The 141,626-nt window shown below is 40.1% G+C and overlaps 6 protein-coding genes and 1 long non-coding RNA gene across 10 annotated transcripts; 4 read left to right on the forward strand and 3 right to left on the reverse strand.

Annotated features, from left to right (window-relative positions):
- Nucleotides 1-2,897: 2,897 nt before the first annotated feature.
- SLC30A6 (solute carrier family 30 member 6) lies at nt 2,898-17,119 on the forward strand. Of its 2 annotated transcripts, none has more exons than XM_033055231.2 (14): nt 2,898-2,974; nt 5,367-5,453; nt 6,061-6,145; nt 7,219-7,261; nt 8,847-8,912; nt 9,307-9,387; nt 10,625-10,660; nt 11,422-11,516; nt 12,276-12,324; nt 14,139-14,258; nt 14,553-14,655; nt 14,966-15,013; nt 15,580-15,648; nt 16,596-17,119. In XM_033055231.2, exons 1-14 carry the CDS (start codon nt 2,972-2,974, stop codon nt 17,091-17,093), a joined length of 1,383 nt encoding a protein of 460 aa, XP_032911122.1. In that variant the 5' UTR covers nt 2,898-2,971; the 3' UTR covers nt 17,094-17,119. The 2 variants fall into 2 exon arrangements, with proteins under 2 accessions (XP_032911122.1, XP_032911123.1); XM_033055232.2 differs by lacking the exon at nt 2,898-2,974 and adding an exon at nt 3,288-3,362.
- Nucleotides 17,120-22,810: 5,691 nt separating this feature from the next.
- QPCT (glutaminyl-peptide cyclotransferase) lies at nt 22,811-34,694 on the reverse strand. The gene is made up of 7 exons (XM_033055233.1): nt 34,528-34,694; nt 30,605-30,751; nt 27,967-28,248; nt 25,619-25,795; nt 24,689-24,788; nt 24,095-24,211; nt 22,811-23,216 (listed from the first exon to the last, which is right to left on the reverse strand). The coding sequence occupies exons 1-7, from the start codon at nt 34,627-34,629 to the stop codon at nt 23,071-23,073; spliced, it is 1,071 nt and encodes a 356-aa protein (XP_032911124.1). The 5' UTR covers nt 34,630-34,694; the 3' UTR covers nt 22,811-23,070.
- A 5,658-nt stretch (nt 34,695-40,352) lies between these two features.
- On the forward strand, nt 40,353-84,384 carry PRKD3 (protein kinase D3). Of its 3 annotated transcripts, none has more exons than XM_033053785.2 (19): nt 40,353-40,472; nt 43,645-44,661; nt 54,950-55,088; nt 56,726-56,857; nt 57,528-57,685; nt 59,861-60,050; nt 62,740-62,817; nt 64,416-64,599; nt 66,108-66,231; nt 68,993-69,070; nt 70,700-70,976; nt 74,133-74,185; nt 74,564-74,636; nt 77,490-77,596; nt 78,161-78,322; nt 78,777-78,875; nt 79,666-79,933; nt 80,833-80,918; nt 81,479-84,384. In XM_033053785.2, exons 2-19 carry the CDS (start codon nt 44,371-44,373, stop codon nt 81,650-81,652), a joined length of 2,673 nt encoding a protein of 890 aa, XP_032909676.1. In that variant the 5' UTR covers nt 40,353-40,472; nt 43,645-44,370; the 3' UTR covers nt 81,653-84,384. The 3 variants fall into 3 exon arrangements, with proteins under 3 accessions (XP_032909676.1, XP_032909674.1, XP_032909677.1); XM_033053783.2 differs by lacking the exon at nt 40,353-40,472 and adding an exon at nt 40,944-41,031; XM_033053786.2 differs by lacking the exons at nt 40,353-40,472; nt 43,645-44,661 and adding an exon at nt 54,534-54,602.
- Nucleotides 84,385-84,568: 184 nt separating this feature from the next.
- Nucleotides 84,569-90,892, reverse strand: NDUFAF7 (NADH:ubiquinone oxidoreductase complex assembly factor 7). The gene is made up of 9 exons (XM_033053787.1): nt 90,551-90,892; nt 90,382-90,462; nt 88,947-89,057; nt 88,237-88,447; nt 87,673-87,731; nt 86,852-86,965; nt 85,923-86,066; nt 85,442-85,615; nt 84,569-85,072 (listed from the first exon to the last, which is right to left on the reverse strand). Exons 1-9 carry the CDS (start codon nt 90,854-90,856, stop codon nt 84,860-84,862), a joined length of 1,413 nt encoding a protein of 470 aa, XP_032909678.1. The 5' UTR covers nt 90,857-90,892; the 3' UTR covers nt 84,569-84,859.
- A 74-nt stretch (nt 90,893-90,966) lies between these two features.
- Nucleotides 90,967-106,217, forward strand: CEBPZ (CCAAT enhancer binding protein zeta). Its single transcript, XM_033053782.1, has 16 exons — nt 90,967-91,131; nt 91,475-92,988; nt 94,085-94,316; nt 94,628-94,799; nt 95,426-95,514; nt 95,959-96,012; nt 96,700-96,802; nt 97,738-97,806; nt 99,451-99,517; nt 100,785-100,885; nt 102,214-102,271; nt 103,267-103,475; nt 104,470-104,553; nt 105,014-105,075; nt 105,160-105,241; nt 106,018-106,217. The coding sequence occupies exons 1-16, from the start codon at nt 90,973-90,975 to the stop codon at nt 106,155-106,157; spliced, it is 3,195 nt and encodes a 1,064-aa protein (XP_032909673.1). The 5' UTR covers nt 90,967-90,972; the 3' UTR covers nt 106,158-106,217.
- Nucleotides 105,872-108,360, reverse strand: LOC116993365. The gene is made up of 4 exons (XR_004417282.1): nt 108,227-108,360; nt 106,577-106,621; nt 106,235-106,318; nt 105,872-106,118 (listed from the first exon to the last, which is right to left on the reverse strand). It is a non-coding gene; the product is annotated as an uncharacterized LOC116993365 (long non-coding RNA).
- A 4,124-nt stretch (nt 108,361-112,484) lies between these two features.
- Nucleotides 112,485-116,110, forward strand: SULT6B1 (sulfotransferase family 6B member 1; the record flags this gene model as incomplete). The annotated part of the gene is given in 9 exon segments (XM_033054424.1): nt 112,485-112,554; nt 112,557-112,580; nt 112,650-112,677; nt 112,857-112,936; nt 113,909-114,037; nt 114,690-114,778; nt 115,063-115,198; nt 115,201-115,218; nt 116,031-116,110. Coding segments are annotated over 9 exon segments (654 nt in total), but the record flags the coding sequence as incomplete, so codon positions are not given.
- Nucleotides 116,111-141,626: the final 25,516 nt, after the last annotated feature.

Here is a 141,626-nt window from a genome sequence, read left to right on the forward strand (position 1 = left end):
AGTAATTTGTGTATAGGTTATAGACATTCAAATATTTTACTCCTGTAGAGGAGATAATCAGATAAATTAAAATTAGTGAAGAAAGAAGAGCACGAAAAAATACATCCCACCATTTGCTATTTTGGAATCTGCATAGCTTTTGTTTTTGGGAGCATACCCTGGACTGAAGTTTATCTTGTACTCATTAAATTGTACCCACTCCAGCCAAGGTGGGGAGGTAAGGCTTCATGCCTAGTGTTAGATTGTTAGATGCTGTTGTATCTCTGATGGAGATCTGTTTATTTCTGTATTTTAGTGCTCTAAGTTTGCCAGAGAAAAGTCAGAAAAAAGAAGCTAAAACTTGCTGGGGGGTTTTGTTTGTGTTTGTTTTGCTTTTTTTGTTGGTTTTGTTTGTTTGTTTCTGTTTGGGTGGGTGGGGTTTGTTTTGTTTTGGGATTTTTTTGTTGGAGTTTTTTTTTCCAAATCATGCCATCTTTCTGTAAATTTCCAAATATATTGTGAAATCCAGCCTGTTTCCTACAAGGGTTCATATGGCTCTGGAGAAGACAGTTATGCAACTTTCTCTAAGTTACTTTTTATTCTGTGTATCATGATGAAACAGAAAATACATGCAGTGGTGAAGGCAGAAAAATATAATTTAACTAAAATCCATCTCTCAACACTTGTGGGATTGTTCCAGGTGCTGTGTTGTAGTTATATTTTAAAAACCTAACATGTTTTTCAGAATATCAACCTACAAACAACCTACCTATTGAGCAAAGTGTGATGTTTCTACCACAGAGTTTTGCAAATTCCACTTTTTGGCAAGTGTATATTGTAAGAACAATATGTTCTTTCTAAGTCTGTAACTTCTGTTATTTTCAAATCTCATTTTAGCAATTTCTAAAAGGCCTCAAACTTGCCCCAGCTGTAACACATTTTGGAAGACCTAGTTTTGTTATATGCAGAATGCTATTTTAGAATTTTTCTTCTGCGAAGACACTTCTGCAAGTGCAGTTTCTAATAACTAACTATTGGCCTCTTCTGGGAAGAAACATCCTGTGACATTAGATAAATCAAAAATCCCAATACTATGTCAATAATGAAGTAACCAAACAGATCAAACTATACAGTGGTTCACCTGAGTACTGATTTCCTCATTAAATTTGAATTAAGGCAGAAGCTGCAGTTTGAATTTCTTGCTTGTCATTCAGATTCTATAAAGCACAACTCTATTCTCTGCAAAGAAGTTTACAAAACTTCTTCCACACACTGGAATAAAGCTTACTGGTTACACCCAAAAGCTTAGAATGAGGTCAGAGATATTAAAGATATCTTATCGAGTACAATTGCCTTATCAGTCTGATAGCTATTCTCAATTAATGATACTGTGTTCTCTAAGGACCAGATACTGGAAAATCTGGAAAATCAAAATTACTTTATCTTTTTTTTTTATCAGTAATAAAATCACATGTTCTGCAAATGCACAGGAACAGGAGACAATACACACAACTTAATTGTGAAGCAAACTTAAATGTGAAGCAGATTAAAGACTGGCTTGTTCCTGGTTTAATTTGATGTGCAGGCCTATCTCTCACCCTGTCAGGTAAGTATTTTGGTAAGTTTTACAGAAGAGGTGAGATGCAAGTAACATTTTTAACCAGTTTAACTATGGGTACTGGAGAACTGAATAGACTCTTTAAGGAGTGAAGATTAAGACAGTGTTACAGAAGGTTGTTTCAAAAGTTTCTTCCTAGGCACAACAATCTGTCTTAATAAAATACCTCACTTCAATTTTTATTCCTCTCTTTTCCACTTACTTTGCAAATAATAATAAATGATAAATAATACATAAAAATAAATTATCTGTTTTGTGAATCTTTCAGTACATATTCAATCCCATTCAGGTGCTTTGCAAGACAATTTTTCTTTAGAGCCATCCGAACTCCCAAGATGATTTATTGTTTGGTATTTCGTTGTACTATCCATGTGAAGTGGTCCTGCCATACACATTCCTTCTGGTAGGAACTTCAGGGCACACTACAGCCATCTGCTGGTCACCCACACCGGGGGATTGCTGTCACCTGGCAGCCTCGTGTCCCGGTGTTCCAGCAGTCAGTAGCAGAATCCTCTCTCCAAGTCTGCCTTGGATAGCAGCAGACTCTGGGACGGGTCAGACTGCGTGCAGATCCCTCCTCCGGACTGTGATGCTTCCAATGTTCATCATATTCACAGCAACGGGAGCACTTCTAAGAATCTCAGCACACAACAAAGCGACTAAATTTTTAACTTAATTCCAGAGCTGCTGTCCCTTGAGGGTTTTGCTGGGGAAATGCCTTTTGCAGGCCGTGTCCTGAGTGCCCCTAAGGCTGGGCACGGTGGCAGGGCGAGGGCTGGCAGTGGAGAGAGGAATGCTCGTCCTGGGAAGCAAAGCCATCCTTGTGGAACTGCTGTAGTGAGTATCGTGACAGACTATGCCAGGCCTAGGACTGTGCCATGGGAGGTTTAGGTTGAACACTAGGAAGAATTTATTCGCAGAAAAGGCGGTTAGATATTGGAATGGGCTGCCAAGGAAGTGGTGGAGCCACCATCCCTGGAGGCGTTTAAAGGGAAGACTGGACGCGGCACTCAGCGCTATGGTCTGGTTGACATGGTGGTTTGGTGATAGGCTGGACTCAGTCTGTGATGGTCAGCACCCGTGGGAGCCCTTTCCTCGCCCTCTCGCAGGCAGATACGGGCAGCAGTGCGGTGAGGCGGCACACAAGCCCTCTGTGTGCCAAGGTGCGCCGCCAGCCCAGCCTGCCGGCCGGAGAACAGAGAGAGAAGCGCGCTGCGCCGCACATCCCGCGGGACGGGCACGGAGCCGCCGCCGCTCCCGGCGGGCGCCGCTTCCGCCACGTGTCCCCGGGCCCGCTGGTTGCCACGGCGACGGGAACCTCTCCCGCCCCTTCCGGCCTCGCATGGCGCCGTCTCTTCCGCTGCGGGGAGTAATATGGTGAGTGGCCCCTGCTGGGGGCAAGGAGCGAAGGGGGAAGGAGGGTGGTGCGTGCAGCGCGGGGTGAGGAGGCTGCTGGAAGTGCCCGCTCCCTCGGCGGGGCGGCGGCGCCGCGGGGCGCCCGGGCTGGCGCGGCCCATAACGGGCCCGGGGAGCGCGGGGCGTCGCTGCCCGTGCGGCGTTTCCTGCTCGGGGCTCTCCGCCCGCCCCTCGAGCGCGGCCCGCACCGCAGGGCACCGCGGGCAGGGCCCCGGGGGTGCCGGGCTGTGGGGGGCTCCTGTGCCGGGGCTGCCTCTCGAGCGGGGTCGGCGGGCTGCGGGCTGAGCCTCGGAGTTCTCCTTCAGCCGCACGTCGGTCAGCGAGCTGGGACTCGCCGCAGGACAAGCAGGTTGTAGCGCGCTTGCTCCCCGGTATCGGGCTGTCACTCTGTAGCTCACTGCTCAAAGACGAAACCCGTTCTTTTAGGAACGACTGCTGCGTGTGCGTGTTCATCTGTCGGCGAAATGTTCCCTTGTCACGCTGAGCACGCTGAAGTGCCATGGGTATGGATAACAGGTGCTGTCACCTGTTGGGGCGGCCCGTGCCGCCGGCTGCACAAACACGGGTGTGGGGCTCTTCCAGCGCCTCAGGGGCCGAGGTGTGGGGCAGCGCCCTGCCCAGCACCGGCTCTCTGTAGGGTCTCGGCATGCCTTAGTGCCGAGGTGCATCCCGTGCTGAGCGGGAGCTCCTTTCCAGGGGTCGGCTGTGGCCTGCGCGGGGTGCCCTGTGGCACAGGATACACAGCTCTGGTGCACGGCATCCCCTGTGAACGGGGAGGTGTGGCTGGGCGAGGGACAGTGCCACCAGCGTGGGAAGCAGTGCAAAGGAGGGCTAGGATGGTGTGAAAGGTCTGGAGGAAGGGGGAGCCTTGAGAGGAGTGGCTGAGGTCACTTGGTCTGTTCAGACTGAGGACAGACCTCACTGCAGCTACAGCTTCCTTGTGAAGGGAAGAGGAGGGGCAGGCACTGATCTCTCCTCTGTGGTGATAGTGACAGGACCTGAGGGAATGACCTGAAGTAGTGTCAGGGGAGGTTTAGGATGGAAATTAAGAAAAGGTTCTTCACCTAGAGTGTGGTTGGGCGCTGGAACAGCTCCCCAGGGAAGTAGCCACAGCACCAGCCTGACAGAGTTCAGGAAGCATTTGGACAATGCTCTGAGGCACATGGTGTGACTCTTGGGGTGTCCTGTGCAGGACCAGGAGTTGGATTCGATGATCTTTGTGGATCCCTTCCAACTCAGGATATTCTATGATTCTTTGTGATTCTGTAACAGCTTTCATAGACAGGCTGTGCACTGCCTGTTAGAAAAGCTTTCCAAGGTGTCCTGGCATCCTGCATGTGTCTATTAAGAATTAAAATAATCCTGTAATGATTTCCTAGTGAAGAAAAGAGTGAGTGCCAGTGTTTTAGATTATCTAAACTTGGGATCTGTAGTAGTGCTTAAAGTTTAATTCATGGCACACTTGTATTTCTCAGATAATATGAAATGCAGCTGTGTTGACAAAAGTTATTTTGCTGAAGAGCCCATTAGTATGTCTTTTGCCGTCTGCTGGCAGCTAAGATGTGATGGCTTAAAATCAAGCCTTACTTAATCCGGCCCCAAACTGCTGGAGATGGCAGACCATCCATTACAAGTCCACAAATTTCTGTTGCAATTCAGAAGGGCTTTTCACATGGAAAGCTTACTACTTTGTGGGGAGAGCAGAACGGGGGACAACCAACTAGAAGCTTGGGCCCTCCAAGGAGAGGGAGACAAATGTCATGGCAGATGCGTTTCTCTGTCAGCCTGCTCCCTGTGATGCTTGCAGGAGAGCCATGTAGCACCCCTTTAGGTTAAGCCAGAGCCAAGATTGTTGGTGTGAATCCTTTTGTTACTGGCCTTGTGTCCACCACATCACCAGCATTGTTTTTACTTCAGTGGTGGGTTCTCCTTTATAGATCTGTAAACAGTATTTTCCTGTTTAAGGGATCTGTTGCTTTTGGGTGGGAAGTGTGCTTTGATGAAGAAAAATAGGTTTTTTTCAGACTGTCTTGTAGTAGATTCATCTAAATAAAAGTTAAAACCCGCTCTTTAAATGATATTTTAGTGTCTTTTTCAGTAATCCTGAGTTCTGGATTATGTCTAAGTGAAACTTGATTCTAAGTCATTTGTCATTTTCTGATATAATAACCATGTGAAATGGTTATCAAAATATTGTTGAATTTAAAGTTTGTGATATGTCCGGTTAACAAAAAATTCACCTGAGTCTTTGATATAATTGTGAAAATAGTTCATAAACGAAGATTTCCTTTTTGCTAATTTAAATTATGGTTTAAGTAAAGTTTTTAATAAAACTATTGATTTTTTTTTTAAGGGGACAATACACCTGTTCCGCAAGTCACAGAGATCGTTGGTTGGAAAGTTAACACATGAATTTAGGTTGGTTGCAGCAGACAGAAGGGTAAGTGTTGCTTAAGAAAACTCATAATTATAATAAAAATACGTTAGCTGTGGTAAGTTAAAATACACTACTAAGTCTATTATGAAACTTTTTCTTTGAATTTTTCTAGCTGTGCTTAAAAATATATATATAGATCTTTGAAGACATATTGCTTCTGTGCATCATCCCTGTGAATTAGTGTTCTCCAGAATTATGCTTATATCTGGTGGGTTCAGTAGAACTGTAACCTGAATGTGTTCAGATGTTTTTGGGACCAAAGTTTCAGCACAAAAAAAGGAACACACTAATATAAAGTTGCACAAGTTGGTCTTCAAAAGTCAGATGCTGTGTGCTGTAATAAAATTCAAATATTATAGATGAGTGTGGGGTTTTTTAGACCAAAAAGGTATTTTAAGCATGGTGGCATTCATAAATCAGTTTTTAAATAATCTGTAAAGTTTAAAATAGAGTAAGGGCTTGCTGTTCTGAAATGAGTGGTGAATTTTTAGGTGGGAGGAGAAACCAGTTCTGTTTGCATGACTAAGTACTGCAATATTAAGACCAGATAGATGTATTTCTATCTTGTAAATTTTGGAAAGTTTAAAAACATATTTATTCTCATCAACAGTCCTGGAAGATTTTACTGTTTGGTGCTATAAATTTAATATGTATTGGCTTCCTGCTCATGTGGTGCAGCTCTACAAACAGCATAGGTAGGTGGCTCTTGTGTACTGAAACTACAACAAACTACCATGTGTTTCTTAGCTTGTGAAGTTCCAACTACTGAAAAAGCCAAATCCAGTACTTGATGGGAGTTAGGGCTTTGCACAACCAGGTTCAGAGAATGCTTCCCTTTGATTTTACGCAGTCAGCTTAGGAGCATTTTTCACAGACAAGTTTGCATGGGTGAAACTCCATCAAAGTTTGTGGAGCTTTTCAGTCCTGCTGGTCATTTGCTTCCTGCAGTAGCTTCCTGATCTTTAAGACTGAGAAGCTGTAGTAGACTTTTGAGTTACTGGTCCTCAGACCTGTTCCTTGTATACTGTTCCTTGTATAAGTATCACCAGTGACATGCAGAGACCCTCACTTGCAGTTGAATGAGGATGTTTGTAGCGTGGAAAAGGCTTAAGACTTCTTTGCTTCCAAGGAATGCTCAGCAGTAGCCAAAACACTGGCGTTTTTCCAACACCTTTTAGGTTCCACTGCAAAGCACTGTGCAGGGCTGCTGTGAGGAAATGAAATCCACATGAGCCAGACCCAATGCAGATTTGTGTGCCTTTTGCTTTTGGATAGGGGCTTCCATGTGCTTCCTGTCACCTGTACTGAGAATAGAATGCTTTTTTAGTTTTTAATTTTTGACGCAGGTTTTCTTGCAGTTTTGGTATAGGTTAGAGATGCAAAACAAGTAAAACATTCAGTTCAACCTACTTTTCATTGCAATAATGCACATAAGAGAGGTCTTTTACTTTGATAAGTGAAGTATTTCTGGAAGATCTCCTGACTTTCCAGTACTTAAATTCCTAGTCACAACTTAGTCACAAATGTGGCATCTTCTGTACCTGGGCTTTTAATTACATGCTTTAGTTGACTTAGGATTGCCATAATCAACCTGCTTATGACATTGAATATATTGGTGTCTTTAGAGTAACAGAGACTTGTTCTGTCAGCTGAGGCAGTTTATGTAGGTAGAAGATTGAAAAGAGCTGCACAAAAGGGTCTTAGAATACAAGTGACTTTTGCATTGAAAAATTAAGTATTCAATTTTGATACTTACTTTTCTTTCCAGCTTTAACTGCTTACACATATTTGACAATCTTTGACCTTTTCAGGTGAGTTTTTTCCCATTTTGTCTTACTGTTCATTTTTTCTGTATATTTCTACAAATTTGAAATTTACTTACAGGTTCAAAGACATGTAACTTTGTCATCAGTATAGAAACAATAACTGGTTTAAATATAGCTTAAATGAGTATAAAATTGCACACAATAAACAGATTGTAAAAACCACCTTAGCTATATTGACAATGACTAGTAACTGATCTGTTCAGTCATGGATTTCTCTGTGCAGATGTGTGACAACATAGAACAGTATAATACAAAACTGATGTCTCTCAGAGCATTTTCCTAGTACCGTAGTCACTGATTGTGAAGTAATCCTCAGTTTTAACATCAGAAAACAAGAAGCATGTAATTCTGTTTTGGAAATATTTTTCAAGCTGGATACCAAGCACTCTGCACATAAGGTCATTAAATATTTTCAGTATTTTTCTTGTTTTCTAACAAAATCATATTAAAACAACTTTTAGTATGATAACTCTGAACACATTTGATAGTATTGATAATTGAAATATATCAGTATTCAGACATGAAATATATTCAGTTCATATCTAAGATACAGAATGGTAGCAGTGGTAGGGAAATAAAATGTATGTATTTTTAAAATGTTAGCTTACATTATCTTCCTTGCTATCTCACTATCTTTTTCTTTTATTTTTAGAAGAAGGTAGAATACTCCTGGCACTCCTGTCTTAGGTTAATTAGGGATTGGACTAGAACCAAACTTGTTCAAACTCACAGCAATCTCTTTCAAGAGTTTTGATTTGCTAAGGGAGAACAATGCTTAGTAATTCTGCTACAAAAATCAATTTCTGCTTCTTTTCATTTTGTCATTTTCCTGGTTGTATAAAATAGTCTTACTGAGAATATGAATTTACAGCTTTGTATATGAACAGTGTCGCTTCCGTGCTTTTACTTTTATTCTACACAGCTGAGAATCAAGTTGTGAGGATGCGATTGTTCATCAGTTGAAGGGACGAGTTCTTGATCCAGTCTGATTTAACATTGCTTTAATTACAAAAGGTCTGCATGAAAGCACAGATGGCACTGAATCCATGTGGATTCCAGCTGAAAAAAATTGTTCAATAGAGAAAAAATTGTTGAATAGAGGAAAATTAGCTATACTCATCCTTGAAACATTCTGACTACTACCATGGTGATTCCAAAATAATTGGAATTCTAGATGTTCAGTATGAGAGAAAATTTGGACAGAAGATAGCAAGAGAGATCTGTGGCTGTCAGTGAATGGCCAGTTAGATTAGAGCTTGTGTAGGTGAATGCAACCAAAGAAAGTTAATCTGTTTTGGCCACATACACAGAGAGATTACACTGTGGGGAAAAAAAAAAAGAAGGCGATATTTGGTGTGACCTGAGACTTATTCTAGAGTACTAAATCTAATTCATGGTATATCTCTAAAAGAAGACTTTAATGGAGAGATTTCTTTGCTTTTTCTTTCACTGTTCTGTCTTGCTGTATTTGTTTGTTAGAGTTCTGGTGACTCAAGTGTGTATTTGTAGATTATGCAGTTTATAAAGGCTGCTGTTATTTATCACAGTCTAATTCTCCCCCTTTTTTCAGTTTGATAACATGTCTAATAAGCTACTGGGTAATGATGAAGAAACCCACCCCAGTCTATTCATTTGGGTAAGTACAATAACAAGGTGTCGTGTTTGATAATTCAACATTTCATACATTGCTCACTGTCCTTGCCTGGATCCCTAAACAGCCATCAGTAATACTCTGTATGTGAAAGAGCCTAAAAATGAGGAGGGCCAAGACTTATTGTAAAGAGCAATTACATAGGGGACAGACAGGAAGAACTAATAAATGCTTAATTTTAAGGTGTTTCTGATGAGTCAAGTGTTAAAAGAAACTGAAAATAATGCCTATTCCATAAAACTTCAATTTTCTTCCCATCTGTCTGATGTTGAATGAATTGGAAAGAGTAGGTGTATCCTGCTCGTTCTTGCACAGAAAAGATTCTATTGGATGAATTGTTCAATGTTCAATGTTTCTAAACTTAATTCTCAAATTTCAGGTTTGAAAGGTTTGAAGTTCTAGCTGTATTTGCATCTACAGTTCTGGCACAGCTTGGTGCTCTTTTTATACTGAAAGAAAGGTAGGGTTATGTACTGTTTTCTTTAATTTTTTAACATATGAAGATATAGTCCAGATCAACCAAAAAGCGCATTCATTCTACGAGTGCTGTATGAAGAGAGATACTTTAGAAAAAAATCAAAGATTTAAAGAAAAATATTGTTAAACCTTACTGCTTGCTTACATTTATTACACTGCATGTAGGCTTTAGATGTAAAGATGGGAATTGATAAATGTACTTAAAAAGCTACCTGGGGAAACATTTAATAATTTTAAGAATACTTTTTCAAAAAGGTTGCATAATTATTTTAATGCATTTCCTTATGCATCTTGATTTTTTAAAGTTCATTAATAAAGATAACTTTATTGGTTTTACTTCTGTTACTTTTTGAAGTCAAAGCAGCTTCATAATATATCAAGGATCTGAATGTTTAAAGCATCAAGCATTTCACTCCCTCAACATTTTCTCAGGTATTAATTTGCCATACTATCTATGTTTGGCAGCATTTGTATTTCGGGAGGTTAGCCTAAAACATTATTTTAATGATGAAGAGGCTATTGTTAACATCTGGAATTTAAAATTGCAGCAGTGTACCTTCTCTTTTTCTATTCAAGTGCTCTTTTTTCTATGTAAAGGGCTGTATTAACAACTTAGCAACTTTATACTATGAAGTCAATGTATTGAACTGACAGTCCACTGGAATGAATCACCCTCTGTCAAAACCTCCCAAGTTTTCCAACATCAATTTTAGGAAATTCCACAAACTTAACAGGTTTTTCTGTTACAGCTGAAGCTCATTTGTTAGCTCACTTGTGGGTGAAAAAAGATCTGTATCTCCACCACAGTATCCAATGTCTACTTTATTTAACCTTGCTTAGTGTGAGGCTGTAAGTCAGGAATTTCAGACTTAGTTTGTTGTGGTCACCAGCACCAGTGGTGCTGCCAGTAACAATATTTTTCTGCATGTTCATTTACAAGGATATTTTATCATGTAGGCAGATTCATGGTAGCTAGCACATATGTGGCACAGTTTGGAAATATTTGGGAAACCTAAACCACATCTGCTTCGATTCAGTGTTAAATGCTTTAATTGGTTATAAAAGTGGCTGTCTTTATTTAAGCAATCCATTTTTTGCAGTACTGTATCTATAAGTTTTTATTTCTGAATGGCAGCTAATGCTATGAACTGTAAAAACATGCTTCAGGTATCAAGGCTTTACTGTATGACTATAACTCAAATTTTCAATTATTCTTTTAGTGCGGAACGGTTTCTGGAACAGCCTGAGATACACACGTAAGAAATTATTTTGACATGTAAAATGTGTTATTGTCCTTTTATGTTTCTAATTCTTATCTAGCATATATTAGTTATGAAAGTATTTTCAGTACCAGATTGCTTTTGGTGCCTTGGCATTTGTTTCAAACCATGTGCAAGCTATACTGCAAACCATTCTTTACAAGGTACAACTGAAATGTAATGCTCCTGTTTTCTCAAATAGTGATCTAGCTATATGTTGCTGCTTTTCCTACTTCAGTTGCTTTTGTTTCTTGTGGCCTATTGTTGTGGGGGGAAGGATGCTGTGGTCATCAAGGAACTGCAGGTTTTGCAAAGAGGGTTCAGACTATAAAGAACACGGGGAAAAGAAAAGGAGGTGTTATGGGGCAAAGGAGTGGGATGTGTGTTATAGAAGAAGGCTGGGGGTTTGTGGCATAATTCCATAGAAGGCTAAGCTTAAGTTGTGCTGCTGAGGGGACAATGCATTTGTGTCTTCAAAGGGCAAATATGTGTGTGCATGTATGCAATTAGCTAAGAACTGTTACTCAACATTACGAGCATTAGGGATAACGATACCGTACGAAGTTCAGTGATCTCGTATAACCCTTGCTGTGATAATACACTGCTGGTTATTGGGAATTACACTAGGTTATCCTACTTGTTTTCAGCCTCCGTGAAGGAAACCAAGCCAAGTATTTTGATACTGTTAGTAGTAGTTACAACTTGATAACCTGTTCTGTGATGATGGGAAATTAAGACACCTTTTTTCCCCTCCCTAGGGGACGACTGCTGGTTGGTACTTTCGTGGCTCTCTTTTTCAACTTATTTACAATGCTTTCCATTAAGAATAAGCCTTTTGCTTATGTCTCTGAAGGTATGTGATAAATTAGACTGTAACAAGAATTGAGAAAAAAGTGTTAATGTTCCTATTTTTATTAAGGTATAACTTGTCTGGTAACTTTTGTAACCAGTGGGTGTATATTACCTCTTTTAAAGGTTACTTTTGTTACTTTGTGCAGTAGAATTGCCATTTGATTTTCAATTCCAGTTTGCTTATAAGGCTCTGAGTAGTATGAGGTCATGAATCTGATAAACCAAGTATTATTTTAATGCTGCAGTATCCTTTATTTTCAATATTCTGAATTCAACCAGTGAAGGTCATGTGACAGATATCAGAACTTTCAACATATTTTATGGATGTATTAATGGATTAAAAAATAAGTTAATGCAGTAGTTCTTTTTAAAAACTTTTACCTTTTTCATTGTGAAGTAGGTTTGCAGTCATTCCTGCAATTGTAAATTGTCCTGTTAGAATCGTCTTGTAAATTGTCTGTAGTTATAAATATTTATTATACACTATATTATATAAAAGATAATGGTTATAACCTGCAATTATATTTGTATTTAATCAGCTTAGATTATTATGAGAGGTGGATGTTATACTTGCTGCCTGGAAAAGACAGACTTGGGGCTTTTTTCAAGTGCCAGGGTATCTGTTGAGATATATTTACTCATTCACAGCATATATATTGGATTCTCCCCTCAAAAGAAAACTTACATGTACTTTACAGTGTAGTAACTTTAAAATGGTACTTAAAATTGTGGTAACTTTATTACCTTCTTTCTTTTGCAGCTGCCAGCACAAGTTGGCTTCAGGAACATGTTGCAGATCTTAGTAGAAGGTAAAGCTTTATATTGTGTTTCAAAATCATTAGCTTCTGGAAGGCAGTGTTGGTTTTGTGTATATAATAACAATTTGGAAGGGTATTGAGGTGTAAACTTGTATTAGAGCTTTTAAAATAGCTTTTCCTTACTGTGGGTCTCAGGTATGAACTCTGGAGTAGACGTTGTCTCCCATATTTCCCAGATACATCAATCTAACAGAAATACATCTTTCCAGGTATCTTCTCATATCTTCACATATCTTATGTGTTCAGTACATTGTATATAGTTCTCTTTGGATGAGAATAGGTAAACTAGCATTATCCTGTACATACTTGAACTGCATTTCACAACATGCATTACTGAGAGAGATATTTTGTAATAATTTATGTTTGTTTACTTTGGGCTGGACAAATGATTCAGATGGTTGAGTTTCAATGTGATATATGAAACAGGTTACTCACTGAACCATAGCTATGGAAACTCCTCACCTGTCCAGCAGGAAACTGGAAAGTTCATGTCCTCCAGGGATATAAGCAGTGTTGCTCATTCATCTTGTCTGTTAACTGTCTTGCTTGTATTGGATATCTGAATGCAGGATAACATTGTTTGCAAATAGTTTTGTCAGATGTCAGGGAAATTTATTTTAATCCATGCATGATCTTCCAACTATCTGTCAGTATCAAAAGCAAAACGTTAAACCAAGTTGTAAAACATGTTAAATATGCTTCAAAACCCATATGATTCTGTATCTTGTGATCTTTTTTACAGTTAAGGAAAGCAGAAAATGCTGACTCAATAACAGAAGAATTTATTTTATATGGCTATAAGATGTTGCATCATCAGAACCAAAATCTGTGACATAGTTTTGGAAAACTAATAATTAGGTTGCCCAAGTTTTATTGTAAGAAATAAAAATAAAAAAGGTGGATACCAATCACAGACAGTAGTACAGCTTACATCTTATCAGTTTAGAAACCATTTTAAGGAGGACACTGATGGATAACTTGAAGGAGTCCCAGTTCAAGAGTAATATAATTTCTATTGGGTTTTGAGATAACCTGTATACAGTTCAGCCATTATGAAAAAAAAATTGAATTAGTGTGTAAACAGCTATTTCCGATGTGTTATGTGAAGCAGTGCTGATTTAAAAATACCTGCACCTGTATGTAATTATGTTGATTAAAATTCTTACAGAAGCAGGCCAGCACATGATGTCTAAACGTAAGTTGGCTTTAACCATAGCAACAAAACATTTCATATTGTCTTTGCCTTAAAATTCTCGAGGACATGACATTCACTGGGAAGTACAGAAACTCCTTTCTCTCTTCATACTCCAATTGACAGGAAATAGCTATAAATAAATAATTTTCCCAGGATTCCCTCATGCATTTTTTTGCTCTTCTCTTATTCAGCTAGCTGGTCTTCTTCCTCCTTTCAGACTCCATTAATTAGTTAACTTTGGCTTTAGGACACTCTTGCACACCAAGGCAGATGGATTAAAGACTGGTGATACACAAATCTCTCACTATGTTTAATAATGTAATGATTGCATTACATAATGTCTCTGTGAAATACCAATATTGAACCCATGAGGCACTTGAGTTGCAGACAGCCAATACAGCTGTATCATAGAGCTGTTCCCAGAAAAAAAACACTGATTAATTTTTGCTGACAGCAGCGTCTCAGCAGAATTAGTGGGGCCTTTACAGTACTCATATGCTGTGACAGCAAGGTGTGTTAGAAGTCAAATGCTAAATAATGGGTGTCATTTTGGAATTTCAAAGTAGTGATGAAGATCTGGCTGACGACTGCTTTTTCTGTTTTGTTGCAGTATTTGTGGAATCATCCCAGGATTGAGTAGCATCTTTCTGCCACGGATGAACCCTTTTGTCTTGATTGATATTGCTGGAGCTCTGGCTCTTTGCATTACCTATATGCTCATTGAAATCAAGTATGTGCAGTTATTGTTTTAAAACAGTAGCTCTTTTTGTATCCAGTCTGTGGGAAAATACATTTTTTAAATGAAAGGAATAATCTGATCTAGAGCTGCATTTTGTATGAATGGCATTGCAGCTCTATCAATGCATCTGTCTATTGTCCAAAATGAATGAGAGTTCAAATGAGATTAGCATGTGCAAAATTCTCTGAGTGTATATAATTTAAAAGAATGAAAAAAAATCATAAGTAAGTTGCCTTTCAAAAATACAAATACCAGTGTTTCTTTAAATTTGCTTTTTCTCCCTAGCAATTATTTTGCTGTGGACACAGCTTCTGCTATAGCAATTGCTTTGATGACATTTGGTACCATGTATCCCATGAGTGTCTACAGTGGGAAAGTACTTCTCCAGGTAAGGCAGCCTCCCAAATCGACAGATTCTGTGGTTTTGGTTTTGTTAAATGGCCTCATTTGAAAAAAACAAAAAACCCTTGAAATCTGTTTTAAGCTTGCAAATAGGAAGTGTTCCCATGGGAATTTGTGATGTGCAACAAAATTTTTAAAGGTTGTGCAGATATGCATCACAGGATCATAAGAATTTAGTGAAAATGCCATTGGTCTCTTGTGTGGGTAGACCAGACTAAAATGTTCTCTTACTTGAACAGGGACAGTTAATCTTTATTAGAACTTGTATTTATTTTCTTTTCTTCTTCTTTTTCAAGACAACCCCACCTCATGTGATTGGCCAGTTAGATAAACTTCTTAGAGAGGTAAGTCAGTGTATAACACACAGCACAGTGTACAACTAATAAGCATTCAGGAATGTGAAGACTTTTTCTGACTAGTCCAAGAATTTTGCTAAAATTATTTTTTAAGTATTATTTTATCTGCATGTACAAAATATGAATCTTGCTTTCCAAGATGAATAGTGTCATTTAGGTATCTGGAACAAATCTGTTTAAGTAGTGCAGGCTGGTTTTACTTAAATTTGAGCTACTATTGAAGTGGTTTACAAATGTGAGTTGAAGGAGGAAAAGGAGCACAGGCAGCTGTTGAATTGCAACATATAAAGTTGAGAACATACTGCAATTTGGCAGCAAGAGTTACTTGAAATACATTCCTTAAAACGTTTTTGATGGATTTGGATGTTTAAGGGTAGCAAAAGTGCATTGGGTAAGTGTTAGTGACATTAATAGACATCATCTGTTCTGTGTATGGAGCTTTTATTTCACTACTGAAAATTGTTTGTTATTCAGTTATGTATAAAAGTGTATTTCTAAAGGGATTTGAAACTTATAATTTATTTTTATATTTGTGGATGTTTGGGTAAAATTAGGTTTCAACTTTGGATGGAGTGTTGGAAGTTCGAAATGAGCATTTCTGGACATTAGGTTTTGGCACTTTGGTAAGTTATGTCTTTATTATCTTTCTAGCCTTTGAATAAAAAGTTGTCAGATACTACTTTAATTTTTTACTTTACATGAAGTAAGATATTTCTTCTGAAATATTAACTATAAACATTTTTGATGGAGTCAGTACTCAGTCCTTGTGCTTTATTGCAAAACTTCTCTTCCCCTGTCCTTTACATTTTTTTAAAGCTTTGTTGTTGATTAATGTTATTAATGTATACTGCAGTTCTGGCTCAAAGCATGCAACTGTAGAATTTCATTCGTATTTTGAGTGAAATAAATGACAATCAAAAGGAAAAATGTTTTTCAAAATGGTGTGTTAGTGTAAATTGTCTAGGAAGAGAGAAATAACTGTAACCCTTCAAGCACCAAAGGTCTACAACAGACAGTAGAATCATAAGTTTTCAGCATTTCTAGGGGAGATGGTAGAACAAAATAACTACAGTTGTGTACCAGTTACTCTGTAAGCTGAAAGAAATTGAGGGGTATTTTTTGTGATGCAGAATGATCACACAGAACTTGGTTGTTCCTAAGTTGATGCAGGTGTTTTGTGACCCTTCTTAAAGCAACCAAAAAGGCAGCAGTTCTTTCTGATGTAAAAATAGCTTTCAGTTTACTGTTCTGCCACTTATGCCTAAATTTGCACTTTGTTCTTTTGAGCTATTTTTCTCTCCCAGTTGTTACCTTTCCTGCCAACACGTGTTGTATAGTTTGGTTCTATGACTCACTTTTCCTGAATGATCTTGGTATGTTCATAAGAGAGCAAAATATTAGGAAATATGAAAATGTATCCTATAATAAGGTTCTTAATTTAGTCAGTAGTTTCTACTACAAAAGGTCTCTGTGCAATTCTCTGCTGGATTATTTACCTCTTCTTGAATGCATGTGAGTAATCTTTATTGGAATAACAATTAACAGCCAACTTGTTTTTATCACTTTCTAGGCTGGATCAGTCCACGTCCGAATTCGGAGAGATGCAAATGAGCAAATGGTACTTGCCCATGTCACTAACAGATTATACACATTGGTCTCTACCTTGACTGTTCAGATTTTCAAAGATGACTGGATCAGACCTACGTTATCATCTGTGCCTATTGCAAACAATATTCTGAACCTTTCGGATCATCACATTATTCCAATGCCATCTTTGAAGGCTGCTGACAATTTGAACCCTGTTACCTCCACTCCAGCCAAGCCCAGCAGCCCACCACCAGAATTTTCTTTTAACACACCAGGCAAAAATGTGAATCCAGTTATCCTTTTGAACACTCAGACAAAGCCCTATGGATTGGGCTTTAATCATGGATCTGCACCCTACAGCAGTGTACTCAATCAAGGACTTGGAATGCCAGGAATGGGAGCAGCTCAAGGATTCAGAACTGGTTTTGCAAATGTCCCAAGCAGATATGGAACAAACGCACGTGATCAACCCCGACCGTAATAAACACCATTATTTATTATACTTAAGGGTATTGACTTAATTCTTTTATTACCCAATTTTTATAAACATTTGGAATGTCAAATCATTCTAAATGGCTGGGAACAAGTGCATTGTTCATTTTCATGAAGTGGTTAAATAGCAGTTTTTTCCTTCACATCAGCAGTAGCCGGTGTAATGCCACAGATATTTTGCAGACTTAAAATACTTTTCAAGTAGTTTTTATAGGATGTCTATTTCTACTCATCTTTTTTATCCACTTTTCTTCATTTATCCAAGAATGTATCGAGATGCAGCAGAACTCCATAAGAGCATAAAATTGTGACCAGGAAGCACTTTTATTTTCTAATGAGAATTACTGGACGCTGAATAGCTGAGAGAATAGGAAATGGCAGAAATACAAGTCCCAGTTTTCAGACATATTTGATTGCTGTATTAAGCCATGTTTGGGCCAAGTCAAAATTAGTTTTTGGTTGCAAAAATCCATCAATATTCATGCTGTCACCATTGTGGCATCTGGCATTTAAGATTGTAATTGATTTTGTGAGACTGTGTTTTTACATTTTTATTGATGCTTTTATAGAAATTCAGATGGTTCAGCAACCATTTTCTAGTTGTAAGTGTTCCATACTCATCTCTGATATTTCTTACTTTTTGGTTTAACTGCAAAATTATTTAGCAATATACTGGGAAATAAAATACTTAAAACTTAAGATTTTACAAGCACCTCTTTTTTACAATTAACCCTATTTAGGATACAGAACAGATGGCTGTTGTTTCTGAAGCCAGTATTTCATTTTTGACTATGGAGAGTATTCTGTGATTGGATTGTGACTTTGTATTTTCCTCTTTGCATTTTTTTGGTAGTTCCAGGGGGAAAAGTAATTTGTTTATATTCTTGGTTTATATCCAGACTACAGGTCACTGATTGCTGAGAGTTCATAGTCACTGCTGGAGTGCTTAACCTTTGGAGCGCACTTGGAATGAGCCCACTTAACTTGTCTCTGCATTTGCATTACTGTCCTACTGTGCATTGAGGTGTCTGCATTTCTCCAGGGCCTTTCTCAGAGAGCTCTTCCTTCTCACTGCTCTTTTCCTTCTCTGCTCTGACAATAGGGAAAGGTCTTTTAGAAATACTTCAATTTTTTTTTTTGGTCCCCTGTGCAGTATCTATGTTACAATTGCTGCTCTGCCCATTCTTCTGCATCTCTTGGCCATCTAGGAATGGGTTGCCCATTCCTTTTGTTCCACTTGCAACTCAGGGTTCTATATATTGGCTTCCACCTTGTTCGTCTGTGTGCTAAGTCAGTCTCTCCACTTCTGTGAGGTGGTTACATGGAGCTGTAGTATCTCAGGGATTCCAAAGATACTATATTACCTGGAGATAATTGCTTTGATGAAGAAGTCTTTTTCATGTAGATCTGAGTGGAGAAAACAGCCTTCATTTAAATTTTAAAGATGTGTGGCCTCTTCACTGGCTGAGGATTTCTCTTTCTGCATAAGAACACTGCATTCCTCCTTTTTCCTTTTTTTCCTCCGTCCATGACCTGCGTTTCGTGAGCCGGTGCTTGGAGGAGGGAGTCATTCTTGCAAAAGCAAGGTGGCATTCTGCATGATGGAGATGTATCTTTTGGGGATGTTTTAGGCTGAGGGTAGTGTCCAGCCTGCCACTCCATGTAAGCTACAAGTAGGGAATCTGGTTCTGTACTTCATTTGCAGTGAGAGTGAAAATTTCCTTACTCTGTTAGAAAATGGAAAACTTTCATTTAAAGATTACAATGAAGTTACAACCATTGGTTCTGTTTCTATGAGGTCAGTATTGACTCAGTAATCACCTCTGGTCCATTATCCTGTCTTTCTGTGAGTCTATTACATGTGCCATTGCTTCATGGAAATTCACTGAAGTACAGAACACTTGATTCTCTGTACCTCTTGGGTGCTGAACTAGATTGCACTTTCTACAGCATCTGCAACACCTTAGAGCCACCAGAATGTTTACAATACACTACTTTGGCCTGGTTAACAATTGTTCCTTACTCCAGTTTCATAATCAAACATGTGCCCTTTTTCTGGTATTTTCCAATACATTGTATTATATTGAATGCATGCTTATTTGTTTTCAGTAGAAAATTAAATCTCCATTTTATTAAAAAATGAAGCTGATTTCTGATTCAAAATGAGAAGGGAGGGGGAGAATCCCAGAATTCTGAGTGCAATATAATCACTTCAACAAAAATACTTTTTTGAATGTTTGTTTGCAATATATATCATATGTAGATGATAAGTATTCTTTTTAGATATTAGAACAGCTTTTTAGCTTCTTTATTGTTATAAATATATTAAGATATTTGTTAAATCAGCACAGAGTAAAATGTCTTCTTTTATATAAGGAAAATAAAATCAGTGTAATTCGTAAATGACAAGGAAAAAGTGGTAATTTGTGTACAGGATTTTATAGTTATCTTTCTATATATTGTTTAAGTGATGCTCTGAGGTGATACTTCAGTCTGAATGAGCAGGTATGTCAAACTTCAGAACTGTTTTGCTGGGTTTACTATCAGGGTAGATTGGGTCCTTGGAATAATTCTATGGAATTGTTTTTGTATACATTTTGCCTTTTCTAACTCTGTTTTGCTGTTAGGTGCTCATAAGCTAAATGTTTATTTGGTACATAGTGAATAAGAATTTACAATTTATATCATCTTCATTCCTAATGCTAAGAATTCTGTCCCAGCTAGAGAGAAAAGAGGACTGGTACTTGCTGTCATTTCTGTCTGCCAGAGGATTTGGCATTGTTACTCCCTTAAGTTGTTCCAGCTGTGATTGCACAGGATTACATCACTTGTAGGTAAATGCATCCAGCTTTAGAGAGTTTGAGGGATGTGTACCATTATTTGGCTTCAGATTCTTGGGAGAAACTACCTTGTCCTGTTACAGAAGGAGCCAGAGCACCTATTGCAAGACAAATAACTACCATAATATGGATTTTTTTTTTTTCAGCTTTACATGTTAGGTGATGGCTCTTGGGTTCATTCTGTTCTGCATTCCCTTAACCCAGGTGGTAACCACAGACACCTTTGGCACACAAAGCCAGTAACAACCTTTTGTGGCTGGTAAACTGATTTTTATTCCCTTCCCCTGACTGAGGTGTGACAAATCCTTTTCAAGTAGAGAACCTGAAATTCTGCTGATTAGATTAACTGAAGTCCTCTATCGATTTCTAACCCTTGCTGCCACCATCCAGCAGGGAAGGCGAAACTGTTGGCCATAGGTTCTTCAACACAAAGCATCTCTCTGAATTCTGAAGTGGTTATCTGCCCTGTGCTTGTCCAGGCTCAATGGATCTGGATATTTAATTGTATTTAGTGTTGAAACTGAGGGTAGAAAAGATACCAGTCCTGATCTCTTCACTTGTATTTGTTGTTTTCTGGGCATTTTATGAAATAGCTTTGACTTTGTCCTACCTGCTTGTTCTCCCCCTGCCTTACTAGCAATGAGAACCCACCTTGTACCATGTCTGTCTTACTGACTTCTTCTTGTGCTTTTGAGAGCTCAGATTCTTGGATTCACATGGCTGCTGGGTTGATGTAAGTTTTCCTTCCAGCAATTATTTTTAAAATTAATAATGGATCATATGAATTGCTAAGATGATGACCCTTCCCTCTTTAAGTAAACTTTTCTAGGGCTAGCATCCAGTTAGGAGATCGCCCATTTTTCCTGTACCAAAAAAAACCCCAAACACAAAAGACAGGGGAGGAAGAAAAAAAAAAGCAAACCTTTTCATGTTTTCTTTGCATTTTGAGAAGTATTGAATCATATTACAGCAACCTGTATCTCATTTCCTTGGACAGAATAAACATAACTCGAGAGCTGCATGCTCAGGCTGTAAGAAAATTGGCATGATTTGGTGTACTACATGGTTAAATTATTGTTCCAACCAGCTCTTAATAGAGATTTTAAAAACCCGGGCTTTTCCCAATTATAACAGCCCTCTGATCCAACATTTCACAATGAAGAGTGTTTTAAGTTAACTTCCAAATTCTCAGACAGGCAGAGAAGCAGTTCCACACTGGAAATGTGTACTGCATTTTTCAGAGGTCCTGCAAAATATGAAGTACCACAAGTGTTCACTGAAATCAGCCGCATGAATTCATGTATATTTCTATATACATATATATTTCTATATTATATTTATTTCTGTTACTTTCTTCACCACTTGGGAGGGTGCAGAAGGTGCCTTATACTGCTCAAACTATTTGAACTTCAGAAGATTTAATGCAGTTATTTTGGACTATTTTCTCATGGGCTGAAGTAGAGGAGAATATGATTGCAATGAGTTTAAGAAGCTTTGATATATTTATGCAGATGTACAGTAATACCTGAAAATAAAGACATCTGTCTAATTTTTTAGAATTTTCATAGTATTCCATTCCAGAAGTTGCAGGTAAGACAAATGTTTCTCACCAATGTGAAAGTGATAAGAAAACGCAAAATGCTTGTTTCATCCTGAGCTACCAAAATCAGATTAATTTTCAGGCTATCCTGTAATAGTAAAATTTTACAAATTTTCATTGCTGTGAATACCTATTTCTGTAATAACTTTATGATATGGATGTGAATATTGTCTTAGGCTCCAAAATATTTGCTTTAGGAAAATGATAAAATACAGGCCAAATCTGACATGCCTACAACTCCATTGCTTACCTCCTTTTTAAATCTCTTTGCTCAGGGTAGAACTTCGTAGGGAAGAAGTTTGGAGCAGTAAAATACTGACTTGTTTTCTCTCAATTCATCTTCTATCAGCTTGATATTTTAATTTTTTTCTTAAAATAGTCTCATCCTTTTCTCACCAGTGGAAACCATAATTCTGGCAGTAGCTTTTGAATATTGTTCTTCTGGCTTTCATTGATCTCATTCCAGGCTTTTTTTTTGCCACTGTTACACAAAATCTACTGAATAATTCCAATAAGGAATGTAAAAGCACTGGGTTGTTAAATTGGTATCTTTTTGGTGCCTAAACTGTTGTCTTGCTTTTAATAACATTTTATTTTTGATAGCACTTTGCTTTTAAAATTGTATTTAGATAAACTATAGTTTCTGAAGTGATGACTTTCCTGGTATTATTATTTTTGTTGTAGTCTGTATTAAAAACAGGAGGTGGGTGGTGGTTTGGAGGTTTTTTGGGTCAAATTGCGAATGATTCTCACGTGACTGAATGGTGTGTACTGGGTCATTGCTCCCACACACTGCCTGATCTTTTGTTTATATCTCCTATGTTGCAGTCAGAGCACAGGGAAACCCCCACATACCTTCCTGTTAGCATTACCCCTACTCTTCTCCATCAAAAAGTATCCAACAAATGATAGGGGCAAAACTGAATTGGGTTTATTGCTCTGTTTTCTGGTGGTCAGCTGTCTGCAGAGAAAAACTCTTGCAGCTGCCTTTGTAGGGGAAGGAGGAGAAGTACCAGAGGAGATTAAAAATCACATCAGTGTGTCAGGAGTTCTAGCAGCTCATATCAGCATGAGGTGGTTTAGTTCAGGCCAAAGTAGAAGTCTGCTATGGTGTGATTTTTGCCTCTTTTGATAATGTGGCGTAAATTTCCATAGCTGAACACTGCAAAAGTTGGTCACAGCTTATAAAAACTGTGTAATACAATTAAGTCATGAGGCATTCCCTCCTGGGATTATAATACATGACAAAAACCAGTGACAACAATCTGGAAAAATTCTGGATTTTTTTTTATTCAGAGATAAAACATGGAAAGATAAAATTCTTTCCAGGCTGAACTAGTTCTTATTTAATGGTGTCTTACTTGGCTAATGGACCAATGGGCCAGGAGCAGCTCAATCAATAATCAGTCTAGCAAGAACTATCACATTTTTCTTCACCTTGGCACTTTCTAATGCAATTAAATAGCAAGTGTGAAGGTGGGCAAACAGTAATGTGAATGGAGTGCAATTTGTTGATGTTTTGTTTGTCACAGGTTGAGATACTCCAGTACAAACACTTGCAGGATTTTGTTGAGATTGTCAATAGTGGCTTTGTCAAGGTTTTCTTCTGTGTCCTTCATGGTATGCCATACTGCAGGAAAAGGGGATGGAATCAGATGCACGACTGGAACCCCTATAAAAAGGAAAGTGAAATTTGGAGAAAAAATATTGCAGAAGTTCTGTTAAGCCAGCTGATACTTCACTATTTAGCAACACAGTCAGGTAACTACTCAATAAGCTTGCTTTACAGGGTGTGTCACTGCAGCTTCCTTTTATCTTCTTGTTTTGATGCTTGTGACTGCATCCCATCATTAAAGAGTGTGTTGTGTAAAGCTGCCACCTTCCTTTCCTTTGAATTCTTTTCCGTCTTTTTTTTTTCCTTTTTTAAAGTAATCTGTAGTTACTTGGGGGTTTTGGGGGGGGGTTTTGTTTTTTTTTTTTTTTAAATTCTTTGCATTGTGTGTTTAGGAGCTACAGAAGGACAGAGAAAAGTCACTGCAGCTCCTGAAACAGAAAACTGATTACCATGTTTTTGTGAAAGTGTTAAGACTGTTTTTGAAGCATTTTTTACTTCTATATGTAAATGGTAAAATAGGGTGTCTTATTTTTACTCTGGAAAATAGAGACAGCATTGCTTTCAGATAAAGGAACTTCCACTTGAAAGGACTGTTATCACTGCATATATATGTGTGTATATATATTTATATACATACATACACACACATCAAGCCACTTATATGTATTGCAACTTTTAGGGAAAAGAGGAGTTAAACCAGTCTTCTGCTTCCTGACTGCTTTTGGGAAGGACTTTTTTTTTTTCCCCAGCCTCTTTCCTGTTTGTCTGCTTTTTCTCTGATTTTTCATCTGCATACCACTAAGGCACTAAGGAATTAATTTTTTTCATAGATGTTACGTCAAAGCTTGACAAACATGAGCATATGTACTTGCTCATTTACTAAATGATGCATTTCTTACTGAACGTATACTTCAAAATATAAGAATTTCTGGTACCTCTTAATAAAAATGGAACATGATCATCTTCAACCAAGCCTCGATGTAAAGTACTCCGGAAATACTGACTTTCAGCAGGGTGATTCTTCAGCAGATTCATGTTGTGTAGCTGTTTCTCTGTAATGCCCAATGAGAGTGATTACTACAATTTCTGGACAATGAGACATGTTAGCACATTTGAATTATTTCTTCCTCTCCCATGGGAGCTTTTTCCACCAGAGAAGAAAAAGGCAGTGGTGACTGTCTTTTGCATTTGTTTAATGCTTGGGAGACCTCAGGATTGGTGCTATTACCATCATTTTACAGAACTGAAAACTAAAATACAGAAATGGAGCAGTTGCCAAATGTCACAGAGTGACAATCAGTAATAGATTCTGTTTTGTTGCTTACAAATGTCTGAGAGTCGTCTTCAGTTGTTTTATTAAGTAAGTATCAAAATCTTCATATAGGTTTAAGATTTCACATTTACATTATCAAAGATTTTTATTGTAAACCAGAAAGCTGATCTAAAAATCTGATTTACAGGGCTTGATACATTCAGAAAATACTCACTAGGTTTTGAAATTCATTCAAAGCCCATATCCTTCTGCTTACCAATTGCTTGAAGCCTCTGAAACCATCGAAGAGTGTTTTGAAAATAATTGGGAAAGACTGGGTTTGGTGCACCAATTAAATCCAGTAGTACAAACAGGTCCTAGAGAAGAAAGAATCTTTAGTACAGAACGCTTTCCTACAAGATCAGCAGCAGCAATGAAACTCTTATTTCCTGTGTAGGTCATGAGCAGGTCTTTGCTAGCCCTGGCCAAAGATCTGGTTTTTCTACCATGGTGCCTGAGAAGAATTCGCTAGCAGAACATGATTGCTATCTGAGACATTTTGCTGTCTTTCCAAGGAGGGAAAAGACAGGCTGTTCCTCTGTTCCTCAAGCTGAAGCAGGCTGCATATTAATGTGCAATTTATGTGTTGTATCTCTTTAAAAGAAAAACGACAGTAGGTGGGGAGAAAGAAGAGGAAATTGCTTCTTCCCCTGAGAACAACGAAGTCTGTCAAGGAAAAGACATTTTATGAGTCACAAGAAGCAGTGACAGAAGAGAAGTGCCTCAGAAGTAAACAGGGAAAGTAGAAGGGAACAGACAACCAGAATGTCAGTAGGAATCAGAGGAAAACAGAGGTTGGTGTAGCTTAGTCCTGAGCTAGGGGAGATTTGCTCATAGGCCAATACTGTTTGTGCTCTTATCACTTTGAATTCTTTTCCTGAAGAAGGTGGGTATCCTAGTTTATATTCTGATAAATTGTGTATTTTGATATTTCTATGACTCTTCCTCATACTTGCATGCAGCAGGTCTAATCACCTGAAAAGCTCTTGCCAATTCTCTATCATATTTCATAATGTTTCCAGAACCCTGCTTCTTTCTTTAGCTTTAGTGGGACCATGGTTTCTTGGGAATTTGGCCAGTTACCTACTAATTAAATTTTTAAAAATACCATTTACTATTGTTCATTGAGGAGGTGAAAGCCACTTACTATGCCCTGCAGCTGGTTTGTGGTTGTTGATCCAGGTGGGTGTGGAGTTGATGCCATTTTTTGAGCTAAGTGTTGAGATCCATAGAGGGAATCAGAAGGGGACCACCGAACAAAGGCTTCTTCACCATCAAAAAAAATGAGCTGAAGTGAAAGGTCTGGTCTTGATGTTGAGCTGGCCTGTTGGAGGAAGTTAAAAGTAAAATCACTGATTCTGACCAGAACATTGAGTAAAGGGCAAATACTGTTGTTATATATGTAACACAAATAAAGGGTGTATTTTCAAGGTTCCCTATGCAAACCTTCCTTTGGCTGTTACTATGGTGTAGTAGTGGTAGTGATCAGTCAAGGTAATTGTTATTTATCTAACACAGCGACACATTCTCCAGTCTCATATAATTTTGGTTCTGGATAAAAGTTTTATTTCTGACTTTGGAAGATATGAGTGTTGAGACCTGCAAAACGAGGTAGCAGCAACATTATCTCAAATAATGAGGAGATGTGTCAGTAACAACCCCTGATGGGAGTGCTGATACTATTATTTGATTGCATCACAAGGATTAATATAATTGCTACAGCTGTGCATCAGTGGAGGTGAATTATGTATTTGACAAGTTAATGGTTCTTTGAGCCCCTTCTTTTCATTCAGCTTGACAGTTGCTATAAATACTTTAACCCCTCTATGAATTAACACTACTTCAAGTAAAATTGCATGATGTGGTTGAAAAGGTGGGGTCACTGGCAGCAGTCATGTCCTGGATGGGCTGCAACTCCCAAATAGCTGGAGCTGATGCAATATAAATAGTGAAAACCTTCTACAAAATGCCCCTCATGCAGGCAAGATAGTATTGATGGTGCTCACAGTGGCATATTGATTTCTCTAATGGCAGTGGTTTGCTGCCCTTTGTCCTTTGCACATGACAAGGCTCTCTGGGCAGCAGTCATTTTGCATTATGTTCTGGAGGAAAATGCATCAGTGCTATTTGAGTTTTAGGAAGTAGTAATTGTGTTGTTATTATTACTATTGCTGCTCCACACATTTTAATATAGAGTCTTTGCCCGTTAATTGTAAACTTACTTTATATAACTGGAGAAGCATCAAGATAAAAACCACAATTTCGAGTCAGAGTATAAATATATTTGACTGAAAACATAGCAAAGTCTGTTGTGTTACCATAAGCACAGCAAAGACATCATAGCTAATGTATTAAGCAGATGGATCCCAAAGTATATTTTGTTAACAGACTGTACAAGTGGTGGCCTGTGCAAATTAATTAGTTGCCTTGTGTCAAATGCTGTCTTAAGTGATAAAAAACAATTTTCATTGTAAAATAATGTATTCATAGTGAAAAATGCCAGTCTTTAAAGTCAGTGTGCAGGTTGTTTCATAAATAATCACCAGGCAAATTTATTTTAAATGAAGCTTCTGAATGAAAGCCTATGTATTGCAGGAGTGCTTTGTTTTGGCATGTTTTTAATCTTCTCATTCTTAAATACTTGCATATCAGAAGGCACCAAATCAGTTTCTGGAAACTGCTGTTGACAAATAATCGTAATACCTGAGCTGAGTGTACTCCTGACACTTTGTAGAGTGTCTCTCACATTTGAGAGAATTTTTCCTGTAAAAGCTCTGAAAATGTATGAGAATTATTTTTCTGTAAATAGTGAATAGTGAGCCAGTAGATGGCACTCGTGAATCCGTAATCCTGCAAATTTGTAATCCTACAAGCTTCAAGAGTTTGTAGGCTCAACAGATTTTTGTGCCTAGCAGTTTCAGCCCTTTGAAGCAGATTTTCGTAGCATAGGTAAGACAGACTGATAATATTATACTTCTTCCATAAATAAACTATTCGAATTTGTAAAAAAAAAAAAAAGACTTGAAACCTGAGTGTGACTCTTCTGTGCAACAATTAGTTAATCTGTATCTCAAAGCAGAATACAACTGAGAAGTTTCTGCAGGATTCAGAACGCAACAAAACTTTTCAATGACAATGTTACTGGAAATGATAGAAACTTTTGAGTCAGGTTCTGTTCCTTTTAGATAGAAAGTAGCATGGTGTCTTTCCAAGTCTATGAAACATCTGTTATTCATGTATCGTTAGTTATTTTTATATAGTATATGTTTATATAGATAACTTTTAGATATACACCCTTTTTATAAGAAATTTTAATGTGATAATGTACTTTAGAGCAGTAGATACAAATCTCTGTTTGTTCTTGGAGTCAATGGGAGATTTATTACAAGCACAGCAATCAGAGAAGCCAGCATGCAGGCTATGGAAAAGAATGTGGAAATGCCCTGAGGCCTGTTGCTGTTGGAAAGGCAAATGAAAATGAAACAAAAAAACTACCTTGATTAACTGAAGCTTGTTATCCAGTGCTCGTGCCAGCTCCAACATCATAGCACAAGGCACAGCTGAATCAGTTGCTCCCACAAACACTCTGTCCTGCCATTGTTGTCCAAAGAATTTTGAGTCGTAGTGGCAAGCAAGTACAAGATGGCGTTTTGCAGAGGGGTCAAGAGTGCCAATAATGTTTGAAAATGTTTTATAGCCATATGGTGTGTATCTCTGAAATGTATCTTCTTCAATTTCCCAACCAGCCTTTAAGGTTTGAAGACGGTGCTTGATATGCTGCAATTATAAGAAACAATCAGATTAATAGTTCTTGCTTCCGAAAGATGTTGCAGAGAGATTGTTATTAGCTAATTAATAGTGGTTCCTAAGCTTATTTTTCTGTAAGTTCATGGTTTTTTAAAGGATAAACTTCATAGCAAAAAATGTAGTATCACAGTATAACTTTGCTACCTGAGCCTTTACTGCCTCATTTGCTTTTTATTTCTTCCTTTTGACCCTTCTCTTTGGAGTGTGAAGGTGTTTTGAATTATTGCCAATCATTATGACACATTAAGATCTTGATCTCTGAAGTTTTCAGGCCAGTGTCTTTTTCAGGTGTAACTACAGCAGATTTAATGTTAACATCTTCAAAGCTTAACTCTGATATGCCCTTAAATTAAATGTCAGAATTGGCTGCAGAGACCTTGTTGTGGCTGTTTAAACAGTTACCATACAGAGATGCCACAGCAGTATAAGGAAACAAAAAAAAAGCTGTTTGGGTTGGTTGATTGATCTGAGATGGTTGGTTTTTAAGCTTCTGTGAGAAATCTGCCATTCAAGTGACATAAATTGTTTACAAAGCTGTAACAGATATGTAGATTTCTTTAAAGAAGGATGAAACATTTTGGATTAGCATTTTAAAAATGAAATTCTGTAAGTGTAGCTCATGTAAAGATAAGAATTAAGACCATCTATAAGGCAAATCATTCATTTTAGCTGTCTTCCTGCCTGAAGATAATGCCTCTAACAACCCCAGCTATACTTCAGCCAGAGCTCTGGCTAACTCATACTAGAGGGACATCTCTGTTTCTCTGTTGAGCAACTTTTTTTTATGGGTCCCAAGAGAGCTTCTTCAAGGCAGATTCCTCTCTCTTTAAGTAAACATTAGGAAAAGCCTCTGAGGGGAAAACAGACTTTGAGGACTTGTTCTGCTCTTAGGGAAGTCAGTAGGAATGATAAAAAACAACAATATTGCCATAGATTTTAGTGCTAGAACAAACTTCCATTTTGTTTGTGGTCACCCTCTGAAAGCTTTTACAACATATGATCTATCAGCTATCAGTAGGCAGAGTGAAGGATGGCTGTTAAGGATTAAGGGCACTATATAAGCCTGGATGGAGTTCCCATCTTTTCCCCTTTTCCCTTAAAGGAGTCTGATGATTTTGTGTCTCAGCAAAGAAATGTAATCCATTTCAAACTCCATTAACTGTGTTTTGACAATAGAGGACTCATTCTTTTCCTTTGGTGTGGGGTCTAATTTAATACATGCTGTTACCTTATAACAGGATGATCCTATTTTGAACATGATCTGTGGTTTTCTAGCCTAAGCTCAGCTGTTTTTTTGTTTTTCTTCCTTTTCCCCCTTTCACTTGGCTGCCTTCCAGAGTATCACTAAAGAAACCACAAAACTAAATCTAGAGATGTATGCACACACACACAGTGCATAAAAAGGCTGCATTTTTCCAACCTACCAATTGCAGAGTAGCAAATAAATTTATTGTAGTTAGGGCTGTCTGAGAGCTGTTGAGTCAGTGCCTGAAGGGTAGATGAAGGCTAGTGAGATGATGTGAATGTCTTTAGTAAACTCAGCTGTACCATTGTCTGACATTGTCTCCCGCTTGGCTAATGTGATCCAGAGTCAGCACGGACACTGTCCTGAAGATTCCATGCTCTGAGTGCAGAGCAGAGGTGCTGACAGAGCAGCAACTGGTTGGGTGGTAACTTCTTGTGGCTCAAAGACAATGTGCTGGAGTCTTCACTGCCTTGGGCTGGCTGCAGCCTGGGTTTGTTAGCCCAGCACTGGGACACTGCTGGGCCTGTGGAGCTGCTGCGGTTCGTGGGCCAGGGCTGCACTTTGTCGTGCTGACCATTTCATCTGCCTGCCCCTTTGGACTCCTCTGATCCCCTTTTGTGTTGATGCACCCATCTGAAGCAACACTCCAGGGCACTCCAGCAGCATAGGACAGGGCCTCTCCAGAAAAAGTGGTGGGGTATCATTTATTTCATCCCATGCATGGTCTCGGGTTTGAGCCAGTGACCAAAAACCTGCTCATGTGAGGGAAAGGACAGCCATTGTGTTGTACTTTGGGTACCAAACCTGGGCAAGCTTGTAAATTTAAAACATGATTATTTTTTAAAAATGCTTATATTTCATCATGCAGCCCAGGGAAATAATGCCAACTAACGTGCAAGCTGTGTCATGTAGGCACTACACGATCTAGACTTGAAAAAGTTCATCCTACTGAATGAGAGTAATACGACTTCAGTGGGGGTCACCAAAGGTGTTACCAGAATATTATTATTATTAATTATTATTATAATTATTAACAATAATAATATTGTTCTTAGAGGTTGTCAGGAAATGTTGTCTTACCTGTCGCACGATGTAATTTCCTTGTGATCCCGGGTATCTTTCTATCAGGATAGGGCGCAAATCATTCTCCCACATTTCAGAAATATCTGTGTTGGCCACAACTTTTTGAATTGCATCAGAACTTAAAATTCTTGGTTGGTGAGAATACTGTAGAAGGTAGAGAGAAGAAAGAGTGCTGTAACTATTATGAAACCTTTTTAACCATAGTTTTCTTCAGAATTGCAGTAAAAATGGTATATTGTGCTACTTTGATTTACTCCCAACAAAAAGTAATTAAAAAACCCCTTTTCACTCAGAAATGATTGGCTTCTCTGTCTTCCATTTCATGGAAAATATACTATTTAAAGTATGGGAGAAAGTTTTACCTACCAGCTAGCTATAAAACCTGAACCTATGAATGGTTTCTCTGTTTCCTAATATCAGACATGTCATGTCTGCAGCCACACCACCTTTAGCTGAGGTTTCTGTTGAGACAAACATCAGAAGCTTTGTTTCTAGTAGTAATAATATTTAGCTTTATGCTGTGTCTATGTTACAAGATGCAGCAAAGCAAAGAAATGCCTAAGGTAACTCACTCCCAGAGGGAGCGAGCTGTGTCATTGTGGCCTCTGCCCACAGCGGCAGAGTGACTGCACAGGATGCTGTGGCTCCTTTGGGGCTAGCTGGAGCATTTGTCAGCTTGGTGAACCTCAGCAGTGACCTACATCCCACCAGCATGTGACTTGCCTCCCAGTGACTTCCTTTCTCTTGCCCAAGCCAAGGCCTTTGGGGCTGTATTAGGTGACCCAGAGAGCTTGAGACATCCTTATGTAGCTGGCAAATGCACATCTCTGATGTGCAAGAGCCCTGCAGTGCTCTGGAGTGGTAGCTGAATGCCAGGTGGGATTCCCAAGGACATCTCAAATGCCCCTTTATACACCAGGTTTGAACCTGTCCAATCTATAGCAACTGTCTCCTCAGAAACTCCCTATGCCACTACTGGTTTTATGGATTCCTATTTCAGGCACTATCATATACAATCCTCATTTATATCACAGGGGCTTCCCTCTACTGTCTTTCTCCTGATAAAAAATACTCCTTTGTTTATTTGTTTGTTGATAAGAACTGCCTTACATGACTGATCAGGCTCACTGTCCTTCAGGGTACCTTGTCCACGTCATCCTTTCTGAGATGAGCAAAAGGAGAGAAACTGGTACATGAGCACATCATAGTTTATACTGTAGGACAGTGGTATTTTTTGTTTTATTCCTTTTCTTTCTTCGAACTGCTTAACAGTTGACTTGCTTTTGGGCTGCTCCTGCATCAAACTGACATTTTCATAAATACCTGTTGAACCCCATCATTGTTATGTGTTAGCAAAAAATAATTCATTCTCCTTTTCTATTAGTGTATGTCATTTCACAGGTATCTGAAATAACACCTAAAACCCTTTACCTGGCCAGAATGTGAATTGACCTCAAAAGTCTGGTATCTTATTACCTGTTGTCTTATTACCCTAAGTGATGAATATTGTTTAAAAATGGGGGTTGCCTCACTATTTGACTTCTTTTCTACTTCTGTTTGTTTGCACAAGCAAGTACGAGCATGAGTACTTTCTAGACTTCAATGCAAATATTTAATTCTGCCCTTCTCTTGTCTCCTAGCTGTTTATCTCTGTGTGAACCTTTCCTCTAATTCTACTTAGATTTACCAGTGAAATCAAGCAGAGGGGTAACAGAAAGACACTGAATCTCATTGTGCCAATTTTAATACAATGTTTAAAGCTGAATTTTGAGACTGTAAGGACACCAAAATTTAGGATGGGCGGTTAACATTTTTAATGCTAGAAAATTTAGACATAAAGAGAAATTGCATTTAATCTGATATTAGGATGAACTTTTGAAAGTTTGGAAATTGTACCATGGAAGTTGTAAAACAGTCTTTTGAAATACTAGGAGTTTAATATGGAAACTAGGAATTTAATATGGAACTTAGACAAGTGTAGAAGAGGCACAGTCAAGAGAAAATGTCAGGGAGCTGTTTGGTTTAGGAGGAGCAAGCTGTAAGGGGAGAGTGAAAACCTAAAGCTATATACTTCAGAAGAGTGTAGGAGGACTAATTAAGGAAGTTCAAAAAATGTGTCTGCATTTGAACAAGTTAAGAGTGTCCCTGGTAATTGGGGTCATCAAATCACTTTACAAAGAAACCTTATTAAAGTACAAATGCATGAAAATACTTCAGAAAAGAGGACTCAATTCCCACTTCTAATAATGGTGATATCTTCAAATTTGGGAAGTGAGAGGAGTTACAAAAGTGGTTATGAAATAGAGAAGCAAAATAAGATTTGTAAGTGATTCATTCTTTACAGTGTTGGTCAATCCCTATTTTGCCACAACAAGGAAGCAGAACAATATATTCATGACAGGGTTGTCACTAAGCCTGTTGTATAAAACTGCAAAACTTCAAGTTCTTCAAGTAGCCCAGGCTTACCTATAGGACTCTGAATTTCTGGCTCACACGTCCCTCCAAGGAGAAAGAACAAAAGTCGTTGAAGGACAAGAATTTGATGAGAAAGAAGATGTTGTTCCTGCTTAGTGTGTGCACAGGCAGAGGAGCTCAGGTGTGACAGTTCTGTGGCTGGATGACACTACTGACAGCACTGGTGAGGAGATTGACTGGTCAGAATGGAAACAGCTGGGGCTCAAGGGGGCTGAAAAAAGGAGCACTGGGGCTACATAATTGTCACTGACCAGTGTGACTAAAGATTTAAGCCCACATGTTCTTATGCATATATTGCATGTGTACATATACATGTATTGTGTGCAATTACAGATGTATTATGTTACAGATATATAGTCTATACATGAGCTATATATATCATATAGTGAGCTGTACACATATATATGTAGGTGTTGTAAGATACAATTAATAGAACAGAATGACACAGTGTCTCTTAACAACAAACAAGCCAACATTTCCTTGAATAGGGGTGAATAGAATCAAGGAGAAAGGGAATGACAAGGAGAAGTGTGAGGGAATCTTCATTTTACCAGCTTGTCCTGGACTCTGCTCTATTGGTGAAGAGAACAGTGCACTGGATTAGTGGAATTCAGTTGCTTCTTGCTGAACTTTGACTTCAGCTCTTCCACAAACTCTTGGGGAAGGGCTCTAGAAATGTATTTTCTGTTTGGAAATTCCTGAAATGTTTAGTTTTATGCTCTCCTATGTTTAATTATTTATGAAGAAAACTATGTTAATGTTTCATAATGGAACACTAAGAGCTGCTACATTGAGAAATCTGTGGTTTAAAGCTTACCACTGTTTAATTAAACCTTATCTCAAGATTCCTTTTTTCACTAGTTCACACACCTCTCTAAATTAGACACAATACAGTACGGGTCTACAACATATCAGAGCATTGTATCTTTCAAAACAATTTTGTACCTATCAATGGCTATCAGCACCATGCCTACTTGTTTTTCCTCGATATGTGCATATGCTGCTGGAAGAGCTATTTGTCTTCTCAAACTAAGTCACTGTCCTCTGACTCACTGTAATCACAATGAAAGTTGGAGTACAGTAGAATGCTATAAGGAATATAATTTCAGATTTTGATCCGTCTTGTCCCGTTTGGGTTTCCCCTTAAATTCAGTAACTGCCCCTGACGAAGCTTGTCGCTCCTGCTGCTCAGTCCCAAGAGACACAAAGACAAACGTGTGAAGAAGGTTCGCTCTCTGCAGCCACCAAGCTGGGGCTAAGAGGGAAGCCATGCCAAGCCCCGCACCTGCGGGACCGCGCCAAGGGTGACCCCAGCCCGAATTCCCTTTGGCCGCCAGGGCAGGATGGCTGGGGCTGTCCAGCCGCTCACCCCTGCCCGCCGGGAAGGCGCTGCCTCCGCACCAAGGGACAGTAGAGGAGCGCCGGGAAAGGCAAACGCGACCCACCTTCTCCAGGGTCCACTGCGCTCCGGCGTCCCTGCCGAGCGCCGGGGGCAGGCAGGCGGAGAGGCACAGCGCCCCGAGCAGCCGGGCAGCGATCCCCGCCATCGTCTGCCCCGACAGCGCCGGGCTGTGCTGGGGCTGTGCTGGGGCTGAGGCGGCACGGAGCAGGCACGGAGCAGGCACGGAGCAGGCACGGAGGGAGGAAGGAGGGAGGAGGAGGCTGCGGCAGGAGCTGCCAGCTGGAGCCGCAGCCCTGCCAGTCTGTGTGGCGGATCCCTGCGAGCCCAGCCCGTCCCCGCAGCACGTCAGCAATGCCAGGCAGGAGCTCCTGCGCTCCTGGCCCCCGCCCCGCTCCCTCCTCCCTCCTGCCGGCGGGCAGGCACTCGTGATTCCCACCGTGGGAAAAGCCGGAGCCTGCGGCTTTGCCCTGAAAGCTGGTTTTGTGTTGCGAGGGGCAGCTCCGGCTGCGGCTCGGGCCCCGCGTGATCTCCCGGCCCCGGGCAGCGCGGGGGGCTCCGGGCAATGGGAGCAGGGAGGATCCGCGGAGCGGCCCCGGCTCTCCCGCTGGGAGCCGGCGGGAGCTCGGAGCCCGCACTGCTGAAGGATGCGGCTGCAAAGACCTACGGAACCGCGAAGGGGTTTAATTTATCAATTTATGAATTCTTCTTATGGTCGTTTTTAGGCCTGAAACAACAACAGTAGTTGCTAAAATGAAAATCCGCTCTTCAGGCAGATTTTAAATTCTGTAATTATACTATCAACTAACAATGAGGCAAAATCTGTGGTGAGGCGGTATTTTGCAGTACGCCAGTTTAAATTATTAAACCAAAGATACAAGTTTCCGAGCTCGTGTTCTCTTCTTTAGGTAGTTTGACATCACCATTCTTGCTCGAGGATGTTGTAGAAAACATCTGACTATTCTGCATCACAGATCCTCCATTTAAGTTCTCTGATTTTTACATATTTCTTAAAGTTCAGGCTTAATCTCAAAACAAATTAAAAGAAAAAAGAAAAGAAGAAATGAAGGAGGGAAGCAGCAGGAGTAATTATTTTGCTGTTTGTCAGCTTTGTACTGGAAAGACACATCCTAGTAACTGTGGCTTTGCAAGTAAGGGTGATATTGGAGAAATGGAGCGATTTGTGATTTGCAGATTGCTGACGCAGATTTCACAGGTTTCATAGAAAAGCTAGTGGATCTGCCACCCAGCATATAGATGATATCTCTGGTGGTGAGAGCTTTACTACAGACGCAGCATCCTTCTAGCTGATAGACAGAATGTGGCTGTGTCCAATTTTTTCTCATATATGGGAAAACAAAGAGTTAATTTAAATTGGTATCTCTCTCTTTTTTTTTTTTTTTTTTTTTTTTTCCCAGTCGTGAAACTCCACAGTGCTTTGTTAGGAAATTGTTCCCAATTCACAGCCAAGTCACTGGTTAACAGGAAGAAATGGGCAATCTTTTGATTACCAAGAAAAATCAGCATGGTTGACAGATTTTTAGACAAAAGCCCCAGCATGTCAGAGATCAAGTCATGGGAAATTAGTCTAAATCCCACTACCAAGATGATGGTGATCCCAGCAGAACTACACAACAGAACAAAAGTCTGTTGCCCCTCCATGAGATTTCCTGTGGTTAACTATACAATCCAGATGCTGGACAGAATTTCTGGGTGATGTGCCAGGGTTCTCATACAATTTAGCAGAAAAGAAAATAAATACAATAGCTACAGGAGAAATCCAACAGGAATATAAACCAGGACTAGCTAACACCGCTTTCCCCTAAGGGATTGTGGTTCTTCTGAGGGTTATAAATATTTGATAGATTACAAATTTGGCAAGTGTAAAGTCAGATTAAGGCAGTGTTAATATCACCTACATGGGAAACACACATAAAAATGTAAGTGCTGGACCAGATGTGTGGAGAGATTAAACAGGAGTTTTTAAGGGCATTACTTTCAAAATTTGGAGTGGAGATATATGGTATATTATGGTACACAATATATGGTATACAATATACCCTCTCATAACCAATACCCACCCCATAAAGTTCTATGTCTATAAAGAAGACTGAGGGAAAAAAAAAAAAAAGAAAGAATCCATGTAACAGAAATCAGAATGCTTCACAGCTGAAAATGGAATTATGTAACTTTTTTGAATATGCAAACTTAAAAAAAATAATCAAAAGTGATGGATTTTTTTCCCCCAGGGATTTATAAAGGAAAATGTGTTGTTTAGTCCTGCTCCATACCACCTAATAGAAAATGTGTCAACAAATTGCTCAGTGCTCAGCTGTTCTATTGTATACATTTTAAATAGTTGGATTACTACTCTGAAAAATCAAAAAGATTTAGTCAGATGGCATCTAGAGGAGGGGGGAAAAAAGGGTAGTTTATTTGAAGAAAAGCATAGGCAATCTGTGACAGTATGATCTGTACACCGTCAGACAGCTGGTGTGACAGTGCCATCTACTGAGGTCCTGATGGACACTCCACGGAGGCACCGCTGTCAAATCCTTTCCCTCCTGCTGACCCTCCAACATGTCAGCATTTCAGCGAGCTGCATCATTGCCTTGGCCATTAACTCTGCAGGAATGCACTGCCCAGAGCTGCGGGTTCAGTGCACGCCGCTTTTCTCCAGACGGGGAACTCCTGCACCTCCACCCTTACAAATACATTTCTAATGCTTGGCTCTTCTGACTGGCAGCTCCGGGGCAGGGAGAGCAGAGGAAGTGTGGTTTGCTGTGCTTTGGATCCACATCATAAAAGGTCATTTCCAATCCAAAGTGGTCATTTCCAATCCAAAAGGCTGGATGGGACTCCAAGCATCCCAGTCTAGAGGAAGGGGTCCCAGGGGATTGGAACCAGATGGTCTTTGAGGTCCCTTGCAACCCAAGCCACTCCATGATTCTGTAATTTTGAGCCTCACCTGCAGCTGATTTGCCAACAGCAGTGAGGCAGCAGATACAGCCTGAGATTCCCAGTGCTCAGCAGCCTGGGCTGCTGCAGACTCAGAAATCCATGGGCAGCTCTTCCAGCCCAGAGGGAAAGGCTGATGGTCACAGAGGGACACGGGGGCCTGCAGGTGCCTGGTGCTCACGTGCATCTTGTGGGCTTGAGCTGCTGCTGTTCATCACGGTTAACTCATCCACTGCTCACCTCTGTGGGGCTTGGAGCAGCCTTTATCAGGCTGTGGAAGCACCCTACTGGGTGATTCATGTTAAAGAGACTCTGCTTCTATGGGCTGATGCCTTCTCAGACAACTGGAAAGAGTACAATATGTAAGGTTTGCCCTAAACACCTATTTAGGAAAATAACTTCATTTTGGAGCCAATACAGGAGAATTATACCTATAACTTTAAATACAAATATGTATTTTGTTTAATTAGAAAAACTCAAAAATGTATGTTTATACCAAGGTAAATTTTGATTCTATGTTTTTTAAGTCTATACTAAACTTTTCACTGGTTTGTTGGAGGTAGAGTTTGGGACAAAGTTCAGCTAAGGGCTCAAACCAAGACGATGAGGTAATTCAGAGACATGCCCACATTTCAGGATTTTATCCAAACCAAACCTGAACTCCTAACTTTTTTTCAGCTCCCTTATGGAAGAATTTGAGTTGAGAGAGTGAGAGAGAAAAGAGACAGTGAACAGAAAAAAGAATAAAAAAAGGAAAAGCAGTTCCATATTTTGTCTATAGAGATACTACTTCCTCTTTTTGCTGGCATTTGTTGCAGATCTTGCAGATCCTACATGAGAGCCTTTGCTATGCAACATCAGTGTCAAAAGCAGTGAAGAAAAATCATGGCAGCATGTGCTTATGGAATTTCACCAGTAAGTTCTCCCAAGACATTGCCTTGAATATGAAAATATTCAAAACATTAGATTGGTGAATAGAAATTAATACACTATGTATAGAAATTAATACACTATGTATTCATTGTCAGATTAAATGTTAGGGATATTATTCTCTAACTAGGAAAACTTGATGCTTTTTTAGAGTCATAAAACAGTTCCAAATGCAGTTTGTTTATATAGACTTGTGGTCCATACAGAAAACCGTTTTTTTTGTTTATAAAAGCAAATAAATACAATGAAAGTTGCCCATTTCCTGGTATCTCGTAGATGTAAGAATGATTTGTAAAGCACAGCTGGCTTCAGCGGGGAAAGCTGAGCTGTGACAGCAAGCTAACCATCTCAGGGAATGATGTGGGCTCATAAAAAAGAGTAAGAACATTGATGAAATCCACAGGAAATCACTAATTATGGTAGTCATAAAAATAACAGACCAGAAAGCTTGCCCTGTCAATTACTGCAGCCAGGGCTAATGCTGTCATGATGCTGCAATCACACAGAGTCAGCTGTGCATGTGCACAGATGGATGTGCTGCTCCACACACAGATGCTGAATGCAGAGCTGCTTTCAGACGTGTTTTACACATCTTTGCAATAGAGATCTTTACAAACAGAGCAGGGTATGGATGCTTCAGTTATATTTGTTTAATAGAAAGTAACTCGAAAGAAACTCTTACAGCAGTTTGGTTTATTTTGGCTGATGCTGTCCTCTGTTCTGCAATAAATTGATTTTAACTAATCCATCTTCTGATTTATGAAAAAGCAGCTATTATAGCTTAGGGCAGCAAATTAAATGGCACCAACCCTATTGGATGGTACAAAGCTGAGCTTCTTTTTAAAGAAATATAATCGTTGCCCAGTGACTGTGGTAATACCTAGTATCCATCTGGTGTTGTCCATAAACAGCTATTTTTAGGGGTGCTACTCAAAATGTGAGAAGCTTGCTGCACTTTAAATACAGTAGATTGTGACTCCTTGCTGTGCTAAGCATCAGAAATCATGTTTATGGAGGCAAGCTCTGTGTTTACAGTGGTGGCGTGTGGGAGTCCCACTTCAGAGGAAAAAGGAAACGAAGATTGCTCAGCTATTTGGTGCAGAGCTTTGGCAAGAACATCCCCTATTCATGGAATTAGCCTTCATTAAAAAGTCCCAGGGTGGTTTTTGGCATTCAAAACCAGTTTAAAGCAGTATCAACCATTAACTGCTATGTTTTTAGTTTAAAGTACTTCCAGATTTTTGACAAGAAGCTGCAGGGTAATTATTTATCAAATAAAATGGCGCCAGTCAGCACAGAGAGCTGGTTACATTCTCTATCAGCTGCACTGTGTGAAGGTCTGATGCAAAATAGGGTGAAGAAAGCGGAAAGACTCCCCTCAGCTTCACTGGGTTTTGGGCCAGGCCTCAGGAGCGCAAGATGAAGGAAATGAGAAATGTACGTTACAAACAGAGCTATAAATGACAAGGCACTAATCTGCTTCTCCATCTGTGTCTCGCTGAGCTGAGGATTAGAAGCCTTTGAATTTGACAGTTTGCCTTTTCAAGGTGTTTTCGGTCTGGTATATAACTTAAACTTCAGCAACTTCCTATGGTGGTGGGTATTATTTTAAGACTTGTACACAGAAATTGAATCCAAATTCAAGAAGGAAGATTACAAGTTGTCTCTCAACAGGGAGATTTCGGGCTGGAGAGAGGTTATAGAGGCAGTTTTGCCTTGCACCAGTTTTATTTGGTACTTCAGCTCAGTGTTTTTGCTAAGTATCTTGCGTGCAGAAATTTGCTGCTGATGCCAAGAGTGGCATCATTAACGCAGGGCAGAAAATGGGATTTGGGTGAATCAGAGTATTGAAGGGGGGGCTGAAACGCAGCAGGAGACGGACAGCGAAAGGGGCCTGGAGAACTTCTGAGGTCACGCACGCACATCCGCGGGGGCTAGCGGGAGACGCCGAAAGCCACTTCCAGCTCGCAGGTCAGCGCGGCCACGGAAAAGCCCAGCGCGATGCTGTGACACACTAGGTCAAGTATTTCCTGTGCAGCGATGGAGGGCCTGCCCGGCCCAGGGGACATCCCCGCGGGGCTGCGCCACCCCCGTCCCAGCAAGGTGAGCCGGGAGCGGCGCGCACGGAGGCGCGGGCTGTGGGTGTCCGGGCCGGGCGGAGCGGGGCGAAGGAGGCGCGAGGTACGGCGGGCAGGGCGGGGGCTGCCCGAACCCCTGGCGAGCTGGCACCGCAGTCAGCGGCTGCGAGCTGGCGCGGACCCAGGCTTTGGCACGGCCGGAGAGGCGAGGCCGGGGCGGCGGCGGGGCGGCAGCTGCAGCCCGGAGCGCAGGGCCCCGCAGCCAGGGCCGTCCCGTCCCGTCCCGCAGTAGCGGCTCGGGGCAGCGCCCGCCACGGCCAAGGAAAACTAACGGAAACTCTTTCAGGGAGCCCTGCGCGTGCGCCGCCCGCGCGCTGAGCCCCCCGCCCGCGCGGGGCACGTCGGGGCTCGTGGTTCGCGCAGGCCGGGCGGCCCGCGGCAGAACGCGGTCGTGGGACTACAGCTCCCGGCAGCCCCTGCGGAGCAGCCCCGTCCCGTCCCGGGCGGCTCTGGTGTGTGTGCGGGGAGCCGCGGGGCTGGAGATGCGCGAGCGGCCGCTCCGGCCCGGGGCAGCGGGGCCGCAGGTGAGCGCGGCGGGACCGGGGGCGCCGCGCCCGTCGCTGTGGGCGGGAGCCGCCGCGGGGTCGCGGTGTGTGGGGTTGTGGGTGTGTACGGGGGTCGGGGCCGCCGCCGCCGCGCCGGGGAAGGGCGGGGGCGGACTCGAAAAGTTCCTGCCGCGGCCGCGGGAGCGACCGCCGAGCCCGGCACGGGCCGTGCCCCGGGGGAGCGCCCGCCGCCCCCCGCGGGGGGAAAGCGCCGCGGCGGCTGCTCCGCCCTGGGTGCCCCGGGGTGGGGGTGACCAGCCGAGGCCACATCATCTCCGGAGATGGTGCCGGCGGGGGCGGGTCGCGCAGCGGGGATTTAAACCCGGCAGGGACGGGCGGCTGCCAGCGCCGGCCCGGACGGGGCTGCGTGACCCGCGGCAGGCAGGACGCGTCCCGCCAGTCCCGCCCGGCTCCTGGCGGGGAGCTGCCGGCCCTCCCGGTGGGAACGGCCCCTGCGGGGGTAAGGACCGCGATGGAGCCGCCTGGAGCGGGGCTCGGCCGGAGGAAGGGCGGGTTGAGGGCCAGGTGTGGAGAAGCTGCCCGAGAGACGCTTGGTTTGGGGGCAGCAGGAGCGGCAGGGACGGCGCTTCTGGGCGAGCGCCGGCTGCGAGCTGGGCAGCAGGGGAAGGAGGCAGAGGGACTCCTTCACAGCCCCTGTTCCTCCCGCTTTTTGAGATGTAGGGGTTTCCTTGCCTAAATAAAAATGCAGAATTTCAGACTGTATGTCAATTCCAGTATACACTTGTTTGATTTGATGTTCGGAAGAACTCTATCCTCACTACAAAGTGAGCAGTTTCTATGGCTTTCCTTTCGTAGAAAGATCCATTCTTTCCTACGGAGTAACAAAAATAAACTTCATCAAAGGCTTGTATGCGATTACACATGGTTTCAAAAGGCTTTGTCAATGCAAATGCATCGTGCTTTTGATAAATGTAATTAACGTTCTAATTAGGCAGTTGTAGGTGAGCTTTCACAGGGTGTTTTCACTGTCTAAATTAAACTTGCCTAGCAGACTCATTAATTCTTTCACATCATAAGGCTTTTTTGTTCTCTATTATGTTGGTTAGGCATTGTTTTTTGTAATTCAAATCCACCCCTAAGGCTTCGTATTTGCTGTTTTGGTGAGACATTGCTGTGAGAGGTGAGGGAGAGGAAAGCAGTATGTAGAAAACAAGAACAAGTCATCTTCAAGCAAACTTGAAGGCACTGTGAAGCTGCTTTCTTGAGAAAAGCCCTTAAATGTTACTATCAGTGTCCTTACTCTTCCTATTTACAACTTTAATCTGTATCGTGTTTAGTTTGTTCTTTAAGGTAGAAGTTTCTTTTAGGCGTTGTTGCTAAATGTCCTACAAGTCTTCTGAAGGCAAGAGTTTCTGGATACCTCTGCTGAAAATCCAGGAGTATCAATTTGTTCTGTCTTCCAGTTCCCCTGTTAGGAATTTTTATCACAATACCAAGAGATTATTTTCCTTCCAGTAGTGCAAATTGTGTATCTCTCTTTCCTCATCTGCCTTTCAGAATGCATTGATAGTCAGGTTTGGAGCTATTACACTGGTAAATACCAGGAGTGCAGTGTATTAAACTCTCAGCCTTATTTCTGGGAGGGGCAGCTTCTAGTGCGTACAATAAGATGTGGCATTTCTCTTCTGAAATTTCATTACAAGAGTAACACACTTTCAGGTTTTTGTTGGGTTTTTTATTTTTTATTTTTTTTTCTTACATAAGGGAAGGAAAAAATTGGTGAGCTTACTGATTTTGGTATCCTGTATGGATCAATGATCCTTAAAAACTGTTAGCAATATGTAGTATCTATGTATTTGGACCATCCGTGGAAAGCTTTTCCTGTGGCAGAAGTTGCATGGGGAATCTTGAAATTATTATTTTCAAACACTTCAGCTGCTCATGAAATGCTTGAAATATTAAATCAGGTAGCATAGCATCTTGTGACAAGTATCTCAAGCCCACGCTCATGAAATTATTTATATTCAAAGATTGTAGCAGATTTGCTTTTTTAATCAGACGTGTGAGTATTATTAAATGATTTAAATTTTTTCCAAAGGAACCAACCGATGCTCAGTTGTATGCTCTGCATATCTTCCTGTAGTTAGAGTTTATGCAAGTCATTCTTCAGTTTTCTTGAATAACAGTATTAAAATGATACCCTGAGTACATGCTGATGCTTGGGGTTTGAGTTTTTATCTTGTTTTTTTGACATTTCTACACGTTTAATGATTTTCCTTCCCTACCCACCAGCTTCTCTATGTAGATGTACAGAGCAGAGCTGTGTTCTGCTGCTCCCTCCCCCTACATTTTTTCTTGTTTTCCTGTTGAGTGCCAAGTGCTTTGCTCTGCTAAACCAGCGTCAATTAGAAGTTGTGGTCACATATTGGTCAGTGCTAGATCTGATTTTTCTTGTGTATCATACAGTGGGAAACCAGTTAAGTTTAACTTCCAAGTATGAAATGCTTCTAAGGTAACACATTTGAGTGAAAGGAGTTGGTATCCTGCTGCGTAAAAGTAGAGTGGTTATGACATGGGTATGCAACTTTATGCATTTCGTGTGAAATAACAACTTTATCTTTTCCCCTACAGGCAGAGTACAACGTTTCAAAATGCTGGAGATTATCTGGGTGATGCTAGAGATTACATTTAATGTGATTGTGTCTTCAGACATTCTGCTCCTCCATTTCATGAGCTAAAATATTTTATAAAAATGAAATCGGATATCTTCATTGATCTTCAAGTTGACTATGTCCTGTGAATTCAGAGAAGACTTTCTGAAGGAGGAATAGAGTCATCACATACGTGGACTTCTGTTGTTGCTTAAGAATTTTCTTTCATTGTAGAAGGCTATCTGCATGAAGATGAGACTTCATTTATGATCTGTGTAATTAAGTGAACAAGGATACTTCTAATGAATTATCAGCATCTATTTCCATCTGCTTCTCCAGCTTTTATTTTTTAATAAAAATGAAGGACGAGTATAAAACAGCAGAGCTGATGTGTTCCTGTGAGGCCTTTATGTAAGCCTCTGTGTCTGGATGTGGTGCTAAAGGACAGGCAATCTGCTTTTGATCAGCTGATTGTAACTGCAGAGAGAGAACCTTTAATTTAAAGTAACTTGCAGCTGTAATTATTTTACTCTTTGGCTTGCATCAAATGAAAGGGAAATTTAAGTTTTACTGGTCAAGAGCATTTTACTGAACTAAGAAAGGGAAACTTACCTTATCCTTGTTTTCATTTCAAACCAGGAGCTGGTAACGTATTTTACTTAGAATTTGACTACTAGGGAGATCTTGGCAGAGAAAAGCAAGTCAGATGTCATCAAACGACTCTTCTCCCCCATCCTTACAGAAGTTTTCCCCACCTATGTGTCATGCTGCTGCACCACAGACCCCAACTTTGTCTTCAAGTCCCCAGTCGGGGCTCTCCAGTCGACTCTCCAATGGCAGTTTCAGTACGCAGAGCCTCACCAACTCTCGAGGCTCTATGCATGGGATCTCCTTCCTTCTGCAGATTGGTCTCACTCGAGAGACTGTCACCATTGAAGCTCAGGACCTGTCCCTCTCTGCTGTTAAAGACCTCGTGTGCTCAATAGTTTACCAGAAGGTATGGTATAATGCTACCATATTCTGCTGATGGCAGCAGTGGTTTACTAACAGGCTGTTTAGTAATAGCAGCTGAAATATGCCAATAGTTTGGTATGGTGGCAAACATCTATGTTAGGTATTTGCAATTATGCGCAAAGAAATTTTGATAACCCTCAAGGGAGAGGCTTTTAACTTAAGTATTTTTTCCTTTCAGCAATTGTCACTGATACCTTAGGTTTTTACTAGTTTACACTTACTACTGTTGAAGAATGTTCTTGGATCTGTATAGCCAGGCACAGTGGCAGGACCAATTGTGGCTACAGACTTGATACTAGCTGTTCTTTTTGTTTCTAGTTAGTAATTAAAGATCCAACCAAACAGCTAAAAATGTCCTAGTATTGTTTTTCTGTATACTGAATACATGTGTTACTCTTATATATCAATATAATTTCTGTTAAGAGAAGGTTGACTGAGAAATAAAAGAACCTTAGCACACTTTTCCCTTGTGTCTTGGCTACCCTGTTGCAAATTCTGTCTTCCTAGGAAGGAAGTAACGCTGGTCATGCTGGTTTTGCATCCAAATTTTATCTTTAGGTTAGGAGTGTTAGAGCCCAGGAAGCAGTCTGAAAAGAAGTTAACAGCATTTCATAAAATAAGAAATAATTGCTGTTTTCCATCAAGGTCAGGGAATTATCTCCATGTCTTTAATTGTTGTGATAATTGTGATATTTATTGTTGGTTAGTTTTATCATAAAATTATTTTTCACCTAATAACCTGAAAAAACATAAGCACATTATATGTTATTTGCATATGCTTGTGTATCTTTTTTTAATTTTTTTTGCCTCTCATAACTTACTGTGTCTTTCATATTTTTGCAAACCAGTTCTCAAACCAATTTCATAATAACTTCCAATGTGTAATTCAGCATATTAGTACCTTTCTGAAGAGATGAGTTATTTGGGTCAACTTTTTTCATGTACCATGCATGTAAAAGTGTGCCTTTATGCAGCCATTTTAGGGGCTACTTTTTCTTTCTATACCAGCTCCTTCTCTTTACATCTGCATATTTCCTGTCTTCTGTCTTAAAGATGAAAACAAGTATATTCACACTTACTTTTCTTTTTCCTTTCTGTTTTTTCGGCAGGCTCAGCTAAAAGTTTAGCTCGAGGTCTTGCTATACTTGTCAAACTTCTTACATGCTAAGCCTAATCTACTGCAAAACTGATGAGGATTTCATGATCAGTTTTCCTTTTTGTCTGGCTTTGCTGTAGTTTCTGCTCTCCTGCAGCTGACTACCAGAAAGTGACTGCGCAGTGAAAACATGTTGCAGGCAGCAAACTGATCAGGAAACAACCTCCTGTGTGGTGGATTCATCTTTCATAAGTAGTTTTGCAGCTAGTGCACGAGTGGCAATATTCTCCCTGTACTCTATATTTGACAGCAGTATGTCCTGTGTTGACTTTTTTTCTCTCAGATCTGGTGACTGTTGCAAGACTGTTGAACGTTCTAGAATTAGTATGTACCTAATGTGAAAATTGTGAGCTGTGTTCTTGTTGGTAATCATGCGAATGGTTGCTGGTTTTTTCCAGTTAAAAGCTTTGAAGCTGCTGAGTTTGCTGTTGCGATTCAACTGTGTTAAAGCTTCTCCTTCCTCTGGTAGTCCACAGCCTGCTTAAACTGTCTTGTCTTGACTGCAGGGTACTGTGTGGTTTGTTGTTGTGATAGTTCTGTACTTAACAGTATTTACTTACTGTTGTGTTTCTTTAATTAATAGGGAGAAATACCTTTTATTTTTTTTTTTACTTGGAATAATAATTGATAGCTTCTCTTCTTATTAGATTGTTATCTTTACTAGTGTTAAACAAATATTTTCTTACTTCACAGTCACATTTCAGGCTTTTATTCCTCTACGTAATCTGGAACAAAATAAAACTCTGAGGAGTCCTTCACTTATTTGCAAACTTGAACCACCTGCCTAACTGTCCTTGAGGCTACAATTACAGTATCAAAAATGTTGTTTAGGGTTCTGCTTTTCTGTGTTTCCTGCTTCAGACACTGGTGTTCAGTGTAGCTTGTTCAGGTTTTGCAGAAGGATAATTAGAAGCAGCATCAAGAGAACTGAAACTGAAGAGGCATGTGTCTGCAAGGAGAGTGAGATGAGTAATGCAAATATTTGGTGTGTCTCTTAGCTCTATTACAGATGTTCTAAACATCAGGAGATGTTTTTTCTTTTTGAGAGTTTTTCTTCAATTTTTTTTTTGCAAGTTTAAAGTTAAGTTCGGGAGGCACTGTGTTAGGGTTTTGTGTACTGGAATGGTTAATGCAAGCCCTCAGAAAATCCAAACTTTAGACTTTATAGGGATGCTTCAAAAAATTATTGCTTACGGTCTCCAGTGCATATGGTCTTTTCTGTTCATTCCTTATCTAGGTTGCTGTGTATTAAAGTATCAGACATACAGTTATCAGGGGCAATCTGAAGAGGAGCCTAAGCTGGACACATGGCTGCTGGAACAGAGGGATAGTGTTTAGAAACAGAAAAACTTGTAGCAGGTAGACAGTGTGTCCTTGCACAATGATCAGATATTACAGAGGCGAGTTCTTGGTCCTGTTCTGTGTTGGAAAGTGTTTCTTCATTCTTCACACGAAGTAGGACTAAGGGATTACTGACTTAAAACTAGAAACTCGTATGTAGTGATGTTCCACTGCCTGCAAACTGAGGATTATGTTGGACAGCATGCTCTGAATGCTGTATTCCAGTTTACCTAATTTTATTCTGGTTAGAGCTATAAATGAAAAACGATAGATTACTATAGTAGTACTTGTGCTATTAGTTGTGTAGAATCAGTACCTGCAAGATTTTTCAGTAAACTTATGAATCTTTATTTTCATGTTTCTGTAACTTCTCTATCTTTTTTGGTCCACAGACCTGTCCATCATTTTCACTTTCAGTCATACTCAGCATTCTCCTTCTCTGTATGTATTTCCTCTGATGGCTTTGTTATGTTTTGCTCTGAAACAGACAAATTGCTCCCCTACCTTAGAATGTCCCTGAAATTCTCATGAGACTTTAACCGTTGTATTCTTTTTGATTGAGTACTTTACCCGTGCGATCTGTTTCTTACTCTTCCCACCTAGTTTTTCTAGAACGGTTTTTTTGACTGAACCCACTCAAAGTCACCATTTAGCAAAATCAAAGGGGTATTTCTTTTGTCTTGCTGCTTAGATTCCACTTCTGTACTTTCATTGCATTAGGATCACATTGCAATCCATCCATATTACAAATGCATCTCTACAACTCTTGCAGTAACAAATTGAGTGGAATAAATGAGTAACAGTACTGCAACCAGTGGGTTTTTCTTCAGGTTAAGCTTGTAGTAGTTCATGGTGTTTGTTTTTGAAAGGCTCTAAAATGAAAGCAAATAATCTTTTCTCTTCAGATGTGCTCAGATCTATTTTCCTCCTACTGCTCTGCCTTCTTGACTTGTCAGCTGTTTTCTTCATATGAACTAAGTAATGCAGAGACTTAGCAAGGTTTGAGGCATGAGAAACATGCTGGTGAGAAAGTGGGAGCTGGGGAGTTACTGGTGGTACAGAGGTGTTATGTGAGGGGCAGATCAGCATTTCCAGCATGGTAATGGGTTTGTATGCTGGAAAACCTAGCCAAGCAGTAGTCCAAGTATGTCTGTACTGAGACATCTGGTGAGGGAAGGATCTTCTGCAACATGTTTGAAACTAATTGTCTGTGTGATAATGTGATTTGGCACATGATTCTAAAGAGTGGGAGTGAATAGCTGGGTAGGGATGCAGGATAATAGAATGGATGACTTCAGTGAACGAAGAGACTTTCCAATGGTGTTTTGGACCATTAGACTTTGGAATTAACTTTTCAGTGGTTTGAAGCATTTGTTTTGCGTTACGACGGGTCATGAGATATTGGACCTTGAAACAATATCCGCCTACACTTTTCCCTGGTGTGAATTTTTGGCGACTAGTCCAGAACTTTGTAAAATAACTCCTGGAACTTGAAGTAAAGGGATTTTTCAGTTCCTGCCAAGACAGAAAGAAGCCTCAGTTGTATTTCCCTCAGCAATACTGACTGCTGTATGTTGGTTGAGTTCTTCTGGATAACAAAGACGATGTAATGCACTCTCAATTAAAGCTAGATATGCTGTAATACTTACAGTATGAGCATGCTAGATGACACCAATGATTTTTCCTCAGTGTAACTGCAATAATGCACTAGGTGTGTTATTTGTGCTAGTGCCACCTGAGTATTAAGTATTACATATATTCTTAATATAAGTTGATATACTGGTGTACCAGAGATTAATTTTGGCACAGTCTAGTGCATACGTAGACTTCCCACAAGTGATTTCCTGTCACTAGATGCTCTTTTGGAACTGTTGAGACTGAGAACAGTCATGTTTTTGCTTTTAGGAAACTAAGTAATACTCGGATTAGCAGTTTGTATGTTCTGAGTAACTGTGCAGATACGTTAGGCTTTTATGCAGGAAAGTAATAGCTGTATAATCCTGTAAGATAAAACAGGCTTTAAAAAATTCTGTTTTGAGTTTTGTTTTCAAGTTTACATTATGAGCTCTTAACACTTCAAAGGAACTGGATTATGTTCTTCCTTAACAGCTTCATGTAACTGAGCATAAGAAAAGCTGTAAAAGCTGTACTTTGTTGCAGTACAAGAGAGAAGAATTTGGTAGTGTACAACTTGAATACAGTTCAACTATTGAACATAGTTTAAGCTTTGCGTAAAAATTCTGTTAAAAGATACCACTTGAAATAAAACCCCTGTTAATCGATGAGGTTATTCTTGGCCAGCAGTCTGCACATAGCCTTCTGGCCAAGGTGCTAGCAAGGAATGCTGAATTCCCCCATGGACCAGGGAGCGGAAGAGAGAGCAGGGCGCCGCACGCCTGTAAGGAGCCAAGCTGCTTGGTTGGAGCTGATTGCTCCCTGCATCGAGGCCCAAGTGCCTTAGACAGGGCTCTGCTGGGCCACCTGCAGCTCATCAGAGCCGGCCGTGGGGAGGGCAGCCAGCCAGCACTTCCATGGCTTGGGTGCACACCGCTGGGGTGGGAGCAGAGGAGAGGAGTCTGAGCCAGAGTGTGTGGAAAAGAGTTGGGAGGCAGGCATCTTCCCGGTAGGGTCTGTTCTTATGTAACTGGGAAATGTTTTTTTGCTGGAGGTTGGGGGGAAATGTGCAAGGAAAGAGCAGAATTAGTTCATCTAACTTGAAAAATGTTATTAGGTATGGTTTGGTTTGGAGGCTACTGCAGCTCTGTCCCTATGTGCAGCCACAGACAGCGAGACTGACCGTGTAGGTCTGATAGGCACTGGCATTTGGATACAGGTGTGCAACACATACATGTATGCACAGAGATCCAAACAGATCAGCAGGGTGTCTGTGAGCACTCACATGAACACAAACAGCACCAGTGGTCCCGTGCTGTTTTGATCTCTGGTGGTTCAGGATAGAGGTCTGATAGTGGGGAAAATCCATACAGATACATAACCACTTACCCACCAGTAAAAAAATAGTAGATGTCTGCAGAAGCTGGTATAAAGCACTTTCTGCCCAATAGCAGCTACTGGATCTTTGTTTGTCCAGTTGCTGGCACCTGGATATTCAAGCTCTTGATTTCACTTACTCTGACCTCTCCAGTCACTGACATTACAGGGTCCTCTTGCTCTGATTGCTGGCAGTCAGACCCTCCATACACACACATGGGCTCAGAATAAGAGAAAAGAATTCAGGAAAATAGGTAGAAATTTAATTCAATGAGAATAGAGGACGGGTGGTGCTGATGATGCACAGGGCATGATCAGACAATTGTTCTGACCAATCCCTGTTTACAGGTGACCAGCCTCTTTTATCTTCTTATCCCTCAATTTTTTCCCACGTTTATTCCTCCCTGAATCACCTCTTTCCTTGGCTTTGTTTCCTTCTGTAAACATTCCAGAGGTATTGTACAATTCTAATTTCCCACCATCTTATAATCTGTACCATACCACTGGACCACAGCTCCTCTCAGGCCAGAAGGTTTTCTAGTATTGACTTACCTGATCAGTGTATGTGTGGAAACTGGGTGTCCTGTGAAGGCCAGGCTATCTTCTCCCTGGACTTTTTAATTTGGATTCCTACCTGCCCTTGTTTCTCTGTCCTCTCCTGGCTTGTGGAGATGGGCCTTTGGGGGTCTAATGGCTCCTGTGAAGGGGCTGGGAAGTCCTGGGCAGGGTGGTTTTAGGCTGCCCCCACCTGCGTTTTCCCTCTCTGGAGCTTTGTGGATGTGTGGACAAGCACCTCGCAGGCAGGACAGGTAAAGGAGCTACTGTGAGCTCCTCAGCTACTGCCTGTCCTTCTGATGGATTCAGGAAAACCTAGCAACCGATGCTCTCTAGACCAATGAACAGGCTATCTTTTCTCATCCTTTCAGCTTTTGGAATTATTATTTCAGAAATGGACATCAGGCATGCGCAATGCCTAGAAAAATGCGTTGTGGTGCAGTCTAGTCACATACTATAGAAACTGTGTACACAGTCTGTGTTTAGTGAGAGAATTCTTGTATTCTGTACTAGAATAGATTATTCCCTTGTTAGTTGTGAGTGTGTGATTCTGCATCGTAGTCTAGGAGCCACTGATAAAGTTCAAGTTTGTAAACAGAAGAAATACCTTTTAAGGAGGTTAAATGTTAGAGTTACAAAACCAGACAATCTTTTGCGGTCGCTTCTTTTATGTGTAGGTATATTTATTTTGGAAGAACAGGGCAGTAAATCATATCATGACAATATGAGAAGCACTCGTGATACACAGCTGAAAAGGTCAATTTAATTAATGGAGAACCAAATGAGGGTGTTGATATCAACAGTTTGAACAGTCTGTAATAGGTGATTTTCACAATATTTCTAATCATAGAAATTAATTTTGCCTTTGGAAATTTTTTGGAAACAAAAATCTTAGTTATAGGTATTGCAATGTTATTTACAAATTTTGGATCAATGTTGATACATCTAAGGGATGTAATGTCTCATATTTTTTAATGATTACACTTGGTGTCACAAAGAGGACTTGAGTGTTCATCTCTAACTTTGTCAGCTAATGCTTTTTAGCAATGAAAATGAATGTAGTATGTTTAAAACATTTTAATAAATCCAAGATTTGTACATGAGAATGGATAAATGGTGCATGGGCAGAATATATTTTATCCTAGCAATTAGGGTAAGTGCTGCTTGACAGGTGATTATGTGACCTCTGGTTACTGAGGTGGGGGATTATGTGTAGGGATGTTCTGACAGCTGCATGACAGGGTTATGGTGCTAAAGAGTGAAAAAAATAAAAGAGCAAGACATATCTTTATCAAAAGAAGGAGACTCAAACCTGTGAAATATCTTAGAGGCTTCCTTAAAATCTGTGGTTCATAGGTGGTTCTGTGAGCTTAATACAAAGAGACAATAGCTCACATGATTCCCTGAGTCATGAATTGTCCCTCCTGGCAGCTGAAATTAATATTGGTGTTACTAAAGAGTGTCATGTGTATCTGCAGTCAGATATATACTGTTGTAATGTTGGTCTTATATCCCTTTTCTTAGAATTAATTTCTTCAGCACTATAATGCAATTAACAGAAGTTAACAGTGTATCAAGGAATAAAACCTCACAGCACTTATTTTAATAATGTAAATATATCTTGTTTTCTTGTCAATCAAGGCACAGTGGGATTTTGGGTTAAAGTAAGTTTATGATGTGGTTTCAGATATGAAGAAATGTCAGTTCCCCTGGAAGAATTACTAGTGGCTGTATCTTAGTGTATTCTGAATATAAAGTCAAGTCCTGTGCATACTTGCAGAGATACTGAGACACATATTTGGACAGCACAGTTAATTCTTAAGCTTTGTAATTTCTTTGCAAAGATCTTTGTAAAGATTTTTCTTTACAAATTATCTTTGGGCAGTTGGAAAAATGTAATTTTCACAATGTTCTTGGATATTTGCTATTTCGTGTAGGAAGCCTGAGAGTGACTTGACAGACAGAGGAAGCAGCTGGCTGCTTTGGCATCGACTCAGTAAATCAGGTTCTTCTTGCTGTGGGCTAAATATCTATGTGTCAGTATAAATTGGTCACCTCTGTCTTTTGCTTCTGCAAGGGTTAAATTGTACAAATTCTGCTACTTCTTTTTGTGACTGTCCAAGGTAGATAGCATGCTTTCTGGAGCATGGACTTCTTCAATATTATGTGTCATGTACAGTAATTTCACGATTATAAGCCACACCATTTTGACTAAAATTTTGGTCCAAACCCAAAGTGTGGCTTATAATCAGGTGCGGCTTATATATGGACAAAGAACGAAAAGTTGCTGTTCTAGTTTGGAGGACAGGTGTCTGCTGAGAAAGGCAGGAACTTCTCTTTGAAATGGAGAATGTAAACCCCCTCCCTCCAAATTATTATAATTTTGAAATCAAGGGGCTTTCAGGCAAAGATATGGGAATTAGGAATAACAGTTCTTTACTAGGGAAATTAAAATAGAAATACAGTACTACAAAGAAACAAACTCCAAACTCTGACAAAGTCAGAGTACAACCTGACACCCTGTCAGGCAGGGTGTTGGTAGCAGTCCCATTCAATGGTGGCTGCATCCTCCTGCAGTGGCAGATGTGATTCAGTTGAAGCAGTGCTCCTGCAGAAGGTGCAGTTTCCCTCTGGAGGTCCAGTGGTGATGTGGAGAAATCCGATTTTCCTCTGGAGTCCAGTGGAGAAAGGGGCTCCCTTAGTGTCCCAAAGCCTCTGTTTTTATCTTGGTAAAAAATGTTGGGCTCTTTCCCCTGGCTGGAGCAACTTCCAGTGGGATGCAGTAATTTTATCAGTCCTACAGTGGGACTCAATGGGCCATTAGCAGAAAATGACTGGCTAGAGGAAGGATGGGTTGTGAAAAGATAAAGAACAATGCCCTGCCTCGTTTCAATGGATGGCCCATTAGCAGAACATCTCCTGCGGAGATAAGGACCACTGCCCCCACCCTCAACAGATGGTGATAGAAGAGATACCTTTTATCACACTCTGCATTGTAAGGTGCAGCTTATATATGGACAAAGACACCTGGAAGTGCGGCTTATAATCGAGAAATTACTGTAATTATGTGGTGTACACACCAAAATAGAGAAGACCAACTTGATATTTCAGATAAAATTGCTGCTGTAAGGAGGACATTATTTTTCTCTGAATGGGAAGAAAGTGTGAAAACAATGGGCACAATGGATACGATACCTTCATTATGTTTTTGATTTGGTAGAACAAATCTTGGATGATTTTAGTTAATAACAATTAATATACCACAAGCTTCATGCAATTTAGATACTGACTGTGTGGTATGTAAATTACTAACTTGTTACCTCATTAATTTAAAGTTTCTTCTTTTTAAGAAGAAGCTTTATGATCTTTTCTGTATTTTTTCTCCACATTTTTCCTGTTACATTCTGTGTGTGTGTTCCCACCTCAAGTTTGCATTCTGGTTTAAGCCAAAAAAGGTCAAAGGAGCTGCTCATTCCTCTCCAGGGTCTCTTCTTGCTCTTTTCCCCCATGAACTATTTACTTTAAAGGTTTTCATTTTAAGTTTTACTCATACTTGACAGTGTTTTGAAGAGTAGGGAAAATACAGAATGAGAAAGCTTGCTTCAGTGTCATGGAAAAGTGGCATGCTATTTAGTGTATCTGTTTCCTGCGTGGATTTTTTTTTTCTGTCCTTGTGGGGATTTGAGTTTTTCTTTTCACAGAATCACAGAAAATGGGTAATGTTGGTGGGGATCACTGGAGGTCACAGAGTCCAACTTGCCTGCTGAAGCAGTGTCCTGTGGAGCATGTTACTCAGGATTTCTCACATCTGTAGATCTAAGCTGTTGTACAACAATGACGTGGAGCCTCAACTGGCTTGCTCCTCAAGAAAAATATGGCAGGTGCTGCTAAAGTGTCATGAGCTAAATACCTGCTTGACCTGAATACCTGTGAAATAAGGGTTATAGGTGGTATCCAGGGCCTGCATTGGCTTTTACTTGCCAGACTGATTATGCAGGTCTGAGAGATTAAAACCCCAAAAAACCTAAAAACTTAACACTTCTTTTTTTCAGGTTAAAAAAAAAATGAGAAACTTTCAGAAAAGGCTTTGTTTCATAAAAAATGAATAGATTACTTTTGTTACCATGAAACATTTACAACTCTGGAGTTCTGTAGCTGTTATTAAAAACATTGATGTATAGGATTATCAAAAAGTATGTAGTAATTTAGAGTTTGATTTCTGTTGCAGTTCCCAGAGTGTGGTTTCTTTGGCATGTATGACAAAATTCTCCTGTTCCGCCATGACCTGAACTCGGATAATATTTTGCAACGAATTACATCAGCAGAAGAGATACACGAGGGAGATCTTGTTGAGGTTGTACTCTCTGGTAGGTATTATTGTAAGAGTAAAACAACTCTTTATTCAGTAGAATGAAACTATAGGACTTCATGGAGTAATATTTTTATGCCTGCCTTGAGCTTTTTCACTTAAGTCTCATACATTTTGGGGTAGTGATTTCCAGGAAAGTCCAAGTGTAACTGATGCCTCAGTACTCAGCTTTGTTATTTTTTCATTGCTCTGTTTTAATCTTCTTCAGGTTTATTATTATAAATAAATCTGAATTATGCAAATGGAAATTTATAAGTGTAATAATATCAGTTTTTGATTTTGATATTTGTTTAAGGCGAAATGCAGGTAGGATTCAGAATTTGTTCTTCCAACCATTGTGGGTTTTTCTTTTGCTTGTATCTGTCTTTGTTCTGTAGCTTTTGCTGTTCATGGCTTATGCTGTCATAAGACTTCATATGAATGTTGTTGCTGAATCATACCTATAAAAACAGACCCTTACAGGTTATTGCAGTTCTTAAAAATGGTTTATTTAAACAACATAGTCCTTAGAGTGGTGGTTATTAACCAATAACAAGGACAAAATAACCCCAACCCTGATTGTCATTGTATGTGTTTGATCAATACTTTGTCAGATTCAATCAAAAGTCTGCTGTAGTTAAACTACAGATAAAAACTGGATTGGTATTGAACACTTTTTTAAACCTTTGAGGATAAAGTGACAAACTGAGCTTACATATTAGAAAGAGAGACCTCTTGACTATCATTAGATTTGTAAACTTTGATCAATAAAGTATGAATTTGATAGCTGTAAGGCTGAGTCCTTGACCACGTTTCAGGACATGTCTAAGATGTTCAGTAATTGATCATTTTATTTTGAGCTTTTCATTGTTTCTGGTGAATATTTGGAGAATTTGTTGTCTGTCTTTTGACAGTCTGACAGTTTCCTGACAGACAGACCACCCAAATTTTGAAGGCATTTTGAAGACCTATAAATCTCTTTCAGTAGGATTTTAAAAATAAGAATCTGAATAGAAAATGTTAGTACATATCTGATCAAAAAATAATAGCCCTCAGGGCAAGGTAATGTTGATGTAAAATATCTGGAGTTTTTTTGTTTTTTGGGGTTTTTTTTCCTCGAATCAACAGGACAAAAGTAATTTAAATATATCTGTGCCTGGAAAAGAATATTTAGTGTTCTGTGGAAACTATACCTACAGTTCTGTTTTGATACACTGAGTTTAGTCAAATAAACTTTTACTGCAAAAGTCCTTTAGAACATAAAAATCTATCTTGTAGAATCATATTTTTTTTTAAATTTTGTAGCTGTTACAAAAGAACCTGAAACTTAAGTTGCTCTTTCAAATGTTTACTGTTGCTTTTAGCAAAGCTTGTTATACCTGCTTTCAACTTAGTGAGGTTTTCACCAGTGATTCATACTGTTGATTAGTTTGGGCCATTAGCCTACAGAGTTCAATGGATATTTTTCCTCAATAAAAATGTTTGCTGAAAACTATGCAGTCTCCTAAATGCATATTTAAATGACATACAGTAAAATGCTGGTTTCTAAATAGCTTGTTAGCATTCTTTAAATTAGCCATTTTTAAAACATGTTCTTCCCATAAATCCTGGTTGATCCTGTGGCAAGAGCTTTAATTTACTGCAATTTTTTAAAAGCTTTGGCTACAGTTGAAGATTTCCAGATTCGTCCTCATGCACTTTATGTGCATTCCTACAAGGCTCCTACTTTTTGTGACTACTGTGGAGAGATGCTTTGGGGTTTGGTACGACAAGGATTAAAATGTGAAGGTAAGTCTCTGATATTTAGTGTGTTTGAGTGTGTGTGTATCTATATAAGATGAGGAAGAAGAAGTTGTATTGTGTTTGGTATGTTAGCAAGTGATAAATATTGTATTTCATAGCGGGAAGGGTTTGTGCATTGGAAAACCAAAGTTCTGATCTTGGCATTAATGCAAACTGTGCGTGATTTTGGGCTAATGACTTAAGAAGTATTGTTGTTTCCCACTTTGAAAAAAATTAGCTAGCTTACAACCTTGTGTTCTTTGCACAAGGAACACATAGTTTGGAGAGACTCCCAAAGGGGAATCCCTTTCCTTATGGCTTTCATCCAGCTGGCTGTGGAGCTCTCTGCAGCCTGCTGTCAGGTACTCACTCTGCCTTCTCACTGAATTCTTCTTGGGTCTTGTGCTCCAAAGTGAGGGAGTGGTGAAAGCCCTCCTGGTGGTGGGAGATAGCTGATTCCAAGTTCCTTGTTACTAGAAGTGGGCTTACTGGAGAAAAAGCTGTTTCTGTGAATCGCATAAAGAATACTAAAATAAGGGAATTTGACATAACAATCAATTTCTGCCTTTAGTATTTTCCTGGGTTATCTTTTAAAACTGCTTTATCAAATTATTAGTAGTGTTTTTGTTACTTTGAATGTTGGGACTTTTTTTGAATAAACAAACTCCTCTTCCAGGTTGTGGCTTAAACTACCATAAGCGATGTGCCTTCAAGATTCCAAACAACTGCAGTGGAGTGAGGAAGAGGCGCCTGTCTAACGTGTCTTTACCGGGAGCAGGGCTTTCAGTTCCAAGACCAGCACAAGCTGAACACACATCCTCTGCCTCTGAAGAGGTATGTAATGTGAAAGGAGAAACAATTTCTGTTTTAAATTCTTTTACCTCTGGAGAACTTAGTGTTTTAAGTGGCTCATGATGAGTTTGTGGGAGTCCAGCTTAACCATTATGATTGGTTTTAGTGACTTTTAAAATATGGTGATTCTTAGACTGTGATACTTATTGTGTATTATTACTGTGAGAGATGAAACAGGAAATAAATTATAAATTTTATGTTTAATTTTTTATTAGCCTTTCACTCATGGTTGTATGAAATCTTGAGAACTTTGGCTTCAGAATGATAAACATCCTGCCTTCTTAGTAATGCAGATTAATTCTGTAATTATTGCATCAACATAGATTGGTTACTTGGCCAAAGCAATACAAATTGTAAGCTTTAATACTGGGGAAGATTCTTCCTGATCTGCTGTTAAGCTTTTCACAGAGTTAATCCAAAAAACCCCAAACCCTGTCAAGCAGTGTGTAAGGGATGAAAGGCTTACAGTAAAAACAGACATCCATAGTAGTTCTTTGTTACGATGATTGCTGAGAGGTTATCAATTACATAACAAATATCAATTATCAAGTATATCCCAGCTATATTGGGATCATAACACAGGGCAGGCAGTGATTAAATCCATTTTTTTGTGCCTTAGTCTTTTCTATTCATCTGTTACTTTACACTGTAATTATTCTTACCACAGATTAAAATACAAATCATATACTCTAGTTCAAGAACATATTTTTTTTAGCTAGAAACTATAAAAGCCTAATCTTGATTAATGAAAAATATTTATTTTCAAGTTTATGACTACTGGTATATTAATTCAGTGAACATAGAATTGTAACTATATATCACAAAATTTAACTTTATGATTTTTATGTGCATGTTTGGTACCTTTTTGATACCTCTCTGTTTTACTCAGTGCCTTTTCTGTTTTAATTGCTGAAGTTTTTCTTTTAAATTAAAATAATTTTTTTGGGGGGGGTTAATTTTCAAAATAATTTTTGAGTTTTCTAAACATTTTTGCCTAATCTAGTAAGCTATCCAGCATGCTATACCTTGCTTCTGAACACTGATAGCTTGAGGTGGTGATTGGAATTTGGTTTGCCTGCCTCCAGTGTTTTTCATTTTACTCTCTCTGTGGAGGTTTGTATGTGCTATCTGAACCTTGTCAGGTTTGCTTAAAAATTAAATGTCATGAGTGAATTTCTATCATTTTATCTTCTGTGGAAATAAAGGTTCATATATAACTTCCTGCTTTCTGCAAGGCTTTTCCATCTGGTGTTTTCATAGTTTTGTTTTACAATGCCACAATATCCTCTTAAAGCTTCTTGGCCAGGCTGCTTTCTTGTCTGTTTACTTTTGGAGCCAACACCTCCCTTACAGCCCCACTGACATTTTTTTTCATCCATCAGGACCCCCAAGTCCTTCCCAGCAGGGCTGGCACCAATCTGCAGCCTGTGTTGATACAAGGAGGTGCCTCAGCCCAGGTGCAGTGCCAGCACTTGGCCTTGTTGAGCCACATAAATTTCCCATGGACCCATTTCTCAAGCTTATCCAGGTCCCACTGGATGGCATTGTACCCCTCCAGTGTGCCAGCTGCACCACTCCTCTGGGTGACATCCACAAACTTGCTGAGGGTGCACTTGCTCCCAATGACTGTCTGTCACTGGTAAAGACTTTTAATAGCTCTGGTCCCAGTATCAGCCCTCAGGGACACTACTTGTCACTGATGTCTGTCAGGACTCTGAGCCATTGACCACTGCCCTTCTGGATGTGACCATCCAGTCAATTCCTTATTCTCCTAAAAGTCTGCCCATTGAATCCATCTCTTCACCTTTAGAGTGAGGGATGTTATGGTGGCCATATCAGAGGCTTTACAGAATTCCAGATAAATTACATCTGTAGCCTTTTTCTTGTCCACTAGTGGAGTCACTCCATCATGGTAGGCCACTGGCTGTCCCGAATCACTCCCTGTCCTTCATGTGCTTTAACATAGCTTCTAGTAGCATCTCTGTGATCTTCAGAGAGGAGGCTGAAAGGTCAGTGATTCCCAGGGTTTTCCATTCTGTCCTTTTTAAAAATGGGTGCAGTTTTGGCCTTTTTCCAGTTCACCTGACTGCTGAATTTCAAAGCAGTCATGGCAGTGGAGCTGTTCTGGTGCCAATTATGTGCCCTTCTTTATTCCAGCGTTGCTGCCCAGAACCTAGTAAAAGGATTCCCTCTTGGAGTGGCCGCCCCATCTGGATGGATAAGATGGTGCTTTGCAGAGTGAAGGTCCCACACACCTTTGCTGTTCACTCTTACACTCGTCCCACCATCTGCCAGTATTGCAAACGGCTACTTAAGGGCCTTTTTCGTCAAGGAATGCAGTGCAAAGGTAACCATTTAATTTTCTACTGTAGCAGTACATTTCAGTAAAGGTCTTGTATTTAAAACTCATTGCAACTTAGGTGGCTGTGTACTGCAAAATAGAGAAATGTAATTTTTGAAAACTTGCATAATTTTCAGAAGATCACAGCAGCCCTCATTTTCATTGTGGTGTGCTGTGCATTGTACATTTTTCTGAAAAATAAGATTTGTGTAGATTGAAATTGAAAAACTGTAATTCTAGAAGGATAATTATGACTTAATAAAAATGGAAAATACTTCCTTTTGTTCAGTATCTGTATTCTAGACTGACCACTAAAGAATCTGTGAGTTTTCATTGTATGATTCTAGTACAGGATACTCCTTTTGGAGCTAGGTGCCTGTGCTAAACTTGCATGGTTTTTATATAGCGTACGTTAACATGCATGATTTCAGTTCTCAGGCTCTTCCATGTGGTTCCTAGGGCACACTAGTGTGATCTCCTTCTGGCCTTTTATTACTAGTAGTGCAGATCTGTCAGCTTTGTTGCAGGAAACAAAAGTCTGGTGATGAATCATAAACATTAATTTGGAAAGGAGTTTCCATTTCTCTCGTGTAAGCTTGTCAAACAGGAGTATTGAAGGTCAGCTTTTTGAGCAGGGGCACTTAATACAGAGAGAAAAAATTGTAAGCTTTACAGCTATGTTAACTTTTTTTACTAGTAATACTGCTGTCTCATGTAAGTAAGGAAGTAGTTTTATCTTTCATTTCTGTTGTTATTTGCAGTCTTTGTAGTCTGTTTGAAGTCTGCATCCTGAACTGGTTTTGATAATTTTTCCAGTCAGCATGTCTCTTGGATGCACATGATACAAAAATAATGAAGCCTGAAAGAGATGCCTTGTGGTTTTAACATACAAATGCTGCTGGCCATATACAATTGCTGTGACTGTATCCAGCTGAACAAATGGGGGTACCACATCAGTTTCAGGGAATTGACTGATACTGGATAAAAGTATTATTTGTATGCATTTATGCATGGAAAACAAACCTAGAGAAATACTCTGTTTATGTGCAGGACAGAAATAAATGTCTTTATAGGCCTCAATTTATGCAGTAGGATCCTATACTTATTTTGACTATATCAGGAATCAATTCCAAGCAGTTCAAATATTTTCATACTACCTTCTCTTACAAATTCTTAAGGTTTCCCACCTTCTTATGCACATTTACAAAGCTTGGGGTCTTTTAGCTAGTTTTATGTTTCTGATTACCCATAAGAGCTCTGGATTTATTGATTTATTTCAGTTTTCTGTTTGGGCTCTGAGGATGGTGTTTGAGATGCTAAGGCTGTATTTGTGGTAATAAATTAAATGTGCCCAGAAACATTCCCGGACACTGATGTCAGCTGGGACAGAGTGACCCATGTTCATGGACAAGTTTTCTCAGCAACCCAGCCTGGGTGGCTCTATGCAGACTGCCTGTTTGGAGCAATTTCATAGGATACTCTGGTTTATGAGCTAGATCTTGGAACGGTTTGGGATTATGCTAATGCTGTGGGCCAAAACCATGCTAGGGGATGTTTGTAGCTGTTTACTAGACTAGAGAATTGCATTGCAGTATCCAGGAATGTTTCTGAATGTAGTTTAATTTATTAGGATAGATTCAGTCTTCTAGTTTCCTGACAGGATTTGAAATGTCTCTGTTTGTTCCAGCCTCCTTTAAAGTAGTGAAGTAATTATATTCCATAATATGGACTGAAGCCAAGGCTGTAAAAAAGACTGTTCATGGGTCTCCTAGCATGCACTTTCAGGCACTCAGAAGCTTAGCAATATTGTATTCTGCTCCAGAATTAGGCTCCTCTGCTACTTAAAATGGAGAGATGTTCTTTCTCTTGTCTAGGATTAAAAGAAAAACATTTAGCCTGCATTGGATAGCAAAAAGAGGCTAAATTATCAGTGTGAAAACAATTGTGGGAGCAGTAGGGAGTTTTGAAATTCATGGTGTTGATGGAGTTGGAAATCACAAGGATGCTACTAATAAAGGAAATTCCTGTTAATACCAGTAATGTTGTATGCTGGACTTTGTTCGGTAGGCTGTGTCTGATAGCTTGGGTGCAGAAATGGCTCACATCCAGGTGAGATTCCATCTCCACATCAGGCCAAATCGGGACATAACGTTATTCTGTCTGCCCCATGTCAGCAGGAAATGGAGCTTGAGCAGTCAGGCAAATCTGTAACCTGAATGAGAGGGAAACTAGACTTCAGGATTTGCTGCAGAACATATTTGCTCTGATGTAGTTGAGTGATCATAGAGGCCTCTGATGTCTGCAAGTTGTAGTTGGCAGGTGGGGAAAAATGTTAGAGATGACACAGTGAAATCATATAGCAGTGGAAAAAAGGATGTGGAACAAATGAAAGAATGGGCCAAGTTACATCATGAGGGAAAAAATAGCTGCAGAAAAAGCTACAGAAGTAGCAAACCATTTTGTACTGGAAGGGGAAGTACTGACATAATAAATAATGGTGGGACAAATCAACATATGACATAAGGACAAGATTGGTAGTTTCCTGCTGGAGGTGACCTCATTGGTGCTGTCTTCAGTTACATGCAAATGTATGAATCTGAACTGAAGTTTGTGTTGGAAGATGTGAATGATAAATGTTCGTGTCTGGGTGGGAGTGGGGTTCTGGTATCATGGGCTTATTTATCTGCTATTTTAGATTGCAGATTCAACTGTCACAAACGCTGTGCTCCTAAAGTACCTCGAGACTGTCTTGGAGAGGTTATTTTCAATGGAGGTAAGATGAGAAACATACTTTCAAATAGTGAGAGATCTTTTGAGGCTGAATAAGATGCATTAGTATTTAACTCCTTCATCTCTGAATATTTGAAATATTTTAATTTGTCCTACACACTGGTGACTTAAATTTTACTTAGTCAGTCTTGAAGAGTTCACTGTCCTTTACTTGGGATTGCTCAAGGGGAGTGAAAAATCCAGAAGCCACACCAATGTACAAATATGAAGACCTATTGTGATCAGTCTGCTCATTGTTCACCAAGAAACAGATACTTAAAAACACTAATATCTGAAGACTCGTACCATTTTTTACAACTTTCTCATATCCATGAGTTTTACTAGCCAGAGTTAGCTGAGGTGTTAGAGATAAAAGAGAAAGGAGAAAAACCCCAAGCCAAACCAAAAGAAAGAACTCCACTCTAAGTTCTGGAAACTTTCCACTCTTAAGTTCTGGAAACCTCAATGAAGTAGGACTGCTTTCTGAACAGATCTTGCAGAATTGAAAGAGGAGTGTGCAGAACACTTTGTGGAAGAATATTTAGAGTATTTTTATAAGTGTTAAGCTGATGAAATATGGGATAGATGAGCATATAAGGATTAAAAACTGATTGAATGGGTGGGTCTAGAGAGTGGTTATGGATGGCAAGTAACTTGTGCTGTACCACAGGGACTGACAAAGGGCCCAGCCCTGTTCATCATCTATTAATGATCTTGATGGGATCTTGTTCTTTCTCCCACTCTTAATTGAACTCACCCCAGGTGAGTTATACAAACACACAACCAACCCCTACAAACCAACAAACAAACAAAAAAACAACCATAAAAAGGCTACAGATGAAGATATTTTTATGTCTTAATTCTTAATTTTCCACAGTACCAGTTGTACAGCTTTTGAAAACACTAAATTTCTGCCTGCAGAAAATTAGAGGTGAATAAGACCTGTTCTGCTTTTCTCTTTTCCTGCAATTCCGCACCCCCCCCTTTTCTTTCTTACTTTTCTTATTATGGACTACGAAAGCAGGGAGAAAAGAGTTGGATTTCTGTTAATGGAGAATTTCATTTGCACAGGAATAATTCTCTGGGTCATCTCTAACCATCGAGAGGTTACTTTGTCCTAATTACTTGTGGAACAGAATTACAGTAATTTCACGACCACAAGGCGCACCGGACTATAAGGCGCACCCCCCGGGAGTCAGCAAAATTCACAACTTTGTGCATTATATAAGGCGCACCGGACTATGAGGCGCACTTCCAGGTTTGGGGGAAAATTTTAATCAAAAGGGTGCGCCTTATAGTAGTGAAATTACTGTACTTAATGAGATTTAGGTTTAGACTTTAAGCCTTTCACTCTATTGCTTTCAGTATGATTCGTGTTTTAATTGGCTCTCTCTTGCCTTGGCATTTAGCAAAATGAAATTGATAATGTTCATTAGCATACTCTACATCTTACAGCAAAAATGTGAAGATTTTTTATGTTGTGATTGTAGTTTTATGTTTATTTCTGTAACTGTGAACTGGAAAGAAAAAGTGGGTTTTGGAGGATTTTATTTTTTTATTAGTTGTGTGTTTGAAATAATGTTTGACTTGGGTTGTTTCCAGAACCTGCTAGCCCAGGCCAGGATTTGGATATGCCAATGGAAGTTGATAGCAGTGAAATGAACAGTGATGGTAGTCGAGTTCTAGATGATGCTGAAGAGCCCTCTCCTCCAGAGGACAAAATGTTTTTTATGGATCCATCTGACCTAGATGCAGACAAAGATGAGGAAGCTGTCAAAACAATCAGGTAAGTTATAGGATGGATTTCTTTGCTCAGGATGTCCATTGCTCAATATTGTGAGCAAATTGTTTCCAATTAGCCCAGTTCTATTGCTGAAAGTGTATTTTCCCTTTGTGTGGAGTTTTTTTTTTTTTTTAGCTTGAAAATAGTTTGTGAAGTTTTCCTGTCTCAAGAAAATCTGAAACATAAATACGCTAAAAGAACATAGTCTCTTCTAGTTGAAAAAAGCGTTATGCTGTGACAGTTATTGAAGAAACACAACCGAATTATCAAAGCAGGGTAAAACCTATGGCTTAACAAAGCTAGTGCATTGTTAAGGTCTCTGTGACTTGAGCCTAATTTAGTTACTGTTAGATATGGGTGGATTTAAAAGGCCTTTGTTGGCATGTTTTAATTTTGGCATTATAGTCTATGCATGTTATGCAATAGTTTGCATTATTTATCTTGAAAGTGGTTTTTCTGAAGTCTTTTATGCAATAACTGTTAACATAGTTCCTTAAATCAAATTTGATCTTTTAAATTTTCTATTATTCTGAGTAGCATCATCCTGATTTTCTTAGTCATTCTTAGTAAGATAAGTGCAGTTGTATTCGGTCAAACCAAACATCACTGTGGCTCAGGGCTTAATAGCAAATTTGTGAGAGAGAGCCTAAAATGATACCTCCCAACTTTCAGTGATTTATAGCTGAAGGATTTCCTGAGTGGGAAGCAACATCTACCTCTAAGTGGGATTTTTCCATTTATTTCTAATTGGATTTGATACAATTCAGGCTTTTGTCATGACAGCATTCTGTAATGTAACACCATGCCATGTTAAAGCATCCTTACATTTTTTGTTTAGAAACTACCTCACAATGTGTGTTTACAGACGTGTCTGTTAGTGCCACATGTGGAGCTCTGGTGTTAGGCAGGTACCTTGGTGGTTGGCTTCATTTTCAGTGCTGTTAAAACCTGTAGGTTTAATTAATGGCTGTCTCAGAATACTATAGATTATCAAACCCTTGTCTGCAGGACAGGTAATATACTTTAGCATTGATAGAATTTTCTAGTGCTGTTGTCATTTGAGTTAACACACTCTGGTTTATGTTTTTGTGATTTGAAAGCTTGCTTTAATAGAGACCTTCATTAAGAGCAATATTATGAAGCAGCATAATCAACTTACATAGACAAGAAGAAATGATAATTATGCTGATGTTTTATATTATTTTAATTATATTTGTGGTGTAAAATAGCATAAAAGATCAGCAGTCTCAGCAAATTGTTTTGAGAGAAGGTGATTTCTGTGGGTATCCTCATTTCAGTGTGTTTGTTTGTCTTCTCTGTTCCTTAAGTACTGCAATACTTGCCCTTGGAGAGCTAGTAGGAGCTCAGATACCTTGTCAAATTCATCCATCAACTAAATCTGTATGGTGTCTGTTCCTGAAACTTAGGGATTAAATATGTAAAACGAGTACAATTGCAGTACTGTTGTATTTTAACTTGTTACATATTAAACTGTTGTATCTTCTTTTTAGTCCTTCAACAAGCAATAATATTCCTCTCATGCGAGTTGTACAGTCAATCAAACACACGAAGAGGAAGAGCAGTACAATGGTGAAAGAAGGATGGATGGTCCACTATACTAGTAGAGACAACCTGGTCAGTTACTTTAGTTTCTTCCTAAATTAAGTTATTTCTCTAAACTAGTGTACTTTATTTCTGATTTAGAGTATAATTTGAAAGAACTTAGCTGTGATGTTCATTATAAAGAACTCTGGTTCAAGGGAGAAACTGCAATTTATTCAAAATTCTTCATGTGGTGATTGAACAGTATTTTTCCTTCTCCTCTTTAAGAAGAAAAAGCATCTCTACATTGTCTCAAATGAATTGCATGTGTACTATTCCAACTTTCCCAAGAAGGTAACTTGGAATAATTTGCTTCTGTCTTCTTTCTCTTTAGGAGTTGAACTAAATACTTGTGTCTCTTTTTCTATTCTACTATGTGAAAAGGTGGAAAGCATAAGAATATTATGTGTACTGAAATGGTTGATAATATTATTCTAATGATCTAGGTGTTTGTGAATAGGTATGTGTAGATATGGGAGTCTTTAATTCCTCTAGCAATTCACTCTAAGAGTTGTGGCTTGACTGTATGTCCTTGGGTATGCAAACATCCTCCAAAAAGACTGTGTTGTTTGTTGCCAGTGCTTTCAGTAATGAGCTCCTAATTGAGTAGGCAAGCTGCTTGGTTTTGTGTATTGAGGAGAAAGGCAAGGCAAAATAAGGGCTCCTTAGTATTGTCTGATGAGAGGAAGTGAATCCTCTTGTTTTTTGGTAGATGAATGAAAAGGATGAATTTAAGAAGTTCCTAGATGTCATGGGAACATTGTGGCATATTGGGACTGTCCATGAAAGGCAGCAGAAATACTTTAACATTCTTTATCTCTGTGGCATCTGATTGAAAGAGACTTAAAGAATTTAGAGAAGCCAAGTTATTTTAATTCTGATGAAATCAAGTTGAGGGGTGATAATAGGCAGCTCAGACTACTGTAATGTTTTCACTTTTTGTGATGGTCAGCTAAACTGATTGCTGTAAATAGTCTTTGTGAAACTACCTTAAAAACCTTTTTATAAGGTACAGTTTTCTAATTCCTAGATGTATTTATCACAATCCAAAAAAAGTATCTAGTGTATTTTAGATGTGGTTACAGCCAAGACTACATAAAAGTCACAATTATGCTCAGCTGCTCTGGAAAAACTAAGGCCAGGTAGCAGACAGAGGTGAATAGTTCTAGCAGAACTGTTCAGGGCAAACCTGGTATTCAGGTCTGATTTAAACTTTCAGTACAACCAGTATGCTTTTCCATGGACTTTTTTTTTAACCTCCCCTTAGAACAGTGATCTGATGAAACACCTTAGGTTAGTTTGATTTTCTTCATCTGTTAGTCTGGCTGCTCCCTTGATGACATCAACTGAAAAAGGCCAGTCAAATGGAGTATGCTGACCCAAAGCAAGGTACCTCCAGCCAAACAAGATCTCACAGAGCTTCCTAAAGGGAGGAGACTTCCGTGTTGGGCATTACAACATCGGCTATTTCCCTTGACCGTTCTGTTCTCAGCATGTCAGACTGTTTCCTATTCCTGAAACAACTGGGCTTCCTATCAGTTCCAGACAGGTTCATTTTAACAGCAGGATCTGTGTGCTTCTTGTGCTCCCTGGTTAACAAGATGTTTCACTCTTTAAAATAAGGAGTTTCTATGTCACCATCTTTACTCTTTTTCTGACCCTGGTCCCATCATTTCTCAGAGTATAGTATGGGGCAGATTATGAATACCTGAGGAAGTGACTAGCCTTTTCCTTAATTACTCTCCTCCAAACTCTTTCCTGATTCATGTTTTAAAGAAGCATATATGTCAAAATGAGGGGTTTACCCTTTTGGTTTTACCCACTGTCCCAGTGCTGTCTAGGAATTTCTTTTAGTCAAATCCATTTTTGATCTAGTTTTCTTTTTCTAGCTCCTATAGGTTGATTTAGCTTCTCCCTGACTGAAGTGATTTAAGCTCTGCTTAAACATGGCAAAAAAGCACTTTTCTTTTAATACAACAAAGTTTATAAAATATAAATATAATAGAGTAATATTTCAAACTTTGTCATCTTAAGTTAGAGTTAAGGGTCTTGGATTTTTGTCCCAAAAATTGAAGTGGTTTTCTAACTATATGAGTGTGGTGCAAGCAAAGTGTCTTAGATTCAAACAGCCAAATTAGCTTTCTAAGAGTTTCTTTGTTTTAAGGAATATTCTTCTGCCTAAATTGCAAGACAGTTATATACAACAGTTAATCCATGTTACTTTTTGGTGGGGCAGATTTCTTGTTGGTGGATATTTCCAGCAAATGGCTATTTAGTCTGTCTTGGTGGCTTCCTCCACTCCCCTAAGTATTTTTTTTTTCATTTGAATCTCATGAAATGTGTATGTTTTGCCACTGTATTGACAAAAGAATTAAGGACTTGTTAGGCTTGCTCAGTGCTTGAACCTTTGCTGTGTTGGTATGAGGGCATAGAGGGAGAAAGCATGACTCCCACAGCTGTCACTAAATTTAACTGATTCAGATTTTGTGAGAATATGCACCTGGAGTGAAACCTGTCTAGTAACTGTTTTCTCCTGTATTAGGTAACTCCTGTTGTCACTGCTTTTGCTGTAAGTGATATTTTTGCTAGTTTGTGGAAATAATTTTTGAGCTTCTTCAATTAAAAGTCTTTATCCCCAAAGTTTATTTTTTCATTTCTGTACGTAAGATAAAACTGCACATTAATTTTGAATGATTATCACAGTAATCTTAAGCATTTTAAAATTTAAATAATGAGATAGCAAAAGCCATGTGAGAGGTTTATTCCTTATGTAATTGTACTGTACATTTTGTAGAGAAAAAGACATTACTGGAGACTGGACAGCAAATGCCTCACACTATTTCAAAATGAATCTGGAACAAAATATTACAAGGTAATTAATGATGAGTAATAATTATGTTTCATTTGATTTATTCAGTGCTTTATAGATATGAAATCTACTTGTGAGCTGTTTATGTATTATCTCCATTTTCCCATCTCTTTTTGAATCAAAACTGTGACCAGGTTAATTGTTGCCCAAAGCCTGTAAGTGAGAAGGACCAAGACTAACTCTGAGAAGTTGCTTGCAGCTCCTGCTCTAATTCCCTTGAGTATGTCTCTCCTTACATTTTTGCATGTACTATTCTCCTGAATTACCTGGCATATTAAGCTTTCCTCACAATTACCAGAGAATTTCTTTGGCCACGAGTTGAATGAAGGCTTGGATTTTTGTATTCTGAGTAGTGACTGAAAGTTTGCATGCTTATGTGTTCTAAACATTCCTCAAATTAAATTACTTCCTATTGTACAACTGAAAGTTTCAAGCAAGATTTACAGGAAAATTTACTGTATAGCCTTATGTTTATGTAAATGGAGCTTAGTGTATTGTCAATGTAGGACTGTGTTTGGTGGTGGAATATTCAGAAAATGCATTTGAATGTGTAAACAGGACTTTTCCTTTTCTTGTTTTATACCTTTAGGTGGGGGTCCAAATCTTGCAGCTTCTTCCTTTATAACATCTCTAAGATCAAGCCTTTTCTCTGTACACCCAGCTAAACTTGCTCAGATCCTTTTCATCCCTATCTTGACCAATGCAGTCTCTTCTCAGACCTCTCTGATACTTGTATTGCCCTGTGCATTCAAAACACAGCTGGTAAAATATGTTCCTTGCTTGTTGCTCCGTTATGTCACTGCTTTTAGTCCTTTCACTTGCCCCTTTGCATCCCTTGTCTAAACTGCTTGGATCTGATTGTTTGTCTTTGCCGTTAGAGTAATTCACAGTTTTTGCCTTTACATTTGTTTGCTCTTCATCTCAATGAACTGCTGTCTCTTATCCTCCTAATGCCTGCCTGGTGTTCACTTGCTCGTTCACTACACTTACAAGTTACATGCACCTGTACCTTTCCATGGATGTGGAATATCCTCCTCCAACTAGTGTGAACTTGAAACCATTTCTTCCTTCAGATCTATTCTGTAATACTCTTATACCATGGTCTTAAACTGACCAGGTAGAGGTTAATATCTGTATGCAGAAAATATCTGCTAATATCTGTATGAAAGAGAATCTTTACCCAAAACAATTCTGATGCACAAAGCGGTGCTTATTGATTAGCATGTATAACTGCATCCTCTGCTTAATGTTTCACTTTTTTTCCCCTCATGCTCTTCTCTGCCTAAGCTGTATAAACTGCAAGGGGAAAATGGTCATTCTCTAGTTGTGCATCACTTACCCATGCAATGGGGGTGTGTCTCATGATGAATATAAATCCAGTTTGAGTAGAAAATAGTAGTTGTGTAGAGAGAACTGTGGTGGGCCTGAAAGTCTGTCTAGGCTTGTATATAGGAATTCAGAAAACTGGGTGGGCAATGGTCATGTGCAGTTTATTTATGAAGCTTGGTGTTTTGGCTTTGGTTTTTCAGTATACTTGATCTGGTTTCTTTGCAACGCTTGAAGTTGTGAGTGTTAGTATACAAAAATATTATGTGCGTTTTCATTTCTTAATTTTTTAATATCTTTCTTCAGGAGATTCCACTTTCAGAAATTCTCCAGGTGACTCAGCCTCGAGATTTTTCACACGTGGTGCAGGGCAGCAACCCCTACTGTTTTGAGATCATCACTGACACGATGGTGTACTTTGTTGGCGAGAACAATGGCAGCACTCATCACAGTCCAGTTCTTGCTGCCTCTGGAGTTGGACTTGACGTAGCTCAGGGCTGGGAGAAAGCCATTCGCCAGGCCTTGATGCCAGTCACTCCTCAGCCTAGCGTTTGCACTGCTGCAGGACAAGGAAAAGATCACAGTAAGCAGGCAGACAAGGCGCTGCTGTGCATGTGATTCCTTTGGGAAAAGTGCTTATTTAGAGTGAAGTGTTGTCTGTTGATTATCTGCTGAATTGGGTCCATAATTTTCCATGAGTCTCTAAAAAGTGACCCTCAGGGTTGTGGAGGGTGGGCAAATCCTTTAATCTGTTGTAGCAAGAAGTAGTAAAGAATCAGATTTATAATAGGAATGCAGAATGCAGAGTTTTATTTGGGACCACTAAGAACACATACAGATATAAAAAGGGAGCACAGAGTAGATATTTCTAATGTACATAACTAGATAAATACATTCAGATTATATGCATACACTTTGAAAGGACTAAATTTGGATGGTTTTTGATGTTAGCGCCTATATATATGTATATTTTTAAAATTCTGTGAGATGTCAGTAGCTGAGGAGAAGGAGTTAGTGTTGCAATGTAAATACCATCAGTGATGTAAAAAACTTTTTCTGAGCTGTGGGTAGTTATAAAAAGTACCCTGTTGTTTTTATGTACCTTCACTCCCTTTTTTTCTCTGACATAGGATTATATTCATTATCAAGGCTCTACTAAACTTACATATTGCTTTTTTCTTTTAAGATGTCTCCTTGTTCCTTGCAACAAGATTCATTCTCATTCTGTACTGAGATTTATGCTTTCACTTTCTAGTTTCCTTTCAAGTTTCAGCTACTCTTTAATCTCCTGGCAGTAAAATTCTCTTTTGCAGGAGATTCTGAGATCAGTTTCTCTGTCTCTGATATCTGGCCACTCTGTATCAGCAACAGTTAAGAACATATAAATGCTAGTCTGAGGTAAAGGCACTTTCTGTGGATGCAGCAATGGTCTAAAACAGTAAACTATGAAATGCCAGTACTGGCATTGGTATGTAATTACAGTGAAGAAAAATACCTGTGAGATGATACTTCATACCTGGCTTTATAAGTACATAAAAATCCACTTTTGATATGGAATTTTTAGTTTATTCTATATCTATATATATCTATATATCTATCTATCCACATGCCAAAACTCTTTGTTTTCTAGCACCTAAGACAGACTGTTGCTGACAGACTGGCAAAGACACTTGATTTTTCCAAAACAAATAGCTTTCAGATATAAATAAAAGCATTTAATTGACATTGGTAGGGAATAGAACTGCAGTGGTAGATGCTGAGAGGAAGTGTTTTAGTATGTTTAGAATTGTAGGAGTATAAGAAACTATTGTGAGTCAGGGAGTGGCATTTACATATTTTTAGACAACTCAGAACTTGGTTTTTAAACTCTCAGAAGGCCACAAAATGTCTGTTCATCCCTCTTCTTCCTACACTTTGTGAATCATGAAATGTATCTCAAGAGCCTTTAAGATAATTAGATTTTAGTTTTAAAAAAGTCTCAAATACATGCTTTTAAATGAAAAGGCCAGAAGAGTAAGGGAGACATTGCTAGTATTTGAAATACATGCAGGAGCAGGGAATTTGTAGTATCAAAGTGTCCACGAGGCACTACCTGGTTATTATACATCACACTGGGGACAGAGGTAGTTAGAAATGAGGATGTTCTTCCAGTCTGACCCGTGGCAAGGAATCCTTTGTAACCACATTCCTGGTGTTTGTGGTGGGGTGATTCTGGGCTAAAACGAGAGAGAAAGTAAGCTGTTTACCTGCTGTAGATTACATATTGAATTGTGGCATTACTAATTTCTTTAGGAATGACAACTTCTTAGCCCTTACTCTTGCACATTTCAGACACTAGAAAAGTGGATTTATTTGGACGGAATAACTCACTCTTTATCTCTGAGTTACTTTATATCCTGTAGCCATCTATGGACAAGAATTCTGTTAAACACTTTCAAAAACTGTATTTTTATTTTCTAGTTACCTTGTAGCAGTTGACCTTAGGAATTTTTCTGTCTGACTTTTTTATTGTTTTTCCTTGTGTTCTCTATGGTTACTTCAGTACTGACTTGACTGTAGTCAGTAATCAATAGGCATATGCAGGACTCAGAGTTCATATTTCAGATGCAGAATTCAGGGTGCCTTTGAGAATTAGTATTTGTTCCTATCTTTTCTCTGCAAATTTCTTCTTTGAGATAAAGCACAGGTGGCAAACATCAGACATCTTTTTTTCTCCAAATTCTCTTTAGGATTATAAAGGCTCTTTTCAAAGTGCCAGTAAGTCTATAGTGTGTTTTCTATCTACCTTGTAGAGGAATTAATTCTTTTTTTTCCCTTAAAGTTAGCGTAATATCACAGAATTCTTAGGTTGGGAGGAACCTCTGGAGATCATCCAGTCCAACCCCACTGACAAGTCAGGGTCCAGGTTACACACAAACACATCCAGTTGGATCTGAATGCCTTCAGAGAGACAGACTCCAAGTGGTAGATGTCTGTTAGTCTGAGATGCTTTACTTTGGCCTTGAAAGTCAAAAAAGAGGGGTATTTCTTGCCTTCCTTGGTATATCTCTTCTTGCCTGTGCATCAGTATTATTCCTGTAATGAAAAATTCATGTCAGTGTCTGCTGCAGACTGAAGAATTCTTTCCCTGATACATTTACTTGGAAATTACACTTCCTACATGTGCCCTTAAATTCCAGGGATTGTTATGTTTCTGTAGTTTATCCATGAAACAAAGATTTTTTTTTTTAATATTATGGGCATTATTGCTTTTTAAATTATCAGTTATTCTGTTACTTGGTTTCTTTGATTTGTTTCCTTTTCTTATGCATTAATTCTGTGTATCTTGGTGCCACAGAAGATAAGAGGCCACATTCATTTGACTGAGGGATCTACCTGCTCCTCTTGCCTGTATTTTTTTCTTTATTGCTACCAGGAATTGTTATTCATTTAGTCAACTATGATACAATTGCTATTGCTTTTGGTTCTCCAGCTGTCTATAGTGTACATACTTGTGTTGTTCTACTATTTTTGTAATCAGGAATAGGACAAAAAAGACAAATATTCCCAGCAAAATTTCCAGGGTTATTTGTGTAATGAGTTCCAGAGTATGAAGTTTCTGCAAAACAACACTAAAAATCATTTCACTGATACTGGGTTAGTAGTTAGTAAAGGATTTTTGTTGATTTATTTTTCCACACTTTTTAGAAAAAGTCTGCCCTTTTTATTTACTTACTTGGCTTTATCTTCTTTATTGCAGAAGAATTGTCCCTAAGCATCTCTGTTTCAAATTGCCAGGTCCAGGAGAATGTGGTGAGTCATATGCATTGTATTATAGTGATAAGTATTTATCTGAATATTACAAAGTAATGAGTAGTGGCAGTGTCTGGATGAGAAAGCAGCACCAGAGCACTGTAGGTAAAGAAGTCCATGTTATATGCAGGAAGTAACCTACTTACCTGCCATGGCTCTTAGTTTTTGTGAGTGTGTGTCCCTACTTCTGGTGCAGCTCAGTGGATCCTCTTCAGGAAAAGTTTGTTGTCTTTTCCCACTCCATTCAGTGTAATGATGGTACCTTTTGTAGAGTTTGATTAATGTCAAATATAATTACAGCCTAGCCAGTAATAACTAATGCAGTCCTGAACGCTTTGATGACTCCTGATATTTGTGATTTCTTTTTTCGTGCATTAGGATATCAGCTCGGTTTACCAAATATTTGCTGATGAAGTGCTCGGTTCTGGTCAGTTTGGTATTGTATATGGAGGTAAATTGCATTATGTTCCATTATGGATTTATTAAGGTAGAATGTCTGCTTGATAAAATTATCCTTTTCACACTTACTTAGCTGTATCAAGAGTGTCTAGGTGAAGTTAATCTTGTTAGAAGTTTTGTTTGGATTACTTGCTGCATGTCTCTGCAGTTTTATGTACAGTATTTCTTTACAATTAAATTCTTGCATTTACAATTTTACATTAGGATCCTAATCAGTTTAGGAAATGCATTGCATTTTGACTGCAATTAAATGCAAAGCAATCAAATTTGACCATGTTTAATGATTTTTTTTTAAATTTCAAATTCTAATATTGTTGTGTTTTACAGTATTAGAATTAATATTGCTGTCAGTTATGCCTGTTTTGAATGATACCTGAGAGATGTGGCCAAAAGCAATTAGAAAAACACATAGTTTATGGTTTGACAGTGTGGATGCAAACATACTATTGAGACACTTGATGTGAACAAATTTCTGTCAGCAGGGTAAAGTAGAAAGAGATATTCATTGCCAAGAGTGTTAGTCCTAGATTTCAAGTCTAGTATTATCACCTAGTTTTTTAAAACCTTTTGTTGTAGCATATAACTTGTTTTTAGTAAATAATCACAAAAAAGAAGAAATACTAGAAATGCATATGAACTCTGTTTCTATCTCTCTTTTTTTAATCTCATGTTATATCTCAAGTGTTGAGAAAACCACAGACCATAAATCTGGAAAGAAAGAGAAAGTCATAAGTTATGATTTACAAGTGGTAATCTGTCACATTTTCTTTCTAATCAGGAAGTATTGTGGCTATGATTTTTCTATGTGCCAATTGTGTAGTTAGATACTTTATTACTTGGTGGAAATACAGTTTGGTCTGGTTTTACATCACTCTTGATGGAGGGGAAATTTTTTGCCCCCTCTGTATTTCTAAAAGTGTAGTGTGAATCAAAATGTCCTCCCTCTCTTATGAATGGAAATTAACATATGCAGACACTTATTTTAATGATTGGATTTTATTTTTCCTAAATTGCCTTGCAGTTAAATCTTAGCTTGGTATTTTACATGATTCAATGCTTACAAGTGCTTGTCAGTGTAATAAACACATATAAAAAGCTGCCATTAAATTTATTTTACTTAATGAGGGCTTAAAATATGTAGGATATTCTTACTTTAAATATAGAATCACAAGCTGAAAGAGTAGGAAAAAGGCTGGTTTTGCTGGCTCTACACACTGCTTAATTTTTGCTGGTATTTGGAGAGACTAGATTTGTTAAATTCTGATATTGGCTTATTGATCTGTGTAGTCATACTGAAATAACAGTAACAATTGATGAAAAAAATAAGTTGCTTTCCTTGTTGTGAGGTTTGGATTCGGTTTTTCTTTTTTGTTGTGTTTTTTGTGACCCCTATTCTTGACAAACATTTCCAAAATTGCAAATCAAAAGTTACAGGATATAGATAGCCAACTCCAGCATCAATGAGGACATTTACCCTCTGCTTTTCCTGTTTGGATTAGTTTGAAAGATCTGAAAAAGGTATACACAAAAAAGCTACTTTTGTTTTCTTACTGATGTAAAACTTGCACTGAAAACTGTCTGGTTGTGTTTTGTTTAACAAAAGGAATTTTCAAGCTGCTCTTCTGTTACTCTTCATGAGCAACTTTTAGCTGTAGTTTAGCTTGTGTAATTAGGTGTTTTGTTAGGTGGGTTGGTTTGCTTTACATTCTTTAGCAAGCTAGCATTTGCCTTCTGTGTTTTGCATCTCGTTTGTAACTGATTGTATTTGTGCTACATTTCAATGTAATTTCCTTCATCTGATGGAGATAAGCCCTTTATTCACGATGATGTTAAAGGCAGGTGCAGTAGTTGCTTGGCAGGGCAGCCTGTGGAGCAGTTCCTGTGCCCTGCCTAAGCCCTGGCCACCAGTGCTGACCAGGGAGCAGCAGGAGAGCTGGCTGGTGGCTCTGAGGTGGACTGGCCTCCCCACAGCACTGCTGGTAGAGCCTTCTGTGCCATTTGCACTGAAGCTGTGTGTGTCATCCCTTCTCCTAAAATGGCTTCCAAACTCTTCACTGAGCACATAATGACACTTTGGTGCAGACTTACTGTTCTGTCGTAGTTTAGTATTAAATGTCTCAGATTTCCAAGGTCTTGCAGTGTGTGATCCCATTAACCCCTCTGATGAGACTGAAAGAAACCAGTTCAGCAGCTGCGCAGAAGTTGGGGAACATTAACATCTCCTCACTTACCCTGGACCCAGCCTCCCTGCGTATGCGGAATGCTTCTCATGGAGCTGATGCAGGTTGCACCAAGGAATAATATGTGGTGTCAGCATGGTGTTTTTCATACCACAACCTTTTAGAGCTTTTTGATCACAGCAGACTGCCCTGGGTGTTAAATGTGTTGCTGTTCTTTGGGACACCTAGTTACCCTCATGTTCCCATAGAGTATTAGGTGTATAATTTCCTGTGCACATGGAGCCTATGGAAGTATGAAACCACTGGAGTGGGTTTGTAGATCTGTTTACACTTTGGCCTTGAATTGCTGTTGTTTTTACAGGACAGGCAATATTCTGTGGAGTAATTATTACTTGCTCATGTGCAAGTCCCTTCACCCAATACATCTAATATCAGTGTGTGTATCTGACAGCAGAGTGGTAACTGGTTTTAGTTTAAAATACAGATCCTGTGGAGGCTGATCACTTCTTTTACTTATATACCATTTGCAATTCTAAACATAAGTATGGTAATACTGTACACTTGTCAGAATATACTGGTTTCCCCAAAAAGGAATTTCTGCTGTAAAGTTTTGTAGCTATGAATTGCTTCTACCTCTTGATGGCTGACACTGACTTTCTGTTTAGGAAAACATAGGAAGACTGGAAGAGATGTGGCTATCAAAGTCATTGACAAGATGAGGTTTCCAACTAAACAGGAAAGTCAGCTTCGTAATGAAGTAGCCATTCTCCAGGTATACTAGTGTTTTGAATCACATTGGAGTTTTGTCTTACATAGACCATTAATGAGATTTGGTGTGTAAGTGTTCTGAATTTATTTTTTAAATTTACATCTGTGATTTCTGAGTATTTTGGAAGAGGAAATCTTATAAAAGCAGGAACTCCTGAGTACTTGGTAGACTTGATGACTTGGGGGTGTTATCTACCCTGCTGTAGGAGATCCCACTGAAGCCATGTACTTTGGCTCCATGTTTTCTTCCTCAGTATTATTTTCTGCTGTTTTCCACTATGGGCCCCTCAATTTTTGAGTATTATTCTTACACTCAGTAGCTTGAGTATAGAACATGCATCAACTGTAAAATTAATCATTGCAGCTACTTTGTATTAAACGAGTATCCTTAGTAATGTTTTATGGGTTGACATTTGTTTCAAGCTAGTTTCTTTCCTCAGGTATTTTTTTCACCTGTATCTCTTTAACTGGTTTTTTATTTTTTCCCTTTGTGGTCAGCATTTCTGTGTAATTCAGAATATTTTATACTGTTTTATTTTCGTGATGTACCTATGCTACTTTGTTTTAGAATTTGCACCACCCTGGGATTGTGAACCTGGAATGTATGTTTGAAACCCCAGAACGGGTCTTTGTTGTGATGGAAAAGCTGCATGGGGATATGCTAGAGATGATTCTTTCCAGTGAGAAAAGTCGACTTCCAGAGCGAATAACTAAGTTCATGGTCACTCAGGTGAGCAGTCAGTTCCTCTGCTTTGAGAGGAAAGGCTAGATTTGGGGTTTATAATTATGAGAATTTGGAGAAGGAGTTTTCTGTAATGTTATTTAAAAGAGACAGCATCGAGAGCTGCACATCTAATGAAAGTTGAATAAACAAGAAAAGAACCTTGAATGTTAATTTATGTTAATTTTTTGGCCCTTCTTTCCCAAGACATAACATTATGGACATCTAAAGATGAATGTCAGACAGTAAGCATTCAAAAACACAGAAGAGGAGAGGGGGAAAAAGGTTGGGGTAAATAAACCCCCTTGTTTTCAAGTCTTGGTAAAAACAGTACTTGCACAGTATATATGGGTTAGTTCTTGAGGACTGTGTTGATAAAAATTGCTGTATTGGTTAGTGTGTGTGTCTTTTGACACTTCTGATCTGCCTGAATATGTTCTGGAAGTGTTGTTTCATTTTGCAGATACTTGTTGCTTTGAGGAATTTACACTTCAAGAATATCGTGCACTGTGATTTAAAACCAGAAAATGTACTACTAGCATCAGCAGAACCATTCCCTCAAGTGAGTGAAGATTAAACAATATTTTTCATTACTATTCATTGGGCTTTTTTTAAAGCAATGTGGACATTACTACTTAAAAAGTAACCTCTTGTGGGATTTTCAACTGACTTCTAGAATTACTTGGACTGCATGTATTGTAGTTGTCTCTTTTTTTCCCTTGTCTCACTAAGTGCCTTTAGTGCACTGCTCTTTCTTATACTCTGAGGAGGGCTTATTGACTTAGGGTACATGCTGGACTTGATCTGGATCCTTTTATCTCCACAAGTGCCTCCTGTGTTCAAGTTAAGGAACTGTTGCAGGATCGTGAAGGTTTGAGCATCAGTGCATGTGCCAGCTGTTAATGCATTTTACTGGGGTGTTCTGTCAAGAGCTGGCTGGGTCTGAGTTCAAGCTAGAACTCATTGTTTGTAGCCGAAGCCTCCTGCTTCTGGAATATGATTGAGGAATGTGGTTTGGCTGGGATTCACATGTCTTTGACTTCGGTTCTGTGCCTTTCAAGAGTGAGGGTTCACCTCCGAAAATGAGCTGGGATTGGAATCAGGATATTTTTTCCTTGTTTGCACACTTGTGCAACAGCAATATACAAACTGCCTCAGACCTGAGTCTGCAGGGCCAGTTCAGGTCTTGATCTGAAGAGTGGCTGATCTGCATGCTGCAAAGCCAGCAACCTGAATGGACTGGTGTACTTGGGGTTTTCTGTCTGTTTGCATACATACAGTGTTTAAGCGATGGCAGAAAGGGTGTGAAGTCAAGCAGAGATTTCTCAGTTTGAAATGTGCTGCTTTTGCAGGTGAAGCTGTGTGATTTTGGCTTTGCGCGCATCATTGGTGAGAAGTCTTTCCGGCGCTCTGTGGTGGGCACTCCTGCGTACCTCGCCCCGGAGGTGCTCAGGAGCAAAGGCTACAACCGCTCCCTAGACATGTGGTCAGTAGGAGTTATTGTCTATGTGAGCCTCAGTGGTACATTCCCATTTAATGAAGATGAGGATATCAATGATCAGATTCAAAATGCAGCATTTATGTACCCACCAAATCCTTGGAAGGAAATTTCTAGTGAAGGTAAAGAAATTAATTTTCTCTGTCAGAATGTTTGTGTATGTAGGTAACACATTCAAATGCTTAAATGTCAAGGTTCATTTAGGAAGCAGTGTGAAAATTACTGATAGTTTGAGTTTAGTAGAGTGTGCCAAAGTGGATAAATATGAGGTAAATATGTTTGTGAAAGATAAATTGTGAAATACAATGCTTTAGATCATTTTCAGGGCAGGGGAGTCAGGAGATTTAGCAAGAAAAATTAATTTCATGCATGATGAGTGGGATAAGTAATCTGACACTTCTCAAAAGTCCCAAAAGAAAGTTAATTAATGCATGGGTATTTGCTAAATGCTGGCATATTTGATCTGAACTATAATCACAGAATCAGTTCAAAGTTGAATCTGGAATTTTAGTTTGTACATTACGAAGTACAGATTTAAGTGTCAGGTCTGAACAACCTAGAAATTTACAGGGCTGGTCTCTAGAGCTCTCCAGTGCCAGCTTTGGTTCTGTTGTTACCATGTTTGGTTAATATGTGATTAATACACAGGTAGATGTGGAAGGACGTATGCAAAAGTGTACAATAGTGGAAATACCTATATCATTGTGGAACACAGGATTATGCGCAAGCTTTTTAGGCATATCTGAAAACCACTAAAATCAGTAGGGAAAAAGATTAACACAGTAAAGCTTTTAGTGTTTCCATCAAAAGTAGGGGGAACTTAACCCATACCTATTTTGTAGCCACATTTAACATAAGCAATGCTAAATAAAAAAATTCAAGGGCTTAGTTAAATTTATAAGAGTTTATAAGGATGCACTCACACATAAAAAAGTAATTTCTACTTCATGTGCAGTTTCTACTGCATGTGAATGATGATAGAGGTGATTTAAACAATATAATTTTTGTTCTTTTTTGCCAGCCATTGATTTAATAAACAATTTGCTTCAAGTGAAGATGAGAAAACGTTTCAGTGTTGACAAATCCCTTAGTCATCCATGGTTACAGGTAAACCCATCTGCCTTTTTCACTGTTTATAATGGGTGAATAATTTTTTTTTTAATGAAATCCTTCAGAGGCTTATTAAAACTACAAGTGTCACATTCTGTTAACAAGCATTCATGAAGGCTTGAACATTTCTGGATTTAGCTTTACATTTGATGTGCTCCAGGGTTCTGACCATCTGTGAATGCCTTCTTTCTTCAAGGGAAATTTGTCTTATTCTCTCTCCCACCTTTTTCTTTCTGTCTGGCAACAACATGGGTTTACTCTTCTGGCTTTCCCCCTGGCTGTGGGCAGTGATGAGTGCATGGAGCCCTGTGAAATCAGCATGGAGACAAATATTGTTTGCTCAGTGCTGCTTTGACAGCCTTAGATACTAGCCTGTTTAATTTTGAACGATTCTTTTTGGACAGTGTTGGGGCCTTTCTTTTTTTTTTAGTAGATCTTGTTGGTTGTATCTTGTAGCTGTTTGCACTAAAAATGGACACAAACTGCAGAATTTGTCTGTGGGAATGTAGTGCTGCTGTTTCTTAAAACTGCTTCCTTAAATCTCTTTTACTCCTTAGGATTATCAGACTTGGCTTGACCTCAGAGAATTTGAAACACGCATTGGAGAGCGTTACATTACCCACGAGAGCGACGATGCACGCTGGAAAGAACACGCTTATGAACACAACCTTGAATACCCCCAGCACTTCATTATGGCTCCTAATCCAGATGACATGGAAGAAGACCCTTGATTTGCTCATTATGCTAAATTGCAGCAAAGAAGGATACTCCAGGCAGAAACTGGAGATAAGTTTTGGAACAGCTATAGCTCTTTCCAAATGCCGTACACATAGTTTGGTGTGTAAAGCCCCAGAGGATCCTGCATTGCCATGGGAAATAGACAGTCTGGCAAGCTTTTCTGCATCCCTGACTTTCTCTGAGAAGTTACTGGACAGTGGGACACAAAGCCCTGTTGGGTAACATTTCACCGAGTGGGTGGCTACAAAGCCATCACTGAGGTGTAGTGTGTACAGACTGAATGGTTTGTGTTTTTCAAGGGTTTTTGTTATTTTCATAGCCTATGCAGTAAGAGTTTTTGTAATGGTTTTCTAATCCCTATTTACTAGGCCATAGAGGACTGTTTTCTATTATTTAGATACATCTCCTGTTTCTCAAACTGTGGATGATGAAGAGACTAAAGAAACCAGTACAGAATACCTTGGCTAAAGCAACACATGGTGATTTAGTTGAATACAGCTTCATAGATGAAGGAATAATTTGCTGCTGTTTAGATAGTTAAAATGTGTCTTGGCCTTAATAGAACTTTTTACAGATAGCAACAAAAAAAACAACCACCCTGTAACTTCTTACATTCCTCTTGAAATGCTGGCTGACAGTCTAAGGAGATGACAATCAAAGCTGTGCTAGGCTTTTGTCTATTAAAAAAAGCAATAAGCCACAACAGTGCGCTGCTGTGCAAGGCTGGCACGTCATTGATACACACCAAAGGCATTTTGCCTTAAAACTACACAAGTAATGCACAGAGAGCATACAAGATTTGATGTAGCATATCCTTTCACTCTGGAAGACCAGCTTCTAGCAGAAGGATGTGGAAAAATAGGGAAAAAGACATGCAGCTTTCTTCTGCCATTTTGAGTAATAAGATTTAAATTTTTTTCTAATATTTTTCTAATTTTTTTAAGGTTCCCTGGACTTACATCAGTAGATTGTAGCCTGCTAGCTTGTTATGTTGATTCTGCTCAAAACCTAGAAGTAATAGTGGATACCACATCACTGTTGCTTCTGCCAGGGCAGCTGGATTGTAGGAGAAAGGACTTTGCCTTCCCACTTTAACCTGCAGCCCCTCCCATCCTCTTTACTATGCTCAGAACTGTTTGAGCTGAATGAAGAGTCCAAAAGCAGCTCCTAACTCAGTCTCTTCTGTGCACATGCCTCAACTGAAGGATTCCCAACCACTAACAGGACTTGTGGCACAATAGAGGGGAAACAGCAGTGCTCTTTGGAAATTATTCCCTTGGACAGGTCAAGTTAATGGTATTTCAGAGAATTTTGAGGCTATAATGCTAAATGAAAATGGAAAAAGGTTTTTTGGTCTTATTTTTAAAAATAAAGAGTGAAATCCTTTTTTGTGGGATAAGAGTGTTGTGCTGCTGGAGGGTGCTGGATGGCTGTATGCATCCCTGATGTGCCAAGCTGCTTAACTGGAGCTTAGTTGGAAGTATTTCTAAAATACTGATACATTTAGTATTCCTAAAATACTGCCTTTGAACTGCAAAGGCAGTGATAGGCTTTGGGCTATCTCCTCTCTCCTACAAAGATTTTTCTTTTATTGTTTGTGTGTAGATAAGTATTTTTTTTCTACTGTTGTTATTCAGGTAAGGAAAGAGGTGAGCAGATTTATAAGTTGTTAGATATACCTAAAATGTTACATGGTTAGTTCGGAGCTTGCAGTAGCAGTGACCTGGCAGTGGTCAGTGGCAGCTGCAGAAGGATGTGCCCACAGGTAGGTTTGGGTCTTAAAATCACTTTTTCCTTTTCCCATTGCCCTTTATCTGTCTGCCACTGCATTTCATAGGTGTCCATGTTGCAAATACTGATGAGCTCTGGATTCTTAACCCTGTTTAGAGACGGTTTCAGGACTGAATGTTCAAAGAAGCACTGCTTTTCATCCCTGGAACCAGAACAATCACCTCTGATAGTGGTAGTTCGGTATTTGCCTGCTCTTGGCAAGAGTGCTGTTTTTCAACTTCCAGTGCTCAAGTGACCAAATTTCAGTGAAGCCATTGCTATACTCCATCCTAACTGCAATAATGTAGATACAGTTTGGTTTTAAACTTCAGATTTTTTACTTGAGCTGTTACATCAGATTTACCTGTGGGTTTGTTGTTTGTGTTAAGGGAAGAAATAAAGCAGCTCAGTCACTTGAAAAAGCACAACAGGAATAGAGAAAGGAGGGGACAATACTGAAGTAGAAGGCCTGGCTTTTGTCTCTCCCCATGAAGTCTGCTCTGCTTCAAAAGATTTTATGAGCTATTTATTCTTCAAGTTGTATTAAAATAAAAATAATGCTGTTGGCCTCTGGAGGAGATTGCCTGATCATATGCAGACTCATGGGGCCAGACAATAGAAGCCACAAGCAGCTAGTAGTCAAGAAACCAAAAAAATCAGACTTACATTATGAGTAAATTTCCTAGAGTAGTAAAAATAGCTGAGTTTTTTATTCCCTTTTTTCTACCTTTACTGCAGACTTTGACAGCAGTAGGTTACAGTGTTTAATACCCTTACCCCTAGATGAATTAAGTTGCATTCATTCAAGCAATAGTGCTATGGTGATGCTAGAAAAAAGCTCATGTAAAATTTATAGCCTCAAAATGACACTGTCAAGTACTTTTATATTTTTATACACCCCATTGTTTGTAAATATCGTCTGGTAAGCTTGAAAATAAAATTTATTTCCCTATCAGACTTGTTCTTTTTCTTTATGTGAATTACCTCTCCTATCAAACGTTCTTAGGAGTAAATGGTTCTATACTTCCTTGTTTGTGGATTTGTTATTAGATATGTCCTGCTGTGGAAATTCTGCCAGCAGGAACTCCTTTCACACGCATACCGTCACTATTCTCTTTGTAAAAATATCTTCAAAGATGTCAAGGCATCTTGATTTTACTCAAGTACCAAAGCTTGAATACATTAAAGACTCCTTAGTGCATCTGTTTGTTACTGACAAGTTTTGATTCCACCAGTAAATATTTTACTTAGTTCTATCATAAGACTCCCCCAAACCATTGTTCATTCTCTGCTCTGTGTGTGCTGGTTTCTGTACATGCAGTGTTTTATTTCCACTCATACTGCTTTGAGCAGGTCAGTCAAGAGGTTTGGTGTGCTGCACCAGACTTACTCTGAAAGAGCCATCACACGTTTTGTGATAGTATTTGAAATTACTTTAGTAACAGTTCATTAAATCCAGCAACAGGTGGTAGGGGAGACTTTGATTCTGGTTTATCTTTCTTGTCAGGATGTACAAGTCTGTGGTGAGGCAGGAGGGCAAAAAAATGAAAACAGTCCCCCATCTTCTCAGGATTCATCAGCATATCATAGCTGTGAAGTAACTGCTCACGAGTCGCTGTGTCACCAGAATTCTGCAAGAGCACCTGGGAAAAGAAAAGCAGCAGGTTAGAGCCCTTCCTGTATTCCTATAAATTCCTGCAATCCCTTCTTGCATCCTTCTCACTTAACAGTGCTGTGGTGGTTGGTAGAACTGGTGAGATCACTGCTGATGGTCCACAGCACATGCACTGATGCAAGTTTTACATTAAATGCTCCTAAATATAATATGAACAGTTTACTTTCAGGCATCTGGAATAACTTACATCTAGCAGAAGTACCTTTCTGATTTCATACCTACACGTTATTTTGAACAACTTCATTTTAAAACGAAAGATTTTTACTAAAGCTCTTGTGCTGCTTTAGAGTATTGCCTGTGGATTGGGAGAGTTCTGTAGCTGAGAACACCCTTGTACCTGCAGTCGGAGGTCAATGCCCATGTTCTTTAAAAACTCCCGCTGTTTTATGGGGCCTAATGTAGCAGTTTTTCCCTGTGCCATCTTTCGAAGGTAGCTGAAATCAACATCTGCTGTCAGGTCTGCTGTACCTGGAGCACTCAGCACATCGTGAAGTTTGTGATTCCGGAAACCCTGAAAATGAAACGGGAAGGATTACACTCAGCTGTAGTCCAGCCATCATAGCCGTGGCCAGCAAAAATTAAGCTGTGCCTTTGAGGGGTGACAATAGCAATTTTATATGTGGAAAATTTGAGATAAATGTAGCAAGAGCTCAGATTACCCTTTCCATCTGACAGAAACCCTTCTGGATACTGATTAAATAGGAATTACTCAGTTTTATGCAGTTTTTCTCTTATGCCTACCTACAAACTTTGTTAGAAGAACCTAACAATGAAAGATAAGAGTCTTTTGGCTTATTGCTACAGGGCAAGTGCCTTACCCGGAAAGTGTCGGTTTTGGTTCCGTCGTGGCCGTAATCCGCAACCAGAGCAGCCCCACCATCCTTCTCTATCTGAGAGGCAAGCCTCTGCACAATGACACCAGCCTCAGGACACACTTCCACGTGGTCTCTTGTTTCTTCTGGCTAGTGCAGAGTTCAAAGACCAGAACACCTCTATTAGCAGACAAGCACAAGGCAAATATCCCTCACACTGGGTCTCTTGGTGCTGTTGCTTTGCTGGGATATGCAGGTAGTACAGGAGGTGCAGTCCAGGCTACCTGTTCTAGCTTGAGCTGGTTTTGCTATCACTCATTCTCAATTAGTATTTTCTGAGTGCTGGATTTCAGTCATCTCTTCAATAACCTGTAGTCACATGAAAATTTTTCTATGAAGCATATCTGTATCAGGTGAAACTTCCTTACTGTGGTACTTCAGCTGTGCACACCCTTCTGAGAGGCCTTCCTGTGTGAGACTTCGTAGCTCCCATTAATCTCCAGGACTTAATTTTGTATCTTTGAGTATCCAGTGCACATCAAGAAGAAATCACAGCCACTTTCCCTTAAAAGTCAGCCTAGCACAGGAGCAGGCAGCTGCCCTGAGTACCCTACAGCAGGCTGAGAGCCAGGGCCACTCTTGAGATGGTGATGCCACACACACAGTGCAGAACTCTGCCTGTCACTTGCTGCCTTGGTTTGCTCTCTGAGACCTTTTGTGTGTTCAAACGCCTATTTTGCGAAGTTTGATACATGTGGTAATTTCTGTGCTGTAGTTTCACAGCATCCAAAGCTAAATGCTTGTGGAAATTTTAAGCTCTATTAATTTACAGACTGGGAGCCCTCCTCTTGATGTCAGAGTAACTGAGAAGCACTAAATGTACTTGAAAGAGTCAATAAAGATGTAAGGATGAGCTCTGGTAGGTGTAACCTCACCTGAATAAAGTTTTGTGTCGCAGGGGTCCTGGATGGCGACAGGACAAACCGCAGCTGGTCAGGAACTTCTGGATCAATGTCAACCAACACTTCACGCCAGCCTTTCTCTGTTCGCTGTTCAATGAGCACAAAGTACCTGTTTTACACTCCAACAGGTACCACAGTATCTTGTTCATTTGATTGAACTAATATGTCAAGCCTTTCACAAAGGTTTTAGGAAAAATACATTATTAACAGTTATTACTCATTGCTATTTAATTCCAGTAACTGCCTTAGAAAAAGCTTGTGGCGGAGGCTCATCTGCAGAGCCAACAAATACAGGTTTAATTATACTTAAAAGGAATGATGCTGCCTCTTCTATTGACAGTGCAACATTTAATTTATCAAAACAAAAGATTTTGTTCTACTGGTGATTTTCATAAATTAGCTACTTCTCAATCATAACTAGCCTGTATTTTGCTGCTGTCATTACTACTCAAATGAAAGCTCTTCAGTCTTTTGTTTGTAGTATTACAGAAAATCATGTGGAAATTAAAAGCTGCATTAATGTAGCACAAGAAATAAAAAAAAAAAAGCCAAAACTTTGAGAGTTATCTCAGTAGAAAGAAATCCTTAGCTTTCTTCAAGTTTTTCCATTCAAGAATAATTATTAATTTTACAGTTATCAGCTGAATTAAGCCTTATTTATCCAAATTCAGTTAGAATTATTTCATCACCAGAGACAGGGCATGTGTTGAGTTTTACACCTTAATTCTGTTCTTCCTCAAAGAGAAAAGGTGTTTAAGCAGATAGTCACAATTACAATAATAACCTTGCTATACCTGAAACTTATGTATTGGCAGGGCATCAAAGAACTCATGTGCTAGGTAAAAGCTGTAACCTGTGGGAAGGTAAAAAAAGAATACATTAAATTATTAATGCTTCCCGAGCAGCTTCCAGTTTAAAATATTTTTTATGATTTTTAATTAATTAAGCTAGTTAATGTGGTTGTGAAAAAAATGTAATTACTTCCAGCTTGCACACATTAAAGATACCATTTCTACAGATAGCTCTAGCTCCCAGTCCATGAATTTTAGATCATGGTCTTGTGAAAGGACATTCAGGCAAAGCCAGTAAAGGCTTTTTTTTTTTTTTTTTGTTTCCCATGAAAATAAGAAGTAGGAATATACGAAATTGGGTAGCTATTCCCAAATGAAGGTAGACAGAATAGGCAGCAGTGATGAAAATGAACCAAGATTCTGCCTCAGACTCATACAAGGAAGAACAAGTATGTAAGTAACTACTTTTCTGTCCAGTGTGAAGGCTAGCAGAGATGCCCTCTGCTATCAAAAGCTGTCAGTGAAGGAAGGGCTCCATCCCTTTAACGAGGCATTCAAGCTCCTTACCTGGTGGCACATCTTGAATGTCTCTGTACCAAAATATGGGAATTCCAGTCTTGCTAATGCCTTTCATATAAGCAGACTCATCCTCAGGGTTTGGCTGCACCTTCTCTCCTGTCAGCATCACTGCTTGGATCTCGCTGAGTTTGGGGCTCACTTCTACCAGATGAACAGAGATATCACATTTACTAAGAACAGAGGCGAGCTGCTTGAAGACCTATAAAGGCAGATGAATTCTATTAGGCACAGTCTTGTTCTGTGTACATTAAAGATTAAAGTTTTAATCTTTCTTCTTGCTATTTACTATTCACTATTAATTATTCAAGATAGAAGATTTTAGTTGGCTTTCACTAACAAAACGATCTCAGTGAGAGAGACTGCATTTTGCTCCTTCAGTAGGAAGTGTGAGTTTCTTCAAAAATCTTAAAAAAAGCTGCTACACTTCAAAAAAGCTGGCTACACGTTACAGGGCTGTAAGAATAACAACATGAAATGCTAGTTTGGAAGAATAGTAGCAGCTCCTCTGGCCGCTGTTCTGCTTTCACCTGAGAGCCCTGGTCCCAGAAATGCATCTATTCTAATTATAGTCTGAGCTGCCTGAAGTGATTTGGCTACTAGGGAAGGGTAAACCCTGACAGCAGAACATTTTCACTTCAGATTTCACTGTAGCTATGGGATACAGCTGGAAACAAAGAACATGAATAGTTTTCACCTACCCGCAATATATCCTCAGTGAGGGTGCCCCTCCCTGGGCCCAGCTCCACCAGCTGGAAGGTGTTGGGTTTGCCCATGGCCATCCATTCACTGATGTACCATATTCCTATTAACTGTCAGGGAGAAACAACACACAGGGTTACAGGAATAACTCCAGCCCTTGTGGAAAATCATACCTGCCTTTTGTCTGATAATAACTAAGATAACATAGCAACATTCTGTCTCGATATTTTAAAGTTAAGAATTATGATACATAACATCACATTCTGGTCTTTAAGTATTAAAATTAGTCATTGATTGCTGTCAGCCCAGCAGAAGCAACTCTCCATCAGTAAATGTGGGGAGTCTGTTCTGGCTGGAGTAAGAACTTTAACTTAAGGCTCAAATGCAGGTCACTGCCTAGGTGCCTTTGGACAGCTATTCTTCCTGACAATGCATCGACCAAAGCGTCACTGAGAACAGGATTTAGCCACTCTTCACTTCTGGAAACGATACACAAACCAGAATGAGCCAGACCAAACTCTGGAGATTATTTCTGAGGAAATTTTTCACACTGGAAAAATCACCGTAACTCGTTTTATTTATAAGCAAGTTCTGTATGGAAGTGTGTTACTAAGCACAGATGGTGTTTCAGACACAGGACTTTCAGAAAAAGAAAACCAATTTTTCTCTTGGGAAATAACTTGAACCTTATCATTGCTACTCCAGTACTTTGACATTGATAAGGTATCTGAACATTGGCTCGGAAATCAGTTGAGGTGGAAATTGTAAGGGACCACATTGGGCCATCCGGACCGCCCTCCTTGCCCAAGCAGGGTCATCCTAGAGCACACACAGCACAGGATTGTGTCCAGATGGTTCCTGAATGTCTCCAGTGAGGGAAACTCCACAACCTCACTGGGCAATCTGAGTGCCACTGCACACTAAAGATCTTCCTCATGTTCAGGTGGAGCTTTCTGCCCATTGCCTCCTGTCCTATTGCTTGACCCCACTGAGCAGAGCCTGGCTCCATCCTCCTGGCACCTCCCTGCAGATACTCAGAGACATGGATGAGCTCCCCTCTCAGTGCCTCTTCTCAAGGCTGAACAGCCCCAGCTCCCCCAGCTTTTTCTTTTTAGGAGAGATGCTCCAGTGCCTCAATTATCTGTGTTACCCTCCTCTGGAGCCACTCCAGCAGCTCCATGTCTCTCTTGTCCTGAGGAGTCATCCACATCTGGACTCAGCACTCCAGACGTGCCTCACCAGGGCTGGGCAGAGGGGCAGGATCACCTCCCTTGAGCTGCTGGCAGTGCCCTTCCTAATGCACTCCAGGATTCCATTGGCCTTCTTGGCCACAAGGACACACTGCTGGCTCATGGATGGCTTGCTGTTCACCAGGATTCCAGCCAGGCCCGCGTGGTTGAAGTAAAACAAATAAGGCTCAAGAAAATGCGTTACCTCTCCGAACACCTGGCTTATTTCGGGCGAAGTGATGAAGTCCCCGCTCTCGCCGACGCCGCCGCGACGCGTGTAGTAACCCTGCGGGGGGGAAGCGGCAGCGGGCCCGGGGTAAGGGCGGTGAGCGGGAGCCGGGGCTTAGCCCCCCCGGCCCGGCCCGGCCCCGCACCTGCCCGGGGTTGGTGAGCGCCTCCCGCATGTACTCGGCCACCGTGACCGGCCCGCTGGCCCGCAGCTTGCGCGCCAGGTGCCGCAGCATCGCTCTGTCCCCGTCCCCGCCGGCCGCCTCCGCCTCGCCCGAGCAGAGCCGCGCCGCCGGAGCTGCGGGGAGAGGAGCGGAGAGAGGGGCCCAGCGGGGCGGGCCCGCCACGGGCGGCAGGGAAAGCGGGCAGAGGCGGCGGTCACCGAAGGCAGCGGCGGCGGGGCGGGGGAGCCGCCGGCCGCCCGCCAGGAGCGCACGGAGCGGCAGCACCATGGCAGCAGCGGCTCCCGCTTCTCCCGCTCCTCCCGCTCCTCCCGCTCCCGGCCCGGGGCCGCGGCACGGCCGGACGCGCGTCACGGGGTGCGCGGGAGCGCTTCCGGCGGGCGGCCATGGCGGCGGCGCTCTGGGACTTCGGCGTGCCGCGCCGCGGGAAGGCGGGCGGCGACAGCGGCGAGGAGGAGGCCGACGATGACGGTGATGAAGAAGCAGAGGGCGGAGATGCGGGAGAGTTCACGCTGGACGAGGTGCTGCGCCTCGGCGGCACCAAGGTGAGGAGCGGGAGCACGTGGCGGCCGGGATCCCCATCCCGGGACGGGCCCCTGGGTGCGGGGTCCCACGCGGATGCTGGGAACAAGCTCTTTGCTCAGGGGGTGGTGAGGCACTGGGACAGGTTGCCCGTAGAACTTGTGCATGTCCCATCCCTAGAGGTGCCCAAGGCCAAGCTGCATGGGACTCTGAGCAAGCAGGTCTAGGGGAAGGTGTCTCTGCCCGTGGATGGTCCTTAAGGTCCCTCCCAACCCAAACCATTCAGGGATTCAGTGGGGAGCCCTTGGGAGTCTTGGCAAACCTGGCACTAGATCTGCCCGTGACAACTGTGCCCTGTCTCTGCAGCAAGATTACCTCATGCTGTGTGCCGTGGACGAGGAGGGCGAGATGGTGGACGGCGGCAAGAAGGACACGATCGATGACCTGAAGGAAGGGGAGCTGGAGGCGTTCGTCAGCTCCCTGGGGCTCAGCAAGTATGCAAAGAGCTGCCTGGTGGTAGAGGGGGATGAGGATGACGGTGGCAGTAAGGAGAAAGAGAAGCCTCCAAAGAAAGAGAAAAGCAAGAAGGAAACAAATCATGCTTCACTGGAGGGGAAAAAAGAAAAAAAAGGAAAGGAAAAGGCAAGCAGTGTGAAAGACAACAAAAAGAAGCAGGCTGGTGGTGATAAGGGCCAACAACCTTCAAAGAAAGAAAAGCTGGAAGAAGATTTTGAATTTCATGCTAGGCAAGCAATCCTGATCAAACCGGGGGGCAAGTGGTATGATCTAGAATACACCAATGAATTCTCTCCAGAGCCTCAGAACCAGACGCTTCTGTCCAAGTATAAGGCCCTGGCCCAGAAGCTGTATGAACATGAGACAGACCTGTTTAAGAATAAGACGGACTATCAGAAGGGGGCCTCCTCAGCGTGGATTAAAACTGTTGTGTCCTCGGGTACCTTGGCTGACAGGATGGCAGCAATGACCCTTCTCATCCAGGACAGTGCTGTCCACAGTCTCCAGTTTGTTGAGAACTTGATAAACCTTGTAAAGAAAAAGGGCAGCAGGCAGCAGAGCCTTATGGCTTTAGATACTTTCAAAGAGCTTCTCATTACGGATATCTTGCCAGACAATCGAAAACTGCACTCTTTCTCTCAGCGACCGCTTAACAACATAATGCACATGTCCAGTGGCAACAAGGACTCCAGAGACAGGCGGCTGATACTCTGGTACTTCGAGCATCAGCTGAAGCTGCAGATAGCAGAGTTCGTGCAGGCCTTGGAGACAATGAGCCATGATTGTCTGACAGCCACGAAATCCCGAGCGCTGGCAGTTTCCCACGAGCTACTCTGTAACAAGCCCGAGCAGGAGAAAGCTCTGCTGGTTCTGCTGGTGAATAAACTGGGTGACCCTCAGAACAAGATTGCCACCAAAGCCTCTTACCTTTTAGAAACGTTACTTCACAAGCACCCAAATATGAAGGGAGTAGTGTGCAATGAGGTGGAGAGGCTTCTGTACCGCTCAAACATCAATGTGAAAACTCAGTATTATGCTATCTGCTTTCTAAATCAGATAGTCCTCAGTCATGAGGAAAGTGCATTGGCTAACAAGCTGATAACTTTGTACTTCTGCTTTTTCCGGAACTGTATTAAGAAAAAAGATGTTGAATCCAAAATGCTCAGTGCTCTTCTTTGTGGGGTAAACAGAGCTTACCCTTATGCTGAGACCGGTGATGAGAAAGTGAAAGAGCAGATGAACACCTTGTTTAAAGTTCTGCATCTTGTGAACTTCAGTACCAGTGTCCAGGCCCTGATGTTGCTGTTCCAAGTGATGGACTCTCAGCAGACTGTGTCGGACAGGTACTATGCAGCGCTTTACAAGTAAGTGGCAGGTTTGCATTTTTATATAAATTTCATCTTAAGAGGTAATCACCATTAATTTAAAGTTTTAGAAACACTTACTTTGCTTTTTAGATCTTGCTAGTTTTGTGTTTCATTGGCCACAATTTCTGATATTTTGTAGGAGCTGGAAGACAATGTATGTGATTTCTTCCATTTAACACGAGGATAAAAACAAAAGACAGTCATAGGTCCTGAGAACACATGTGCATTTCATCCTTTGCTATGCTTGTGGTGGCTTGCTTTATTTCCAGATATTATTTGAAACTAATTGATAACTATTTCTTCTAAAATCACCTTTACAGGTACTAGCCTGTTAAGTATTTAGGTCTGTAAATTATGTCTGAAAATAGCCTAAAATCTTGTTTCCTTTTTTTTCCCCCTTATTTTGAGGAGGAGGAGGAATGTTATCTTTTTTTTTTTTTTTTTTTTATTATTTGATTTGTGTAGCTGGAAAGCCTTGTGTTATAAAAATACTGTTTTTTTTTTCTTGTCCCAGCTGATTGTTTAGACTCTTTATAGGATCCTTACAGGCTTCTGTTTAGATGACCAAGGGGAAGTTACTGATTTTTTTAAAAAGGGAATTCAGGTTCCCTGAGAATGTGCAGTGTACTTAAGAGCCTTACTGTGCCTGGCAGCCTGGAAGACAATTGGAGTAGAAAATGAACTTGCTGTTACAAATGTCTTTTCTGATTGTGACTGTGTGTGCTTCTTTTTAACCATTTGCTTTCTGTTTTTTAATCATGTGAACAAATCAGATTAGTTTCTTAACACTGAATTTCTCACGTTTTGAGACTGTTTTCAGTTGAACTGTTTCCTTTTATTTTCTTGCAATATTTTGTTTACTGAAGCAGTTTTAAAATTTTATTTTAAATCTTCAGTGTCTCATATATATACAGAACTATGGCACAGCTCTTTTCAGTTCAGAATTGATCTTAATATTTTTGAGTACTGAGGAGCAAACTGTGACTAGTTTTTTAGATGATGCTTTGAAAAATGTAAATGTTTGATGTTAATTGCAGTTGTTCTTCTGTGTACATTGTGACAATCAGCAACATTTCTCCTGTGTGTCCTACAGGAAGCTTCTAGATCCTGCTTTAGCAACGTGCTCAAAGCCATCCATGTTCCTAAATCTTGTCTATAAGTCTCTGAAGGCAGATGTCGTGCTGCGGCGCGTGAAGGCCTTTGTGAAGAGGCTGCTTCAAGTCACTTGTGGACAAATGCCACCCTTCATTTGTGGAACCCTGTACCTTCTGTCTGAGCTTCTGAAAGTAAAACCAGAGTTAAGGGTCCAGTTACAGGACCACATGGTATGATTTCTTTGTCTCATTGCTTTTTCAGTAAGAGCTGTTTTCATAAGCATCTTTTCCTAACCTGTTTATTAGGAACCTTTTGCTAAGATGTTTCTTGAGGTGGCAAGGGACCATTATAGTTGTGTGTTCCAAGCAGTAAAGTTCAATTTTAAGTGTTATATCAAGGACAAAAATCTGCATTTCTTAAACATCAACTCTAATTTGTTTAGAGTTTTATAAAGCTCAAGAACTTTATGTGCATTTTTTCTAAAAAAATCAGATGTAATCTGGAAAGGAAAAGCTGTTTGCTAATGTTTTTTGGTTTTTAGGAGTCAGATGATGAAGAGTGCTTTAAGGATCAAGAAGAGGCTGAAGAGGATGAAAGATTTGTGGATGCTGACAAAGAAGTAGAAGATGAAAAGAGAAGTACAGTGGAAAGTTCTGCTAAAACAAACAATGCAAATTCATCAGCCTCGTGGGTGCATCATCTGAATATGGGAGGTAAATCAGCAAGAAAATATATAATTTAACAGCTAAGAGTCCATAACAGGGGCACATTGATCAGGAGTTGTTGTAAGATGAAGTGATTAAAACATTATTTTAGTTTTTAAATTGAAGTTTGGTTGAAAGCACCCAGTCACAACAGTTTATCTGTTACCTCAGCAGTGATGAAAAGACTCTATGACTAGTGTATTTCACGTGATGCAGTTTGTAATAAACACATCATTTGTGCCTTAGCTGCTAACAGGCTTGGAATTCTTTGCTTCCATGTTCAAACAGCTGAGCAGTGTAGCCAAGGTTAGGATGTGTAGCTGCTCTCTGGCTTGTGAAGCCTGCTAGAACAGTTTGTCCAACTTTGAACTTGTGCCCAGTTTCACTCCTCCCTGAAGGCTTCTGGAACAGGCCAGGGCTTTTCAGGGCCTTCCTGGGAAGCAGGCAGGAACTCAGCCTGTGCACCTGATCATACACTGTGAAGGGCAGCTGAATACAGCCTTTTCCTGCTGCCAGATGAACTCCTGGCCTGTCCAGCTGGGAGTGATGGGCAGCATTACTGTTGTGGGGAAATGAGAGTAATACTCTTGTAAAGTTGCCTGAGAAAAATTGTTTTGCTCCCTTCCACCCCTCAGGCAGGAAGAGTGGAGTTTCCTATGATCCTATGCACCGGAGTCCTTTATACTGTGGTGCTGAAAGTACAAGCCTTTGGGAACTGAAGAAGGTAGGACTTTCTTGCATTGCTGTTACTGTGTTTATAAGTGTGGCCCTTGTACACAGAGAGGAAAAGGAACTTGGTTATTCTGGAAGTAGCTACTTGAGCAACAACAGAAATGTTAAAGCTAACACTTTGTTCAGCTTTAAGCTGGTATATGTTCCATACAATACTGATATTCTTGAGTAGGGAATAGGAATTTTTAAAGTGGAGATTTGGACAATAATAACATTTTTTGACTATTGGATCTTAGCTTTGGTCATCAAAGCTTTTTAGTGTTAAATAAAATGATAAGTGAAATGTATTTAATGCAAATAAAAAATCAGAACTTGAAGTTCTTCAGTTGTTAAAGTGCTTGAACTACTATATTTATGTCTGTTATTTGATAAGCCACAGAGTGGTCTTACAACATATTTTAAAACTAGAAATAAATTAATGACTTATGTTTTTCAGCTTTCTGAACATTTTCATCCGTCTGTGGCCCTGTTTGCAAAAACAATTCTAGAAGTAAGTGCTTTTGCTAACTTGTTGCTTTGAAGGTTGATATTTTACATTAGGTGTCTTCTGCCATTTGAAAAAATACATTTTAAAGTCTCCTTGCACTTTGTGGGTAACTAGCAGCTCTGCAGAACTCTATCATGTTCTCAAATGCCAAGCTTTTCATGGAATTGCAATGTTATATGTAAAGGAGACTGCTCACAAAAGTTTTTATTTTGTAGAAATGTAGATACTATATGATTCTTAAAACTTTATTAGAATGTTTTTTTTGTATCTTTTTGATTTTTTTTGAAATATGGGGAACCCTACTATAGGAACAAATTGTTTTTAAAATACTGTTGTGGTACCATGCCAAAACCACTCAAACTTTCACAAATACGTATTTAAAAGATTTGCTTTTCTTTTGAATATATGGTATTGAAATGATGTTGAGTATTAACTGCTGGTAGATTAACAGCATGGTAGATTTCAAGGCAGTTTATCACTGAAACAAAGCAAAGGAGGTGTGGCTTAGTGAAGAAAATAGCGAAATTGCAAGAAGAAGAACCTGGTCAGGGTTATGTGGTATAGTATCTTCAAGTCTTTATCTTTTTAAAGTGTGTTTTAATGTTGTTCTTGGGCTGATTGAGTCCTTTGTGCTTAGATGGTATCGTTCTAAAATAAAGAACTTAATGGTTTTTGGCTTTTTCCTTTCAGGGAAATCACATTCAGTACTCTGGTGACCCCTTGCAGGATTTCACGTTAATGAGATTCTTGGATCGCTTCGTGTACAGAAATCCCAAACTCAGCAAAGGCAAAGGTAGGCACTTCTCTGTGATCTACCACGTGATCTTGGTTATAGATGCTGACCAAATTCTCATTCTCTCAGATTGGCCTTGTCAAGTATTTGAGGTGCATGTGGTGGAAGAGGAGTGGGATCAGTCTTCAGGGCTGCAAGACAGATGTCTGCAACCAGGAGCCAGCTGACAGTCACGTCCTGCTGCCCCTTACACCCACAGTGCAGAGCTGCTCACCTGGCAGGAATAAGCAAGGGATAGGGAGATGTAAACACTACAAAATGGTTGAGGCTAGAGGGGACCTCTGAAGTCATGGGTTCCAGCAGAGACACCTAGAGCAGACTTTCCAGATAGCTTTGGAATGTCTCCAAGAGTCTCCTCTGCCTCTCTGTGCAACCTGTGCCAGTGCATAGTTGCCCTCAGTGAAAAAGTGTTTCCAGATATTCAGGTGGAGTCTCTTTCATCAGCTTAGTGACCCATCACTTGATTGTCTCCAGTATGCCCATGTCTGCCTTATACTGGAGAGCCCAGACCTGGGCACGGGGCTCCAAGTGTGGTCTGACAAGTGCCAGGAAAACCATCAGCCTTTTTTGCTGCAGGGACACAATGTTGGCTCACCGTCAGCTGGGTGTCCACCAGCACTACCAGGGTGTTCTTAGCCAAGCTGCTCTCCAGCTGGGCAGCCCTCAATGTATACTGGTGCATGGGGTTGTTCCTCCTTCAGTGCAGTTTGTCCTTCCTCTTGTTAAACTGCAGGTTTCTGTCAGCCCATTTCTCCAGCCTCTTGGTGTCATTGTGGATGGTAGTACAACCCACTAGTCTATCAGACAGTCCTAACATAAAATAAATTATTTTATTGCAATAATAATAATAATAATAGACCCACTGGTCTGTTAGCCATTCCTAAACATAAAAGTAATAAAATAAAAATTCTTCTCTGATTTATATTCTGATACAGAAAACACCAGCAGTGTGGTAATGCAGCCGAAGAAGAAGCAGTTTATGAAAGTTACGCAGAATCTTGCAGGTAAGTCAGCCCCTTAAGTCAGTTAAGATTATGATGACTAAAAAATCCTTGGTTGGTTGATATAGATGTGTCATCTGCACTGTCTATGCTGTTTGTCTTAGCAATAAAAGAAAGTGTCATCATGGAGTGCAGTGGTCCTGCCTAATGTTCAGGATTAGACCTCACCTTGTAAGGATGTGTGGAATCTGCACAGATAGAACTTTGGATCTGTTGAATCATATGAAGAAAAAATGTTGAGAAAGTCAGTTATTCTATAGCCATTTTTATTCTGTTTATTATGATTTAAAAGTGGCTTAAAATACCAGAAAAATGGATCTATATAATTATTTAAATCACATAAAGTTCTTCCATTAAATGATATGGATTACTCCATACAATGCCACAGCTGCAGCTGTTGTTAGGATGAGTGTAAGGTATCTTTGGCACTGTTATTTTGCTAAGAGTCTTCCTGCCTCCATAAATAAGCTGCCTTTTGTCCAGTCCCACTGTTTCCAACAATCCAGAATAGGATTTGGTGTAAGAGCCAGCAGTTAAAAAGCCAGAACTAACTATCAGTAAAACATGCTGCTTGAAGACAGAAGAGATACCATCTTCTGTGTCAGAGTCTCTGTAGCATTCCCAGGGATGTGCTTTTCCACCAACTTTGGGTCTGCTGTGTTGCAAAGAGGTTTTAGTTATGCAGATTAGTAAGTACTGATGCACTTTTATGGCTAGTTTGACAGCTGGTAAAGCTTAAAATAGAAATTTTAGCATATACACTTTGTCACACTCTTTAGTTTATTCTGGGTTGAAGGAGCAGACTGAGGATTTAGGACAGAATTTGGGTAATTCAAGTGTTTTACAAATGAACATGATATGCAAAAATATGGATATATTAATATGGCTCCAAAAGTCTGCATTTGTTTCATGTAGCTGATCTCTGCTGAGGCATAGGGAACTGAGATTGCAAATCCTCTGGTACCTTCTACTATTAATTTGAAGAGTCCTGTGAGTGTGCTGGTCTGGTTTCAGAAACTTAGACACATGTCACTTAGAAATTATTCTAATCTATGCCCACTGAGATAATCTGTAGCCGTTTTTCTTTTGATTTACTTCTGAGGACGAGGAAAGGGAAATGTGAGAGGGCTCTTCCACAGGGAGCCTGATCATTACCCTAGTTGATCTGCTGTTGCAGTGTCATATTTGGCCCGAATTCCTCAGAAATGGAGGCAGGTTGAAGCTTGATCCCTTCCTCAATGTGCTCAGCTGGCACATGGTCCTGCACTGCAGCTCCTGACAAGCATTTCTACTGCCAGGGAGTGCTGAGTGGAAGTAATGACAGTGTTTTAGTGCATGACAGCAAGTTCATCTTACTCCCTATTTTCTTTCCTGTTACTGTTTTAAATGTATTCCTCCTGTAGGAGATTGCATCCCCCTGCCTTGCTGATACAACTGAGAACCTGGTTAGGGTTTTTCCATAGGGTCTTTTCCATACTGCACACTGGAGTACAGTATATGCACTGTGTTAGTGTGAAGAGGTTTTCAGATAATCTCCCCATTATTGAATGGGGACGCCCTGCTTCTCTCTGTGTGCTGCTTAACCTCTGGGAAGAATAACCAACTTTTCCACTTGGGGTAAAATCAGTTCTTTTTTTGGTTTTGCAGTCAACAGTAAGGAATTCCGGACCAAAGATGAAAGCAAAATCCCAGTGGATGAAGTGTTCTTTCACAGGTAATGGAATACTTGTGAATGCTGATTTTAAGTGTTGTTTTTTTTAATGCAATACCATTAAAACTCACTGCATTTTGTAAATATTCTCTGGTATTTCAAGTGTTTGCAAATTTTGGTTAATTTGAGTGATAGTGCTTTTCTTGGACATAATTTTAACATTTGTTAAAAGTGCTTAGGAAAGAATATCACCTATGAACAAAGGCAATTTGGGCTTGTAATTTAAATAAATTAAGTAAGCTGACATTATAATAGAGAAGCCTTAAGTAATGGGTAATGAATATCTTGTAGGTTGTAGATCTTAGGCATTAGAGGTATACATAATGAAAGCTGGAATACAGCTTATGTTATTAGCATCAAAGCTTATTAGAATGGAACAACACAAAAGAAAGTTAGAGGAGCTACTTTTCAGAGTGTTTAGCTTTTTATTACTTATATTTTTTCTGTTTCTTTGAATTTCCTTTGAGATTATGATATTATGATATAAAAATGCAGTTGTAGTACTAAAATTGAAGTGGTATGCATTTGGCAAAGATTTGTTTTTATTAGATCAAAATACTGATGTGTCTCCTTAGGAAATTATTATTTGAATTAATTTCATTTATTACAAATTAATTGATACTATAATATTGAGGAATATACTATTAATAAATAAAATAAAATAGTAGTGTTAGTTTCGAGATTAAAGGAAAGCATCTTAAAAACATGCCCCTGTGTGAAAAGTTAACAGTATTGTTACATTGAAGATGGCTGAAACTGTGATTACACATTTAAAGTCTTCTGTACAAAATACTCTTTTGTTTGTGGTCAAAATTGCCTTCTCTGTTTGGTGGTTCTTTAACATGAAATGAAGGTGAAAATGGTTGACAGAAGATAAAACTGAGACCCAAAAGAAGAGGGCTATGGGAGAAAATGTAATAAAACTTTTTTTTTCCAATTATGTTCAAGTTGAATTTGATCCTTGCTTCCTTCTCAGTTTAAGGCAGATTTTTGCATCTTTGTTATGCTCTTTTATAATTTCATTATGTTAAAAATAACTTCTACCACCTTTGGCCAGTGAAGTTACAGTGTTTTAAATATTACAGTAGTGACTGATTTTTTTTGGAAAACAAAGGAAGTACAAATCTCTTGATTTTAAGTGTGTTTGAAACCATCAATTACAGTTTTCAATTGGCAACATACATGGGAAACAATTTTCAGGTTTTTTATTTAAAAAGTCATAAAGATCATCCCCTGTACTTTTGTGTCTGAGAACAATATATTATTTCAGATTTTATTCGAAGTTTGATAAGAAGAGAGAGAAACAAAAGCGTCTGGATGATGAAGAAAGTGTGGAAGATGTGGATGATGATGAATTTGAAAGAGCATTAGGTAAGGCTGTGTTCTTCCTTGCAGTAACTATCCCAGTATTCCCAGATTTTTCAAATTCCTCATTTATCCTTTTTATAGTTCATGTTGTGTAAAAGAACCAGATAGAGGAATTTGGGAGTGGAAACTGGCTTTCCAGTTGTTCTTTGTTCTTTTTCCTGCAGACAGCAGTTCCTGCTATCTGCTGTGTGAGCCAGCTGTGTGGCTGTTTGTAGAAGAGGTCTTGCTCCCACCACTGCAGTAGTCAGCTTGTTTAAGTGGCTGGAAATTGTCTGATTTTGAACTTAGACTAGTGAGTGGCAGTTCATGCCCCTTTGTTCTTTCCTAATGTAGTCTGAGTAACTTTTCCTAGGAGCACGTAACTTTTGCCTCTATGTTTTCTTGCTTACAGTTTCTCTCATTGTTTCTAATGTCCTTCATGAGGTTATGAGTTCAGTAAGGTCGCTGGCAAACCTCTGCAGTAGCCTTAGCTCTTCCTGTAGCATGTACTTTGCTTTGGAAATAGTGTATGATTTGTTTCAGAATTTAAATTTGTTAGTGTACCAGAAAATGTCCATTATTTTATTATTTCAAATTCTACTTATATGTATTTTTAAAAATCTGGTTAATTGTCTATAACTGTTTTGTACAGTATTTTGAGAGAATTCTACATTTTTTTACTAGGGTCTTAGTGACTCAATTAATGTGGTCTTAGTTACGACAAGAATCTGTTACTAATTGCATTTGTCTTTTATGGTTAGTATCTCTAATGAGAATTTGCTTCATAAATTCAGAAGCTTAAAACAATGACCCTATGTCTGAAAACTGGATATTTTGCAATGCTAGAATCATAGAATAGCTTGGGTTGTAAGGGACCCTAAAGATCATCTCATTCCATGCCTCCTGCCATGGGCAGGGACACCTTCCACAAGACCAGGTTGCTCAGAGCTCCATCCAGCCTGGCCTTGAACACTTTCAGGGATGGGGCATCCACAGCTTCTCTGGGCAACCTGTTCTAGTGCCTCAACACCCTCATAGGAAAGAATTTTTTCCTAATACCTAATCTAAACTCTCTTTCAGTTTGAGGCCATTCCCCCTTGTCCTGTCACTACATACCCTTGGAAAAAAATCCCTCTCCAGCTCTCTTGTAGCATCCTTTAGGTACTGGTAATAAGGTCACCCTGAAGCCTCCCCTTCTCCAGGCTGAAGAACTTGAGTGCTAGGAGAGGTGCTCCAGGTGTCTGGTCGTCTTTGTGGCCCTACTCCGGACTTGCTCCAACAGGTCCATGTACTTGCTGAATGCAATGACTTGCATATTTCTTTATAGTTATAACATTTTTCTTTCTCCCTAGATAGTTTTGAAGCTGCTGATAATGCTGCTATTGGCCAGGATGACCTTGATTTTGCTGGGTAAGATTTCAGATTAGTTCTTACTCTTCTTGTTTTAACATCTACAGAGGGTTTTAGTTTGTGACACTAGACAGACCTTTTTCAGAACTACTCAGAATATCACCTTGCAAAAAAGGCGTATCAGTTTTACACTGAGCAATGCAGGTTTTCTGCATGTCCCTTGAGATGTTTACATGGATGTTTACTCTCTTAAATGAGACCTGTGGTTTTGGATTATCTTAAGTAATTAATTAATTGTTTATTGTATACAATGGAGTGACCCAGCAAGCAGTGTAAAATCTTGTTTTTCATTGTCTTGGGTTTCTATTTGAGAATTACCAAGTACAAAAGGAAGCAGAATGAGGCCTAATGGCACTGCTGCCATAAGGACTGGTTGTAACTGGGCCTAACACAGTTAATTAGCTTTGTGAGATCCAGAGTCACAGAGCTCAGTTCTCCTCAAGTCAGCACTTTCATTAATCATAAATTCATTAATAGCATCATTTAGGTGGGAAAGGACCTTTAGATTCATCGAGTCTAATTGTAGATTATTAAGTAGCTTTTGTTTTACTCAAAGTATCTATAATGCAGTGTTCAAATTTGCACAGAGACTTTTTCCCTTGAGGCGGCAGCAGAATCAAAGTCTAATCCCCTAGTGAAACCTGAAAATTTTTGTGATCTTGACTGGTGTTTATTAGAGCAGAAAAGACCTTCTGAAAAGGAGCAAACACATAGAGGAGATAAAATACTGAAGCTGTCATTTCTGTGAATTTCAGAATAGGATTCTCTCCAGAACTTCTTAAAAATGGTTGACTTTTACAATACAACTGGCTATACTAATGTTGAAAACATACCTGAGTGTGCAATACAGATATTTTAGGTTGCAGCCTACATTTGCAGTAGTTTGCAATGATGTTGAGCTTTCCTAACGTAGTGTTTGCCAGTAGATAGATGTCACCTAGATGTAAACAGTATTTTTGCAGATGAAGTGCTAAGCTTGTTACATCTTCTTTTAGTAATATAAAAAAAAATGCCAAAGGCGGCAAGAAAGGCCAAGGTGGTAAGGGATCTGGTGCTGACTGGGAGGATTCTGATGATGAAGACGACTTCAGTGATCTGGATGATGAGGAAGTCTCCTTAGGAAGTATGGAGGAAGACTTTGAAGATGATATGGATGAAGAGGGAGGTGTATTTATGGATGTGTCTGAAGATGATAACGACCTAGGTAAAGTGTCATTTGTTACCAAAAAACAAGAAGCTTTAAAAATAGGTTATCTAATATGTAATTACATATGCAAATTCCAGTTTAGTTGTCTAGGTGGGAAGTTTGGCTCTTAAGCAAAGAAACAACAATTCTTCTGTACAATGAAGTCCCAAAAGAAGCATTTCCTGGCATAATCTCCTAGGCGAGAGTGGGAATTGGGCATCTGGGTATAAAAACTTCCAAATGAGACATGTTTCTTTCATTCTGAAAATTGGCATAACAACAGTAGCTTTATACACAAATAACTGGCTTCAGTAGGCAGAAATATTAAAAGAGCTCAAGGAGAAAAATTTAAAAATCTGGTAGTTGATAATTTTTGTATTTCTTTAGACATAGTTAATGCTGATTTTTTTAGATAAATTAACTTTTAATGAAATGGCTGTCTCACAAGTAACAGCTTACTCTTGCAATACAGCTATGCACTCGAGTTTTTATTACCACTGTAGTAGTAGCTGATCCTTGTACATGCATGGTTTTATTTTTTCACCTGAACAGCAGTTTACACAGAATACAGTGCATGTGGGTGGAAAAGCAGAGATTAATGGAGTATTTCAATGAATAACTAAAGGTCACAGGAAGATTACTGAGGGTAGAGGAGGTAAACTGTTCATACAATTGTTAACACAATCTTTCATGAGATTATGATTTCACCAAAACTTACTCCCCAGGCATTCGAAGTTTACCTAACACCTGCTTTTAGCTTTTGTATTTTATGTATCATAGTACCATTCCCTTGGTGCTGTGGAAACAACATAAAGAACAGCACATCACAGACCAATTTTTGATTGTTCACCTTGAGGAAATACTAATTTGCTTGTGTACACTGCCTTTTAAAGACTTGGACCATTATGACAAATATGCCTAAAAAGGAATTTTAGTCTCTGCTGCAGTTTATATACATGTACATGGTGTGAAAATTGGAGACTGATGTATTTGGGTTTTTTTTTTCTATCAGACTCAAACAATGACGAGCAACTGAAATCTGTCAGTAAAAAGGGCAAGAAAAAGAAAGATCTGAATTTTGCAGGATCACTGGAAGGTAAGAAAACACTGACATGAAAGCTTAATACATAAAATAGTCCAAAACCCTTTGGAATGGAGGGATTTACTACAGTAGATTATCACATTTTGGATCTAGGTTCAGATTTGAATAAACCATAAATGAAAAGGAGGTTGTCCCCCAACCAGCATAATTCAGAGTAACAATCTGCTGTTGAAGAGGTGAGAATTGAAGGAGGAATTTTGAAGAAGGATGGAGTTGTACTGGTGGTTTGTGGATCTGTTACACCCGATACGCAGATCTGTGTATTTACTTCTTCGTTGGAAACTCGTTTTTTCCTTTTCTTTTAGGGGAGGTGGGGAAACAAAGATTTTCAACATAGCTAATTCAGATGATCTCATTAAGAAAAGCTAAAAATTTAAAACATGGCAAAACTTTGTTTTAATGTCTTTGGGAACTTGAAGTTGTGTCTCATAAGAATAATACTTTTTGTTTGAAGGATCCAGGCGAGGAAAGAAGAGAAAACTCCAAGATGCTGGTATACTGGCATCTGCAGAAGAGGTGAGTTTGATTAGTCCTTAACAAAAAGTGATCAAGCATTTTATTTGTTGCTTTGTAACAATATTAAAATTTCTCTCTTTAAAGTTTGGCTATCTGCTGGATGAAAATGCTGGGTCTAAGTTTGACAATATCGGAATGAACGCCATGGCCAACAGAGACAATGCGAGTAAGTACATGCTGCAAGTAGCAGGCAGTTGTTGTGCTGAAATTCACTTCTTTCCCTTCAGGTTCTGTAGGTGAAAAGATGAACCACCTTTAACTGGAATACAGGATCAGAAACCACACAGCAGGGACAGTAGCTCAGCATCAGTAAGATGTGTTTTCTCTGGTGACGAGAGATGCCCAGCGCTAATTATTAACTGGGAGTAGTGGAGTGAGTAAGGCTTCAGGAAAGAGGGAGAGGCTGTTGTTAGCCCGCTAATACTGTAAATAGGGACAGGTAGGATGCTCTTTGTCAAGCACTTGTGTGAATGCTGCTCAGTGTCCTTGATTCCTTGGGAGGGGAAGGCATGAGGTATTGCTGTCTTTACCTACCTAATGGACTGTCTCCTTGCAGTATCAGTGAAGTAGAAGGTAGTTTTCCCAAAATAATTCTAATGAATTACATGTGTATATGCTAGTTGAATAAAGCTTTGTAAAGCTTTTACAAGTCTTGCTGGTGTCACCTGAACAAAGTTAGGAGCACTCAAAAAACACTGCTCCTAACGCAAATGTGCCTAGCATTAGTAAAACACAAAGCAATGTCTAAAACTCTGAGATGGTACGGTTTGTTTTGTGAAATGAAAAAACGCACAGCTTTCTCAACAAAAAAAGGCAGTTTGCACTTTTATTAACTTTTATAAATACAGTAGTCAAGTTTTAACTTTTACATGATTCATCTGTATGCCACATCATGGTCAGAGGTATCTGTCGGCTCCTTATTTCTCACCTTTTCTCCTACAGATGTCAAACAGATCCAGTGGGAAATAGAGCGTGACAAGTGGCTTCACAACAGGGATGTGAAAAGCATCATCAAAAGGAAGAAACAGTTCAGGCACAGAGGGCTGAAAAATAAGTACAAAGGCAAGAAAACAAGACGATGAACTGGATGTCTTGATGTGGAAATTTTAAAAATAATGATTCTTAAATAGTTTTTTATTTAACTACATGTCTTTCTTACTTCAGTTCTTGCTGCTTAACCATGTCATCTGGTCATTCTCCCTTATGCCATGAATTCCAGACCACTCATTGGATTTGTAATAAACTGAAAAATAGGAAAATCCATGTCAGCTCTAAGTTAGACATATCTGACAAGCAGCCCTTTTGTAGTTAAGTTTTATTCAGTGTGTAACCCTCCAGCTCTGAGGTCTCTGTCCAACAGTCTCACACTCCATGCCTTAACAATAAAAACTTCTGCATTGTCTCCTGAGGAAAGTTTTAAGCCATCCTAAGATCAGTTTTATATATTAAGATACAACAGAAGCTTCAGCCATCCTTCTGAAGCTAGTGACTACAAACCCACCTTCCAGAATTGATGGAAACCTCTTCTGCATTGTGTATCTGAAATCTGACAAGAAAAATAAATCACAGTTACTTTCCCAGCATATATATTAAGATGAATAAGATGAATAATTAAATGCACTATTTTTCTAACTAGATTTGTTTCATTGAAATTTATTTGAGCTCTTTAGTTACAGCCACCATTAAATAATGTGATAGGAATTAAATTTTTAAAAATAATTTCAGAGACTTCATTCAGGTTACTCATATATGCAGCCCCATCATCACAGTGTTTTCTGAGCTTCCTTACAGTTGTGATAACCAAGTCCAAGCTACAGATTCACAGGAAGCTGCATGCCGCTCATAGACTGACATGCAAATAAAACCAGGGAAAACTGTTTTGTTTCCTTGTGCAGATTTAGATGTTCACTGAATTGTTCCATGGGCCGCTCTGACAACCCAGTATAAAACCACAACAGGTTTATGCTATTTTAATTATTTACAGCAGCTTGTAAAAAGGTGTTAACCATTCTAGTACTAACAAGAAGAAAGCAGTAAAAGCCTCACTCTGAGTTCACTGAGCTGTCAGATTGGCTTACTGCACCTTACAGAACTGCAATTATAGAAAATGTGCAAAGGCATATAGATTTGCAAAAGAGGAGGAAAAATCACAAAGCTGAGCACCTACCACCAAGTTACAATAGGCTGAAAGCATCTTCTCCATGTTTTTCTTATGTGTATTTTCTAATAAAAATACAAAGATGGCTGAAATTTAACAGCCCGACATCATCTGGATCCTGGAAAAGAAGTGCTAACTGATGTGTAGGTGAAACTCAGCTTGCAAGTGGTATGACGGCCACACCGCTGCTGAAATGGGTGGATTCTTGCCTTCCCAGCCAAAGCAGCAGCTGCCTTTTGGCTCGCCCTGGCCCTGCAGGCAGCAGGACAGGCTCTTTTCCCGCAAGGACACAGATCTGTCCGGCCAGTGCTGCACCCTGCAGAGCTCTGCATGCAAAGGCCGCTGCTCTGCAGAGCAAACCTCCTTGTAGTAACCAAACTGGTGCTTTGCTTATTATTCATTTGCTTATTACGACAGGTGCTCTGTTACCTGGGCACGGAGGTGTAAGTGTAAGAGGCATGAGGGACTGAAAGCTAAATAATCCGGGAGATGACGCTGGCCGCCTCCTGCCAGCCGCGTCTCCTCAGCCTGGGAAATGTCACATCGCAGGGCCTGCGGGACCCACACGCAGCCGGGGCATCCCTTCAAGGGCTCAACAGATGCCCGAAACAGGACTGAGCAATTCCTGCCTCCTCTGCGGACAGCCTCTCTGCCTTTTAGATCTTTATCTGGCCCGGGGCTGTTACTACAAAACCGCGCAGGATCCCTCTGTTCGGGTGTGCTCGTGTGCTGCGCCCCCTCGGAGGATTGCTGGCGGGCTTGGGTTTGCAAAACTACAACAGCAGCTCGTTCTTCAGAGGTAAATCCTAGGAGGTCCGCCCAAGAAGCCACTCCTGTGCGCCTGCACTCACCCCAGCCGAACTCCCGAGCCCACACGGAAGGACTTCCTTACAAAAGCCGGGCGGTGCGCATGGCCCCGCGTGGAGGAGCCTCCCCTGCCCGCCCCACGTCCCCGCTCCCCCTCGGGGCTCGGCCCCGGCAGCCCCGCCGCACCTTGGCTGCGGTCCATGGCGCGGTAGAGCAGGAGGGCGCCGAGCAGCCCCGCCGCCTCCAGCAGCAGCAGCCCCCTCACGACACGCCGCGCCATGGCCGGGGCTCGGCGCCTTCCTCCGCCCGCAGCGCTGCGCAGGCGCCGCCGCTCCCCCGCCTCAGGGCCCGGCACGGCCTCTGGGGCCGCCCGGCGGCCAGGGGTGCGAACCGCGAGCTGTGTAAAAGTGTTCTCAAGGATCGGTGGGATTTGTATATCCAGCCTAATCAACGAGAAAAGAGATTAATCCATGAGGAGATAGCGGGTAACAGGCGAGCGCTAAGCGATGGCCAGGTGTTAAAAATGTCGGTATCATTGTCTTGTTAAGGTCTTGGGCCCGATATGCTTCAGTGATCTCAGACCTCGGGAGAGGCTAATAATGCCAGGAGAGAAGGATGGACTACTGAGTGGACACAAAGAACGCAGCATTTATGGGCCACAAAGATATCCAACAGAACCCTCAAGAGAAGGAAGAAACTGATGCAGCAAACTCAGCTTTGAGTGGGTAAAAGGCAGTTTTTGGCAGGGGCTGGTTGTGACCACCCAAGAAAACCCGCGACCCAAAAGAATAGAAAGACTGAGCATGTTGGCTGATTAGCACGAGAAGCAAGGCAGTCATTAATTGATAGAAGATAGAAGACTAATTAATAAGGGAACTATGTCACTTGCAGCGAATGAACACTAATTCCTTAGTTTGCTAAATTGTATAAGCAGTAAAATCTTTTGATAGTTGGCGTGCTTGATTTGTGGAATATCTTGGAGCACTCAGGTTTGTGCAACTCTGAAATAAACGTGTCTCCCAAGTGTCAGGAAAATTAATCCACAATGCCAGAGGTTTATGTCCAAAGAGGAGACAGAGGAGTCCTGTAACTTTATTTTAATAAAGGCCATGAGCATTTTCCATGGGGTCTCTCAAATTGCTGGGGATGCAGCCCCCTTCTTGTTCTAAGTTCCTGGCCGTGTCTCCCTTTTCCTTTTCCCCACTGGCTGAGGTACTTGGAAGGTACAGACTTCCCTAAATTGCCTGCTCTATGTTCCCCTCTAATAAGCACCCCCCTTTCGTTATATAAAAGAAAGAAGAACTTCTTCATAATTCTATTAAGTCCTTGTTCTTCTCTAGGAGCAGAAATTTAACACGGCCTTGGCTGGGCAACAGTCTGTGTTGATAGTATCATTTTTGAGAACTAAGAGTTTCTTCTACTTCCCTATCTGTAAGTTCCTAGCCCTGTCTACAAGCAGATTCACACGGTCTGTAAAGATACATTAATCTTATTCCTTTCTTTCATTGTCTTCTGTTATTCGTATTGCTCTTAACTGATATTATGGGATGTACTTTATTACCAAAATAAAAGCTCTTCAGTTTTTCCTTAACAGGGACTTCATTTTATGTGTACGATGCTTCCTCCCACCCCCACTAGAGTTTTGTAAGATTAGATATAATATTTTTGCTGCTCATTCTTACAGGATGATTAATTTTCCAATTCTTTTTCCCTGGTGGCTGGGTTTGCAAATACTGCTTGTACTCAATGGGATTTCTTAGTAAAGTAATTCCTGCTCTGAGAATTTTAAGTGAACAGGATCAATCCAAGCAACAGAAGCTTAGGGTTGTTGGAGAAAACAAGGATGCAGGAAAGGAACTAATTGCATTATCCTTGTAACAGTTCTGGCTCTAACCAGAGAGGGTCCTAGGTCAGGGTCTCATATAACATACAGAATTTGCGTTGGTTGGCAAGTTCTGATCTGGAAAGAAGCTGTAGTGTATTTGAGGGCTTAAAAAGTATGCCTGTAATGTTTAGGGTGAATTTATAGCAGCTGTAAGACAGAACACTGAACTGTAAGAGGCCAAATAAAAAAGGAAGGAGCAGGCACAAAATGTGAAATACACATCTTTTAGGGAGCCCATAATCCATTTGGGTTTGGGTGCAGACTCCTGGACCCTACGCAGAAGTTGTCATATATTGGCACTGACTTTTATTTCTCACAGAATTTGGAAGAGTTCAAGTATGGAGACATGATATAGGTTGTCTCTGAGGTTTAGTAACTAGTAAACCTCTCCTGCTCAGGGCAAAGGATGAGTAGATGAAAAAAAAGAGAAAAAGATCTCATACTGCTTGGGTCAGACAGTTTGTGGTAGCTCAGCAGAGAACATTTTACCAAAGACCACTGCCAGTTGTTCAGTAGGGAAGGAGGTACACAGCTCCCCATGGTTGCTGAGGAATGCAGCTCCTTGTTGCCTAGTAGGCACTCTGGTGGAAGGTTTCACAGAAGAAATGGGAAAGCAGGACGGAGAGAAAATTATGCATTGGTGCAGTGCAGCGTGGTTTCAATCTGCAGGCAAATATCTTGGAATTTTTTTCCTATTTGGATATTTACTTCTACATTTTAAAATCATACTAAATAGATTTCTTGCCCTAATTTCCTATAGCTTGCAAATCATGGTGAAAAAAGGGAAGACTAGAAGAAAAAGAATGAAAGGGAAAGATTACCTGCCCCAGTCTGAAACTAGAAATTGCTGGGCTCCGTGTTGCCCCTTGATGTGATGCTTGGACCCACCAAGCCATAGTGTCACCAGGCAGAAATAATGTCTCTCCAGGTCTCTTTCCCTCTTGAGCCAAGGGGCCCTGATGTCTGGCTTCTTCTTCCAGCTTCTTGGGTGTTTTCCATGTTGGGCTCAAACTCTTTGGCATTTGCTGTGCTTAGATGGTCATGAACATGTGTGATGAAGGAACTTGCATTGAGGCCTTTCAAAAGCTTTGTTTCCTAAAACTGTAATATTATCCTCATTCCTTTCACTTGTTAAGTATTATGAAGGTTAAATTGCAGCAAAGTCTAAGTACTAAAGGTTTTCCCCAACTCAGGTGTGTCTAGTAGAAAGAGAAACTAATGCAAAGGAGTATTGGTGAAGTAGGGGTTAAAGACAGTGGCTCTCCAGGAATCAGTAGTTCCCAGGGATAGCTCATATGGTTTGAAACCAGTAGGGAATTTAGAGATTGGGAATTTTAGGTTTATAAATTGTAGCTTTTTGTTAAAATGAAATTTGCTTTTGTGCGCATCTTGGCGATGTAAGCATGGATTTGTAAGTAAATGGGAGAATGATAAAAATTATATCCATCATACAATCATATATAAAAACAGGATATTAGGTGTTATAAAAATGATAAATGTGTTATAAGACATTGTATAATGTGTACATGTTATATATACATCACTTTATAAATGACATGTATCAGCTGCTTCCACTCAAGCATCTGAGGCCCTTTATGTAAGACAGGGTGGAATTTATTCCTTTCTGGGAATAACTTTCCACACAAAGCATGAGCTGTTTGCACTGTGGTTTCCAGGTTAGTGCATCTGGCAGCTGGATTCACATGGGACTCACTGCAGGAGGCAGGGGCAGCTCCACAACTCCATCACAGGGGCCCCGTGGGAAGCCTTCCAAGCACTTCCCCACAAGGACACGGGGAGGGTGCTGTGGGTCAAAGTGAGCTCTCTGTTCCCTTGCTCTGGCCTGCAGCAAATGGCAGAGCAGCAGTGGGGCAAATGGGAGTCATGGAAGCCTGGGGGAAGCTGGCTCCGTGGCACAGCTCCAGGAACTGGCCACAGGCTCATGCTGGAATGGGATGCAGTTTGGCAGAGGCGGCTTTACTGCAAATGCCTTCCAAAGGATGAGGGGTGGGGAGGGATGCAGGTGTCTGGGGGAACAGCTCTTCTAGCGCTTGTTCTGGCACGTGCTTTATGGACACAGCTACAGGCACAGCTGAGGACAGGCACGGGCAGTGACATTGAATAAGTGACTTCACCTTGCCCTTGACCCAGGGCAGCAGAGAGAGGCAGACACTTCCCTCAGCAGAATGAGTGGAGTTTCTTGCTCATTCTTTCCTTCTCCTACCCAGAATCTTCCCATGTGTCTCTCTGCAAAAGACAGGAAAGCTCCTGTCATTTTCCATCACTGACTATGTTATGAATATATTAAACAAATATTAAGTGCATTGGTGAGTCAGTTCTGCCTCCAGTTATTAGTAAGTCAGGAAGGTCACAGTTGCAAAGCTGTTGAGGATCTCATTAATGGAAAACACTCCTTTGTTTATAATCATTTGAATGCTTTGGTGCTGTCATTTGATGACTATTATACTGAATTAAGCTTTGTAATGGGAAGGCTCTGACACCTTATTTTAACCTCTGACATGTTTTATTTTGTTGTCTGGGTTTCTTGGTGTGGGTATAAAATGGCTTATGTAGATTTTAAATGATTTGATATTTACAACTGTCCAGAGTATACATGTAAGCACATAACTAATTTTATTAAATGTGGAGATCCAGGTAAATAACAGGTTAGTGAAACAAAAATGTCAAACCATTTAAAACTGTTTTTTTCTCTCTCCTGCACAGAAGTTATTAAAATGAAGTCATGCAGCAAGTAAGGCTATTTCTCCTGAGATGGGAAAGGAGATGATTTTGGATGACTAATGCTTTCTGATTAGGGGCTCTTTCACAGAGACAACTCTCACAAATCATTGCTGCACCTGTGTAAAAATCATCTTCTCTCTTCTGGTTCTGTTTAATTCTGAAGATGATAAAATAGATTCCATTTCTAAGGATTTTGATAACACATCTAATTTTGATAACACATTGTAATTGCCTTCCCAAGTCTATTTTCAAGGAAAAAGGTATGGTGAGTTTTTTATTTTTCCAAGAACAAGCCTCATCTCTCTGACAGTATCAGTGTGTAAGACTAATTCGGGGGCCATATCCTTTATTTTCACCCAGGCAGGTGGCACTGAGGAAAAACAACTTGGAGACAGTGGGAGTCTCATACTTGAGCTCTCTTAGCACCCCTACAATTTACAGAAGCCTCAGGGGTGCTGGAGTTGCCATAAGCAAGGACATATGAAGAGCTGTTGCAGTGTTCTGAAATTGCTGGAGTGTCATGATTTCCTTTTTTATGCAACTCTTTTCTATGCACGCTCATGAAGGGAATGAATGTGGCAGCAGTGTCTCTGGGACATTGGCTGTCTCCTTGCAGATAATAATGAGGTTAAAACTTTAGTGTTTCTTGGTCACTGAACAGTGGCAGATACTTACACATCCAAGATGCACCACAGAGGAAACAAATAATTGGTTAAGGGATAGAGAGTTTTTCCATGTACTATTGTTATTTTTTCCTGCATGAGGCAAGAAAAAAGAAAACTTATCTGGCAAAAATATTTAATGTGTATAATGTGTTTTCAGAAGTGTTTATGCTTCTGTGAGGATTACAGTCTCTTAAGGACGTCAGGAAAATTTTGACAAATGGGAGATGATTGTAATAGCTGTGGTTTTCTAAAGGAGCTTTTCCTGACAGGAGGTTGGCAAATGGTTCCTTACTATTTCTCAGGTCCCAGGTAGTTATAGGATAGTGTTCAGTGACAGTATTACAGTCTTTCCAGTTCTTTCTACAGTTGCTTCATGACATAAACAAACCTTAGATGTGGCGATAAGTTCCTTATTCTGATTATGTTATCATTTTGTTCTGCATGTCTTTATTAATAAAATATTTTATAGCTCCCAATATGTTATTGATTGCAAAATGTTTGGTTATACCCTCACTTTGGTTGCCAGGGTGAATGAGTCATCTGAAATTGTTGACCTCTTTCTCCCACTCCAGACAGTAGTGTTGTTTTGAAACCCCAAAGATACAGCTGCTTAATTTTTCCATTTCCATAACAATGTGCCAAGTGTCCCCCATTACAGCTTGGGGGATGAGTTCTTTTCAGGATTAATGACAGATCTGCATTTTTACAGATACTGATTGTAGCTGAAAAAGCAACAGAAAAAAATATTTTGAAAACAACTGAATGGGGCCAGTGGGAAAACAGCTGTGCCATAAATAATTTCCTGATGGCCGTACATCATGATAAGGGAGGCAGCTGAATGCCAGAAGGGGAGAATGTCCAAAAGATGCTTTGCTTCTGGGTATTTGCTCTTCCAGCAAAGGGTGAGGGAATTGCATGGCAGCTAGACAACGGCATTGGGTCAACATTCTGCCACTTAGTGTTGGAGGAACTGCTGCAGGTTCAAAGTGTTAATGAGATGGAAGTTTGTTTCTTTACTGTTTCTCCACATTTGGCCAAATACCTCGTTAGCAACCTATATTTTAAATTTAGGCTGATGTCAGGCTTTGTCTCTTGAAATAAGCTTACATGACAGTATAGTCACAGAAGGGAAGCATGTAATGAGACTCATGTTTATGTGTTTACCTACAAAAGTTCAGAGCAAGCCTCTGTCATTCTCTTGTACAGACAGTACCACGGAAAGGACAGACTGTTCTTTTTGTCTGCATTGATGTAACCAAAAGGCGTTGGAAGGCAGTTCTTCAGTTGTACAGAAAAAAAGTACCCAGTTAGAAAGAAAGGTCACACCAATGCTTGTTTTTCTTCTTTACAGTCAGGGGGGGATCCTTTTTTGATCCTGCAGTCACCTGGAACAATCACATTGAAGATAAGAGCACTGTGATCATAATATATGAAGATCTGAAAGGGGTAAAGCAGATGCTATTTACTGACAGCCAAAACGCATCTGAGCCCATTCCTTGAAATCTGCTGAAATTAGGGAGATGGCACAGGTTTCTGGAAGAGCAAAATCAAGTTGATTTTAGTGACGAGTTGAGTCCAGCTATACAGAAGCAGAGCTCCAGAAAACAGAAATGCAGCACAGAAAATAGTGAATGAAATTAGAAGAGGATGGTGATGCTCATCCCAAGTGGGGAATTCCCTTCTTTTGGGGAAGCATACTGCACATCTTGCTTTCGCTGTGCTGCTTTTAGAACCTGACTGCCAGTGTAAAGCAGATAGCTGTGTCCTTTGGATTCTCACCGACAGCTGAACAGATCCAGGCCATTACAGGAAGGCACTCTTTCCAGCCAGTGAGTGTTAAAGCTCAGGAGACTCATGATGCTGTTGGCTTATTCTTTTCCATAAGGGTAAATTTGTGTTTTGCCACAGTGGTGAATGGTAGCTCTTTGTCTTGGGCAGACAGGAATTTGGATTGATAGATGGTTAATATTTATGTATAATTTTCAAGGCTGAGTGCTGTTTATGAAACATAGCTTGTGCTTCAGGAATCTCAATTGATTTCACCCCAAGGGCCAGTACCATTCAGTAAAGCCCTATATAATATGATTAGCAGAAGTGCCCTACGGGTATGAATTAAGCACCAACTAAAACAAAGAGTTTTATTTTGGCTTCTGTGACTTCTGTGGATAGCCAGTAGACTGAGTGCCTCCACAGATCTTTCTTCTTAGGTTTTCTAAATAACCCTCAGGGTTGCCTGTGGACCACAGTCAGCTTACGGAATGCAGATTCTCCACAGGTTGATCTGTGTCACAGGCAACCCCCAACTGTTGCCTCTCCAAAATTTAGATTAAAAGTAGACTGCAGTTTAGAACAGTGTGGTTGCAACAAAGAAAGCTCTTGCAGTTAAAATCCACCCTTTTGAGCTTTCTGGGTTGGTGTCACAGCTGCTGGTCACCTTTTCTAGTCTTCTGCAACTGTACAAGGTATATGCCAGAGCTAGGAAGGCAGACAGTAACTTCCCATAGTTGCTTTATGTTCACATTCTATTGAAGACACCAAACATAAAGCAAATGTGTGTATTCTTCTGTCAGATATTTTTTCTTACAGGAAAAAAAATACTCTGAAAAATGATAAGAGAGAAAAGTTAATCTTCTGTTTTTAATGATACTCTTTGGTTGTTAGAGTCAAGGGTAATAATTTCTTCTTCTTTATATTCAAGGTGTTCTTGGAGACTGAAAGAATGTTTTTGCTGAAGCTCAGAGCCAGAAATTGGCTACCAAATTCATGGTGTGCTTATAAGTAGCTAAACTGGGAGTGAAGTTTAAATATGATGTGTATTGCAAGACCTGAACTTCCTTTGCAGAAAAAACCCTTCAATGTTCAGGCTGTTTTTCATCCACTTCTATGAAATAAAATAGAAACCAGGACAACATCTAATTAAAAAATATTGAATATCCATGCAATTTGCAGACCTGATTCTGCTGGCTTAATTTACACAAGCAGTCCTTGCTTGTGCAGTTAGTATCATTGAAGGCCACTGGGCTCTCTTGAACGACTTGTAGAGCTTTGACCTCCTGTGTTTTTAACACTGATTTTCAGCTTTGATTTCTTGTTTCTGGTAGAATCCTGTGTGGAACATACATGCAGTAATTAAACCTGCTGAAATAATTGGAAATATATTCAGTAGGTTGGAATGATTTTCCAGAAGGTATTTTAAAGCAACCATGAAGTGTCATTTTGATTTGTAATATCTACGTTCATGGGGTTAATGTATAATTTCTAGGTTCATAGTGTAAAATGAAGTTTCAGAAAGTCTTGTAGTTGCATTTTGCTCTTTTCTGTGTGCTGATCTATTTAAGAAAAAAATAAAGGAGCTCAGTGGTGAAAATTTTCTCTCCCTTCCAGCAATATTGTTTTTCTTTTCTTTGATAGTTTGAGATCAGTGGAAATGGAGGCTTTGCCTGGGTTATCTGTGTTTACCGGGTCTTGCTTGGGTTACTTTACACTTAAGAGTAGTACATATGATCTCAGAGCCAGGATGTGGACTTGTCCTGGATGTCTTTCTGAGAACTTTGAGCTGTTGCTGTCCAGAACAGAATGACTGTGCTTTGGTGGAGCCAGAAGACCAATGTGCACAAGATTGTTTAACACTGAATGCCCTCATAAAAGGTTGTCTTCTTAGGCTGCAGCTTTCCCTTGAGAGGCTGGTTAAGCATCAGTCTTTGGCAACTGGTTGCTTTTCTCACCAGAGACATTTCTTTATCTCTGAAGAAAAGGAATCCAAGGGAAAAAGTGCTCAGAGAAAGAATATGTGGATAATGGGCACACAGTTGCTAATTTAGCAGTAGAGAAGGTTACAGTCTTCTTTCTCGTAGCTTTTCTGCTTCTGCCTGATAAATAATTGCTTGTGGTAGATGTGCCTTGGCCAGAGTGAAAACTCAAGTGTTGGATACTTCAGATGTTGACACAAATGAACTCTATGAGAGCATCTGCTGCACACTTTGTTAGCTGATACACAACAAACTCTCAGCCATTCGATGCTAACGAGAATCCACTTCTAAAAGTCTGCCAGTGACAGGGGAATGATTACGACAGCTTAACTGCAGTGCATAGTTAGGAACATCTTGTCATTTTTGTACTCAGGTCTCCACAAAATCTTATTTCTGTCTTTCCTAACATATTACCCTTTACTTTTCTTCTCCTGTTCTAGCCATGTTTATTGCAGCAATGTCACCTGTGCACAGCTCACTGATGGTGCAAAACTCTCCAGCTGTTGGTGCTTTGAGCTGACTAGTTAAGATGCCAGTGTCCTGAAGACTGGAATTCACATGATGGGAAGAGAGGATCAATGCAGCTGTGAATTTTCTTTCAAAATTAAAAACTGTAATAATGGTTATTTGAAATAAGTAAACCAAAACTGAGGTACCAATGATGTGGAAAAACTAAACAGAAATCACAAAATCAACCTGTATCAGAATGAAGTGGGTTAATACCAAACAAGTGAAAGTTTCTGGTCACTAAAGCTGTCTTAAGTAAATCTGAAGTTCCCTACTTAGGAATTGGAAAAAGCAGCAGCATTCCCTGGCTATTTGCCTCAACTGTACCTGCTGTAGCAGTGGGCCGAGGTTATTGCTAAGAAATTAGTAAAGGTAAATTCAAAAGGCTTTGGTCAAGAATGATGTTGAAGTAGGAGCACTACTTCCTGTTAAAACAGGTTGTCTGAATTACTGATAGATCAGTGATAGCTAACCTGTACACTTAAAGTTCAGTGAAGTATTCCAAAACATTCAAGAGGAAATCCTGTCTCGAGATACTGAATAGAGTGCTCTTAAAAATATTCTTAAAAAGAAACCTTTTGATCAGCAATGTTATTTAAAATGAGGCTGTTTAGTTACCTGAGGGAATATTTTATAGGTAGCATTCTGAAATTCCTTCTGCACATTCTTCCCAGGGCATATTCACATACTCAGTAATTTCCAGCTAGTGATGGGCATTAAAGAATGAATATAAGATTTGTGAGTGTGAGAGTCAGCTGATTTTTTTTTCAGCTTTCTATGTGTTACAGGTTCAGTTCTGTTAAAAATGACATGGTAGGGTAACAAGGAAGAAACGTAGACCTAATGTCAGTGGAGAAAGGGAGAATTTGTACCTTCCTCAAGCACTTTAGCTTTCATTCAGGATGAAAAAGAACTGTGAGAGTCTTTGAGATGGTGGCATTATCCACCAGGTCAAATCCAGTAGCTGACAAAGATTGCAGCTATTGACAGCAGTTAAACCAAACAGTAAAATTAAGTTCCTTGTGGAAACTCACCATATATTCTTTCCATCATAAATACAGGAGCCATGTATATGTATATTTTGTATATGTATTTTCCATTTCTGTATGTTAAACTCTATATGTTTTAGCTTTTATGTTTTTTTATTATGGCACTCAGCAGTAATACTTTGAATGGTAGTTTTGACACACAACATTTAAGGAATGTATTAAATCATTTAGCTTCTAAATAAGAGGGTGTTTTCCATTCTTTGACCACAGTTTTGATATCACCTTCTTTCTGTATTTGTAATCTGCTTCACACTTAGCATTTTCCAGCAGTTGTAGGTATTCATGTCTACATTTATGGTAATTGGTAAATGCTGTTCTGTTAGTACTTCTGTCACCTCAGTTTTCCTTATGAGCTATTCAGTAATGATCATAAGGCAGGAAAGTATATCTAAATGGTATTGAAAAATAAATTGGAAGTCTTCTCTTGGAAAAGAAAAGAAAAAATGTATCTTTTCAATGCAGAAGATAGCTCCCTTGTGTGTGTTTGGGTGTCAGTAAGCCAGCCAAGAAGGAGAAAAATTCTGGTATTGAATTATAATAAAAGTAAAATGGGATTAAAGCAGACAGAGCTGAGCTCGATTTTCTCATTGTGAAATGTGGGCATTTCAAATTGCAGCATTATTCAGGACATTAATTGGAAAGATAATGAATGTTGAATTACAATAGAAGTATTGTAAAAGCACAGGGCACATATGATATCAAATAATTTTTTCTGAGACTAGGCTCTTAAGGGTGCCAAATGGATTTGTAATGAAGAGGGACATGAAATACAACAATCAAAATCTTTTTATGACAACAGATGCCTGGACTTGTATTCTAATGGTTTTTTGGTTTTTTTTTTTTTTTTTTTTTTTTTTTTTTTTTTTTTTTGGTTGAAGTCCAAACATTGATCTGAATTTTGGCTGAAGGACCTTTGGTGGGGATTAGCACCTTCTGTTTTACTTGTAACACCCTGCAGAGCTTGGCAGTGTACTCTGGAAATGTCAAAATGAGAGTGGTTAGTGATTGTTACAGATGTTAATATTGACAGGATTGATGTAGAGGAGAGAAACAACAGCAACATTCCGAATGAGGGCACACTGCATCAGTGCTGTGTCTGAGTGCATTGCTAGAGTACTCTGGTAAAATGTCATTTATGTTCAGGTGTTTATGGTCTTACATATGATTGTCCTGTATTGCTATTGCACTTTGCAATGCATGTCAATTGGATATATGAAGTATTAGCCAATAGAATACTCAGTTTGTATCTGAACTAAAGGTTTTTCATATGATTACTTGGCTTCTGCAAAAATATTTATGGGCTTGAGGAAGACAGAAAATTAGTTTTTTCTTAGCTCAAAATGTGAGGCAGTCAGGAGCAGTCAGGAAATGAAAGGGGGCTGGGAAGCTGGTATCTTGGGAGGCTTGTGTACTTGTGAATAATTTAAGTTTATTGACATATGCTTGTGGGCTCTCCAGTGAGTTCCCTGCTGTTTTATATTTTACAAGCCAGTGAAGCCATTTTCATTGCTAGAATACTCATTAGCATTGCCCCAGCAGGTAAATAACTCATAGTTGCAATATTGTGTATTCCTGATATATCCATAGGCAATGTGTTTATATTCAGAGGGAAAAATGAAATACTAATCTTAGGCATTAGACATACATCCCAATAAATGTTAAAAAAGCAAGCAAACAAAAAAACCCCTCCAACAAACAACCAAAAGTAGAACACTTATAATCTGTCTTTCTCATTTATTTCTGACAGACAGCTATTGGAACAAGTTCTGCAGATGTGGTGAGATCTCATGGAGGCTGGGATTCTGTGCACCTCCATCCCTCCAAAACCAGGTGTCCTGGCCAGTGTGAACCCAGGGCCCTCACCTGCCTTGGGAGCAGTAGGAAAACTCCTTGGCTGCCACAGCCCACTGCCTTGGGGCTCTCCTGCTGCAGGAGTTTTCTCTCTTGGGCTGTCCCGTGGTACATGGCTGGCTTTTAAAGGTGAGAGAAGTGGTTCTCCATGTTTGAAAAATGCAGCATAGCTCTTGGAGCTGGGGCAAACACAACTGGGAGTCTGTTCCCCTCCTGGTGACTGAGGGTGCCAGCCTGCCTGGGGTCACTTGATGGTGAAAAGCACAGTACATTCCCCCTTCTGTCTGAATCCCAAACTCCTAAGGGTTTTTCTGGCAGTAAAACCTGACTGTTTCTGTATTCTTGCCAGAGAGAGAAAAAACATGGTGTGGGGGCATGTGGGGGAACAGGACCACATAAAAACAAGAGGGTACAGAGGGAGATCAGCTCTGAAGGCTGTATGTGTTTGATGAGTGTGTTGCCCATATGGCTGGAGATCATAATTTGGAGCAGAAAGCCTCAGGAAAATCACCTGCACAATGGTGCCAGTGGGAAGTGTCTGTGCCCTCCAGAGTCTCAGCAGACAAACAAATGTGTCAGAGCGCTGGGGTTTGCTCAGGTCCTTGTTGGACACAAAGCACAGTATTCATGGTCAGGAGTAAACAGAGCTGTAAACAATCTCCTGTTCTTATCAAGTCCAAATGTCTCTGTGGCACTTAATTGCTTTTGCAGGCCATTTTATGTCTCTCCAGCCCCCATGCCCTGACTGTTGTCATTTTAACTCAGCAGTCTGAAGCACAAGAGACAGACAGTGTATTTTATACATGGGTGATTTCACAGTTTCTGGACGGTTTCTGGTCAGTCCCTCCAGGTCTCTCTTGTGTTGTTTTTCACTGTCCATGTTTTGAATGGTTTACAATTTGAGGGCCATACAAATGCTTTGTCCACGAATGAATTTTGTGCTGGAAGCCCAAGGGCACTGAAAGAGAAGAAAAATGCATGATTATAGAAAGATGACTATGTAATGAGTAGAATAAGTGTCATTATTAAATGCTGTAATAGAAAGCTGTTTGCTGGCATGGCAGACTCTCCAGAATAACGATAACAGAAGTAGCCTGAGTTTGCTTCAGAAGGAAAACTGCTCCAAGTCCAGCATTAAATCGCTGAGGATCAGAGACAATCCATAGCTCAGCTACAGCTATGCTTGTCTTTCAGAAGGTGTGGAGGCTTCCAGGGCTGAATCCTGCTTGCTCCCTCTGTAACCCACCTGTGGCAGCATATCACTGCCCTGGCAGGTCCCACTGCACCCCACAGCTCTCTGCTGTCCCCTGAGGCAGTGCTCACTTCAAGCAGTTTTATGGTGAGCTTAAAGAGACAAAAGGAGCTTGAAAAGAAGCCCACTGAATGTTTGCTGAGTGTTTTGCACATAGACCTGAGCAAACCAGCCAGGCAGGAGTTGGCTCCATTCTGGGAATCATGATTACTGCAGTTCTGAGGGCCCACATCAGCAAGGGCCAGCCTCTCTGAGTGACACTGATGCTCAGCAGTGTGATCCAGAGGAAAGCAGAGTCCCACAGCATGGATGCAGTAAGTGTGAGTAATCCAACTTGCCAACTCTAAGCCAATTTGTGAATTGTCAGTGTCACCTGAGGTGAACAGGGTGAGTAAATGCATGGCATCATGGAGCTGCTCATGGGTGTACATGGGAGAGTGGCTGCAATATTGGGGCACTGGAAGAGTTAGGCAGTGAACGAGTGTTTTTTGGGACAGTCTGGAAAATGGCACTTGTTATTTGCACATTAAATATTGATACCTGCACTCACTAATCTTTTTAATGGCAAATTGAGTGCAATTTTATTGTGTTCTGGGGTGATTATATATAAATTATATAAAAATCACCTTCTTTTAGAAACAGTTATTTAGAATTAAATGCAATGTTCTATTGCTGGGGTTCACAGACGTTTGATAACTTATATGAGCAGAACAGTTAGTTGGTATTTAATTATATGTGTACCTAATCGAAAACAATGCAACATTTTATAAGGATAATTGGTAAGTTGTCATGTAGGTGGTTTCTCTAAATGGGTTCATAGCATTTAGAAGGACAAAAGAAATTTCACATAAATAATAGGTTATTAGAAATAAATGGGTATGTAGTTATTCATAGTATCAGAAGTGGACAATTCAGCTTACAATGGAATTCTCAGAATGCTACAGCTACAGTATTTGCATAAAATAACCTCTGAAATTTGTAGTTGGCTTTGTTTCCCATTTAGAATGCCTTGTGTAATTATTATACTAGTTCTCTTTTGAAGAAATCCATTACAATGTTTATTATGTTAATTCTGATGCTGTGAATAATTGGCCATGCATTCAGTAAAATTGATTTGTGGTTTTGGCCCCTTAAATATGAGTGAACCATCTTATGGGGATATGTGCTTGATGTCTTTGGGGACATATTTTTCTAATTTTTGTGTAAGAGTGTCATACAATTAATGCTCTATTTAGGAGCTAATTTGAAGTTGGAGAGGAAGTTTTGACCTATATTTATCTTTGGAGAGCATAGCCAGATGCTGGGAGTTGTTACAGCAAAAAAAAAAAATTTTCTTTTTTTCTTTCTTTTTTTTTTTTTTCCCCTTCTGTGTACCATAAATGTTACCTGAAATTAAATAGAAGAAGAGCGCAGTGCCCCATTCTGTTCTCAGATAAATACTCTCCTTAGAATCAGCTGCTGCTGTGGCACTGGCATCAGTCTGTTGGGGATGAATTTGACCTCTTAAGTGCTCTCCCCTGTATACTGGAAAATGCTCCAAGTCTCTTTCTATTGAGGGGAACAGGAGGGAATTAATGTTGTGCTGGTTTTTCGTGCCATGTGAACACAGTTGGGTTGCTCAGGGGCCAGCACTGGTTTAGTCACTAAGTGCTCGTTTTGTTCCATCTGTTTGATTACCAGGTTCTGTCAAGAGTAGTACATGAAAAGACCTATCAAAATGCCCTTCAGCAAAATGTGGCATGATCCTGCCCTGCAAATGTCAGATTACTATTTGTATTCTGATGACCCATTCTCTGTGCAGATGAAAAAACCCATTATATTTTTCCGGTATTACAGGAGAAAAGAAAATCCTGAGGGACAGCAAAATCTCTCTAGTTGTATGTAATTTCATCACTTCTACTCTCAAGGCAGCAGTCCTGAGAACGAAGCCATCAACATCTAGATACTGGCAGTGGTTACAGGGTATGAGGGGCATACTTTTCATTTTGTTCTTTACACTGCTTTCCTTAAAATACAATCTCAGGTTCCTTCAGGTAGATCCCCAGGGTATTTCGGTGTTTCAATGCCCTGAGGTCAGACATTGGTGCCCCCCCTTTTTTGCTCCTCCCCACCCCACAAAACAAAAATGCAGCAGAGACTGGTCCTTTCTCTTCGGTTAACCAAAGTGATGATGCCAGCGTCCCCTTCTTCTGTTTATGGAATGACCTTATAGTGGGATCCTACTCCTAACTTTGATTCCTTCTGCAGATGGAGGAATGAAACCTGTGTCTCCCAAGACAGAAGAAAAGAGCCAAGCTGTGGACTCCTGTGATATAAAGAGGCTATTCTCCTGTTGAAACTATTGCACAATCAAAATTAATCGGCAAGACAGAGCGACTGTGACTGACTGGGCCAACATATATGCTGTTGGGAGATGGGAGCTGAGGGACTACACTTGAGGAGGAGGGAAGGAACTTACTGGTCCTTTGCACTCTGCAGCAGTGCATTCATTAATCACTGAGCTCTGCATTGTGCTCTGTTTCTCAAGTGGAAATGGCTGCTGCTGCTTTGCCTGGTGTGGACAGTGATCCTGTGGGTGCATGTCAGGCAGGCACGTGAGGTCAGACATCCTCAGGGAGACTGGGGAATGTCCATCTGCCGATTCTGGCATGGGATAATGAAAATATATGGACATATAAGCATGAAAAACAATACGATTCTCAGGTGAAGTGGAAATTTCTGCTCACAGAGTAACATTCATGTGGGCACACTCCTTTGCCTGTCTTACACTTGCTGTATATTAGACCAGTGCCCCATCTCCATAATTTCCATGTATCTCAGCATAAGGAACAGGACTGCTGGAAAATAAATGTAAAGAAAGGAGGCTGGAGAAATGTGGGAAAAAAAAGCAATTTCTGATGTGAATGGTGGTAAAAGGTTTCTGAGGATTACTAAAATATTCTACACATCCCAGTTGTACAGTTCAGGTAGGACCTCTTTGTGCAACTGTTCTGTAGCTTTTAACCTCTGTTGTATCCTAATCCATCTGACAGTATCCATTCTGGCATGTGCAAGAAACACAGCATGGCTTTTATGACTGCCTTGTGACACCTGCAATGTGCCAGTGTGGGCACACCTAGAGCAGCATAGAAAATATGGAAAACCACAGAACCATAGAATTGTAGAATGTTTGGGTTGGAAGGGACCTTGAAGATCATCTAATTCCAACACCCCTGCCATGGGCAGGGGACACTTCCATTGAGACCAGGTTGCTCATAGCCCCATCCAATCTGCCCTTGAATGGTGCCAGGGATGGAGCATCCACAACTTCACTGGGCAACCTGTTCCAGTGTCTCACTACCCTCACAGTAAATATTTTTTCCCTAATATCTAATTTAATTTAAACCTACTCTCTTTCAATTTGAACCCATTCCCCCTTGTCCTGTCAGTTCATGCTCTTGTAAATAGTCATGCCCCATCTTTCCTGTAAGCTCCCTTCAGGGACTGGAAAGCTCCAATTAGGTTACTCTGAAGCTTTCTCTGCTCCAGGCTGAGCAATCCCAGTTCTCTCAGCTTTTCCTCATAGAGAAAGAGCTCTGTCCTCTGGTCTGAACTTGGTGGCTTTCCTCTGGACTCATCTAACAGGTCCATGTCCTTCCTGTGTTGTGGACAAGAAGTGGTTTGTTTGCTTTTGATGGCACTTTGCCACTGGTGCCCAGAGGGAGAATGGGTGGGTTAATCTCTAGTTTGCAGTGTCATTTCTAGCCTGTACTGTGTCTACAACTCTTCTGGACAGAAGAGATAAAAGAACTCCAAGACTGTGTAGAAATCTAGGAACATCTGTTATTTCTCAGCTTCTCAAGTGTCATTTTTTTCCAGGGAATCTATTCAACAGCACAAGCCCTGCTCACCTGTGCTCCTCTAGAAAAGGCCTGCTGAAGAGGTGAGCCCAGTGCTGCAATCTGTAGGTGTTGATTTGTTAATCACCTCAGGCCAGTTACTTCAGATGGGATAACTGAAGGAATTAGCAAGATGGAGATAAGGAAGAGGAGACAGCAGGCAAGATGAAAACTATGAGGTATCAGTGAGTTAAAAATGTAGTAAAAAAAGTTAGGGTTAACAGCATTATTTCACCAGTCTGTTCACACTACAGAAGACTTCCTCTCATTGTAAGCTGCATGTTGTTCCAACGCTGTATGTGTATTCAAGGTATGTAGTTACTATTTTTTACACAAATGTATCTTAAAAAGAATTTTGTAGTCTTGTAAACTTCTCGTTATCAGTTGTATTAATCTCCAAACAATGCTGAAACTTCTGTAGTTACTGTTTATTGATCAGCTAAGTATCTCCAGTACAGAGTTTACTGACTTTTTTTGGTGTGTGTAACTGCTAAGAAAATTTGATAACATTTTACTTGTAGGGAGATTTTAGGTTGATGATGAAAGATGTGCTAAGAGTTAGCAAATTATATTACACAACTTTCCACTATAAATTCTAATTTTGCTTGAACAGGAGGATGCACTCTAAACCTAGTTTTCCCCATGGTGTTCATTTTGAATCAAAAGTAACTGACTTTTGTCTTTTCCTGATAAACACTGCTATTGATTTTTTTCTACTGCTAAAGCTTCTGCTTTAAGGAAAACATTTGTTTTAATCAATCCCTATTCTAAAAAACATGTGAGAGCAGGTTTAGTTGCAAGTCCTCTGTAGGCTTGATGGGTGTCCTCCCTGCACCATAAGAATGTTTTTATTATGAGGCTGTTTGGGTTAGGTCCCTTAGTCGAGGTCCCCCTCACCCACCAACCTCCTTGATCTCAAATGGTGGTAAAATATTTCCTTCAGATGAATGACTGTTCTAAGGTGGGTGAACCCCAAAGTCCTTCGGGAGATTGTTGCACACACTGCCCCTTGAAAGCTTGAGACTGTCTTTTCTCCTTCTCACCTTGGTCTGGGCTCCTTTGTCCTTGTGGGCTGCGGCTGTTCTGACAGGTTCAGAATGGAAGTGACTCCTACGTGTTACCTGAAATACAATCCCCCAGATTCCTAATTAGTCCAAACATGGGTATATCAGGGATTGGTTTGTCCCGTTTTCAATAATGTGGCCAGCTGAGAAATGCAGATGCAGTGTTTTCACTGTGCTCACTTTAAGAAAGGACTTTTGTAGTTAGGATACAGATTGAGGCACAGTTGATTGAGAGCCACTCTGCCAGTGCTAAATACTTCTCCTACCTGGTAATCACGCAGACATTTAGTAAATAACATATATTTTAGTGCAAGCATCTTTCATATGAAGCATTGCAGAATGTTAATGAGGGTGAATGGAGGGTGAAAGAACCCAGTTCTTTTACCACCATAGCAGAGTGCTTGGCACAGCAGCTATGAGCTTCTTCTCAGACCATTAGTGAAACTAAAATGTTACTAAAAAGAAGGAATGAGTTAATTCTCTCCTCCTTCCTTAGATGGATGATTCTAAAACATTTTCCTCCAGTCTGCTGTACAAAATGCCTCACCACAGAGTGAGGTTTTTCATACGTACAATGCATAGCCATGGTAGAAAGCAAAAATGTAAAAAGCCCTATATTCAGTCATCCCTGCATTAGCTACTCATCAAATAAGTTTGACTTATGCTGATCTTTTTATTGAAGACCTTGCATAGCTTTTTAAAAGTACTTTAAATGTACTTTCTGTTCATTGTAATCTAATAATGTATGGCACTTAATGTTCATAGTGACAGAAACTTCTATTTCCGTAGTTTATCTTCAGAAGATATTTTTTGCTGTCTCTCAGAAATATAGGATTGCCCCTACATGGTTGCACCTGGAATCAGGTTTTAGGTTTTGGGGAATTTACAAGACTCATGGGAGAGCATTCATCCTGGTAAAAGTTTCAGTCTTACCCCTAACAGTTTATTGAGCTAATTATCAGATGTATGGTACTGAAAAAATTCTGATATATTATATTTCTTTCTATAGTTGATATAATTCTAATTATTCTTTGAGTCAAGTATGGGTGGTTCTTCCCTTCAGATTGCTTATGCAATTGCTTTGTAAGTTTGTGAAAGTAGTTGCTGTTCCTGTGGCTTAAAGGGTCAGCTGTTTCTTGGGGTTCAAATGTAGTTTTGATGTAGCTTTCATGCGTATTGCCAAATGTCAAGGATTACTAAAACCTCGTTTTGTCACAGACATGGAGTGAGGTACACTTTTTTTGAACAAGATAAAGATTCTAAGAACATGTGATTTTCTGGAAGAATGTAAAAGGCTTGCTGACCTTTTGAAATTAAGTGTAACTGAACTCCAGTGTTTATTGATCTGCACAAAAAAACCCTCCAAAATGCCACAAACTGCTTTGTGAAGTACTCCTGCCTTCTGGCATGAGGTGAAGTATTGAGCACTAGAAAGTGATTTGTTTATGGATTAAAAATGTGAAATGTGTGAATATTCATTTATATGGATTCTATGGATTATGACGAACTCTGAGTGCTTATGCCAGGCTACAAACTTAATTTTGACTCAAGGATCAGTCCTTGCCTTCCTCCTCTCAGTTATCTCTAGTGTGGGCTGTAGTTTGAAGACCCTGAGGGGCTGCCAGTAGGAGGCTCTCAAATTCAGAGTTGTTTCCCTGTGTGTAGAATGCTGAGCAAGATGAAGTAGGTGATGTATCTTCTGTATCAGTGCATTATATGACTGAGCTCTCAGAGATGTCTGACTCAAAGAAAATGAGTAACTCCTCTGTTTATGGTACAGTGAAGGGGTGTAGGAGATTGAATTTGGACTAGTTTTCTTCTTAAATGCTAGTCCGAATTTAGGGATTCGTATTAAAGTCCAATATTTCTAGGCAGTTCACAATGATGTATGAAAGGATTTTTTTAGGTTTTTTAAAGTAGCCCTGACACGGAGAGCCACAGAGCCCACAATGGGCCCTTGTAAAGTTGTTGGCCTTGTGACTTTGTTAAGCTGTGTTCCTGATCCAAGTAGTTGGCAGCACTTTTCCTTGAACATATCTTGAGATGTGTTTACTTTCTGCAGCCTTCTGTGGACAAGCCACCTTACTGGATGCTGCAAGAGGTGTTAAAACCAGTGACTGCCCTTCTCAGTTATGCTTACATCTCTGCTATGTGACTTCTCCAAACAAGAGTGGATCAGGGCTTATGGGTCCACAACAAAGGAAGTAGGCAGCGTGTTTCATGCTAACACAAAATATTCTTGGGTAGCACTGAAGGGTTGCACACCCAGGCAGCCTCTGGGCGTTCCTCTGCATGGAGTCATTCCCTGCTGTGCTGTGTTTGCAGCACTCCTCAAAGGCTTTGTGTGGTGTGCAAGAACAGTGCACGTACTGCATGAGTAGCTTTAACTCCTTCAAGAACCGACAGGGCTTTTCTTTATGTCAGCACAGTTTTATTGTCAAGTTGGCTGTTATGAAATGTGATTGCTATCTTAAATGTGTATGGAAGCCTTCAAATGGGTCTGAGCTTCAATAATAACATTGTAAGATGCCTTAAGCAGAAAAAGCTAAAGACCTTCTCTCCTTTTCCCTGTTTCTTTCTACAGCTACATGATTTTATTTAGAAACCTTTAGTAATACTAGTATTGAAACACTTTCAGTTGAGATCCCACCAAGTTTTTGGCAATATTTTCCAGCACTGGAGCTTCAGGAGGCAGCCGGAGGCAGATAGAAGATCAGTTCCATAGCCCTACACCACATAACCTCACACAACATCAGGCTTGCACAGAGATCCTAATCAATATATTTTGTAAATAGAAATCACATACCTGTGTTGCAGCCATCTTAGAATAGACAATTTCAGTTGCAAGGTACCTATAATAATCATCTAGACCAACTGCCTGAGCAATTCAGAGCTGACCAAATTAAAGCATGTTATTAAGGACGTTTTCCAGATGCCTCACTGACGGGCTTGGGGTATCGATCATCTCTCTAGAAGCCTGTTACAGAGTTTGACTACCCTCTTGATAAAGGAGTGCTTGCTAATGTGCAGACTGAACCTCCCCTGGCACAGCTTTGAACCATTTCCATATATCCTATCAGTGGATACCAGGGAGAAGAGCTCAGCACCTCCCTCTCCCCTTCTCCTGCTCAGGAAGCTGTGGAAAGCAGTGAGGTCACCCCTCAGCCTCCTTTGCTCCAAACAAGACCAAAGGCCTCAGATGCTCCTCATGGATCATTCCCTTTTGATCCTTTCACTGGTTTTGTTGCTGTCTGGATGCACTCAAGGACCTTCACATTCTTCTTAAGTTGTGAGGCTGCACCAACGCTGAATTCAGTGGGACAATCACCTTTCCTGACTGGCTGATGATGCTGTTGGAGGCACCCCAGGGTGCAGTTTGCCCTCCTGGCTGCCAGGGCACACCCTGCTGACTCAGACTGAGCTGCTGCCAACCAGCAACCCCAGGTGACCATGGCCAGCCAGCTGTAGCCCAAATCAGTACAGCCCTGTGAGCTCTGCCCTTCAGCCAGCTCTTCACCCAGCACACCCTGAGCTAGCTCATCCCACAGCAGGACAGCTTTTCCAGGAAGATGCTCTGAGGGGCACTATCAAAAGCCTCCCTAGAATCCAGAAAAATTGCATCCACCATTTTCCCTTCATCCACTGGGCAGGTGACCTTATCATGGGAGGGTGTCTAATGGGTTAGACCTGTCTTTGCTTTGTGAACCCATGTTCACTGTGCCTGATAAGTGCTTTATTCAAACTCTTTGCCATAGTACCCAGTAGAATCTGATACTCCATAAAGGTTGCAGGTACTGAGGTTAAAATAACAAGTCTGGAGTTCACTGGGTCTTCCAGCACATTCTTCTTTGTAGGAGGATATGGAATAACATTGGCCAGCTTCAGTCAGCAGGAACCTCCCCAGACTGCCAAGACTATTGGTACCTGATAGAGAGAGGTCCTGCCATAACTTCAGCAGCTCCTAAGGACTCCAGAATGAATTCCATCAGGCCCCAAGGAACTGAGAACATTCAACTGATACAGCTGGTCCCTTACAATTTTGGTGTCCACAAATTGAAAATCACTATTCCCACACTCATGGTCCTCTGGCTCAGGTGGCCAGGCAGTCCAAGGCTTATCTCAGCTTTCCAAATGTGCATATCTGTAATTGCAGTGGAATATTCTAACCATATTCCTACTAAAAAGCATAATCTTCATACATAGATGCATATATATATATTTTTTTTTAAGGTATCTTGATAATCCCTCTGTGTGGAATCTTTTTCACATGAAAATCAGGATCATATGAAGCCTTGTGTGGTGTTATAGAATGCTCCCCTACCATTTACTTGATAGAATTGAATTACAGATTCTTATCTTGTAATTTGGAGAGTGAAAAATCATTACATACAACTAGACCTGTCTCCTACTCTTATCTTATGAAAAGTTTAAATTTTCATTATTTTCAGATAAATAGGATCACTCCTGTGAGTAATAAGCTAGAAATGTGGGCTAGAGGCTGTACTTCATCTGCTCTAATCTCAGTGACTAATACAGAAGATGATGGGTGGTAGTGAAAAATATCTACTTTGAGTTGTTTTTAAAATTGAATCGGATAAACAACCCTTCATCAATTTCCAGTTATTACTCTTTTCTAAGAAAGAAATTTTAGAATTGCATCATGGCTATGGCTTTGGACTCTGTGCTGAGTGTCATTTAATAAAAAATAGGTAGATTGAGCAAATGTAGTATCATTAGCTAAAGTTACTGCAAGAAGAAGAGCTAAGGGCTGCTGCAGACTTGAAATATGGAATATCTTAGATGAGAGATTTGTTTTCCTGTTTGAATTAATAGTAAAAATATGTATGACTCTGAAAACTGTTTCTTTTTTTTTTTTAGTTTATGCTCAGAATCAATGTTAGAAAAGTTCACTTCCTTTTGGAAGTGGAATTTAGGTGGCTTTTTTTGATGGTGGTTTTTTGTTTGTTTTTTAATTACTGATGTACTTGCACTTGTTCCATGATTGAGAAAGTCAGTGGATGCTTCTCTGACCAATGCGAGAGGGCTTCATCCTTTTAGATTAGTGTGGATATACCATAAATGCATTTTTTTTTTTATTTCTACGTGAGGTTTCTTCTTGAGCAGCCAAGCAATCCAATAAATAGCAAAGAAATGCAAGTTGAGATAAAAGTGGCCTTGCCCTTTGAGCACTTTTTGATACACGTGTGGGTAACCTTTCTCCACAGATCTATTTGCTCAGAAGAGCTATCAGGATAACCTTTTCTTCCACAGATCTGTCTGCTCAGAACTATCAGCATAACCTTTTCCTCCTTGCAGAGAGTGAGTTTGATGTCTGTTTAACTAAGGAAGACCTGCTTTTCCCAGCACCAATAGTGTTATCCAGGGAGGCAGGTTTAGGAGCAGCCTTCCCATGCAGCTGGCAGAGCTCAGAGTGAGGGGATGAGCTGCAAGAATGAGATTCAGATGATGTGTATGAAAAATCTGATTCTCCTATGTGACCTTAAGCAAATTGTTTCCTCTTTTGCACTTTAATTTTCTCTGAACTGCAGGCAGATTTTTTCTTGCTCAGAGGCACTTAGCACCGCACGTCCAGCGTTACTTGTGCTTTCATCCTTTATGCAAAGCCTCTGTGTGGGCTTTGGGGAGCTCATATAACTCATTGAGTGAGCTAACCTGCAGCTCCTGAGCTGTTTCTATCAAACCAGGGCAACTCTATCTGGTTAAACACTGTATGCCTGCAGAGTTCAGACTTGATCCAAACCCCTATGGTCTCTTTGCACTAATTCCAGTGAGCTTTGGAGCAGGAGTTTAATGCTTTGTGGGATATTTTCAGCGTGGGAAGCATACACTCATTCCTGGTGTTTCAGTACAATTTTAAGCTCCTGACTAATTCCTATTTACAGATTTTTCATTCTAATGATTTATAAATTTGTAAAATGAAAGTAGAATTATTTAGGTTTCCTGGGGAATGCAGCTCTAGGCACACCTGATCTAATTAGAGGTTTAATTTCTCTCCTGAGTGAAAGTCTAAATCCTTTTAACTCTCCTGAGAGACAGAGAATAAAAATGGTTGTGAAGTATCGAGCAGAGCCAATTACAGAAAGAAAAGGGTATTGTTGGATGCCTGTAAAACCTGCAAAGCACAGCAACAGATACAGAATAAGATGGCTCACAAGTTTTTTGTCTATCTATCTCCAAAGCAGGCTTGTTAGTGCAAGAGAAGCAATTTTGAGGCAGGCATCTTTGCAGATGTGGCTGTAGATTAATTCCTTTTGTATGTGAATGGTTTTCTTTTCTGGTTGCTGCAGGGTTATCCCAGTTTCATCTCTCTGTGTGTTCCTTCTAGGACTTCTGACTGTGGTTGCTGCATTAGTGGTCCAACAGAGTTTAGGAACCTCCCTGGCAGCTCAAGGCTAAGTGCATGGAAAGATGGTAGGAACACGACCAAGGGCAAGTTGGAATTTATATGCTTGGCTTTTGATTTAGGATAAATTCAGGCCCTTGATTCTTAAATTTTGACCCAAAGAGTTTTGTTTAGGTAGTGTCTAGACCTTAGAGGTTTCTAATTTGTGCAGGGGCATCTTTGCTTGACTGAAGTTTCCCTAGTGTCTTTGCTCTGCACATGTTAGGGATTATAATTTTCTTGGCAAGTGAAGCACCTCAGGTGTTAAATGATGTGTGAACTCTGCAGGCACAGGAATGAAAATCCTCTTCTGCCTCTGGCTTGTGGGCTGCTTGATTCTGCAAGTGGTCACGGAGTTGGTCCATTGTAGGAGATACCCTACAAAACAGTTTTGTGTGACTGATTTGTTTTTAATTGCACTTAGAGAAGGGATAATTTTGCTGCTTAATGTGGTGTGTAAGCTTTAAAGTTCTGTCTGGAGTGTCTGTTTGTGGTTTAGTGGTTAAGATATGTAGCTGGGAGGAGGCAGGTGTCAGTTCCGGACTTTATTTTCTGGCTGCGTTTTAGTGAGCGTTGAATCCAAAATATGGACTTGGTTTGTCTGAGAACTCAGCTTGAAAGAAAGAACCCACTCAGCTGAAAGAATATAAATGGGAGTAAGTAACAAAATGCAGTTGAAAAACAGTTCTACTAAGTTCTGTGCTCAGGAGCAGAAAACCATAAGAAACATTGTAGTCAATCTCTGTTGTATATTTTAATTAGGCCCTCAACCAATAGCACTAGCTAGTTTTCTGAATCTTTCTATTACAACATCAAAGTTGAACTAAAGATCTATTCAACAGAACAGTATTCAGAGAAGAGTAAAAATGTGTGAAGGGAGGATAATTCACTAAGTCTATTTTAAAGAAACGTCTTTCCTTAGCTCAAGAAAGTGGACAATCATCAGCTCATGATCCATGTTTGGAGAAAATTTTTCAGGGCAAATATATACTTAAAATGGAGAGAAAACCACATAAATATCTGCAGCTGTTGCTGTGCTGTCTTCTTTTGTGGGCAGTATGCATTTTCTCAGGTGATAATTACAGATCTATTCAGTAGATCTTTGTTAAAAAGGCAGAGGGACGATTTTTTTGGCAGAGGTTATTTTGATCTTGATTTTTAAAATTGATTTATTTCTGAAGAATACTTGTGTTCTCACTGTAAGTAAATTATGAGAGGAGAGGATGCTGAATTAGGAGCCTCATAGAAGGGCTTGTATGCACGCACAGTTGGCCCTATAATGGATTTTCTGCTGAGTGTTTACAAAATCTCATTAGTTATTCATGACATTTTGGTGTGAGATTTCCCCAAAGGGATGAAAAATTAGACCTTATCTTCTGAAATACACAGGAAAGTGCTAAATATGACACTAATTGCCTTGTCAAATAGTCAAGAAGAGCGAGACATCAGGTGAACAGCTTTCCATTGTTTTATCTATATCATTGTGCTGTTGTGGACACTTACTGCCTTTCTGTCTTGAGTAATTTTATTTTGATGATTTGGACCTGCAACTAATTTGTTTCTTTTTGAGAATTTTACCTTTCTAATTCTTCCAACGTATTTTGAACCATGTCTTAAGAACAAAAGTAAAACCTTGCTGCTTCATTTCACTCCAGTTTTTAAATTACTTTCATTGTTTTCCCCCTGTTTTTAATTATTGTTATTTTTATTGAAAGAAAGTGCCATGGTGCAGCAACCCAGGGTTTGGCATTGGGCAGTCCCTGGGGGCAGTAAGTCAGTGATTCCTTTAGTTTTCTCCCTCTGAAGTATTTAGATCTCCTGTTTGCACAGGCACAGCAGGGTTTTAGATTAACAGAAAATTTGAGTGGACCTATCTTGAGTCTCTTAAACTCCACTGATCTTTTCCATTGACCACCACCTGAGCCAGACATAGCCATACCTGAGGGTAAAAATCATTGTAAGAATCTACCTTTTAAAAAATATCCTGTGATGCTGGTGCACAGCCAGTACACACAAATATTGCCTTTCAGACTACCTGCTGCAGACACTGCCAGATATTTTAAAACTCTCCACGTTGAATGGATTTTGGTGGGCTTTCATTCTTAAAGGTTTTTCCTGGGTTGTATTGACTTGGTGTTTATTTTTATTGTTGCCCACTACTCTCCCCTATCCCCCCTTTTAATATCTTGGGTATTTGTACTATTCCTGTTGTGGGAAAATTGCTCTCTAGCCAAGGTTAATCATAGTGAATGATTATCTGTTGAGTTGTCAAATCTGAATATGGAATAAGCATTTGTGCAAGTTTTCTCTTTTCCAGTAGTCATCCTCACTGCTGACTTCCAGGCAATTTCTTCTATTATTCCTCTCTTTATAGATCACCATTAACTTAGAGCCTTAAGTAGGGTAAACAAAATCTGTTTTGGTCAATGGATTAAGAGGCAACATTTAGTTTGTATCTATTTACCCTGAGGATATATATATCTATGTAGATATATATACATATGTAGATATATACACACACAGACACATATGTATGCAGTAAATATATATGGGGACAAGTTTTTTTTTGGGCACAAAGTTTTTGCAGGGTCTGTTCCCATAGGAGAAGGGGTAGCAGTTTTAAACTAAAAGAAGGTAGATTTAGATTAAAGAATTTTTTTTTATGATGAGTAGGGTGATGAAACACTGGAACAGGTTACCCAGAGAGGTGGCAAATGCCTCATCCATGCCTGGAAACATTTAAGGTCAAGCTACACGGGGTTCTGAGCAATCTGATCTAGTTGGAGATGCTCTTGCTCGTTGCAGGGATATTGGACTTAATGGGCTTTATTGGTCTTTTCAACTCCAACTATTCTATTTCTATTATATATATATATTTATAAGATGGCTCTAGAACACTGTTACCAATCATTTTACTGACTTTTTCTGGCTAGCACAGAGTGTCTGATATGAGATTCCCTGGTGATTCAGGTTAAGGCCAGGTGATATAAGCAGAACCGGGTGGGATGTCTCGTGTGTAACATTTGGAAACCATCACTAGATGGCAACATTACACAGCCGAAGGGCCGTCTCGCCTTCCTGTAGCAAGCTTTTTATTTATTTCTTATAATCACTAGATTAAGCAGTCTTTTTCGTTCAGATTACATAGCCAAGGTAGAGAGTCTCATGAGCCCATAGGATGAAGGAGAAAGTTATCATTGCAGATTACACAGCCATCTCAGAAAATAAATAACTATTTATAGAGCTTGTGTTAATCCTTCTCAGGTTGTCTAAGGACATATGCTGCTATACTTACTGTTCCTTAGGGTAGTGGCTTGAATTTTGCATAAAGATCCTTAAATCACAAAAGCTCAAACTGAAGGATTGTTACTGCTTTGTTTCTTCATGAAAATATGCTTTTGAAGTTGTAATGATCTCTGACAACCCTAAGCTTAGGCTTTTGCACTGCTGCAGTTTTGCCCCCTCTGTGGTTGATGGGTGATTTCTCACGTGACTGTTTTAGAGCCAAGTGTGGTGTAGGTTCTGTGCAGGTAAACAAATAAAGCATGAGCAGCATGCACCTCGGGCTGATACTCAAACTCTGATAATGTGATGCACTGCATGTGCCAGAATGAGTAAACATTGTCTCACAGCACAACTTTTGTCCTGAAAGCAGGCAGAGCAAAGGATTTCCTGAAAGTTGTGAGATGGAGAGGCGAGAGGCCAGGCACTCACTGACATCTCTTTGTTATGAAGTTCTGTGTGCTTTTGGTCATTGGTACTGGTGCACATCATAGGTTGTACAAAAAGGGCATAAAGTCTGTCCCTAAATTTTCTTCAGCTCCTACCAAAGCACTTTAGAGAACTGAAGATATTCTATATCTTTGGACTGCACAGATATACCGTTAGAGAGGTGGAGTTCAGAAATGATTAGTGAAGTCAGGAAATACTATTTCTTAATTAAAACAGATCAAAATTATATTTATCACTTGTGGGTTAAGGAAATACATTTCTTTAAATGCAGTATGAACATTGAAGGTTAACCAGAATAATAAACTTCACTTATGGAAGAAGAGAAACATGAAACATGGCAGAAGAAGAATTTTCTGCTGATACAGTGGCAGATGAATATTATAAAATAGTGGCTGTCTTGAGAACAGAGACTCCAGATTCATCATTTCACATAAGAATTTCTTTTGCAGATTTCAGACTGGGGAAAGATTATATGTATACATCAGCATGTATGTAGCATAACATCCTAGTATCAAAAGTAAGCATAGGATGTTTCTGTCCCACTGAAGCCAGGGAAGAATTAGTGCTCTGGAGAAGTTAATCTCTGATCTTTATTATATATATATATACAGAAAGAGAGAAGATATGGGCAATATCTATATCTGACAGTTCTGGTCACACCATGTTCAAGGAAAATAAACTTGGAATAGGATAGGTGTTAACACAGCACCTGGGTCTATTCAGCTGTAAAGTACAAGAAGAGACTTCAACAACTTTTCTTATTTGACCAGCAGAATGAAAGAATGAAAGCTGAGAAGCTGTTTAGGGGTGAAAATACAAGGGAAGAAGGGGAGGGAAAAGCTAAAGGACAAGTAGCAAAACAGCAAGTGGATGTACATTAGGTATCCATTCTAGATGGAAAATATGCCTTGCCATCAGAACAGGGATATCTAGTGCAGGCAAGATAAACCCAACTGATACTTTTCTTGAATGAATTATGTGGCTTGGTTGACTGTGAGAGGATTCATCTCCTTAGCTCTTTTCATTTGTTGAACACACACACAACTAAAATGTTTGATGCCCCACTGAATAATCAAACATCAGTGGACTATGCTGTGGCTCTAAGCCACCTGATTTGTGAAGGGCTGTGTGCTGAATAGCTCAAGGATGTGCTTGAGACACTGTTTTCAGGACTACTGTGGGAATATTTACTTGTAGCAGTAGTCTGAGTCTTGATATAGGGATTTCAAAAGCAGAACTGCTGCTCAGCTGGTATTGGAATGGACTTAATTTGTTCTCTTATCTCTGCCAAGCTGAACATCTTTTGCCAGCAGTAGAAGCAGCCTTTTTTTTTTTTTTTTTTGGCATTAAGATGAAAAAGGGAAGGTTTAAACATTCATTTTTGTTCTGTTTCCTTGCTGCTCCTATGGTCTGGGTCAGATAGAAACTGATGTGAAATGTCTAGGAGGGAATGTGGAACACCAAGCTGTTGTTATATGTCCCTCAGGTCTTCAGGTGTGTGTTGCTGTGTGTTTTCCAACCTGTACATCTGCAATGATAATGTCTGGTCTTGTCCACTTCCCAGTCTGTATAGCACAAGATGACAATCACAGAATTGGTAGGGTTGGAAGAGGTCTGTCAAATGGCTGCTGTGATGTTACCTTTCCAATGCTCTGATCCTGAGCACCACTGCAAGGAGAGATTCCAAGGTGAACAGCCAGCTGACCTGTCCCTCCTTGTCCCACCACAGTGCAGGGTGGAAGGAGAAGGGGACACATGCTAATATATTCACATATTTTTAATATAGCTAACACAGGCACTGGAAGTTCCAGACATGATGAAACATGAATTGAGCTGCTTTCTTCCTTGCTTTCACAGGAATATGTGCAAAGCATGCGGTTGTGCAAAGACATCCACAAGGAGGAGCTCGTAGCTTGCCAAGGACAGAGCTGTCCCTGTCCCTTTTTTGCTGCCGCATCCACTGAGGGTAGCCTTGTCTTGAAGCATAATTAGTTCTGAGGCAGAATTTTATCAGCATAGTCTTTGGGGAGTGGTAGCATGTAAACACTTATTAAAATGTTATTTTGGGGTCATAATTCTGTCATGAGCCAAACTTGACAGATGCAGATAGAAGAAGAGGTTATCTCTCCACAGGGACCATTTGTGTTTCCTTCTGATGATTTAAATCAAATGGTGCATTTCCCTTCAGTCGTGGGATCATACAAGGATAGAGAACATTTTCATATTTACAGCAAGAAATCACATAGCCTTTTACACTGGGAAAGATGTGGACAGTATAGATTCTTATAAGCAAGATTTTTCCTTCTGGTAGCTTCAGAAACAAGTAATGGGCACATCAGATCTGTTTTTTTCCCTCTTTATCTCTTCCTTCCTGAAAACTCAGCTTCCTTTAAGTTAAAGTATTAAGAGGGGAATGAACACTTCCAGGGATGAGGCATCCACTCCTCTGTGCACCCTGTTCCAGTCCCTCACCACTCTCACAGTAAAGCATTTTTTCTTAATATCTAATCTAAACCTGCCCTTTTTCACTTTAAAGCAATTTCCCCTTGTTCTATCACTACATGCCCTTTTAAAATTTCACTGGTTTTCTTGTAGGATCAATTTAGGAACTGGAAGGTGCTGTAAGGTCTTCCCAGAGCCTTCTCTTCTCCAAAGGGAACAGCCCCAACTCTCTCAGCTTGTCTTCAGGAGAGGTGTTCCAGCCCTCTGATCATTTTCATGGCCTTTGGACTCACTCCAGCAGGTCCAGTCCTTCTTCTGCTGGAGGCCCCAGACCTGAAGGCAGCACTCCAAGTGAGGTCTCACCAGAGTGGAGTAGAAGGGCAGAATCATTCCCCTGGCCCTGCTGGCCACACTGCTTTGGATGCAGCCCAGAATTCCATTGGCTTTCAGGGCTGCAAGTGCACATTGCTGGGTCATGTCCAGCTTCTTGTTCGACAGCAACCCTGAGTCCTTTTCCTCAGAGCCGTACTCAATCCATTCTCTACCCAGCCTGTATTTGTGCTTGGGATTACCTTGACCCAGGTGCAGGACCTTGCACTTGCTCTTATTGAACTTCATGAGGTTTTCACAGGTCCACTTGTCAAGCCTGTCAAGGTCTCTCTAGAAGGAGCAGAGTTCTCTGTGCTTTCTGTTGATTCCTGTCTCTGGTAAACTCTCAGATATTATCTCACATGAGGTATGGTTCCATTGGAGCCAGGAGAATTTTCCAGGATGCCTTAAACTTTTTTCAATTTTCTAGTTGGGGAGTGATTATGTTTAGATAACAAAAAACTACTACCCACAAAATAGTAGTGAAGGCACATCAGTGATGGCTTTAGGGCTCTCTTCCACTGGCTGATGGATGCAGACTCTTCCTGCTGAGAGGAATATTGTGCACTCTGTCCTGTTGTCTTGTGCAGTGTGTGCTTCCTTGGGCAGTAAAGCATGGGAAGGTGGCTAGTTACAGACATCTAATTTTGTGCCTTCTCTCCAGTTCATCTGTTCTTGTGACATGGTTGGCAAAATTTTCCCAGAATTCAACAGGGCTAGGAACAAGCCTTTAGAGCATGTTAAATTTTAATTTTTTTTATTTTTTTAGTATGAATTGTGTTTGAAACGTGAGTAGGAATTTAAGTGCAACCTTCTAAAACCACCTACCAATACCTTTGCTAGCTGAATGCACAAATAGACTTCAAAAGCAGGATACCAACATGTTCTTAAATTCTTACTTTTATCTTGCTGTTGCACATTGCTGAATCAAATGCCCCAAGGTAGTTGACTTCACTTAGAAACCTAATTTTCATCTCACTTCACAGAATTTTTATTCTGGGGCAGCCCCAGTACCAGCATTTAGATCTTGGCTATGTAGTTTTTCCACCTGTGCCTACCCTGGTAACAGTGGTACTTCTCCTAGTTTAGAGGGACAGCTGTACTACCTCCAGGAAATCATAACATTCAGAAGACCTGCTGATCTCTGTTGTTGTTTCTGGACACAGGTATCTGCCTCTGAGGGAAGGATATGCACCTGCTCTCTGTTAACTGTGTGCAAACAGCACCCAACACTTTCATTTGTACTTACTGAAAAAACTGTTCTGTTCCTCTGTGCTCATTAGCAGTGAAATTGATATCATCTGATTGTCCCAGCACGATCTGGGGCTTCAGTGATTGATTAAATGCAGAGGTGAATTTGATGCATTAAATTAGTTGCAGAAGTGCTTTCTTGCAAGTGGACTGTGGAAAGTGGTACTGATTGCTATTGCACAGTGAGCCACAGGGGTCTTTGTCCTTTACCTCTGTGGGGGCTTAAATATATTGTGACATTTTGTTTTCTCCATGGCTCTGTAATGAAGAAGGATTAGGTTGTGGTCATGGAAAGGAGCAGCATGAGACTACATGTCAAGAGATTTGTGTTGTGGCTTGGCTGTTTCAGTTGGACTCCCTGCTCATGTCAGTGTGAGCATCTTTGCCTCTGCTCTCTATCTACAGAGTTAAGCTAATGTGCTTCTGCAGCTGCCTGGGGACCTCAGGAAGCTCGATGTTAAAAGCTGATAATGACCACCAGCAAGTGAGCCTCTGGAGGGGGATTATATTAAACAGGTTTCTCAGCTTAGTAGGAAAAACCACATCCCTTCCTGTTCCTCAAGAGACGTAGGACTTGGGAGCTGGTGGCTCGGGGAGACTTTTGAGTGTCTGAGAAACGGAGAGCTGAATTGGAAGGTTCTCCTTGGCACCCACAGAAGTGAAGAGTGCTTGGAAACCCAAGAACAGAGTGTAGGCATATCTGTAAGGCTTTGAGAGGAAGGAAAGTGACTGATTTTTGCATCAAAA

This window comes from Catharus ustulatus, chromosome 3, assembly GCF_009819885.2.
Source record: "Catharus ustulatus isolate bCatUst1 chromosome 3, bCatUst1.pri.v2, whole genome shotgun sequence".
In the NCBI taxonomy this organism is placed as follows: Eukaryota; Metazoa; Chordata; class Aves; order Passeriformes; family Turdidae; genus Catharus; species Catharus ustulatus.

What these genes read in the sequence shown, in the direction of transcription:
- CEBPZ (XM_033053782.1), top strand. Translation starts at nt 90,973, where the DNA reads ATGGCGGCGGCGCTCTGGGACTTCGGCGTGCCGCGCCGCGGGAAGGCG. An exon ending in TACTATGCAGCGCTTTACAA is followed by an intron (nt 92,989 to 94,084) that starts GTAAGTGGCAGG and finishes TGTGTCCTACAG; the next exon opens with GAAGCTTCTAGATCCTGCTT. An exon ending in GATGAAGTGTTCTTTCACAG is followed by an intron (nt 99,518 to 100,784) that starts GTAATGGAATAC and finishes ATATTATTTCAG; the next exon opens with ATTTTATTCGAAGTTTGATA.
- QPCT (XM_033055233.1), bottom strand. Translation starts at nt 34,629, where the DNA reads ATGGCGGGGATCGCTGCCCGGCTGCTCGGGGCGCTGTGCCTCTCCGCC. An exon ending in GAAATTACATCGTGCGACAG is followed by an intron (nt 28,249 to 30,604) that starts GTAAGACAACAT and finishes TTATAATTGCAG; the next exon opens with CATATCAAGCACCGTCTTCA. An exon ending in ACAAGCTTCAGTTAATCAAG is followed by an intron (nt 25,796 to 27,966) that starts GTAGTTTTTTTG and finishes TTCCTCCAACAG; the next exon opens with GCCAGCTCAACATCAAGACC.
- NDUFAF7 (XM_033053787.1), bottom strand. Translation starts at nt 90,856, where the DNA reads ATGGTGCTGCCGCTCCGTGCGCTCCTGGCGGGCGGCCGGCGGCTCCCC. An exon ending in TAAGCCAGGTGTTCGGAGAG is followed by an intron (nt 89,058 to 90,381) that starts GTAACGCATTTT and finishes TCTCCCTGACAG; the next exon opens with TTAATAGGAATATGGTACAT. An exon ending in TGCCAATACATAAGTTTCAG is followed by an intron (nt 86,966 to 87,672) that starts GTATAGCAAGGT and finishes CTCATTGAACAG; the next exon opens with CGAACAGAGAAAGGCTGGCG.
- PRKD3 (XM_033053785.2), top strand. Translation starts at nt 44,371, where the DNA reads ATGTCATCAAACGACTCTTCTCCCCCATCCTTACAGAAGTTTTCCCCA. An exon ending in AGAGGTTATTTTCAATGGAG is followed by an intron (nt 62,818 to 64,415) that starts GTAAGATGAGAA and finishes GGTTGTTTCCAG; the next exon opens with AACCTGCTAGCCCAGGCCAG. An exon ending in GAAGCTGTCAAAACAATCAG is followed by an intron (nt 64,600 to 66,107) that starts GTAAGTTATAGG and finishes TCTTCTTTTTAG; the next exon opens with TCCTTCAACAAGCAATAATA.
- SLC30A6 (XM_033055231.2), top strand. An exon ending in CTTTTTATACTGAAAGAAAG is followed by an intron (nt 9,388 to 10,624) that starts GTAGGGTTATGT and finishes TTATTCTTTTAG; the next exon opens with TGCGGAACGGTTTCTGGAAC. An exon ending in TTTTGCTTATGTCTCTGAAG is followed by an intron (nt 11,517 to 12,275) that starts GTATGTGATAAA and finishes TTTCTTTTGCAG; the next exon opens with CTGCCAGCACAAGTTGGCTT.